General features: G+C 38.4%; 2 protein-coding genes, 1 long non-coding RNA gene, 2 other non-coding genes and 1 pseudogene across 7 annotated transcripts; 4 read left to right on the forward strand and 2 right to left on the reverse strand.

The window, feature by feature from the left end:
- Nucleotides 1–16,646: 16,646 nt before the first annotated feature.
- LOC145781914 (uncharacterized) lies at nt 16,647–19,335 on the forward strand. Its single transcript, XR_014290800.1, has 3 exons — nt 16,647–16,869; nt 18,530–18,622; nt 19,249–19,335. It is a non-coding gene; the product is annotated as an uncharacterized LOC145781914 (long non-coding RNA).
- Nucleotides 19,336–38,485: 19,150 nt separating this feature from the next.
- LOC145767862 (zinc finger BED domain-containing protein 5-like) lies at nt 38,486–40,252 on the forward strand (annotated as a pseudogene).
- A 2,400-nt stretch (nt 40,253–42,652) lies between these two features.
- LOC145775382 (grifin-like) lies at nt 42,653–55,180 on the reverse strand. 3 transcript variants are annotated; one of them, XM_082586688.1, is made up of 6 exons: nt 55,163–55,180; nt 54,422–54,474; nt 54,160–54,183; nt 44,135–44,217; nt 43,564–43,729; nt 42,653–43,003 (listed from the first exon to the last, which is right to left on the reverse strand). In XM_082586688.1, exons 2-6 carry the CDS (start codon nt 54,422–54,424, stop codon nt 42,851–42,853), a joined length of 429 nt encoding a protein of 142 aa, XP_082442814.1. In that variant the 5' UTR covers nt 54,425–54,474; nt 55,163–55,180; the 3' UTR covers nt 42,653–42,850. The 3 variants fall into 3 exon arrangements, with proteins under 3 accessions (XP_082442814.1, XP_082442810.1, XP_082442801.1); XM_082586684.1 differs by lacking the exon at nt 55,163–55,180 and adding an exon at nt 55,056–55,074; XM_082586675.1 differs by lacking the exon at nt 55,163–55,180 and having other exon boundaries at nt 54,422–54,546.
- On the reverse strand, nt 52,706–52,812 carry LOC145785241 (U6 spliceosomal RNA). The gene has a single exon (XR_014291148.1). It is a non-coding gene; the product is annotated as a U6 spliceosomal RNA (small nuclear RNA).
- A 14,723-nt stretch (nt 55,181–69,903) lies between the features above and the next one.
- Nucleotides 69,904–70,005, forward strand: LOC145784809 (U6 spliceosomal RNA). The gene has a single exon (XR_014291051.1). It is a non-coding gene; the product is annotated as a U6 spliceosomal RNA (small nuclear RNA).
- A 652-nt stretch (nt 70,006–70,657) lies between these two features.
- On the forward strand, nt 70,658–73,100 carry LOC145767893 (uncharacterized). Its single transcript, XM_082579535.1, has 3 exons — nt 70,658–70,857; nt 72,295–72,530; nt 72,931–73,100. Exons 1-3 carry the CDS (start codon nt 70,658–70,660, stop codon nt 72,978–72,980), a joined length of 486 nt encoding a protein of 161 aa, XP_082435661.1. The 3' UTR covers nt 72,981–73,100.
- Nucleotides 73,101–110,414: the final 37,314 nt, after the last annotated feature.

Genomic DNA, 110,414 nt, shown 5'->3' on the forward strand with positions numbered 1-110,414 from the left:
GGTTGATTTATCGCTCCATTGAACTTCATTGTTGATCATTGATCTCCATTGTTGCTTCATTGATCTCCATTGTTGCTTCATTGTTCGTCTCGAATTTCTGTTGGTCTCCAATGCTTCAAATTTATGTTTAATGTTGGAAGTTTTTACGTAATTTAACGTGGAAAGTAACCGCTCATAGATCTTTGGCCAACCTTTAAAATAATGCGTGTTTCATTTTTTCTTGCCTTCAACCGCACTGCAGTAAGTAACTTTTCAAATTTTATTTTGTATGTTATTCGCTCTGAGGATGCGCATTGTCATAGTGCGTGAAACGTCAGTGAAGCAATAAATCAACCTGTTTGTTGTTGCTTTTACTTTAACTTTCATCAGATGAACGTTGCTACAATAATAATTCTGATAAACACCCAAACTTTTTACTATTCAATAAATAAAACCATAACATTATTATCAGCCGGCAACGTTCAATCAGCTTCTCCTACAAACTTCAACTTTTACAACCGAACAGAAAATAATAAGAAGTGTTCAAAAATCGAAACAAAGTTTAGGTAACTTGAAGGAAGAAAATTGGAAATGATTTCGTTCCAAACATTCTAATATGTCAAAACAAATTTCGGAACATTCAGGAATTTGGAAGTTTTTACTAAAAATTGCCTTTTAATACGCAATTGATACTGAAATAAACACAAGTCTATAGACCAGCCGACCACCAGAGCTACACAATGCCTTAGACTCAAGCATTTCAAGTCACATGAACATAATAGGATGACCAAAAGAAACAACACTCGAAACGACATCCGTTGATGTTCCCACAAACAATTAACAACATTTTCCTTAATCCAGGATTTCCCAAACTGTGGTATGCGGACCATTGGTGGTCCGCGACGACTGCACAGGTGGTCCGTGGCGATATGACAAGAATTTAAAAAGTCACACATATAGCCTACGTTGTACAGTACTTACCCTGTCCCAGATAATTACTGCAGTACTTTACAACTTAAATGATTTTGAAAGCTTTTGCTATCTAGTATCGTAAATCTTACTTGTTGCACCTTCGTTGCAGTTAAAAAGTTGTTTACGAAAAATTAGTTGTCCGTGGCCCAAAAAAGTTTGGGAACCCCTGCCCTAATCCACACTCACACTTCCACTGGCAATTCAAGTGTTTAACTGCTGAATTAGCCTTCGTCAAATGTTAGAAACTAAATTTGATGTTACTAAGTTAAAATAATGTAATGCTTTGTATAGGCAATTTAACTTCGCACTTGGCAGACACTCTTTATCGCCTCAGTTATTCAATTGCTGACTGGCATCAGCCGTTTGTTACATTGATTCAACGGCTACAGACGTTGATTCCAGGGATATCTAAAGAAGGGGATACGAAGGCTCAGAGCGCTTGCTGATTATCATGACACTAGAAGGGCAGTAGTTGGTACCGCGTTAAACATGCGGTTCTTTTTAAAATTGCAGAAATTTTTGTAGTGCAGCTGGTACACTTAGCTACACAAGACAGTTAGCAAGTGTTATGTAGAACATATTTAAAGAATACTTGTTTGAAAAAAGCAGTTGAAAGGTTACCAGTTAGCTGTTTTTTTGACAAAACCTTTGCAGTTGACTAGGTGTAAAGCAAGTATACGGGTAGTTGAATTATCAAGTGATTATGAACATTCATTGAATATCCATACCCGGTTGTAATAGTGCAATGCAGGTTGTCATAACAAAGTTTATCAAATTTGTATATGTGCCAATTGTCATTTTACCATAAACAGAGATTATTTAAGGTAAATAGAATCCCTTTTATTGTCAGACGTAACAAAAGCCTTCGTATCCCCTGCTCTAGATATCCCTGATTGAATCAATGTAAAAAATAGTTGATTGCAGAATGAGTTTCAGTAATCAACATCAGAATTCAAATAATATTCAAACCGAAACGAATAAGAGATCATCTAATATTTGCTAAAGATGCACTAATTGACAGTGAGCTAGCATCCCGCAAAGTGATGAAGAATTTAGATGAAATGGAGATTGCATGGACAGAAACACAAAAAGAATTGATGAAAACTAAACTGAAGAAACGCATTAAAAAGAGCAGGAGGGAGAGAGATTTCCTCTACCACCTGGTGGATCAATGTAAGGAACATGGAGGCCCAATTACAAAAGTGGAAGAGCTCCAAGCTCTGCCAACAGCATCACCATCCACGCAGAAAAAAATTCTCCACATGGAGATTCAGTACCAACGGATGATTCATCCACGCGACAGCCAGGCAAATCCTAGACTCTACAAAGTAAACAGCTTGAATGTTGATACCATGCTGCTGGACCTAGCTGTGATTCTTGGAACTGAGAATGAGGATGTTGGGACCATCTTCCCTACAGAAGATGAGGTATAATGGTATATGCCATTTTAACCTCTACTGCTGCAGCTTCCTCTGGTGACACAGATCAAACAATGAAAATGTGTGTTGCAGCAGCAATTCCTGAACTCCGCCCTGAACTCAGCAATTCCGCCCCGATAGCTCAATTGGTTAGCGCGTCACTTCTGGAATGAAGAAGCTTCAAGATCAAGCGGCGCTGGTTCGACTCTCGGAGTGTGCGCTTGAGCAACGCACGTTAAGGACTGCTCTCCATTCAGCGGCATCTAATGGATGGAATAGTTCCCTGGCAACAAGACTTCAAGAATCGGAAACTTCACTCTGTCAATCTCGGTGACCGGGCCTGCGTCAGTGATTCAAAGCCTCTACAAGTATGCGAAACTGCCAGGATTAAGCTCTGCAAGAAGCTTTCTCAGTTCGAGGATAAAGATTCAATCAATCAATCAATCCTTAAAGAATACGATATAATAGACATATACAACTAAGCAACCACACAGCATTTAACATAATCCATTAAAATTGAACATAAACTATAAGCTAAAAACGTGTTCGGCCATACACACGTTAGCCCTTATCAAGTAACAAAAAAATAACTGCTTGTCATATCTACAATGAAAATGAATAACTGATCTAAACACTGAATTGAAAACAAAATGCATAAAATGAAACGGCAGAGCAAAGGAGACAGGCACATCACATGACGTTTAAATTACGCGAGGCAAAGGCGCATCATATGACGAATCAAGAAAAGACGTTGAGTAAATAAGAAGCGCCTAAGGCAAACAACTGTGTATTGAGACGATGATTGTCTGATTTTATTAGCAAAGCCTCGTGGATTTTAGTGTCGAATTCGGTGGAACATTTACGTATAATTCTAAACGACTCCAAGGATGGTTTGTTATTTGAACATGTTTGGCAATCAAATATGTGATCTTTAATGGCACTTTGTTTGTTCAAATTAGTTAAATCTAAGTGCTCCCTCACTCTCGTGGCCAAATGCCGCGTAGACATACCGATGTATGTACATTGTACAATTCGCGTGATGCGAACAAGTTGTATAATAGGATTAGGAACGAACGTGGCTGTGGTGTAGGACAGAGAAAACAATCAACGTCAGTGGTTTCTGGCAAGGGTCTGCCATTTAAACGATGATGGTACTGTAGAATGTGACTACTACCAGCGGGTTAACGATAAGAACAATACCATGTGGTGGAGACCAAAACGAGATGACATTCAGGATGTTATTCATGTTCATTATTCAAATCGTCCCTGTCACAGTAGACACTAATGGGTGTTCCAAGGTGTGACGACAACCATTGTGTCATTACTAAAGTGCATACATGTTTCTCAAATATCTAGCGTATTTCATGACATTTTTATGTAAATTTCAGATACCGGTAACAAGTTAAGTGTATATAGTGTTGAAATTGTCATATTATTCTTGGATGCACCCAGTAATCTCAAGTTGCATCAACAAAAATGAAGAAATTGTGAAAAATAATGACCAAAATATAATAGTTTTAATGTTTTAGGGAACTTTCAAGTATGCTGGGCGTTTTGTTGCTCTTCAAAGTAACAGGCTCAATTTACTGCTTTTTTTGACACCAAAATCAGCTCAAAAGCTTGACTGGAAGAAAATTTATTGCAGATTTGTCAATTTGTATGGCAGACATCTTGTATTTTCGACATAAAGTCCGGGGTCCATCCGGAATTTGAACAAAATCAAAAATTATTTTTGCACGTTCCTAGGTATGTCCATAGGCACCTTTTAAACTCTAGTTCTGTTGTGTTACTTGAAAAAAGTCAAAATCACCCCAGTAGGCTATTGCCCACTGCTACCGTACTTCTAAAGGGTGTTCCAATAACATGGAACGATGCTAAATCTTCTTCGTCGTATGAGCTGTCTTCTTCCGGACTATATGTTTGAGCATGAAGTCATCAGCCACTCGACGGTCTCGTCATCCAGGGGCTTCAGTCCAAGCGTTCCATGTGGTGGTTGATGGATTGGGCAGTCATGGACGATATAGTCCACTGTCTGGTCTGTGGCACCACACTCGCATCCCGGTGAGGGAGCCAGGCCCCATCTGCACATGTCTGAACGAAAGCGACCGACGCCGGTTCGTAGGCGGTTAAGCCGGACCCACGCAAGTTTTGCGAGGGTATTCCCGGAGGGTGGGGATTGACGTTGGGTAGGAAATCACGGAAATAATGGGGTAGGAAAAAACGTTAAATAATTTTTAACCTCTTCTTTTCAGATTTAACAAATCAAGTCTGACAATTTCACCAATGACAAGATTAACAATCGAACAACGATTTAGAGTTATTGAAGCCTAGGCCTACATTGTTTCATTTACTGTTTTTATCGATCAGTCTTAATGAAACACCCTTTATATAAAATTTCAAAACTAGTGAAGGGCGTGGCCATTTTGCTGTCTGATCACTGGTCGAGTTAACCTTTGACAGAAAACTCTCTTGATAGGTTATTCCTAGCAGTTTCGTATGGTTGTAGAGGCTTTGAAACACTGATGCAAGCCCGGTTACTGATATTAGCAAAGTGAAGTTTCCGACTGTCAAAGTGTTGTTTTCTGATAATTATTTTATCTATTAGATGCAACTAATCAAGAGATGTTCAGAGCTACATTGATTCATTTTCAGACCGAGATATCTCTCACAAAGGACCGAGAATCTTTCGAATTTAGAGCAAATGGAGTTCATCAGTTTTATTTCAAGCATCGATTATCATTGGAATCATCAATCAATCAATCAAGTTTATTTCGGCATAGCTACACATTCATTTTCAATGTACACATCAGGAGATATAACAAAAAGCTTTTTTTATATGGAAACTACACCATGGAGGCACCGAAAAAACCATGCGAATATCTAAGTTAAGGTGCCCCCAAGACATCGATACAATTGAATTAACGCCAGAGGCCACGTACCAGGAACTGCTAATCGTTTAAGCCAGTGGTTCCCAACCTGGGGTTCGCGGACGCCTTGGGCGTCCGTGAGAAAGCATTTGGTGGTCCGTGATTACCTTGATGAATTTTGGAGTAAAAAAACGAAAAGGAATCTTTTTACTTTCATTTCTCTCATTAAATTTGCTTACGTTGAAAAAATTTCGGCATGATATTTTGGGTCACCTTAATATTTAAAAACTGCTGACATTTCTTGAACAATTTATTCATTTTCTTATTTGAGCAACTGTTAAACCTGATATTTGCCGCAGGAGTCATAAGGCAATACAATATGACACAGTAGCCTACAGTAGTTGAGTAGCAGAATTATTATAATAGTCAATAGTATGTTAATTGAGTTTCAGGCAAAATTTAGGTAGGGGTCCGCAGAATTAATAATTTGTCTAAAGTGGTCCGTGACAACAAAAAGTTTGAGAACCACTGGTTTAAGCTATTCTACAAAAGCGTTAGCAAAAGCTACAATAGGCTAGCATATTTTGAGTCCACACGTCATCAAGAGCTTCTTTTGCAATGTTTTCGTTTTTACTCAGTCATTGCATTTAACTGGACTTGAGGAAATAAACTGAAAGAAACGAACAAACTATTTCACGAATTTATTTAAGTGAATTAGAACAAAACAAGATGGTATGGTGTGGTTGAATCTTTATTCTTGGACTAGGAAAGCCTCTGAAATCTTAACCATGACAGCTTCGCATACTTGCAAAAAAATTACACGCTTGACTCAGACTCGGTCGCCTACCGCAGGTTGACAAAGTGAAGCAGGTTTTCGCTTGTTATTGTAACTTTAATGACTGCAAATTACCCCATCCACAAGGTGCCAATCAATGAAAAGCTGTCCTCGAAGTGCATTGTAAAGCAAATCGTCGAGAGCTGTCTTCAAGTGCATTGCTCAAGCGCATGGTCCGAGACCTGAACCAGCATCCTGTTCAAGATGAAAACAGAAACGTGATCGACAGATTCTTGAAATATTAGGAGGTTTATTAAAAAGATGATTTGGTTTCTGAATCTTGATGGTACTGAAAAAACTGAAAATTACTGTATTTGTTTGTTGGACTTAGAGCCATTGATAAATTCCAAAGGATGTGTATGGGTTGCCTGAAATAAGGAAAATGTATTTTTACCGATGGAGAATACTGCTGTCCCTTAATTCCCTGCACACTTTCCAAAGCCATAACGCAGTAAGAATAAATCGGTTAATAATGTGATGGCATCCTAAACCTGATATAAAATTAAAAATGAGCCCTGTCGCTAAAAGACCATAGCAATTGTAGAGGGACAATAAATAAAAGGTTTCTAGCACTAGTTGCAACGTTCATCTTATGAAAGTAAAAGCAACAACAAACAGGTTGATTTATCGCTCCATTAAACTTTTGCTTCACCACTTTCGTCTCGAATTTCTGTTGGTCTCCACTGCTTCGAATTTATGTTTAATGTTGGAAGTTTTTACGTAATTTAACGTGGAAAGTAACCACTCACACATCTTTGGCCAATGGCCAACCTTTAATATAATGTGTGTTTCATTTTTTCTTGCCTGCAACTGCACTGAAGTATCTAACTTTGTAAATTTTATTTTGTATATTATTCGCTCTGAGGATACGCATTGTCATAGTGCGTGAAACGTCAGTGAAGCAATAAATCAACCTGTTTGTTGCTGCTTTTACTTTCACTTTCATCAGTTAAACGTTGTAACTAGTACTACAGTGTAGAAACGATAATTTTTCTGATGAACACCCAAACTTTTTACTATTCAATAAATAGAAGTAAAGCGAACTAATTGAAGATTTAAAGTAAAAAATGATCCAATTTGAGAGACATGATTTGCAACTGCACCGCGTATGGGCCACGTGATAATCCTACCCAACGCGTATAACCAATTGCGCTAAGGAATGACCTTAGCCTACACAATGTGGCATAGTTTTGATTAATTTATTGATAAACAATCGCTCACCGGTGAAGATGTCACTCTTTGGCTCTCAGCCTGAAAAAAAAATTATTATGATTACTTCTTATTTGTTTATTACTTCCGGAGGGAGTTTGATTTTTTGTACCACAGACAAGCAAGGCACAGCATCACAACACGGCTTAGCATTATAAGAGTATATTTTACATATTTACAACTAGCTTTAACATTTGTTTATATAGAACATAACAGTATTACACAATCCCGCAGGATATATCATAAATGAAACACATTGTAAGAGTGTGAAGAATATAAATTTTCTTACCATTTTTCTGATTAAGCACGTCTTACTCTTAACACAAAATACGTAAATACTCTTACACAAATACGTCAAAATACTAATCTGCATGCAAAAATTTTTAACTCAAATTAAATTTTGGATTAATTGCACTGTGTCAAATCTGCATCCATTTGGAGGCACCAAAGCTTTGTCAAAGCAAAAATACAAAGGAAAACAGCCAACATCAGAGTTCTGTTTGTGTGAAGATAAATTATTTTTTATTCTTTTTCAAATTTAAATTTTTTGCTGACAGTATCGTATTCAGTTTGTATTGAAAACTGTATAATTTAAATACCTTTCTGGAAAGCTTTACATTCCCTTGGATTAGGTAATATATTATTGACAATGAACTTTTTTAAAACCACTGGTTGAGGTAAAATATTTACACAAATTCTTTTTTATGTTTATTCAAGTTAAGCCAACATTGAAAAAGTAATCTTGAAATGCATATTAAATATATATATTAAATATATGAAATATTAATATACAGTATATATGAAATATATATATAAAATACAGAAGAACTGCCGCTATACGTTAATTATCACCGTTGAAAAACCGCCTTTGCATTCATTTCAAAATTTATTTCCGCTTTACCATTTTAGTTTGAGGCAAAAATATTTAGACAATTTTTTTATTATCTTTATTCATATTAAGCCAGACAGCAAATAAACGATTGTTTGCTGTCTGGGTTCCGAATGTGGCGTCGGCAATCGGGAATTGCCGCAGTAAATGCCGAAAATGACAGAAGTAATGGAACAAAATATGAATGGCGTCTGCAAAACACGTGTCTACGACTACGTGTGTTTCGAACACGTGTTGATTACAAAAACTCACTCTGCAAATCAACTCATTTTTTATTCCAAATTGTTTTCCTTCAAATAACCTAAACTTCGTTTCGATTTTTGAACACTTCTTATTGTTTGTTCGGCTGCTTGATTAATCGATTTACGAATAGACTTAATTGCTAGTCAATCCTTAGGCTTTTGGACAGACATCGTATAGCCAAGTAGCTTCCGCCAAACACAATTGCAGATTACAGACGTTGTCTGAAGACGTTTCCATTTTTCATGCTTGCTGTACAAACCCATTAAACTGATGAAAAAAGATAATTAAGTTTCTGGACTTGCAGCACATTCCATGAACTATTTGCATCGTTTTTAGAAGTTTATCAAGTAGCCCTCAAGCTCTGTTCTGAATTGCATGATTTGTTGAATGTTGATTGGTTGGTTTGAATCTTTATCCTCGGACTGAATTCTTGGCAGTTAGGCATACTTGTAGAGCAGTAGAATATTATGGTTGATTTTTCCAGGCATGCAATAGAGGGAAGGCCATATCCAGTCTAGGGGGGATCTGGGGGCATGCCTCCCCAAAAAAATTTTGCAAATCTGCCTTAGTTTTATAGCTTTTCTTGCAATCTAAACCTTACTTAGCTGATATAATTGTATGAGCTGTTTTGAAAAAAAATTAGCCTGTCAGAATTGAAAATACATTTTTTCTGTTCATAAATGAACGAACTGAAACTTCTCTCTTTCAACTTGTCTATAAGTTCACATGCACACATAGTATTAATTTCTCACTAGGCTACTTTGTAGTACAATATTGCTTAGAAAATTACTCAAACAGCTGAATAATAATAAACAATCACAGATTGCCCCTTTACACTTGAATATTAGTTTATCAGTAGCCTAAATGAGATGAGCTGGCAGTTAACCATTTCTACTTAGTTAATCCCACCTTAATCTGTTTTTTATCTATAAGCTAATACTGGAATAATCCAACAAATTTATTGTCTAAAAGAACAAACACGTTACTGGTATCAGTAATAGCTTACAACTATCATAATGGGCATAGGTGTAGGAGCTGGGAGTGCAGGGGGTGCCATCGCACCCCCAAAGCTTTTGATTTGTCGAGAATTCGAGCAAAGTTTCAGAAAATTTGGGCAGAAATTTTTGGATATTTTGTTGATTCATCAAAATTACATTTCTTTTTAGGTACTTGCTTTAAAAACTGATTAAAACTGGATTTTAATTTTAAAATTTGCGTTAATTGACAAGAAATTCTACAATTTGGATGAAATATTTGCATGTCTAATATCTCTGAGTGACGATAGGCATAACTCAATTAGGAACTTCAAGCAAAGAAAATTAGCCAAAAAAAATTGGGCAGCGTTAGTCAGAATAGTGAGGAGCGCATATTTGTTGCAACCTAGTTTTGTGTAACCCTCGAAACTCTTATTATATGACGTTGTGGCAAAAAAAATGAGCCAGTCATTGCTTCGAGGAAAATTTGGCCACAGTTAGTCAGAACAGTGTGGAACATATTATTTGTTGAAACCTAGTTTTGTGTGCAATAATCTTCGAAACTCATACAGTATAAACTTTGGGAAAAAAAGGTAAGCCAAAATTGTTTTGAAGAAAATGTGGTCACAATTAGTCAGAACAGTGTGGAACACATATTTGTTGCAACCTAGTTTGTAATCCTCAAGCCAATAATGAACTTTGGGAAAACAAAAGTTCCCCAAATTGTTAATAATTTTGGACACAATTAGTCCGAACACGGTGGGATACATATTTGTTGCCACCTAATTTTGTGTAACCTTCAAAACTCATATACTGTATGACACATAATTAATTAAACTCAAATTGTGAGTTTCTTGAAAAAGCTTTTATAATATCATTTTCAACAACCCTACTCCATGTGATATATTTATTGCTTGCAAATTTGTGTTGAAAAGATATAACCATCCTGGTCTATAATAACTGGAAACCTTGTCAGTTTGTCAAATAAAAATGTTGGAATAGTTCTATATTATTGTTCATCAACAGTGATTTTGTCATTTTAGCTGACATCTACAAAATGTAGTGTAAACATATTGGCCATGGACAAAAATAGAAAGAGAAGTTACAGAAAAAAAGTTAAATGTGAAAAGCTGTTATTCTCGGATTATGTAAAAGAACATTTGAAAGGAAGCATGCGGGTAATCAAAATTTAAAAAGTTTGAATGGGCTAGGGACCCAGGCTTAAGTTTCAATGCAAAAAGGTATTGCAGTGCCTTCTGGTTAATTTACAAGCATTCATTTGGCTCTCAGAGCAATTTGAGTTCGAAACCCTATATAGACAGATTTTATCACTCACAGCCTGCTCACAGGAATTGTTTGATAAAATTTACAGTAACTGTAACTAGGTAACTCGAGATCCACGTAGTTGCATTGGAAACTGGGCAGCATTGCAACAGAGTTCGATGTCGAGTTAAAGTGCCCCTGACAGGTTGGACCCAAGTATAGTAACTTTTCTAAGCATTTTCTAGCGCAGAATTATGCTTAGCGAGCGTATCAATCTTAACCTCGAAGCTCGACTGGTTCGGGCGAAATTTATACAAAACGACAGTTTCGCAGCGCCACCACAGGCGAAACTCCATATTTCACTGCTCTGGGACGACTTTGGTGGTGTTACGTCATCCTGGGTGGGCGTCGTTAGCGACGGATAAAACAAATGCTTTCTAGATGTAATTGGTGAATCACAGTTTGGTCGGAGTTGGTACAAGCGGTTGCTTTTTTCGAAGATTTATTGTTTTTGCAGTTTAATAAAACTGCACTGGATACGTTCCTACAAAACCTAAAATATACTTGAAGTGAAAAATGAAGAAATCGTACGAATCATCATTCATATTTAATTCATCATCATTCATCACTATTCATAACTTAAATAAATAAAAGTTCTCTCTCTCTCTCATAATCTGCCTTCAGTTGGCTATTGAAATCCGGTGTAACGACCATCTGGACTTGGAAAATTGTTTCGGATTCGCCAAACAATGCATGATTGCAGCACAATCCGATTGTTGCTTCCGAGAGCATCACCTTGTAGTATCCACTCCAATACATGCCTGTAAGCGACTAATTACCGATACTGCCTGCAAGGAAATAAAATCACTTCGTTTAGTGTGCATTGTTTAGCGTTTAGGGTATTTTTAGCCTAATGTAGCATCCTTACTCTTTTGATAGGTCTCCGTTTTCTCCTTTCGGTTTATTGCCTTTTCTCGAGTTCTTCTTGCTCCTCATAAAAAAGTCCTCAAAACTGCATGATGTAAGTGTGCTTCAAAATCGGTCAAATTGGTAACACAGCTAGATGCGTCTTTCTTCAAAAGTTCTTTCGTCTGTGGCACTTCATGGCAACATACACATTCTTTGAGCTGGGACATAGACTCGCACTTGTGGCAAACGCACCACCTAGAGTTCCCAGCAAGCCACTTATTGCTGAGAAGATCCAAATCGGGTTGGTGGTGTTAACAAATCATCTGCATTGAAGTGAAGAGAACATATACAACTAGTTTTGTATGGTCCATCCCACTTTCGAACACTTGAAGAAAACTTTGACTATTTTCTTCTCAGCACCTTGTTTTGTTTGAAAGCACGGAAAGATAGCACACGTCTTTGTCACTGACTCTGTCACATAAACAGCAATTTCCAGGCATTACCTCAACCATAAATTAAGTGTACTGTCTGTGAGATACTGCTGTTACACTGCAAATGGCTATAGCCAGATTAGGACAAATAAAAAATTATCCAAATTGTAGCCCTACAAGAGTTTAAAAAAACTGCAATTTCAATTGAATTGAGATGCTGTTTCATAAAAATAAACTCAATCTATTTGATCTAAAACTGATAGTAATAATAAGTTAACTTTTTCATTCCGGTAATTCTCATTTTGCACATGCTTTAGAGTTTAGACCAATAGAGCCCCACACATTGACGTTTTGGAGCAGTCGTGCCATACCTTACCAATTCACCACAAAGAAAAAATGTATCCTTCCTACCCATGGTGACGTCACAGCGAGGTTGCCGTTTTTATTTTCGCAATTGAATGAGTGTCAGATTTGCCGAAAGTGAACGAAAGTTTGCAAGCGTGTAACTTAGTAGCCTGTTGATATTTTTTACGATTTGCTGGTCAGGGAAGTTTGTTAGTGTCATCTCTTTGGTATCTTAGGTAAATTTAGCAAATTTATTTTCCTGTCAGAGGCACTTTAAGGGAGTGGGTGATATTTCAGTGTGCATTCGGTTGCGTCATCACATCGTGCTGTTAATGCTTTTCGTCTGTCTGTATGTTTTCCACTCTATTGCTTTTAATCGTTGCGTGCTTCTCGATGCTTTTAGTTAGTTGTTTAGTTAGTTAGTTAGTTACGGTAGTCACTGTCAAGAAGTGAAATTTATTGTAGTTTATAAACATTTGCAAATTTCTGATGAGGGCTTAAGTTAAGCCGAAAACGTTTGAATGTTGAACTATTTGTAAATATGTAATATACTGTTGTAATGCTCAACCCTGTGTTATTGTTGTGTCTTGCCTGTCTTTGGTATAAAAAAGCAAACTCTCTCCGGAAACTATATTGTATAAATATTTTACAACACTCTCAGAAAGGAAAACTATTCCGAAACAGATTGGGCCATGTTCAGAGGCCTATGCATCAAAATGACCACCAAACAATTCATAAAAGACCTGGTGCTTTCCAAAGTTTGTCATCGGCAGTTAGTGCTTTTGTCAGAACTCTCTAGAAGGGGAATATAAACTTCGTAATTGCAAATCGTCACTTTAAGCGGGCTGTTAATTCTCGTTTTCAACTACAAAGGCTGTTCAACAAGGAAAGTGTTTGTTTGATGAAGTTGTTAACTTGAGTCTTGGAAGCAAAGAAAACTGTTCTTTAAAAGCATAGGCTACCGTTGGACCAGTTCTAAGCTCGACGTAGAAAATACGCTTTTTTTAACCGTAATCGGTTAATTAAAGCTCTGATCGACAAGATTGAAAACAGAATGACGGACACCACACAATGAAAATTCTGTTAAAACTTGGAAATTGTTGTACTGGAGTTATATCTTGCTGCAATGGAAGTGACCAGTGACGTTCGGTGGCTTAAACCATTGGGAAAGCAACTTGGAAATATGCTGCAGCAAGGTAGTAGGCACGAAGTGCGTAACCGTCGGGCGAAGCCCGAAGGCGTGTTGCCGAAGGCAACACTTCCAGCGGGGGGTCTGGGGGGCCTCCCCCAGAAAATTTTGAAAAACTCTTCCAATTTGGTGCGCTCTGAGAGCATTTCCAAAACAAAATCTTCAGACTTTCCCAGTCCGAGGATAAAGATTTAATCAATCAATCAAACTGGGACTAGTCTATAATGTTGGCTGCGTTTTTAGACTGAGCACAAAAACTTATTGTCAATGTCATCTGTAAGCATTTAAGACATGCATTGGACTAGTGCACTAGTAAAGAGCAAATAATTAGCCTATAAATTAAGCTAGTCCATTCTTGAAGAACACAAGTAAATTTGCTCTGAACTTGTGATGTCAGTCTATTGACCCAAAAAAATTTAAAAAACACTTGTGCTGTTTCAGTAGCCTACTGGTTGGTTAATGTACCCTATGAAATTGCATGTTTTATTGTAGAATCTATGTTTTTTTGGTAAGAGAACCAGCTTTATTTTCAGCGTACTCAGTAGCCTATAGTTACAAGCGCGCAAATCACTCATGCGTAGAGATTGTATTCCTTTCGTCTGAAACCAACAGCAGTCGCTATGAGATACGCATGACGTCACTGGGAAAGCACAACTAACCATACCATAACCATAACACATCTGATTGGCTAAGCAGCTGGTAACGTTTTGCAAAACGATTGAGGATTGGATAAAACGAAGGCGTTTTTTGACATTTTTGAACTTGGGAAAGCAACTTTGAAAGTTGATTTCCCTGGAGCTTCAGTGATAGTTTCTGACAAAAGCGTTTGCGTTAATTGGCATTTATAGGCAAGACATGCGGTTTGATGAGGACTTAGACTACTCACAAGCATTACGAGTAATTCTAGTCACGAACACAATAATTTTCAAGTTAAAATAGACTTGATAAAAATAATAAGAAGTTAAACCTAGAATTCAGTCATTATATTTTGCATAGTTTTCGCTCAGGTAAGCACTGCTTTCCTTGCTTTCCCTCACCGATCGTCACTGGAAGTTACATAGCAAGAAGAACAGCTGAGATTACTAGAAATAGAGAGGAAATTTTATGCACTCGCTAGTTGTACTGTTCGCTAGCCTATACTTTGCCCATAACAACACAGTTATTGGTAGGGCTCCCCAAAAAAGTTGCGAAGAAAACAGCCCTGTGGTGGTTCAGATTTCAGAACACGCGCTTCAGCAACGCACTGCGAAGATAGTTTTTATTAAGCGGCACCTTGTGGTCGGAATGGTTTAGAGTTTTAAAGCTACAACAAGAAGCGGAAAACTTCAATCTGTCAATCTCAGTGACCGGGTTGCGAATTTTTTTCCCACGAACTTTTGTCTCATTTGCATATTTCTGTAAGTGTAGCCATTGCTGGTTACCGCGCGGCGCGCGTAACTGTTGTTACCGATTTTCGCCCACAGCACCGATTTTCGCCCTCCAGGTCGAAATCTAAACATTGAACTTGCAGAAAAAACGTAGCCTGGAGACACACCTAGTCTAGTCAAGTTTAAAAAAGTTGAGAAAAAAAAATGATTCTGTGTCACTAGTCTAAAAGTAAGATTCTCCGAATAGATTAAGAATTAACCCTAACCCATTAACCCTAACCTTATTTTTCTTGAAAAGCTTTTGTGCAAAGCAAAAAGCAATGTAAAGAAAAAAAATTGACTTCAATGGGCCATCGAACCGATGTCCTCACAAATATAAAGCAAAAGACAAAACCTTTGAACCAAACACTCCAACGAAAAATGTTTGCATTCACACGGTACAAATACAAACTCTATGAGAAGTAACAAAAAGTTCGTGGGAAAAAAATTTCGCGACCGGGTGTGAGTCAAGGGTTTGTAATTTTTACAAGTGTGCGAAACTGCCAGGAATCAAGATTTCGAAGATTTTCCCATTACATGAATAAAGATTCAACCAAACTACACCATTTTTTGATGTTTTAATTCACCGAAATAAAATATCAGTTTATTTCCCCAAGTTCAATTGAATGCAATGACTGAGCAAGAACGAAAATATTGCAAAAGAAAAACGCTTTAAGAAATGTAGGCGTAAACTAGGATAGCCTACTGTAACTTTTGCTATTGCTTTTTGTAGAATAGCTTAAACGATTAGCAGTTCTTGATAGTTGGTGTAGTGTTTCGTCATAAAAACCATTGTTACGTTTCACTAGCCTATCGTTTGTACTATGTGCGACTGTTACGAGACGAGAGCATGAGATAGATTCAGCTGAGAGAAAGTACAATAAAGTGGTCTGTGTGTAATCTATTAAAGTGTGGTATATCTAAGTTAATCAAACGGAAATACAACAATGGCGACGAGGATTTAAAGTGAAAGATGGCTGAACAAGTTACTGTAGCCCGAAGCAACTCGCTGGCCTGCGAACTAGGCAGTCTCAAATCGTTTCAAGTGCAAGGTGATCCACATGGTTTAGGACAAAAATGGAAGCAATGGAAAAGGTCATTTTCTCTTTTTACTGTCAGTAAAGGAATCGCAGACGATAAACAAAAGCAAGCGTTGTTGTTACACACAGCTGGAGAAGAGGTTCAAGAAGTTTATTTCAGCCTCTTGGACGAAAATGACGACAGTAAGTCTTTTAACGATACTCTAGCAATTTTGGATGAGTACTTTTTGCCTAAATGTAATGTTCCTTTTGAAAGATACAAGTTTCGGCAGCTGACGCAAGCCCAAGACGAGACCATTGATAAGTTTATTTGCCGTTTGCGCCAGCAAGCAACGTTGTGTGAATTTGAAACCAATAGAAATGACTAAATTCGAGATCAAGTTATTGAAAAATGTGCTTCTAACATATTGAGAAGGAAGTTGCTCGAAAAAAATAATCTAGTTTTGAATTATGCAATAGTTATTGCAAAAGCTCATGAAGATGTCGAAAATCAATTAAAGACAATGCAGCCTACGCCATCAGTTCATGTCAACGAAGTGCGCCACCCAGAGCATCGACGCGCATTGCCTTCAATTAAGAAGGAAGGGAAAGTATGTTTTGCTTGTGGTAAGACTGGACATTTTAAGTTTGATCAACAATGCCCAGCAAGAGGCAAGCAATGTAACAAATGTGGCAAAGTCGGACATTTTGCTTTACAATGTCGAACACGGTCCCGAACGAATAGATGTGTGACGTCACAATATCCTTCTGATGTCAAGATGAATCGGAATATGCCGTCGCGGAGACCAGTGCAGCGCAAATCCAATACCAATACATTAGAGGAAGAAGAAGGAAAGACTTTTATTTTCGCAGAAAACGAGGAGAGCAACAAAGAAGAACTTTTCAACTTACAAGGGACACGTAAGAACTCTTGTACAATAACTTTGAAAGTTGGTGGTGTAAAATTATCTGATGTTTTGATCGATTCAGGTGCTGCCAGTAATGTGATTAGTAAAGATACTTGGGAATGGTTAAAATGTCGTAATGTTGTTGCCCAATGTCGGAAATCAGCTAAATCTTTGTATTCATATGGGAGTACTACACCGTTACCTACACTAGGTACTTTTACTGCAGAAGTAATTTGTGAGGATACTAACTGTGCCTGTGTAACTGATTTTATTGTAGTTAACTGTGATGCACCTAGTCTATTAAGTAGAGATACTGCAGAAAAATTAAGTGTATTGCGTATTGGCCCTTCACGTGTAAACAATCTGTGTAATGATGTTTTTGATACTTACCCTAAACTGTTTAATGGGGTGGGACTTTTAAAAAATTATGAATTAAAGTTACACATTGACACATCGGTAAAGCCCGTGGCTCAACCAGTACGTAAAGTTCCATTTCAACTTAGGGGTAAAGTTGAGTGCAAATTGCAAGACCTACTCGACGCAGACATCATTGAAGAAGTTCCCGAGGGACCTACAGGTTGGGTTTCACCCGTTGTTATTATCCCAAAGCCAGATGGGGATGTACGATTGTGTGTAGACATGCGTCGAGCGAATGAAGCAATCATCCGGGAACGACATCCCATTCCAACAATTGAAGATTTGTTGCATCGAATGAATGGTAGCACTATGTTTAGTAAACTCGATTTAAAGTGGGGTTTCCATCAAATTATGTTAGAGCCAGAAAGTCGTTACATCACAACATTTGTGACGCATAAAGGACTGTATCGCTATAAACGTTTGATGTTTGGAATCAACTCCGCTCCAGAGAAGTACCAAAAGATTCTGTGCGATGTGTTGAAGAAATGCCAAGGAGTAGCCAACATCGCAGACGATGTAATTGTGTACGGGAAGAACAAAGAAGAACATGATCAAAGATTGATTAATGTTTTAGAAAAACTACGGGAAGCCGGATTAACCTTGAACAAACATAAATGCCAATTTCGTTTACCGAAGCTGACGTTTTTTGGACACAATCTGAGCAAGCAAGGTGTCAGTCCTAGCGAGGAAAAAGTCGCAGCCATACTGAATGCAGAACCACCGAAAACTTCAAGTGAAGCAAGATCATTTATGGGATTGGTTCAATACTCTTCTAAATTTATTTCAAATCTTGCTACGATCGCTAGGCCTATACTTGATCTGACAAGAAAAGAAGTTAAATTTGAGTGGAAGCAGGAGCAGCAACAAGCTTTTGAACAGCTGAAATCATTGATGACCAAAGCTAATGCATTAGCATTTTTCCGAACCGATTGCAAGACACGCATTATTGCAGATGCATCACCAGTCGGTTTAGGAGCTGTTTTTACACAGCTACAGGATGGGTTATGGCGCGTAATTGCCTATGCGTCAAGGAGTCTTTCTGACATTGAGAAGCGTTATAGCCAAACAGAAAAGGAAGCTTTAGGGTTAGTTTGGGCATGTGAACGCTTTAATCTGTATGTGTTCGGGAAAGAATTTGAGCTGGAAACAGACCATAAACCTTTACAGTTTATTTATAACAAAACGTCCAAACCCTCTGCCAGAATAGAAAGATGGGTTTTAAGGTTACAAGCTTATGATTTCAAAGTTGTTTACAGACCGAGACGTACGAACATTGCAGATGCCTTATCAAGACTCAACTCCACACAATCAAAAGAAGACGGTTCGCATGAGGAGTACGATTTTGTGAGGTTAGTAGCAATAAGCAGTACTCCAGTTGCATTAACACCGCTAGAAATTGAAAGAGAGTCTGCTCGTGACAAGGAGTTTGAAGAAATTCGAAAATATGTCAAATCTGGCGATTGGTCAAAGTGTTCTCAATTTAGCTATTTACATGTCAAGGATGAACTTTGTTGTTATGGTGAATTAATTTTAAGAGGAACACGACTAGTAATTCCAAAGTCTTTGCGAGAACGCGTTTTGGAGCTCGCACATGAAGGACACCAGGGAATCGTTAAAACTAAGAATAGACTACGCACGAAAGTGTGGGGGCCTAAAATGGACAGTGATGCAGAGAAGTTGTGTAGGAAATGTCATGGTTGCCAAGTGACAAGCGAATATGCAAGACCGGAGCCGATGACAAGAGTGGTTCCTCCGAACGGTCCATGGCAAGCTTGTTCTGCTGACATTCTTGGACCGTTGCCAAGCGGTGAAAACATTTTAGTTATTCTAGACTACTACAGTAGGTACTATGAAATAGCTGTCTTGAAGTCTACTACCACCATGAAAATAATAGACGCAATTGTGCCTGTGTTTGCACGATTCGGTGTGCCAGTTTCTTTGAGAACTGATAATGGGCCACAATTTGTTTCTTCAGAGTTTGAAAATTTCTTAACCGAGTACGGCATAAAGCATGAAAAGTCGACGCCATTGTGGCCACAAGCAAATAGAGAGGTGGAGCGACAAAACAGAACGTTGATGAAAGCGATCAGAATTGCACATGTGGACGGAAAAGAATGGAAAGAGGAGATCAGTAAATTCCTGATGGCTTATCGATCGACACCACAGTCATCCACTGGTGCATCTCCGTACTATTTGATGTTTGGAAGAGAAATGAAAACGAAACTTCCAGAATTGTGTCGTGAGCCACAACAGCTCGACGAAGAAGTCAGAGATCGTGATTGGGAGAACAAATTGAAAAGTAAAAGCTATGCTGACGAAAAAAGGGGGGCTGTAGAGTCGGAAATAAAAATGGGTGATGAAGTCTTAGTTAGAAATCCTAAAACTTCTAAATTGTCTCCTACATTTAAACCTGTCCCTCAAACAGTTGTCTCGAAAGAAAAGGGTGAGGTTACTGTTATGGATAAAGATGGTATTGAACTAAAACGTAATTCGTCTTTTAAGAAGTATATCAGTCCAGACAATAGTCCTTGTGAAAGTGAGACTTACGACTCACCACTAGTCACTGTCGATGAATCAGATTCAATGAACCTATCACCCCCACGTTTACAAATGCCAGAACGTAGATCTTCTCGCTGTATAACTAAACCAACAAGGTTTAATGACTATGTTCTCACATAAACATGTTTACTGTATGTGGTAATATTGTGTAGTTCTGTTTTTACGTGTATTGGAGTAACCTACCACATACTAACAATTTTCTTATTTGTTTATGTTTTGCTTCATACTTGCATATTAAGGCATATCGTCGAAATAGTAATAGCCTGATCTGATGTTCTATGTACATACCGTTTATGTCACCAATTGTTTTGTAATTGAGTCGCCACAAGTGCAGCTGTAGCAGTTCATAAAAGCTCATTCATGTTCTTGTTTTTTCAATGTTAAAGCTGCATTAACTATATGATCTGTACCGTATTTTGAAGTTTTTAAAAAAAGGAGGGATGTAGTGTTTCGTCATAGAAACCATTGTTACGTTTCACTAGCCTATCGTTTGTACTATGTGCGACTGTTACGAGACGAGAGCATGAGATAGATTCAGCTGAGAGAAAGTACAATAAAGTGGTCTGTGTGTAATCTATTAAAGTGTGGTATATCTAAGTTAATCAAACGGAAATACAACAGTTGGCGCCTTCTGACAAGCTAACTGAAGTGATGGTGTCCACTGGTAATCGATGCTTGAAATAAAACTGATGAACTCTATTTGCTCTAAATTCGAAGGATTCTCTGTCTTTTGTCAGAGATATGTCGATCTAAAAATGAAAAAAAAATTAATGCAGCTTTAAACATCTCTTGATCAGCTGCAGTGAGTGGATGAAAACAACAGCAACACTTCGACAGTCGCAAATTTCGCTGCGTTAATCTCGGGAACCGGGCTTTCATCAGTGTTTCAAAGCTTCTACAACTATGCGAAACTGCCAGGAATAATCTACCAGAGGCTTTCTCAGTCCAAGGATAAGGATAAAAATTCAACCCAACCAAACAAAACAAACCATGTTTGCAAAATAAACAAAACACTAGGCAATAGCCGGTGAGCTGCTATTGAGACAAATTAGACTGCTACTTGACCAGACGATTTGATTCATCACAAAATATTAAAACATTCCCAGCTGCAAGGGTAGCCAGATAAAATTTCAATTTGTTTGAAAGGGTTTAAAAAATCGCATGTTAAAATGCAGTAGCAAATCGTAATGTAGGTAGGCCTACTCTCTTTCTGGAAGTATCATCGCTGATACAGCCCTCGATGTACAATGATGTTCCAGTTTGATCGATCTCGTGCGTCTTGCTAAATTTTAGTAGGGTTTTTGATAAGTGGTTGAAAATTGTGCAAAAATGTGAATCTTTGTGATCCTCTTGACCGTTTTCCTAGTATTTTTCCACTCAAAGATAAATCTTCAAGTTCGCCTTTCCTTATGATAAGACCTACCTTATGAAGTAGGCCTACTAGGGAGCCTAATTGCCAAATTTTTTATTCATTGGGCCTACTCAACCTGGTCGCTTGTGAAGTCCTCCATGCAATCCTATAGCACATACCCTAGTTGCAACTAAGGCTGTATAAAATAAAACCTTTTTGGTCGAAAGTACCGTATCGAATAGATGCATGGAAAGCTCTCTGGTCGGTAGCGGTGAGAAAATCAACCAAGACTCTGCATAAAACACATTTATCATATTTATTTACAACATAAACTAATAATTGTAATAATTACAGCGTTAAATGTTTATGACTGTGTTTAACATACTTCCAACATTCAAGCTTTTATTTCTCAAAAAGATCACACGTAATACAAGCCCAAAATAAAGGCGCAACCATTAAATAGGAGTAAAAAAGATGAAACTTCGAGTAATGAATACCAGTAGGCTGTGACTACCATGCACTTTAAGTACAAGTATTGCGATGCTTCAAACAAAAGTCATATCAGATATGATTTAAAATGTTGTTACTGTTCAACTTGAGAATTACATTTTCTCATTTCGTCAATTAACGCTTTCACAATCAGTAAAAAAGTTAACCAACTTTCATCATAAAGATTTCACAAACATTAAGAAATAAAGTCACTCACATATCTCCATTCTCCAGTATTAACTCCTACCACCTTCACACCGGTATCTTGATATTCCTTGAAGGAAATGTCGTAAAGCTTGTCTGCAATCTGAAGAAAAGGACAACATAATTAAGTAAAAGGTGTGGATGTGAATCCTATGTTTTTTCAAGCAAAATTTGAAAGCATTTATCTCGCGTTGTTCCTCTACTCAATACGTTATCGCGCGATATCGTTTTGTCACTTCTACCACTTTTATCAATTTTGGTGGAGAGGTTGCTTTATTTTAAGCTGCCACAAGCATGTATAACCAAACAGCGACATGGTATTAAACATAAACTAGTATACTAATATAAAGCAATAAACTAAAAATTTCAAACATCGTTTATACAACATGTTAGCCCTTATCAAGCATCTGACAACTGATAAGCAAAAAATGAAATAAGAAACGAAATGCACAAAATAACAAACCATAGCGAAGAAGATAAGGCGCCTCATATGCCGGTTCGATTGTACAAGGAAAAATGAAAAAAAAACAAGATCTACGTTAAGAATATTAAAACAGGACAGTATAAATTTCTGGACCATATAATAAGAAAGTAAAAACTGAAACATATTTCTTGAACTGGTAAAGTTTTTGGAAACGGGCACCTTGTAAACAACAAGAAATTCTTCACAGTGTAGATTCAAACGATCTGCTATAGCCTGATGCTGCGGGTTCTTTTTGGCAATATCAAATTACACTAGCTTTCGAAACGCAGTTCCCTAGTCATGTGCTATGACGAATGGTGTTGCAGTCAGTGAGTGGTTCTTTAAAGTGGCTCTTTGGTTTAGCTTGAGGCTGCCGGCTGTTGAGTTTCTGTGCTGTTAGGCGTTATTGCTGTGAAGTTTTGTTGGATCAGTTGATTAGTAGATTAGGTGACGTAGTTCTTCCCTTTCGGCGCGGTTGTTGATTTCATTCAACAACAAGAAATTCATTTGAAGCAATTTATCAAAACAGAAACAATCATTCATACAACATATATTTAATAGAAATACTTGGTATAATAACTATTCTACAAACGCCGTCAATGCCTAGTTTAGGAAAGGAAATTGAAGAAGGATAAAACAGCCACCTGATGTGTTTTAGTTTCCTTGTTGATTTCATTTCATGAATTTCGCTTTTTCAGATGCTGGGCAAGGGCTAACATCTGTTGTGTAAAGGAAAGCGTTTTCAATTTTTAATTTAATCTTGTTTACTGACACGGTGACTTAGTGGTTAGTTTGTCTGCCTCAAAATGGTCAAGCATGGATTCGTGCTAAGCCTCTGGAGCAGATGATCTATTCTTTTACCACTTCAGATTCGCGATGATCTCGAATTACACTGAAATGATACTAGAGGGCAGACAGTCATTGGTTTCTTCATGCCTGACGTGTGGACCTTTCACTCATTTCGTTGGCAAATCAATTTGCATGGGGTGGTGGTTGACTAGATAACCGCTTATTGATTTTTGCTGTCAACCTGATTGTGCTATTATGCAGCTTACGATTCACAATGTAGTGTTAGGCTATGTGTGTTTTATTAACTCGTTATATGGCGCTATTGAAACAAATAATTTGATTGATCATCGCTCCAAAAATTTCAAAGTTTGGATCGTGGCGGCATTTAATAGTCTACAAGCCTTAATACATCGTGCAAAGTTTGCATTTGCAGGCTGATTTGTTAGCCGCTTGTCTTGAGTTGTAGTTGACTCTACTTTGGCTATATTTTATGTATTTCATGAAAGTTAAAACCAAAGCTTTCTAGTGAATGGAGCACTGAGCCTACTTTTGGTCTGGTTTTTCATAACTACCGTTTTGAAAAAATATAAAGTAGGCTGCCTTAGGCTACATTAGGCTACATGTAGGCCAATGCAGGGGTTTAAGGTTTTTTATTTATATTAAATGTTTATAACCCCTGATAACAGCAGATACGCTGCTGGCGTAACAAAGCTTCGATGGCGTAGAGATAACGCAATGAGTCTCAAGTTCTTTTATTCGTGAGTTCGAGTTGAATTTAGATTTGGAATTTGAAAAGTTATCTTATGAGTCTGAGTTAATTTTCAGTAATATTATGAGTCTCTGTCTGAGTCTTATACTATGAGTCTCAGTTAATTTCCAGTAATATTAAGAGTCTCTGTTAAAATTAAATTTTATGAGTAAATCTCAAATTCAGTTAGTATCACAGTCTCACACGCGAAGGGAAGGGAAGGCTTTAACTTTTACGAAAGTGTTGAGCACTTTGAGATTCCAATGAATTTCCGTTGTACACCCATCGAAAACACGTGGCACGAAACTTAAAGTCAAAAATAGTGGTTTCGTGTTGAGAATATTTATCCTTGGGATTCATCCTTCGCATAGGCTACTTGCAGAGGGTTTGATCCATTGACGAAGTGAAGTTCTAACTGCATTTAAAAACATTTTTAACTGCAAAATTCTCAGTCCATTTACAAGTTTTCCCAAGCGAATTTTAAAAAAGCGCACCCATTTACAATAGCCTAACAGTAACTTCTGGACTGCTTCTGCGGCGTTGCAGTCTGGAAGTTCCTGTCAGTCCAGAGGTTACCAGGGGTGCCCAGAATTTTCGCAATCGATACAAAAGCGAAAATTGTTTTAACTAAGTTTAATGAATTCATTGCTCTCAAATTAATGCAAGCTTAAACCATTATTTTAACATATTGTTGATGTTTCCTGGTTAGGCTTATGATGGTACAATTTCATATTATATTCTTTCATGCCATTTTCATTTATTTTGCCTTTGGTTTTTAGTCTTTTTCATCAATTCTTTTTTCATTCTTTCGCACCTTCATCATTTGATTTTTTTGCTATTTGCTTTCATTAACTGAAGATGATTTAGCTGCTAGCTGATCGAAATCGGTTTTAGCTGTTCATGATTGAACTTACTCATGTGAAAATAAATTCGTTTGTAATATCAACAGGGGATCAATCAGTTGGGATATTTTTTGTAAATGCTCCAAACAAAGGAAATACCTTGTTTTCTTTGCTATGACTCGAAGTTACATAGGCATCGACTTCCTATTTTGAATCTAGAAAATAATGATGTAATAAGGGTGCGAACAGTGAACGCAACATTACCCCCGAAAATATGGAGTTGACAAAAAGCATATTTTAAAACCCAAAAACGTTAACACGACAACAACCACAGAAGTTGTGCTCGATGCAAACGTAATGAAACCCTAAGTTCGTGTTTGTGGTGCATCCGGTCGAAGATTTGCAGTTTTCTTCTTTCGTCAGATGAACACATTGTTCGCATGAGCAAGGCTCGTTTACAAGGCATTGTTCATGAAGTTCATATGCATCAAGCATGTCAAAATGTTTTATGTGCAAGTGATTGTATTTGTTGTCTTGTTTTCTGCCGGCTAGGGGTGGACGTCCTATTATCGTCGAACACAAAACAGAAGACTGTTACTCGTGTCTATCTGATTCACAGATTAGACAGATCTTGGTGACTGGCCTTAGCACCGAGCTTGTCCTACAAGGCCGTCTCTTCCGGGGTAACATTCTATGACTCGTCCGGTTTTCCATTTACTTCCAGGAAAGTGTGATCTTCCAGGTTGCATGACGTTTCATTGCGCCTGAAATGATGAAAGATTTCCGCTTCGGTTCGTTTGACAGACGCGTAATCTGTTTATACGGCGGTCTGGATTTCATGTTTTTGGATTTCAGTTTTCATAGTAATGAAACCGATATCAAGTGGTTGCGGGTGATGGAAACACGCCGCAATGAGATCCAAGCAATGAGATTCATTTCAATTTATTTTTCATTACTGGCGCAAACATGTAGAGAACGATAAAGTAAACACACGAATTTGGCACCAACAAAAGGAAAATATGAAAAAATCGAAAGGTTTAAAATATGCATTGATAAAACATTGTTTAGAAAACACTATCTTAAAAGTATACAGCCACCAAACGTAGAAAAGAATGTGAAAAAACAATTTTTCATATCATCCTAGTAGTAGCCCTAGTAGTTTTATTATAGTCATTTAACTGGTAGAGTGTTTAGCCAACTGTATTTGTAGTGTAGCACATAAGAAGAACTTGACCATTACATAGATAAAATAGTTTTGTTTGTAAAGTCATAAACAAGGTTTCCATACCGTCCGTATTTCTAAGATTAACCCATATCTTCCTAGCGTCAGTTTAAACTGACGCTAGGAAAAATAACGTCACTCATACATAAAACATTATATAGGTCAATATGGCCTACTGTTTCCAGCAGCTCATGAGAGAACTATCTACACAAAAAACGCTTTGAAATGTTTTTGACATTGCATAATATAATTTTATTAATAAAAATAACTAAAAAATGCTTTTCTTTTTTTTTAAATATATTTTCCACTAGTGGGCGCATTTGACAATCAAAAATTTCCAAAATTGCAAGCAAAGGTCTGGATTTCATGTCGATAATTCCAACAGTAATGAAACCGATATTAAGTGGTTGCGGGTGATGTAAACACACCGCAATGAGATCCAAGCAATGAGATTCATTTCAATTTATTTTTCATTACTGGCGCAAACATGTAGGTTGTAGAGAACGCTAAAGTCAACACACGTATTTGGCGGTTTGCATTGCATTTTCACGATTAACAAGAAGTTTAAGTAACTCCAGCCAATCATCCTTCCCATGTCCATCCCGCTGCAGAAGCTTCGCCGCACACATAGGTCTCAACAGTCATCCTTGCACCCAAGCACGCCGACCACATATTAAATTTTTATTTATTGCTTTGCTGTCAAAGTGGATTTCTGTGTTAGTTTTACTGTATCAAATTACCTTCCGGGTGTATCAATTTACCTTCCGTGGAAGGTAAATTGATACATTTGAGTGACATTTTTAAAATTTCAATTAAAAAAAAAAGTAACAAAAATATAAAAGTGATACTGTTTTTAAAAAGTGTGTAAGGGATCAGACTTTCATTTCAGCTTAAAATCAATAGTTTGTGTCACGTAATTTTCAGTTAACAAGCAAAAATGGTAAAAGTGTATCAAATTACCTTCCCTTCCCCTACGTATATGATTACATCTATACCTCGATGGAATCAATACGTGTTTGATACATAGGCTACGTAGTCGTATTTTGTTCTATTACTTCGGAAATTCCCAACGCCACATTTGAAGGCTGCTTAAATAAGCACTTACAATAATTTTTTGTACATACCAGAAAAAGGCGATTCATTATATGAGGCTTTTGATTTTTAAACAACCTTGCAGAAAACATTCCTTTTATATCATCACTTCCAACTTTTAGAACTTTAGAATTGCTCCAAGTTATTTTGTGAATACAAATTGAAAAACAAACATAAAAAACATTGAAGTTATTTTATGATCGGAAGTTATGGCTTGCAAACAATGAGCAGATTGTTCCGGGCGTTGATATTTGAAAGCTCTTTTGAATGCGTTAAAGCGAGATTTAATTCCGTTCTGGCTTCTCTTCTGTTACTTAAACTTCTTGTTAATCGTTAGAATGCAATGTAAACCGCCAAATACGTGTGTTGACTTTATCGTTCTCTACAACCTACATGTTTGCGCCAGTAATGAAAAATAAATTGAAATGAATCTCATTGCTTGGATCTCATTGGTAGGCACTTTAACATGCAGATATCCAATCTAGTACGAACCAATCAGAAGCTACGCTGTTCATGACGTCATCAATATTGCGTTTGGGAAGAATAAAGGAAAAACGCAAATTCTAGCTATATTAAATCATCGCTTTGCCATCGGTTGACTTGGCGCATTGGGTTAGGGCGGTAGTAGTCATCACACTGACGTGGGTTTGATTCCCACCTCTGCTATAGCTCTTTTTTCTTCTGTAATTACCAAACAAAGTTCAAAGTAATAATTAATTCTCTGGCTGAATGCTGGAATGGTCACAATAACAGATAGCGTAGATAACGTACAGATAATGTAGCATCTCATTGGTTCGTGGTTGGATTGGATACGTTCGTGGATTATTATAAATCTGCTTGTTAAAGTGCCTACCGATCTCATTGCGGTGTGTTTACATCACCCGCAACCACTTGATATCGGTTTCATTACTATCAAAACTGAAATCCAAAAACATGAAAACGAGACCTCCACGAAACTCGCTTCGGTCAGCGCGTGTAAACAGATTACGCGTCTGTTAAACGAACCGAAACGGAAATCTATCATCATTTCTCAAAGAGCCGTGAAAAAACTATTTGTTCACATGGAATTCTGGTATGGTTGGTTTTCGCTTCGAAAAGAAGGCAATCTGTACGCAACTATGCATGGGTGATTTTAGGGCTTGTTTTCAAGTTTTGCAAGGCAAGAGAGAATTGAGTTTATAAATCAACTGCTGTTTGGAGATGGACGACAAGTGCCTCCTCGTGCCCCATCTTGTGAGTAACATCTGCATCCAAGCAGATGCCAAACGAAACTTGTCAACAAAGTGCCTCCACCCGGACGGCACAGCTGACGGCACAGCTGCAAGGGGCAATGGACAAGTTCAGACGCCACACCATTCTGCAGCTCAACATAGAAGGCTACACAACAAGCAAGATCAAAGTTGTGGAGCAGATTGCCCATACCAACCGGGCACTCGTCATCCTCTTCCAAGAGACCCACTGCACCTCTGCAGATAGGCTAGCTATTCCCAACTACACGCTAGCCGGGTCGCAACTTTCTAAAAGGTACCATTAAAAAATACCCTTTGAGCAACAAAGGAAAAGGGCAAATAATAGCTAAAGTAACTCGTCGGTTTGCAACCGGATAATTTGGCGTGGAGGGTTAGGGCGGTGGTAGTCACTAGTCATTGCATTAACGTGGGTTTGATTCCCACCATTGCTTACCTATTTTTTCTTCCGCAATTACCAAACAAAGTTGCGAAGGGGATTTTTTAATGGTACCTTTTCGAAATTTACAGCCGGGTCTACCTTAAGCAGGAAGCACGGCATTGCCACGTATGTTCATGAAAGCCTGAAGTGGACCTTTGTCGATCAATCTCTAACTGATGCCGAGATTGAGTGGGTGTGCATTTGTATATCAGACTACAACATCGTCAACATCTACAAGCCCCCACCCTCGCGAATGTTGCCACCATCCCTTCCAACGTTCCCCTCCCCCAGTCTCTACGCTGGAGATTTCAACTGCCAGCCCATCGACTGGGGCTACAGCAACACAAGCAGCGACGGAAAATTGCTGGCTGACTGGGCCTCTACAAACTAACTTGTCCTCCTATTCAATCCAAAGGAACCAGCCAGTTTCCACTACGGCTGCTGGGAAACAGGGACAAACCCTGACTTGGCCTTCACGAGTGTCGACAGCTCTCCTCTAGACAGACGTGTGCTTGAGAAGTTCCCGCGGTCCCAACACCATCCATCATCATCGCCCCAAAACTTGTGGCTCCTGTCCCGAGTTCACCGGTGAAGCGATGGAACTTCAAAAAAGCCGATTGGAATCAATACAGCCTCCTGACCAATGAGTCTGCTGCAAAGTTACCGTCGATTGAAACATGCAACGCAGACGAGGCATACCAAGACTTTTGCAATGCCATAATAACTGCGCCAAAGGCCACAATCCCACATGGCCATCGAACCAGCTACACACCATGCTGGGACTCTGAGTGTGAAGCTCTCTATCGCTCCTACCTAGCCGCCACAAGTGGTGCTGCTTCTAACACCGCCGCCACACCGCCGCCACCAGACTACTTGCGCGGCTGGACACAAAGAAGCTTGAGCGATGGTACGAAGCTGTCCAAACCATCGACTTTTCACACTCAAGCCGCAAAGCATGGAGCATCACCAACAACCTCAATGGGCGCTCAGCAAACTCCCCTCGTCAGTGCCCCGTTTCTGCTGATGCCATCGCTTCCCAGCTAGAAAGGTGTGGATGTAAGTCCTATGTTTTTTCAAGCAAAATTTGAAAGCATTTCTCTCAATACGTTGTCGCGTGATATCGCTTTATCACTTCTAAAATTTTTATCAATTTTGGTGGAGAGGTTGCTTTGTTTTAGGCTATAACAAGGATATATAACCAAACAGCGACATAGTATTACACATAAACTAATATAAAGCAATAAATTAAAAATGTCAAACATCTTTTATACAAACATGTTACCCTTATCAAACATCTGAACAACTGATATCCAAAAAATGAAATAAGAAATGCACAAGAATAACTAAACATAGCGAAGAAGATAAGCCACGTCATATGCCGGTTTGATTTTGTACTTCCACTCCGTTAGGTGGCTTGAAGATGATACAGTCGTTGATGATGTGGTCTGCGGTCTGTTCCTCGGCACTGCATTCACAATAAGAAGAAAATATCATTCCCCATTGGTGCATGATTGAGCGGAAAAGTGCGACACCCTTACGAAGACGGTTAACCGTACCTGTTACTGGCGTAGACCCTATGGTATCGCCCTCTGCTAAATCAGTAATTTCACATAGAAGCAGTGACGCTAGAAACCTGAGGTTTCTTGACTTTTACTTTTTTTTCTTGCCCCAACTTTTAATCCCGATTATGTTGGTATCGGATGATTGTGAAGTTCACAATAAACCTTTTGTCACAGCCACTTATGAAATGCAAGAAATTTGCTGATATTTGATAGCTTGATTGACAGTTTACAATTAGCGTGCGGTTTCATTTTGTGTTTGTCAATCATAACGCCACGGCGCTAACATGCCATTCTCTACCCAGGCAGCAAAATCCGTCATTTTTACATTGATTCAATGTCGATTTTGCTTTCTTGGTAGGGAGTTGGTCTCTGAGGCGATATGAGTCATTCTTTGCTGGCAGACAATAATTAGGAAGGTAATTTGTTATTGGCGCAAATTGCTTTGTAGTGCAAAAAGTGCATGGAATACTGTTTGCACAGAAACGGAAAAACAAAATTGATGAAATTCTGTGTTCTATGCAGGAGGACTTTCAAAATAAAATGTGAACTGAGAAATTTGACCAAGATATGTCGAAAATAGGTCAATAACCGAGTCTTTATCACCTTTTCTACCTAAATTACACAATCACGAACATATTTTGCGAAATAAATTGATTGAAGTGATAGATAAGGCTTTTAGCCAACGGCATACTTTTTCTCGTTGTTATTTGATATAAGCCGACGGAGTAATTAGCAATAAGAGAGACGTAGACCTCATGATCTCGGCCAGTAACTCTTGCCGCCAAAAGGAACCAGTAACAGATACGGTTAAGGCGCACCCACGCCTGTCTTTGTAGCGTCAGACCAATGGGACGTGTGCTGGCGCCGAGAATGAACGAATGAAGTCTGGTGGTACTTGACTTCAATTCAGACTTTCATATATGGTCCGCTTAATTACCCGTAAAGATGTATTGTGCATCACGATTTGAGCGGCTGACACGGATGAGTGTTGATTTTTGTCGACAAGAGTGTTCGTTTGAAGGACCACATACCTTGAAGTGAAAAATAAAATTGGGCTCCAATGCTCGTCGACCGAGAAACAGAGTGGCTTCTTAGCAACGAAGATCAGCATGCTGGATACCAGCATGAATGGGAAGATTGCCCAATGGTGTAAAACGCAAACATCTGATCACTATGTGCAAGGCGCTGTTTGTGGCAGTGTCGATGTTATTGCAGTGAGCACTGCGGCACAAAACAGTTGCATAGTAAATCTGAAGAATAGGGATGTGCTGAAGAATAGACAAGCGCTACGGCTGCTGCACGTAAAGTGTCAACCCTCGCTCCCCAGCTAGAGCCTACCAGGCGATGTAGCGCAGTGTGCAATAATAGTGTCTTGCGCAGTGACACCAAATGGTGGCGGTATGTGAGCGATTTGTCTAGTTTGTTTTGTTTGTTTGTTTATCTTTATCCTGCATTGCGGGAAAGCGGACTTGAGCGCTATGCATCGGTGTACGCCTTCCGACATACACCTGACCCACGCTGCAGCCGACGGCAATGTCTGTTTTCCGGTTGTCTACTTTACTTATGACTTAAATTTGGTACTACCCATTACTCGAAATCGATCACTAGGTAGAGGCAATTATCGTTAAGTTTCTTGCCCAGAGAAACAACATCTAGTGTCACCCCAAGATAACTAGGTTCGGGAAAGAAAGAGAGAGATTTTCCATTGTTCTGGACATGTAACTCACGATCAGATTCCTGGCTGTGTAGGCTATATGGAATGCTGCTGCCACAGTTTTGGTTTTGCTGAGTTTCAGTCGCCGTTTCTGGAGATAAATTGAGAAGGTTTTTATGTCGAGGCTCAAGATGTCTTCTAGGTTTTCCCACAAATTTGTGAAGTGGAACATTGTCAGGTTGTCTGCATATATGCAATTTGCAGAGACCGTGGTTGGTGGGTCGTGGCTGTAGATGTTGAAAAGAAGTGGATACAGGACCGATCTCTGTAGGACACCATTTATCAGACGACTCAATTTGTTTCGCCTTGAGTTGCCGGTGGTGAGAGTGAAGCTTCGATTCCTGACAAATTCCATGATCATACGGACTATATGTTGGTCTGGAAGTAGGCAAAGCAGCTTGTGAGAAAGGTCGCGGTGTCGTATAGGCAGATCTTTGAACGAGAGAGATATGTTGTGGACCCGTGGTGCACCAGCTGGGAATGGATGGCATTTGCAGAAACGGGGCACTGGCGAGGGGAGTTTTTTGAGCGCCCAGTGAGGTTGTTGATGATGCTTCATGCTTTGGGGCTTGAGTTTGAGAAGACGATGGTTTGAAAGGCTTCGTTGCATCGCTTAAGATTCTTTGCGTGCAACCGCTGAAGTAATTTTGTGGCAGCGGTAATGGAAGCTGTACCATGTGTGGCGTTTTGGTAGAAGCGATAGAGTGTCTCACATTCAGAGTCCTGGCATGGTGTATAGCTGGTTTCACAGCCACATACTACTGCGGCCTTTGCTCAGTTATTATGGCATTTCAAAAGTCCTAGTTTGTTTCGTCTACGTTGCACGTTTCAGGTGATGGGAAGCATGTAAATGATAACAAGATGATGTAACAAGTTCGATACCTTGTCCGATTATACCAAAACTTTTTAAAAGTGATACTGAAATTTGCTTCTTGGCACACTGTTCAATTCAATTTTGTTTTTCATTGCTGGCACGAAAACGAAAAGAACAATGAAGCAAACACACGAATTTGGCACCAACAAAAGGAAAAGGTTGCGAAACCAAAAGGTTTAAAATATGCCTCGTTAAAACAGTGTTTGGAATTAATATTCTTGATTTGCGTAACCATTAAATTTACTATACATTGCATTAGCCTGGAATCAAACCAGGAACTTCGCGTGACTGGCCAGGATTCTATCACTGAACCATCAATGCTGGCGGTTCATTGGTGGTCGCTCAGCAACAACAAATAGTATAATATTTCAGTATATTAATGCATTATTCTGCTGCACTTACAATGACTGCTTTGTAAAGCGCTGAAGAGCAACACATGGTTGGGATGGGTATAGCGCTATATAAAAACACATATCAGGCTATGTTTAATATAGTATCATTGCTTGATTTCATATGCTAATATTTCAACTTTTCTTAGACAGTTTTTATCTTGTCACGTATTATTTGCACTGTGATGGTCAGTAATAAAATCAAAGTGAACTAATTGAAGATTCAAAAGCCAAAAATGATCCTATTTGAAAATTTGAGGGACATGATTTGCAACTGCGCAGCGTATGGGCTACTTGATAACCATAACCAATGTGCATAATCAAGTGCACTTAATGCATAACCCTACATAATGTGGCATAGTTTTGATTAATTTGTTGATAAACAATCGCTCACCGGTGAAGATATCACTCGTTCGCTCTGAAAAAAATATATATATTACTTCTCAATTGTTTATACTGTAGTTTCTAGAGAGACTTTGAATTTTTGTACCACAGACAAGCAAGGCACAACATCACAACGTTGCTGAGCATTTTAGGAAATTATTTCACAAATTTACAACTAGTTTTAACATTTGTTTAACAGTACTACATAATCCCGCAAGACATTTGTGGGAGTGTAACACATTGTGGGAGTGTAAATAATAGAAAATTGTCTTACCATTTTTCTGATTAAGCAAGTCTTAACTACACAACACGTACAAAATACTAATCTGTATACAAAATTATTTTTTTTATTAATTGCACTGTGTCGAATCTGCATCGATTTGGATGTACCAAAGTTGGGTCAAAGCAAAAGTACAAAGAAAAACAGCCAGCCAAATTCTGGTTCTGTGAGGAAAACTTATTTCTCTTCATTTTTTATATTTAATATTTTTTGCTTACAGTATCGTATTACTTAAGGGCAGCTTGTATTGAAAACTGTCTAGTTTTAACATTTTTCTGAAATGCTTTACAATTTCTTGCTTTACTGTAGGTAGTGCGTTGAAGATGAGCTTTTTTTCTTTGAACCACAGGTTTTAGAAGCGTATGTAATTATTTACTCATTCATGTATGTATGTAATTATCATGTACGTGTGTAATTGTTCATGCTAAGCCTACTTTTAAAAAGTTATCTAGAATAAATACATATTAAACTAAAAGAACTACGGGTATGTTAATTATATTTATTAATATGACCACTGTTAAAAAACCGCCTTTGCATTGAATCAAAGTTTATTTCGGTTTTATCATAGTCTGGTTTTAGAGGTGGAAGTATTTACACAAATCTTTCATTATCTTTATTAATGTTGAGTCCATAACTTCCCACTACAAATTAACCGTTGAAATGTTGTTTGAGTTTTTATTCCAAACTCTTTCGTTTATTGATTTAAAAGTTATTTACAAAACAGATATCAAGTAATAGAAGTACCTCACCAAATGTCCACTAAACGAGAAATGTGTTTTGGTGCATCGCAAGGGTCTATCCTTGGACCATTGTTGTTTCTAATATATGGTAATGACTTTAAGAAGTTTATTACACTGTGAATCTATAATATTTGCTGACGATACCAGTTTATTTTTTTACAGTCAAAATATTGACAAGCTTTTTAAAATGACTAGTAAGGAAATATCAGGAGTAACAAATTGGTTAGCAACCAATATGCTTTCATTAAATGCAAAGAAAACAAAATACATGTTATTCAATAATGCCAATAAGCTTTCAAACTTCTCTTACACACTGTCTATACTCTATTTAATCAACCCATTAAACGTGAACACTACAAGTTCTCTGGCATTCTGCTCAGCGAAGACTTGTCATGGAAACCCTACATGCTTTCCTTAGTGCAATAACTACGAAAACTTAGGAGTAATCTGCAAGGGCAAGTCCTACTTAAACACCATCCATTTGATTTTTTACCACTGTTTAATTGATTACAATCTCAGGTAGGCTATTGCATAAGTGTATGGAAGCATGGTCGTGCAAATTATTATGCTGTACTTTTATGTTTGTAGATATCAGGAAACGCAACACTCCATAACCAACACGACACCGTCACAAAAGGTGATGAGAGCTTCATCAACACCATCGGAACATCATCTTATCTACCAGCTCATCCATTCCATCACCCACCAGGACAAGAAACAATAACTTAAACTGGATCTCGAACCTCAATTGCCGTAGGCTACTGTGTGATGTGCAGGCTGACCATAGAAAGAGCTCAACACTGCTCTCCTGGGCCACATCGAAACGGACTTTTGCCTGAGGATGGGTTTCTTTTATGTCCGGTTTACTTCTCCATCCTATTATTATTATAACGACTGCTCATCCACATCAATATTGCAACTGGCAAATGCTATCCACAACACTTTTGATCAGGCTGTCATTTATTACCACTTTTTATTACCATCCTGTAAACAGCATTTTTACTAAATTTCAGCAAAAACCAATCAAACATAGGGTCTTGGCAAGGTTTTAAAATTTTGGAAAATTTTAGCCTGGAGCTGGAAACGGCCACATTTGGATGTCTATGACCTTTGACCTTTTAAAGTGACAATATGAACGATGTTGTTTTTTCAATACTTGGCAGAAGTACTATCACCTGTAAAAAAATTAGGTTCTTACCTAATTTACTTAAGCAGTAATAGGACCTCAAACATGGCCCAAAATAAAAAAAATTGTGCCCCCTCGGCAGACCCCCCAAACTAAATGCTTTATAACTCTCGTGTTTCTCAATAAATTTCACTTAAATTTTGCAGGTGTTCATCATATAAGACAGTGAAAAGGTGTGTAAAATTTAAGAAAAATTGAAGAGGCTGAATTTCTTGATTGTGTGAATTGATTCGGAATGGCCCAATGGTAAATTTTCAAGTGGCTGGTGGCAGATCAAGCTCTCGTCAGATTACATTCTAATTTTGCACAATTAGTTTTAGTAGTAATTGGCAAGTTTTCCAACCCCAAGCTAATAAAAATTTTATAAAAACGTTTTTTCACTCCACCCTACTTTACAGTGTACATGTGTGCTTCTCTTTGTTTTATTTTTTGCTGTTTGTTTTTTGGGTTTTGTGGCCGTGCTAACTGCAGACATATAGGCTAGCCTAGGCTACTACATGATTTAATATTCAGGCATGTTTTATACCTTTTAAGGTTTTACCACTTTTTCCCGTTCATTGACGTGCTGGTAGGCCTAATTCGACTATTGTAGTTAAGTATTTTTTTTCGTCCCAGACGGGTTTATGAAGAAAAATAAAATGAATGAATTTTAAATAAACTTCAAAAGATTTGCAAAATATTGTAAAAAAGGTTACAAAGCATGAATCGCAATCACTGAGAATTCCATAATCTTTTTTACAATTGATGAACTTTATACAAAGTATAAATTTTCTTCCACAAAATTAAATGAAATTTGGCTTATCAAAGAGTATATGACTTTATTTATTGTTACCGAAAAAGTTATATTTATAATAAGTTTAAACTGTTTTGCGACCCAGAGTGAATGCTCTCGCGAACTAAATTTTGGTCGCTTGGGTCGCGACCCACTATTTACAAATCCTTGCCCTACAGTAGGTCTACTTCTCCAAAAGCTAACTCAACAATCCATTTAGTTCAGTGGAGTTAAAGTGTGGAAGAGTCACCCTAAAGCAATCACTGGAATTGAAACCTTTTCAATATTTTGCAGTAGGCTAAACCGAAAAAGCACTTGCAAGCTGAAAATCAACCTTTAACAAGCTGAAGTTGTGCTATAACGCTTTAATTGCTGGTCCATTATTGATTGTTGTAACATACCCTTGTAGACCTATAGCTTGCCTTTCCGGTTGCCACTCTTGTAAACAGCCTATCTTTAAGCATTTTAGTTTATTTCTATATTTTTGTTGAATTTCGTGTCGTTGCTTGATTTGTCTGCTTGTGGGTCTGCGTTGTTCAGGCGTTTGTTGTCTTGTCACGTATTGTTTGCTCTGTGATGATTAAGAATAACAAAACCAAAGTGAACTGGCTGAAGTCAAAAATGTTCTTATCTGTAAATTGAGGGAATATCTGGCAACACCGATTACACCTGTGATCTTCCAAGCATATGAAATGGCTGTGAAATATTATTTACTTTGCATATTTAAACTAAATCTACATTAATTCAAAGGATCGCTTGACTTTTCGTTAGATTATTGTTTTGGTTGGTTTGAAAAACATGCTTAAATCGACTCAAAACACTACATCCATTGCTAGCATTACCAAAGACACTTCATCTATCACCAGCACTACCAAAGACACTCCACTTCTCATTAGCGATATGAAAAACATTCTGCTATATTATCATGTTTTGTTATGCTCCTACATGCGCAGACAACCTTTTTTTATTGATTTGTTTGCTATTTAATCTTGGTAACGAGCTGGTATGTTGTGTATTTATCCTCTGCAGTCTGCAGACTACTTACTGCCGTTGGTGCAAACACTTTAGGCTATTTCTGTATGAAATACTCTTTATGCGTTCTACAAGTGAAAATTAAGCTGAACTATCACAAGATGTATAAAGTGACATCTTCTTCTTCAATTGCCTTGCCTGAACCAGGCATCGACGGCCTCAGATGAATAATTACACCAAATATTCCTATTATATGTTGTATGGATGATTGTTACTGTTTTGTCGTTAAATTGTTCCAGATGTGTTTGTCTTTGTCTGCCAGGTGCCTGCTTTCCAAAAATTTTACCAGTTAAAGAGAGATGCTCCAGTTTTCTTATTACATGGCCGAGAAATTTATATTGTCTGGTTTTCATACTTTGTAACAGAGTTCTGGTTTGGTTCACTTGGTGTAGAATTTCTTTATTTGTTTTCTTTGCCAGCAGCCATGAAATGTGTTGCATTCTACGGAAGCACCACATTTCAAAAGCATTAATTTTTTCTGCCATTTTTGTTGAAATATTCCAGGTTTCAGAGTTGTAATGAAAAACAGGATAAATATAGCATTTTAAAACTCTAGATCAGTGGTTCCCAACCTGGGGGTCGCGACCCCCAAGAGGGTCGCTAAGCGTTTTATAGGGGGTCGCGAAGCTGTTGCTTATGCAACAACAAAAGTGAATGTAAGTAGGACGAGGTAGGCTACCTGTCCGCCATTTCATTCGGATTGCTTGTAGTACAACATTATTGCATCAGTAGCCTATGCATCCATTGTGTAGGACTACTTGCAGTAAAAGTGAGCCTTGTAGCCTATATTAGACAACAGAGATCAGTTAATACTCGAGATTGCTAAAAGATAGTTACAGGTAGCATCGTTCCATGAAGAAAAAACGAAAATTCGTTGAAGAGTACATTACCCTTGGCTTTACCTGTTTATTGACCAATGGTGTTGAGAAGCCACAGTGTGTTCTCTGCAACGTTGTTCTGAGCGCAAAATCATTGAAACCATCAAAATTGAAACGCCATTTAGAAACCAAACACCTTCAACATGCTAAAAAGGATGCAGCATTCTTTAAACGCCATGAAGCTGGTCTCAAGCGGCAACGGCTTGACGCTACTGGAAACTTTCATCAGGCAAATGTGGCTGTAATTCAGGCGTCCTATGAAGTCGCACTGGAAATTGCGAAAGAAAAGAAACCTTACACTATTGGGGAAATACTTGTGAAGCCATGCTTGTTAAAAACAGTAAAGTTGGTTCTTGGGGAAAAAGAAAAGTGTGGCGAAAGTTAAACAAATCTCTCTGTCTAACAATACCATCAATAGACGCATATCGGATATGTCCAAAGATGTAACAGTGCAAGTGATACAGGAGATAAAGGCTTCTCCGATGTTTTCATTTCAGGTAGACGAGACAACAGATGTTAGCTCATGTGCTCAGCTTCTCGTTTTTGTCAGGTATATCAATTCCGATGACTTCAAATAGGAGTTTCTTTTCTGCTGTGAGCTGGAAACTACTACAAAAAGTGCAGATGTTATGAAGAAGATGACAACTTTTTTTGAATCTGCCCAACTTGAATGGCAAATGTTTGTGGAGTTTGTACCGATGGCGCCCCTTCTATGTTGGGATCGCAGTCTGGCTTTCAAAAACAAGTTAAGGGGCTTGCACCTGAAGCAAAGGGAACGCACTGTTTCATTCATAGATATGCGCTTGCCAGCAAAACATTACCAGCTCAACTAAAAGATGTATTGAATTCTGTGGTAAAAATCGTAAATTTTATCAAAGCAGGAGGTCTCAGCTCACGTCAGTTCAAAGAACTTTGCAAGGATATGCACTCAACACACGAAACGTTGCTTTTCCACACATCTGTTCGTTGGCTCTCCAAAGGAAACGTTCTTAATCGCGTTTATGAGATGAAGAATGAGATTCAGGCATTTTTAGAATTTAAAAATAAAAGGGAATTTTTGTCGTACTTCAATGATGATAAGTGGATGAACTGCCTGGCTTATTTGGCGGACATAATTGAAAAATTGAACTGCCTAAATCTGAAACTTCAAGGGAAAGACACAAATATTATACAACTCAATGATAATGTCAAGGCATTTGTCTCAAAATTGAAAAACTGGCAGCGAAAAGTGCATATTGGGAACATTGCTATGTTTGACAGATTGTCCAGTGTTTCTTGCATCGAAGAAACGAGTGAAGAGTTCGAAGATTTAAAAAAATTGATTGTGGCACACCTGCAAACCATGGAGTCCGAGTTCCAACGTTACTTTCCAGAACTCGAAGAGCAAGAAGCTATACGTATTCAAAATCCGTTTTCCGTTTCTCTGGATGCAAGTGGCATTCCTGATGAAATACAAGATCAATATTTTGATCTTAAGAATGACTCATCTGCTCGCATTCTCTACCATGAAAAGTCACTATCTCAGTTTTGGTGTGAAATGTATGATTCATACCCGCAGATTTCTAAGCTGGCTTTTCAAGTATTACTGCCCTTCGCTACGACGTATCTAAGTGAGAGTGGTTTTTCAGCTCTTCTGCATATGAAAACGAAGGAAAGAAATAGAATGGATGTGGCAAACGACATGACACTGGTTCTGTCTAGCACGCAACCTCGAATTTCACGGTTAGCTGCAGACCTGTAAGGTCAACCATTGCATTGATCTGTCAATAAATGCAAGAAAAACATTTTTAGTGCTGCCTTTTGTTGTACTATTTGTCAATAGTATACTTGCATTTAGGAAAGAATATAAGTGGGGGTCGCAGTATCTACGAACATTTTTAAAGGGGTCACCAAGACAAAAAGGTTGGGAATCACTGCTCTAGATCTTGTCTTGAAGGAGATATTTTTATTACAAAGAATTGGTTTCATTTGTTAGAAGCTTGCTTTTGCTTGGGCTGTTCTTATGTTGAGCTCTGTTTCGTCTCTTGCATCCCAATTCACCATAGTACCGAGGTATTTGAATTTTTGGACCTGTTTAAGAATTGTTGCATTAACTGATAAATTACAAATAAAAGTTTTGGTTGCTTTTTTCTTTGTTATGACCATTGTTTCTATTTTTATTTAATTCCATGCCAAATATCTTGCTTTTCGTACACACAATATGTTCTGCAGTTTTACGTACGAGTCGGCTATCAAAACGGTGTCGTCAGCATATCGTATGTGGTTAATGTTGTTTCCTCCAATACTAATACCTCTTTCATCTTCATTATGTCTTAAAATTATTTCGCTGTATAATAAGAAAAGGTCAGGTGATAGCACACAACCTTGTCTTACTCCTTTCTGAATGGGCGTGTAGTCACTGCAGGCATCATTTATCCTGATAGCAGCTGATTGTTCGTAATATAAATTTTGAATGATTCTTAAATCTTTGTCGTCTATTCCAATTCTGTCGAGCATGCATAACATTTCATTGTGTTGAACTCTATCAAAAGTGACTATCTGGTTTTATTCTGACGTTTCGTCAATCAGACAAGACTGACTTTTTCAGGATGCTAGACGAGGTAGTTACTACCTGTCTACCATGGCAAAACACAAGACCACGTTGATGAAATCAACCAAACATGAAAAATGAAAATTCAACTTCTAGACAAAAAGTTTGTCAAGTCAAAACTTTTGCAACTAGAAAAAAGGTTTGCATTTCATGTTAACGATTAACAAGAAGCTTAAGTAACAGAAGAGAAGCGAGAACGGAAATGAATGTTTGCTAAGCAAAACGATATCTTAAATCTCGCATTGATGAATACAAAAGAGCTTTCCAATCAACGCCCGGAACAATCTGCTCTTTTCATGAATGCCATAACTTCCGATCATAAAATAACTTGGAGCAATTATTAAGTTCTAAACGTTGGAAGTGATAATAAAACACGAATGTTTTCTGGAAGTTGGTTTATCAATCAAAAGTCTCATGCAATGAATCGCAATGATGGTATCTCTTTTACTGGTATGTACAAAAAATTATTGTAAGTGCTTATTTGAACAGCCTTCAAATGTGGCGTGGGCAATTTCCGAAGTAATCGAACAAAATACAACTACGTAGCCTATATATCAAACACGTGTTGATTAAAGAAACCCACTCCGCAAATGAACACTTTGTAAATTGATTTAACGTCTGCAGTCGTTGAATCAATGTAAAAAAGACCTGATGTCAGCCAGCAATTTATTAACTGAGACAAAAATCGCGGTCTACCAAGTGCGAAAGGAAACAGTAGCTACTGATGTAAGCAATCGTTCATGCGGCAGTGTTGTACTGATGATTTTGTGTGATCAATTTCCTGCATTGACGATGTCTATTACCGCTATCATTACTTAGCCCAGTGGTTCCCAAACTTTTTGGAGCGCGACTCAAATGTAAGTTGGTGAACATCTCGCGACCCAAGGCACAGGCAAGAGGCAACCTATATAAACAACTTAACCACTCCACTGTTTTTGCAATCTTTGCCTTCTGTAAACAAGACACAGACAACCAGTTGTGGGGTGGTGTACCGTAGCTCGTCTTGCTCAGAGGTTACGTAAAAGTGCTGGATTCTATGCAAAGTCAAACCGTCTTGGCTTCAGTGCCTCTTCTTGGTTAAAAATAAGCTCATTTTTTGCATGCGTCGGATGTCTCTTTAACTTGTTCTTGTTTAAGGATTCCTTTAACAACACAGCCACAGCCTACGTAGCGCCTTTCCAGCACCAGGCTCGCAGATAAAAATGAACTTCAAATTTTAAATAAATGTTCAGAAATTTTGAATTGTCAACTTAGAGAATAATTTAAGTTTACCATGATTTATTGAAGGAAGTGACTTGAATGCAGGCAAAACTGCTTGCCATAATTAATTTTGCGGCACTTAGGTCCCATAAGGCCTGTGGTCAAAAAGTGCTTCTTGCACAGCAGTCTACGCGAGTTTGTAAATCAGACAAACCATGACATAAGCTACCGTCTTTTTGCAAAAGCAACTTGAGCAAAATGGTGCTCATCTTACCCCAGTTTCCCCTATGCGAAACTGCCAGGATCAAGATTTCGGAGATTTTCTCAGTTCAAGATCAAAATTCAATCAAATTATACCATCTTGTGTTGTTTTAATTCAACGAAATAAATTTAAAAAATAATTTTTTTTGTTTCAGTTTATTTCCTCAAGTCCAGTTGAATGCAAGGACTGAGTAAAAACAAAAACATTGCAAAAGACAAGAGCTTTAAGTCGTAGGCTCAAACTACGCTAGCCTTCGCCGAGTTTTGCTGAAGATTTTGTAGAATAGCTTAAACGATTAGCAGTTCTTGATAGTTGGCGCCTTCTGACAACCTAATTGAAGTGATGTTGTCCACTGGTAATCGATGATTGAAATAAAACTGATGAATTTCATCAGCTCTAAATTCGAAGAAATCTCGGTCTTTTGTCAGAGATATGTCGATCTGAAAATGAACAAAAATTCATGTAGCTTTAAACTTCTCTTGATCAGCTGCACTGAGTGAATGAAATAATTGACAGACAACAACACTTCGACAGTCAGAAACTTCACTTTGCCAATCTCAGTAACCGGGCTTGCATCAGTGTTTCCAAACCTCTACAAGTATGCGAAACTGCCAGAAATAACTTATTATTAAAGGCTTTCTCAGTCCGGTGAGCTGCTATTGAGACAAAATAGACTGATGTCTGATACTTGACTACACTAACCACATTATTTTGCTTCATCACAAAGGATTAATAGCATTGACAGAAAATTCTAATTTGTTTCATAGTGTTAAAAAATGCATGTTAAACGTGGCAAATCTTGATGAAGGTAATTGTCTATACTCTATACGTTCTATTTATTGAACCTACTCCACCTGGTCGCATTTGAAGTCCTTTATGTAATTCTACAGTATCCTAGTTGCAACTATAAGGCTGTATATACAAAATAAAATTATTTTGATCGATAGGAAACGTTTTATTTATCGTCTATCAGATTACTTTGTTATAAATAATGCCTCACCATAAATGGGCCATCTTTAGCAAATGGAAATGCGCCAGGAAGATCGGTCTCTTCGGGACTGCCCCATCCCCCATCGTAAGTATTGCGAACGATAGTCTTGTCATAGTATCGAATAGATGTATGGAAAGCAATCTGGTCGGTAGCGGTGAGAAACTCAACCAAGACTCTGCATCAAAATCAAACACATGTATCATAATTATTTACCACAACAAAATAATTGTGCAATACAACCTGCCATTGCAGGACGTGGCCAAAAATGCAAGCTCGTGGAGAACTATGGTTTTGATAATTTTTATTGAGATAAAAATACCCTTAAAATGTAACGTCAAGGTTGGTATTTATAGATAGAAACATGCACTTTCAGTTGAAATGCGTTAAAATTCATCGTGCAGTTGTATTTTTAGTACAAACTTGAAACAGAAGTTATATCAGAGATGTTTTATAATTTTGTTACTGTTCAGCTTGAGAATACATTTTCTCATCTCGAATATAAATATTTTCAAAATTAGTAAAAAAAGTTAACCAACCTTCATCATAGATTTCACAAACATTAAGAAATAGAATCACTCACACATCTCCAGTATTAACTCCTACCACCTTCACACCGGTATCTTGATATTCCTTGAAACAAATGTCGTAAAGCTTGCCTGGAGTCTGAAGAAAACGACAACATAATTCAAAGTCAAAGGTGTGGATGTAAATCCGATGTTTTTTGAAGCAAAATTTGAAAGCATTTCTCTCAATACGTTGTCGCGTGATATCGTTTTGTCACCTCTAACATTTTTATCAATTTTGGTGGAGAGGTTGCTTTGTTTTAGGCTACCACAAGCATATACAATCAAACAGCGACATGGTATTACACATAAGCTAATATAAAGCAATAAACTAAAAATGTCAAACATGTTATATACAGCATGTTAACCCTAATCAAGCACTTGAACAACTGATATCCAAAAAATGAAATAAGAAATATACAAGAATGATCAGTAGCGTAGCCAGGAATTTCGAAAGGGGGGGGAGTTTGACGACCCAGCGGCGGAGGTCTGGGGGGCCTCCCCCAGAAAATTTTGAAAAATTACTTTAAATTTGGTGCATTCTGAGAGCATTTTCAACAAAAATGTGGTTATGAATATTCCTGTAAAATGGTGCTGTCCGGTGGCATAGCAAAAGTATAAGATCATGCTTTCTTTGGCATTTTTCGGAAATAAAGCTAAGTCTCTATGTTTTCTTGTTGCTAATTCCTGGCTGAGATGTTTGAATGTTTGGTATTGGCAAAACTCGCTCTTTTAATGCAGTTTTGTGTAAAATTAGGCAATTTTTTTCTGGACTGAAAGCATCATTCTCAATATCGTGACGTCACACGTGTGCTAAAGGGGGGGGGGGGGTTGTAACCCCCAATCCCCCCCCCTTGGCTACGCCACTGAGAATGACTAAACATAAGGAAGACGATAAGGCACATCATATGCCGGTTTGATATTGTACTTCCACTCCGTTAGGTGGCTTGGAGATGGTACAGTCGTTGATGATGTGGTTTGCGGTCTGTTCCTCGGCACTGCATTCCTAACAAGAAGAAAATACCATTCCCCATCGGTGCATGATTGAGCAGAAAAGTGCGACACCAGTACGAATATGGTCCGCCTAATTTCCGTAAAAATGTATTATCCATCACAAATTGAGCGGCTGACACGCATGAGTGTAGATTTTTGTCGACTGGAGTGTTCTTTTGAAGGACCACAGACATTGGAGTGAAAAATAAAATTGGGCTCCAATGCCCGTCGACCGAGATACAGAGTGGCTTTTTCGCGACGAAGATCAGCAGGCTGGATGCCAACATGAATGGGAAGATTGCCCAATGGTGTAAAACGCAAGCATCCTGTCACTGTGTGCAGGGCGCTGTTTGTGGCAGTGTCGATGTTGTGGCAGTGAGCACTGCGGCACAAAACAGTTGCATAGTAAATCTGAAGAATAGGAAAATGCTGAAGATTAGACAAGCGCTACGGCTGCTACACGCAAAGTGTCAACCCTCGCTCTCCAGCTAGAGCCTACCAGGCGATGTAGCGCAGTACGCATTAATAGTTTCTTGCACAATGACACCAAATGGTGGCGGTATGTGAGCGATTTGTCTAGTTCTAGTGTCACCCCAAGATAACTAGGTTCGGAAAAGAAGTCGATGGTTTGAAAGGTTTCGTTGCATCGCTTAAGATTCTTTGCGTGCAACCGCTCAAGTAATTTTGTGGCAGCGGTAATGGAAGCTGTACCATGTGTGGCGTTTTGGTAGAAGCGATAGAGTGTCTCACATTCAGAGTCCAGGCATGGTGTACAGCTGGTTTCACAGCCATATACTATTGCGGCCTTTGCTCAGTTATTATGCAATTTTAAAAGTCCTAGTATGCTTCGTCTACGTTGCACGTTTCAGGTGATGGTAAGCTTGTAAATGATAACAAGATGATGTAACAAGTTCAATACCTTGTCCGATTATACCAAAACTTTTTAAAAGTGATATAGTGCAGTCGTGAGAGGTTTTTTGTGGGAAAATTTTTTTATCAAGCTGATACTTTGTTCAGACCTTCTCTATACTATGCAGATGGCTCAAAAAAATGCCCCATGAATCGGATGATGGGAAACCTTTTTTTGGGCCCTTTTTCCAAATGACGTCACAATCCCTTTGGGTCCAAAATATGAAAATTTCAAGTTTTTCAAAATAGGACATATTATATATCATTTTTTAGCATTTTTCAAGGAGAACAACTTTTTCTATTAACCAAAACCCTGAAAATGTACAGAAAAATAGCTAAAAGGGGTTAAAACTAGCAAATTTCTGTTAAACTTCGAGAAAATTTGATGAAATTTAGTGTGTATAACATCAAACATGAAAGAACCCATTTCATTGCAAAAAAAAATTAGTGAAGAAACATGTAAATTGTACTTTTTTGTTTTGTTTTTATAGATATATTACTAAACAATATAACGAAATATATGCTGTAGTAGTCTGTAAATACAAAATAGCTCATACAGTGTTGTAAAGAAGAAGAAGCTTTGTCAATGAACATCTCTGATTGCGATTGTAAATCTGGTGGCAATATAGTAAGTGCTCTAAGACATTTTTTTAAGAAAGTGTTCGTCATATATTTTGTAATAGATCACCTCTATTTTAGGAGCCCACACGATGGAGTCTCCAATTGATATCTGCGTCTTGTGTGGAAAAGATGAAGATTCGCCTAAGAATGTAGTTGGGTCTAAGGGCTTAAAAAGCATGAAGAAAACATGTAAGATGAAAGGAGAAGAAGACCTGCACAAGAAATTGGCACAGCTTGAAGCTTCTGAATCGAACATTGTGGTGCACCATAACTGCAGAAGACGATTTACAGACCCGAGATCGACCGAACGACCAGTACCTGTCAAAAGGCTTCGATCATCCATTGACCATGTGTTTAATTGGAAAAAAGATTGTTTTTTGTGTGAAAAGAGTTGCAACACACGTCGTGCGAAAAACACCTTTAGAGAAGCAATGACACTTTCACTGCGCACGAATGTGCTCAAACGTGCTCAGGAAAGAGGAGATGCATGGGGACAGAAAATCTTCGCAAGAATGGAGAGCTGTACGGACTTGGTTGCTGAGGAAGCTGTTTATCATTCATCATGCATGGCAAACTTTCGCATCAACAAGGAGAATCGAAGATCTTCTGCAGGTAGACCAGCCGACATAGAAATGACTGAGGCATTTGAGAAGTTTTGCGACCACTTTGAAAACTCAATGGATTGTGAAATATATTCTGTTATAGAGCTTTATGAAAAGATGTTAGAGTTTAACAAAAACGGGTATTCATTGAAAGCCTTTCGAGATAAATTGAAGAGTCGCTATAAAGAACATGTCTATTTTGCGAAAAGTGAAGGTTGCCATTCTGAGTTGGTTTGTTTCAAGAATATGACAGACTATATCCTTAGAGAGATGAAAAACAAATTTTCAACGAAAGAAAGTGTTCTGTCAGCTGCAGCTAAAATCATAAAAGCGGATATACGAGAATTGAAAATTTCAAAATCACAATATCCAAACGAACAAGATATTGCTGACATAAACAACGGAAGAAATTGGGTTCCTGAATCGTTGGATCGCTTTATGACGCATTTGGTTGGATCCGAAGTAAAGAAATTGAGCATATGTCAATGCATTGTACAGGCTGCAAGACCGAGGACAGTGATCGCACCAATTTTATTTGGACTTGGTGTTCAGTTAGAGAAGACGTTTGGATCTAAATGGCTGGTCAACCACATTTCCAAACTTGGATTTTCAATTACAGCTGAAGAAGTGCTACGATTTAAGCAATGTGCGATTCAGAACGTTGACAGTAGTTTTGAAGAGCAGGCACACGCTACACAAGATCACGTATTTGCACAATGGGTCGCAGATAATGTAGACCACAATACTGCTACGTTATCTGGTAAAGGTACATTTCATGGTATGGGGATTATCTGCTCAAGCAATAAACCTTTGCAAGGCCAATTTGGAAATGTACCACGCCTAAGAGAACGCAAGAAAGCAGGCGCATTCGTCGAAAAGAGAGGCGTCGAAATAATCCCGTATTACAAATCATCTGATTTTGGCCTACAAAAGCTCAAACTTTCACCTTTTCAACAACTACTTTCGGTATCAACAATTCCACCTGAAGTAAACTATGACTTTATTTGGCATTGTGGATGGTTTTATCATTCTGAAAGTCGAGCAAGGCCAAATTGGTCGGGCTTTATGCAGTGTGCAACCAGTGTTTCGACACAAACCAAAAGCCAATCAACTGTTCAATTTCTACCAATAATTGACCTTAGCCCATCAAATGAAACTTGCATTTATTCGACACTTTTATTCGTTATCGACCAGGCAAAAAAGATTGCCGTTAAAACACCCTGTGTTACTTTTGATCAGCCTTTGTGGCTTAAAGCAATGGGAATTATTGAAGAAGAGCAGCTTCCGATTGTGTGCAGATTGGGGGGATTTCATACTCTTATGAGTTTTTTAGGTAGCGTTGGAATGCTAATGAAAGGATCTGGCTTGAAGGATTTGTTTGCTGAAGTCTACGCGGAAAATAGCATCCCTCATATCTTGTCAGGCAAAGCAATTGCAAGATCGTTGAGAGCACACCTATCTGTACAGTCTGCTTTAATGACACTTTTAATCCAAAACGCTATAGATGACGGGGACGATGCTTCCGGATTTGAAGAAATCCAAAACTTCCATCACTCAATCTTGGAGCGTAGTCATGATGATGAATCATTTGAGAAGTTAACAACATCAGAGGTCTTCCGTAAAGCGGCAAAAAAGATCGAAGAGTTGAGACACAAGCTTTTCCATCAATCAAGGACTTCACAACTATGGCTCCTCTACATGGACTACATTGATGTTTTAAAGTTGTTCATCTTCGCAGAACGAACATCGAATTGGGAATTACATCTCTTTGCAATCACAAAGATGTTGAATTTGTTTGCATCAACGGGTCATATACATTACGCCAAAAGTGCTCGTCTGTACGTCCAACAAATGAAGAAGCTGCCACAAACACATCCATGGTTGTACGATCAATTTATAAACGAGCAGCACACAGTAAAGAGGACAGCAAAAAGCTTCACCGGAATTTGGACAGATCTTGCGATTGAGCAAACTCTTATGCGTTCAATTAAGTCGCGTGGAGGATTGACGGAAGGAAGAGGTATGACAGAAAGTGTTCGACATCTTTGGGTTTTGAGTCTGAGTCACTCGGCAAGCATTCATGAAGCAATGATGCAACTAAGTAAGGCTCAGTTTCTATCTAGTAACCAGCATGAAGAGTTGGGTGCTTCCAGAAAAAAGAGGGATTACAAAGATTGTGAAAAGTTTCTGGCCTGGTTAACAACGAAAAACCCATTCTTGGTACCAGATGCAAACCTATTTTCTCTTTCAAACGGTCTAGTGTCCATTGCTGAAAAAGATGACGTCAATTGTGAACAAGCGGAGCAAATTGGTAAAAATATTCAGAAAGGTTTAGATGGGGTAGAAATTAATCACGCATCAATCAAACGCAAAGATTTGATCAAACCATTAGAATCCTTAATGGAAGTAAACAAAACGAAAAGTAGTGCAAGTGGTATTGATTCGAAAGTCATGTTCAATAGGATGATTGCTGTTGCTGAAAGAGAGGAAAGCCTTGAGAAATTTTTCGAATTCGAGTTGACTTCAGAGCCAATGTCGATATTCAAGGATGGCATGATGAGAAAACCTGACAAACCCTCCCTTCGAAAAGTTCTTCTGACTGATTCTTTGTCGCATACCTTGGAGGAAATCAACAAGCAAGTGACTTCTATTATCGACGGTGGTGCATTACTACATAAAGTTCGCTGGAAAAAAGGAGTAAAGTTTTTGGAACTTGGAAATTCGTATGTGAAATATATCCAAAACCATTATACCCATGCTGTTGTTGTGTTTGATGGCTATGATGATGAAAGTACTAAAAGTCACGAGCACTTGCGCCGAAATTCCGTTCCACAGAGCACGTTTGTGAAAATTGATCCGAGCAATGCAATTCCTTTTACTCAGGATCGCTACCTCAGCTGCATCGAAAACAAGGCTGAATTCATCAAGTTTGTTTCTACCCTTCTGAGACATTCCGAAATTGAAGTTCACAACTGCTCTGGTGATGCTGACAGTTCCATTGTAGCGAAATCCCTTGATTATGCTTCTCTTCGAAAAGGTCCAGTAAATGTCATTGCTGATGATACTGATATTGTTATTATGTTACTACATCATTGGAAGGCTGACACTCACGATGATATTTACTTTGTCCAGGAGCGCTTCAACAAAGCCTGGAGCATCAAAGAAGCCAATCCAAGTATTCAAGATATTAAACAAGATCTTCTCTTTCTCCATGCATGGTCAGGATGCGACACAACGTCATCGATATTTGGAAAAGGGAAAGGAAGTTTGGTTGCGAGTTTACGAAAATCAGAAACGCTGAAAGAGAATTCTGCAATTATCAGCAATGTCTGGAGTTCCCAAAATGAGGTCGGAGAAGCATCTATAGCTGCATTCAAGATCTGGTATGGTGGCAATGAAGATTCAACGCTTACTACACTCAGGTATGTATTTTTACATAGGGATTATATAATAATATCTACACTTTTAAGATATTGTCCAATTCTAGATACCCTGTAGACCTATGTAATACTTATCTTTGTTCACTTTTAGACATGGCAAATACATGCACATGGCATGCAAAGGGATAATTGCACCGGAAAAGCTACCACCAAGCCAAAGAGCAGCCTACTTCCATGGGCTGCGAACTCATCATCAAGTTATGTGCTGGTCTTTACTTGGTGAAGAATTCAAATTTAATGTTTGTGAATGGGGATGGAGAAACAATAACAGCAACAAACTTGTCCCAATAATGACGGATATGCCTATAGCACCAGAAGCATTGACCAAAGTAATTAGATGCAGATGTAAGAAATCAACCAAAAATCCATGTGGAACAAAAACTTGCACCTGTCGCAAGTATGGAATGGCGTGCGTTTCTTCGTGTGGGGAATGCCATGGTGTTGAATGTAATAATATAGTAAGTATGCTTAAAATACAAAAACAGTTTCAGATCTTTTTCGTATCTAAGTAATATAATTAGAATGAACGACATACTCCAGAGACTAGACGAAAGATTTAAGAATAAAGATTTTTTCACTTATGCAGAACGTCAATGTTGGTAACGAAGAAGAGGAGTGCTCGTACAATGAAGATGAAACGGGACAAGACGAAGAAGACGAGGAGGAAGGCAACATCTTTGACGTTTTTGATGATGATTATTGATAGCTTCGTTTCGCTTACTTTGTTTAATTCTTGTTAAAGAATATAGAAGAATAATCCCAACAGTGACGAATAATTTCAAATTTGCCTGAAATTCATAGATTTATCCTTTTGCTTAATCGGTAATAACTCTTTTTCTGTACATTTTCAGGGTTTTGGTTAATAGAAAAAGTTGTTCTCCTTGAAAAATGCTAAAAAATGATATATAATATGTCCTATTTTGAAAAACTTGAAATTTTCATATTTTGGACCCAAAGGGATTGTGACGTCATTTGGAAAAAGGGCCTAAAAAGGGGTTTCCCATCATCCGATTGATGGGGCATTTTTTTTGAGCCATCTGCATAGTATAGAGAAGGTCTGAACAAAGTATCAGCTTGATAAAAAAATTTTCCCACAAACACCACTTTTTAAGGTCCCACGACTGCACTAATACTGAAACTTACTTCTTGGCACACAGTTCAATTCAATTTTGTTTTTCATTACTGGGGCGAAAATGAAAAGACGATGAAGTAATCACACGCATTTGGCACCAACAAAGGGAAAAGGTTGCAAAACCAAAAGGTTTAAAATATGCATCGCTAAAAGAGTGTTTGGAATGAATATTTTTGATTTGAGCAAACCATCAAATTTACTACACATTGCATTGGCCTGGAATGGAACCTGGAACACAGGGCAGGCCAGGATTCCAACACTGAACCATCAATGCTGGTAGTTTATTGGTAGTCGCCCAGAAACAACAAATAGTATGATGTTTCTGTATAATATTGCATTCCGCTGCCCCTCTATTGCAGGGGTCACCAACTGGCGGCCCGCGGGCCGAATGCGGCCCGCAACGCTGTATCGCTGCGGCCCGCGGAAGGTATCAGCGTACAAGTATAACCAAAAATACTTTTCTTGAGGAGTTAAAGAGCACGGAGGCAAAAAATACTTTCTGGGAAGCATATTTTCGTTTTGCATACGATTCCAGCGACCGACTAATCAGATTGTAATTCTAGGTGGGGATCGCTTAAAGTTATTCCAATGCGATGTCCAGCTACACTGTCCAAGTGGTTGAAAAACGTCTGTTTTCGAATTTCTGTGAGCATAGGGTTGCTTTTTTTAAGTTTGCAAATGTCATGTAAACACTAGTGTGCGTTTCACCGTTATTGTGTTTCACGAACAGTGTTCTCTTTATACAAGTTTTTGTTGGCAAAATAGGTCGGTGTGCCAACTAAATTTATAATGAATTGGCAAAATATTACATATAAATTTAAAGACTTTTTCTGATTGTATTATGACAATATTTTGCTTAGTAGGCCTACTGCAAAATGTTTTTTTTTTTTAAGAAATATGGAACGCTTTACGATTATGCGTGTCATCCTTGCGCAGGGACCATGCTAATGTTCTCTATATCGTTCCAATTTTAGTATATGTACTGCCGAAGTAAGTAATTGTTAATCAACAATTTTTGCCATGCTGATAAGCACCACAAGTGAGAGTTGTCAATAATAAAAGAAAGACGGTTTTATAGACTCTCACAAAAATGACGAAAAACCAACTCATTGCTTTTTTAGAGGGAAGGCTGTTCATGAATTACGATAGAATTACGATTTTTCGGTGATTCCCACAATCGTTAGCTTCATGGTGCCTGGTGTCTTTTTCCCTGTTATTGAAACCTATTTTTCGCTGATATGTTTGCAGGTCACTATTGTTGCATGTATTGCGATGTGTCGAACATTTCCTTGTTTACTGAAATTGTTAATTGCAAGATATCATTTGTGAAGCGAAGTGACAACACCACTCTTGCTTGGAGATGAATATTCTGATGAAACCACTCGCCTCGCTATAAGTTAGGGATTGTAGATCATAGGGATGCGAAACTTCATCCGCTTTTGGCCTATCCGCAACACTAGAAGGGTTACGTTTTTTTGTAATTTACAAAATATTTTACTTTTTATGGGTTATATAAGAAGAGTGAAGTTGGCTTTAAAGTAATTTAAGGTTTTTAGTTGAAAACAAGCCAGCAGTAAAGCGTAAAAAAATGTCAAATTGGCAATTGACCCTTCTAATGTTGAAGGAACAACGGAATTGCTCGTTCCGTAATGTATCGTCCCTAGCTATAAGTGCGCAAAACAAGTGGCCTCGTTTATTAGGCATTGTTAAAAAAGTCAAAAGTGTTGTAAAAGGAGCTTGACCTGGCTGTAGCGCTGTTCGATTAATTTTGTTGCTGCGGTATTCTAACATACATATGAACAACATGTAACGCTTGGTACTGGGTACGAAATGCGTTCTTTTCTAGCATGAGAGTCAACCTACCTAAAATTTTATTACTGCGGCCCGCCATAGCTCTCCTTAGTGCCAAAGTGGCCCGCATGCAAAAAAGGTTGGTGACCCCTGCTCTATTGTATTGCACTTACAATGTCTGCTTTGTAAAGCGCTGAAGAGCAACGCATGTCTGGGATGGATATAGCGTTATATAAAAACACATATTAGGCTATGTTAAATGCAATGCCATTGCTTGGTTTCATATGCAAATATTTCCACCTTTCTTAGGCTTTTGTTATCTTGTCACGTATTGTTTGCGCTGTGATGGTCAGGAATAAAACCAAAGTGAACTAATTGAAGATTCAAAAGCCAAAAATGATCTTATTTGAAAATTTGAGGGACATGATTTGCAACTGCGCAGCGTATGGGCTACTTGATAACCAAAACCAATGTGCATAACTAAATGCATTTAATGCATAACTCTACACAATCTGACGTAGTTTTGATTAATTTGTTGATAAACAATCGCTCACCGGTGAAGATATCACTCTTTCGCTCTGAAAAAAAATATATATTACTTCTCAATGGTTTATACTGTACTTTCTAGAGAGAGTTTGAATTTTTGTACCACAGACAAGCAAGGTACAACATCACAACATTGCTGAGCAATATAAAAATATATTTCATAAATTTATAACTAGTTTTAACATTTGTTTTACAGTATTACATAATCCCGCAAGATATTTGTGGGAGTGTAACACATTGTGGGAGTGTAAATAATAGAAATTTTCTTACCATTTTTCTGATTAAGCACGTTTTAACAACACAAACACGTACAAAATGCTAATCTGCATGTAAAGAAATTTTAACTCAAATTAAATTTTCTATTAATTGCACTGTGTCGAATCTGCATCGATTTGGATGTACCAAAGTTTAGTCAAAGCAAAAGTACAAAGAAAGAAAGCCAGCCAAATTTTGGTTCTGTGAGGAAAACTTGCTTCTCTTTATTTTTTATATTTGATTTTTTTGCTTACAGTATCGAATTACTTAAAGGGCAGCTTGCATTGAAAACTGTCCAGTTTTAACACTTTTCTGGAATGCTTTACAATTTCTTGCTTTACTTTAGGTAGTACGTTGAAAATGAGCTTTTCTTCTTTGAACCAATGGTTTAAGAATCGTATGTAATTATTTGCAGATTTCCTTATGTTTATTCCTCTTAATCTTACTTTTAAAACGTTACCTTGAATAAATACATATTCAAACAAAAGAAGTACCGGTACGTTAATTATATTTATTATTTTGACCACCGTTGAAAAACCGCCTTTGCATTCAACTCAAAGTTTATTTCAGTTTTATCATAGTATGGTTGAGATGAAAGTATTTACACAAATCTTTCATTATCTATATTCATGTTGAGCCCATGACTTACCACAGCAAATTAACCGTTGAATTGTTGTCTGAGTTACTGCAAAAGCCTTCTTTTACTTTTTTAAAAGTTATTTATAAAACAGATTTCAAGTTGTAGAAGTATCTCACCCAATGTCCGCTAAACGAGAAATATGCTTTGGTGCGCCGCAAGGGTCAATCCTTGGACCATTGTTATTTCTAATATATGGTAATGATTTTTCGAGAAGTTTATTACACTCTGAATTAAAAATATTTGCTGAAGATGCCAATTTATTTTTTTGCAGTCAAAATATTGACAAGCTTTTTAAAATGGCGAGTAAGGAAATATCAGGAGTAACAAATTGGTTAGCAACTAATAATTAAATGTAAAGAAAACAAAATACATGTTATTTAATAATGCCAATAAGCTTTCAAACCACTCCTACACATTGTCTATATACAATCAACCCATTGATTGTATATCTTAACACTATAAGTTCTCTGATCCAAGGCATACTAAGGAAAATTTCAAACCGGAATTAAGCATTAAAATGAGTAAACTGAACATTCAAGAATACATTTCAAAAACAATTACCCAAAAAAATTTGTTTTCAATGGCGCTGGCAAGGCCCAAAGTCCAGTGTTTCATTTATTTTCATTTTTTTCAAAATGACCAAAACGTGCAAACACAGCTCAAGAATACGTCATAAAGTCCAGCAATAACAAAAGCCACGTTACCAATCTGATGTTTTCAGCAAACTGTCTGCTGTTTTGATGTTAAAATGTGCTGTTTTGATGTAAATACATACATAGCCTACAGTCAAATCGCCCGCAGTAACAATTATTGCGTGATCGGTTGATTGCTAGACTTTATGACGTACACTTTATGACGTTCTTTACAGTCGCACGCTTCGTTGCTCAGGCCAATCTCGTTTTGAAAGCTCTGACAAAAGCACGCGCACAATGGTGGTCAGACCGCAATGGGGCAAAATTTAATTGAAAATCGTTTTATGGTAGCATGTTAAACACAAAGAACGTGGAAAATCGCCAAGTCAGGTTTTTCCTTTAATACCCCTTTAACACTATAGGTTCTCTGGGCATTCTTTTCAGCGAAGACCTGTCATGCAAACCATACAGTGCATGCTATCCTTACTGCAAAAACTACGGAAATCTTTGAAGTAATCTGAAAGGGCAAGCCCTAATTAAACATGAACAACGTAGTTTGTTTTACGACTCCTTAATAGAACGCAATCTGAGGTATTGCATGAATGTATGGAAGCATGGTCATGCAAATATTTTAGTTTTAACTTCAATAGATTTGCAAAAAAAATGTAAAAAAGATTGCAAAGCATGAATCACAATCACTGTGAATTCCATAATTTTTTTACAATAGATGGACTTTATGCAATAGAAACCGCAAAATTTATGTTTAAATTCAAGCACAATCACCCTCAATGCTTTAACTTCCTAACTTACTACCATTGAAAGTATAAGTTTTCTTGTTCAACATTGTATTAAATATCGCACATCAAAGAGTATACGACTGTATTTATTTTTCCAAACCAGTTATATTTATAATAAGTTTAAACTGTTTTGCGACCCAGAGTGAATGGTCTCGTGACCCAAGGTCACGACTCAAGACCTGCTATTTGCGAACCCCTTCCCTGCAGTACTTCTCTAAAAAGCTGACTCAACAATCCATTCAGTTGAGATGGAGTTCCAGTGGAGTTAAAGTGTGGAATAGTCACCCTAAAGCCATCAGTGAAATTAAAACCTTTTCAATATTTTGCAGTAAATCGAAAAAGCACCTTGCGAGCTGAAAATCAACCTCTAACATCCTGAAGTTGTGCTATGAATCTTTAAATGCCGGCCAATTATTGATAGCTTGCCTTGCCGGTTGCCACTCTTGTAAACAGGCCACACAGGGGCGACTAGCTAGTGTGTGCTGCGGTGCTGCAGCACTCCCATAAAAGTTTTCACAAGAAGTTTCTCAAATATCTTAGTATTTCTTTTGCCCAAAGTGTATTTTATTTTCTCTGTTCATAGAATTACTGACTGTTATACGTGTAAATTATATTTGGAAACTCTGCGTGCTGTTAAATATTTTGCGCAAGGTTACAGCTAAAGAAACACTCGACTGTGACGTCGTAGAGCCGCGTGTTTTCTTGAATTGTTTGTACAAGCGAATAGGAAAGCGGCGTGCAGTGTTCAAATCAGCACATGGCAAAAAGCGAACGTTGAGGAAAAAAGGCAATGTGAAATGCGATAAGTGTGTGGCGTCGTGATAACGTCAAAAGCAGGTTAGAGGGCAATAGCGACACCACGTTGTGAAATTACGCATTGTTATTTTGTTAAAGTGTTACGCTATAAGTATAAACCAATTAGTAGTTTACATTTTCGCTAAGCTTCATGGGCGAAACACGTGTCTATCGTTGTCAATTCTTGCTACAAATCGGCTGCCGAGAAACACATTGTTGATTAGTGTTATGTTAGTTACAGAAGAACGCAAATAGGGAGGCACTACAAAAACTGATACTTTTTAGGATAGGTCTACTTCCCATTTTTGGAAAAACGGCTTGAATTTAATATGTCATTCAATAAGCAACGTATCTACATCCAAAATATAAAGTGACATAGGCCACGGGCGTCCGAAGCACTCCCATTTCTAGGACTCACCAGCCGCCACTGCCCACACTTTACTACCTTTACTCTTTCATGACTATGAGTGCTATAGCCTACCGTGTTGCATAATTTTACATTTGCCAGATATGAATATGTCACTAAGTTACCAAAAGTTCTATAGGCTTGCATCTAATTAACCTATTAATTTTCGTTTACAGGATCACTTGCTCGCTGTTCTATAGTGAGTAGTCAGGTAGTACTGACGCCAGGAAGATCGCTCCTTTTCAACAATCCACTTGACTTTTCGTTAGATTATTGTTTTGGTTGGTTTGAAAAAGATGCTTAAATCGACTCAAAGACATTACATCCTTTACTTGCATTATCAAGGACACTTCATCCATCACCAGCACTACCAAAGACACTCCACTTCTCATTAGCCATATCAAAGACATTCTGCTATATTATCATGTTGTCTGATGCTCTTACATGCGCAGACAACATTTATTAGTGATTTGTTTGCTATTTCATCTTGGTGACGAGCTGCTATGTTGTGTATTTATCCTCTGCAATTTGTAGGCTACTCACTGCCGTTTCTGCAAACACTTTATTTCTGTATGAAATCTGTAAATAGTCCTTGTACTATAAGAGTATATAAGTCCATTATTTAAATAACATGATGCGTTCTGCTGGTGCAAATAAAGCTGAACTATCGCAAGATGTATAAAGTGACAATCTGCTTTTATTCCAACGTTTCCTCAATCAGACATTTAAATTTCAATTCACACTATTCAAAACACCAAAAACTTACTGCAGCTAAAACTTTGTATGACCGCATTGACACACATGTCGCAGATCCGCATGAACGTTCACGACGGAACAAAGCACACAATACTTTACGCCTCAATGGATTTGCAAACAAGCGTGCATGTCAACGACAACCTAAAAGTTGAGTACATCCATCTACCCAGTATAACTCTTTAGTTTCTTTACCTTATGTTAACGGAGTTTCTAAAAGAAATTCGGCGTATCATGAAATCGGTGTAAAAGTCGCTTTGAAACCTTTCTTGACAAAAAGTAAATTTTGTCGTCGTTAAAAGATCCCTTGAAACAAAGCGAATTTTCCCAGTCCGAGGATAAAGATTCAATCAATCAATCAATCAATTTATGTTGGCCATACAAAACGAGATCTTAAATCTCGCATTAATGCATTCAAAAGAGCTTTCTAACATCAAGGCCCGGAACAATCTGCTTATTGCATGCATGCCACTATTTCAAATCATAAAATAGCTTGAAGCAATTTAAAAAAATTTTAAAGGACGGGGGTGATTATAAAAAAACGAATGTGGCATCTCTTTTCCTGCTATCTACAAAAAAACTATTGTTGGTGCTTATTTGACGTTTTAAAGTTGGTTTTATGCTAATTGTAAACTGTGCAGTAGTGGGTACGCAATTCGATTAGGGCGATTTTATGTCACTAAAAATTACTTATTTTGGTTGTACCAATTAACAAAAGAAACGGAGAACCAAAATTTTATGGTTGTGAAGTCACTTTTTGTGCTTTTAGGTTACTTTTCATTTGTTATGTCACATTATTTTGCATACTTTTTTGCCAAATTCCTCTATTTATTTATCTTTCATTGCTACTGGAGAGATGAATTTACATTCTATGTAATGCCAAGACTTTTAATAAAGCTTCTACTACTGCTACTATGGTACGGATTTTAGGTTTGCACAAGCCCATGCTTGTTCATATCGCGAGTATTCCCGAAAATTCTTAAACGTCAAGTAATTTTTCCGATGAAACAAATCGTGTTATCTATATTTAGCCACTTATTTTCTCTGCAACAGCTAAAGTGTTTGATTGACAGAAACTTCCTGTCAGAGAATGTAAAACATTATATAGCCTATATGTAATTTGAATGTGTAATTATAGTTTGAGAACAAATTGAAGCTAATTTAGATGCTTTTTATGTTGAATTGCTGCTATTTCTTTCGCTGTCTTGTTTTCTTAAAATAAAGTTACTTTTTGGTTACTTTCTCGCAAAATTAGTCACCGTTTTGAGTTTTTTAGTTTACAAAAAAATCGCCCTAAAGAAAACCCATACCGATCCGATCACTCTCTTCTCTGCTCTCTCTTCTCTGCTGTTGCTTCTTGTTAATCATTAACAAGTGAACCTTTTTTCTAGTTTCAAAGTTTTGCACGCGACAATTTTTTGTCTAGAAGTTGAATTTTTATTTTGCATGTTTAGTTGATTTCAGCTGTTTAGATGATTTCAGCAACTTCATGTGTAGTGGAATAATTCCCCGGAAACTTCACTTTGTTAAACTATGGTTAAACTGTTTCTGCCTATCAAATGCTTTGTCAGTCCAAGGATAAAGGTTTCAAACTATACTAATATAAACAGCAGCCTTCAAATGTGGCATCGGCAATTGCCGAAGTAATCAAACAAAATATGAATTGCGTCGGCAAAACAAATGCCCATGTATGTTTCGAACACGTGTTGATTACAGAATCTCACTCTGTAAATGAACACTTTGTACACTGATTTATCGTCTGCAGTCATTGAATCAATGTAAAAAAGACCTGATGTCAGCCAGCAATTTATTAACTGAGACAAAATTAGCGTTCTACTCTACCAAGTGCGAAAGGAAACTGCAGCTACTGATGTAAGCGATCGCTCATGAGGCAGTGTTGTTTTTGTGTGATCAATTGCCTGCATTGACGATGTCTATTACCGCTATCATTACTTAGCCCAGTGGTTCCCAAACTTTTTTGAGCGCGACTCAAATCTAAGTTGGTGAACATCTCGCGACCCAAGACACAGGCAACCTGTATAAACAATTTAACCACTTCATTGTTTTTGCATTCTTTGTCTTCTATGAACAAGACACAGACAACCAGTTGTAGGGTGCAGGGTGATGTACCGTAGGTCGCCTTGCTCAGAGGTTACGTAAAAGTGCTGGATTCTTTGCGAAGTCCAACCATCTTGGCTTGAGTGCCTCTTCTTGGTTAAAAATAAGCTCATTGTTTGCATGCGTCGTATTTCTCTTTAACTTGTTCTTGCTTAAGGATTCCTTTTTCAACACAGCCTAGTAGCGGCTTTCCAGCATCAGAATCGCAGAAAAAATGAATCTCAAATTCAACGAAATTTTTCAGAAATCTTGAATTGTCAACTTAGAGAATAATTTAAGTTTACCGAGATTTATTGAAGGAAGTGACTTGAATGCAGGCAAAACTGCTTGCCATAATTAATTTTGCGGCACATAGGTCCAAAAGGGTCGTAGGTCCCGTTTTTCCCTTCTAGTAGAAACAATAAGATAGAAAACACTCTAAAAACGAAGAAAGTATTTTCGATATTCTTTTTCTTATCTGTTTATGTTGTGCTGTTATCATGCTATGAGTTTTCATGGTGAAAGAAATGTCAAAGCAACGCACTGCGAAGATAGTTTTTATTGAGCGGCACCTTGTGGTCGGAGTAGTTCAGAGTTTTTAAAGCAACAATATCAAGCGGAAAACCTCACTCTGTCAATCTCGGTGACCTGGCTTAAGTCAAGGGTTCACAATTTTTACAAGTATGCGAAACGGCCAGGATCAAGATTTCGAAGATTTTCTCAGTTCACGAATAAAGATTCAATCAAACTATACCATCTTGTGTTGTTTTACTTCACTTAAATAAATTTAAAAAATAGTTTGTTCGTTTCAGATTATTTCCTCAAGTCCAGTTGAATGCATGACTGAGCAAAAACAAAAACATTGCAAAAGACAAGCGGTTAAAGACGTATAGGCTCAAACTAGGCTAAGCTACTGTAGCTTTTGCTATTGCTTTTGGTGGAATAGCTTAAACCAGGGGTCACCAACCTTTTTTGCATGCGGGCCACTTTGGCACTAAGGAGAGCTGTGGCGGGCCGCACTAATAAAATGTTAGGTAGGTTGACTCTTTTGCTAGAAAATAACGCATTTCGTACCCAGTATGCAGCGTTACATGTTGTTCATATTTATGTTAGAATACCGCAGCAATAAAATTAATCGAACAACGCTACTGCCAGGCCAAGCTCCTTTTACAACACTATTGACTTTTTTAACAATGCCTAATAAACGAGGCCACTTGTTTTGTGCACTTATAGCGAGGAGAGCGGTTTCATCAGAATATTCATCGCCAAGCAAGAGTGGTGTTGTTACTTCGCTTCGCAAAAGATATCTTGCAATTAACAGTTTCAGTAAACAAAGAAATGTTTGACACATCGCAATACAGGCAACAATAGTGACCTGCAAACATATCAGCGAAAAATATGCTCCAATAACAGGGAAAAAGAAACCAGGTACCATCTTCTCTCGTGTTGTCGCTATGTCAGGGTGTAACAGAAGTGGCTAAACTAACATTCTGTATACGTGGACAAAGCACTACTGTTGCTTCTCAAAAAGGTTTCTTTATTGATTACCCAGCGTGCAAGAGGATGTCATCAGATAGCCGAGACAACGACGAGCTACACCAAGTTGTGTCAATTTAAAAAGGGCGAATATTGCCATGCTAGCGTGTTTTATGCAAGAATCGAGTGTTGCCAGGCGCATTGGAAATGAATTAATAAAACTTGAAACAGTTGAATTATGCTAATAATATTAAAACTTGAAAGTAGACTAAACAGTAGAATTATGATAACTGCACTGCAGATATGGCTGATGACGAATACGAGACAGCAGTCGGTACATACGTTGGCCCCAGTCAAAACGACGTTGAAACGTAGATGAAACGTCGTGAATGACGAAAACAAATTAAGTTATGATTGAGGGTTAGAAACTGAAATTGAATACTGGGGCACAACTGTAAAATCAGCCATGAGAAAAATATTTACAAGCGTTTTTAGAGAAAAAAAATTAAGCATGTATACAAATAGGTAAGCGTCCATGGCTGTCCATGTCCTGCCTCCGAAGAGATAGGACCGGACACCCATGGAAGCAAACCAGAATAGTAAAAAAATTGTATGTAGCCTAACGGTGTACGCGCGTGTTTGTGCGAGACAGAATGTTCTAAAGTCATACTATTAGTTTGAGTATTTCGATGAGGGAGGACGAGACGACAGCAGTTGATTTGGAAGTTCGGTGATGTATATGATGAGCACGACAGCAGGTGATAAGCAGTTCAGTTAGTAGTCCATTGATGGATGACGAGCACGACAGCTGTTGAGTTGTGAGTCAGTCGATATGGGACGAATATGACAGGAAAGAGGCCAGCTTGTATAGTTGCAAGCTATGTGACATGCAGCCATTGCATGTCGAAAGTGGCGCAAAATAGCGGCACTGGTTGGGTTGACGGCGCGGTGTGCTTCTGACGCAGAGAAGGCTTGAATGATGAACGATGCAGCAATTGCACGTCGAAGGTGTGTCGCAGGGAGTAGCGACAGATATGGGGTTAACCATATTGCTTGCGTCGGTGGCTGTGGATAGCCGTATTGAGGGTCATCTCCGTGGAGGCATCTCGTGGTTGAGGCATCTCATGTTGAGGTATGTGATGAGGGACTGTTCAACTCAGTGCAAGTCGTGAAGAACATGGGGTGCTGTGGTGCCATGTTGAAGTGGTCTCATCAGTGAGCTTGTCGTGTCATCATTGTGGTGCTGTATTGAAGTTCCTTGAAGTCTCGCATCAACCTCTCGCAGCAACCGTGTTGATAGGCAGGCCTGAAACGAAATTGATACAAAGTAGCGACCGCTAGAAAGTTACACATAAGCAGTTCAGACACATTAAAAAAAGCGATACATGCGGGGATACAAGTAGTTACAATATGGCAGTGCCATAGGCGGCAGACGCCGGCTGATGATGGGACACATAATGAAAAAGAATAGCGATACATGCAGGGATACAAGTAGTTGCAATATGGCAGTGCCATAGGCGGCAGACGCCGGCTGATGATGGGACACATAATGAAAAAAGAATAGCGATACATGCAGGGATACAAGTTATTAAATTGGTAAGGCATGGCAAGGCAATGCCGGCTGGATGGGTAGGAAACGAGACAAGAAACTATGAGAGTCGTAGTATAAGTACGGAGTAGGCTCAGCACTCATTAAAAAAAAGCGACAAACACGAGCATAAAAAGTAGTTACAACGTCACATGACTGTAGTTAAGCGAGTGATTATAAAATGAATGAATGGATGCAGTTTTCACGTCTTGCTCAGGACGGTAAGCTACAGAATGGATGCAGTTTTGACGTCTTGCTCAGGACGGTAGCTACAGAATGGATGCAGTTTTGACGTCTTGCTCAGGACGGTAAGCTACAGAATGGATTGGTTGAGTGGAGGTTAGTCTGTAAACCTGGAAGGTTGTACGATGATGCGTCCACTACGAGTCGCTTTGGGCTGAAAGTGAATGAATGAAGGTTCGCGCACGATGGATACTGATTGGGGGAAAGGTAATTGAGACAAGGTAGAACAGTTGTCTTTAATATTAGATACGGACGGTGGACGAGGTGTGTTTGTAGGTGAAAGGGTGACGTCAGGTGGTGCAAGCGGGTAGAATGGTTTAAGTCTATCTATGGAAACGTTGGAAATGCGCGAACCGAGGTCTAAAGTGAAAAATTTGTCAGAACGTGATTGAACACGAAAAGGCCCTTGATACGGACGCTGAAGTGGAGATCTAACTGCGTCGTCGCGAATGAAGACATGGGAGCATGAGAATAAGGCATCGTCAATGTGAGTTTGGCGGTTGCGCGTTACGCGGGTAGGAGCATAACGCAACGCGGCCATAAACTTGATGAAGTCATTGACGAGTGGAGTGTGAGATGAAGGTGTGTCATCGGAAGGAGTAAAAAAATGGCCCGGCAGACGGAGTTGTGTGCCAAGGGTCAATTCTGCGGCAGAACAGTCGATTTGTTCCTTCAAAGCAGAGCGCAAACCTAATAAAACCCATGGAAGGTTGGAGACCCAGTCTGCAGAGGTAGTTTGTGCTTTTAAAGCCCATTTGATCACGCGGTTATATTCTTCAACAGCGCCCTGGCATTGAGGATGATAGCTAGTGGAATGTGAGAGCTTAGATCCAAGAAATTGGGCAATATCTTTCCATAGAGTGGAAGTGAATTGAGCGCCCCGGTCAGTGGTAATTCGGGCAGGCACGCCGAATCGGCTGACCCAGTGCATGAGAAAAGCGTCTGCGCATGATTTTGCAGTTATATCACGTAAAGGAATGGCCTCGACCCAACGAGTGAACCGATCCACAATGGTGAGAATGTAGGAGAAGCCCTGGGAAGACGGCAGTGGGCCAATGAGGTCCAGGTGAATGTGAGCAAAACGACCAGCTGGCGGTTGAAACTGCTGTAAGGGTGAGATATTGTGACGAAAGATTTTAGTTTGCTGACAGTGTAAGCAGGTGCGGCACCAGTCGCGAACATCTATTTTAAGCTTAGGCCAAAAAAAACGGTCAGATAGTAAACGCTGTGTTTGTTTGATGCCTGGATGAGCCAGAGAGTGGATAATGTCGAATACCTGTCTGCGCATGAGCGGAGGAACATAAGGGCGAAAACGGCCGGTAGATGTCTCGCCTAACAAGGAGAGGCCATTTGGGGCGGGTCGAGTGGTCAGTTTTAGCGATGAGTTGTCATGGAGAGGCGGAAGCGTAGTGTCTTGATTCTGCAGGATAGCCATACGATTATAATCCAGGGACGGAACGTCCTCAAAAATAGCGGCTATGGGAGGTCGGGAGAGACAATCAGCGGTTACGTTGTCTTCACCGGCGAGATGCTGAAGATTCTTAGTGAATTGAGCTATGTACGACATGTGGCGAATCTGTCGTGGCGAATGTGATGCGGTAGGACGGTGGAGAGCGCTAATTAGCGGCTTGTGGTCTGTGAGGACGGTGAAGGTACGACCTTCTAAAAAATAACGAAAATGTTGTATACCGAGGTAAACGGCTAAAAGTTCACGGTCGAACGTTGAGTAATTGCGTTGTGCGGTAGTTAGACATTTTGAGAAGAACGCTATGGGCCGGGATTGGCCGTGTACGGTTTGTTGCAGTGCGCAACCTATGTGAGTGGCGGATGCATCTACCGCAAGAAAGGTGGGAGCTTCGTGCGCTGGAAATGCGAGAAGACACTCCTTGGATAAGGACGATTTGGCTTGAACAAACGCTGCTTCCGCTTCAGGCGTCCACGTGAGACGTTTACGACTGGCTTTGTCATGTGTGAGCAAAGCATGTAGCGGTCGCAAGGTGTCAGCACAGTTGGGAATGAATTTGGAATAAAAAGCGATCATACCTACAAAACTGCGTAGTTGTTTCATCGTAATTGGTTGAGGAAACGATTGAATTGCGTCTACCTTTTCAGGATTGGGTTGAATACCTTGCGATGAGAGAAAGTGACCTAAAAAGGTGATTTGGGGTACTGCGAATGTGCATTTGTTCTTGTTAAGGGTTAGGCCAAAGTTGGCAAGTCGTGAAAAGACTTCTTGCAGGTGAAATAAATGCTCTTCCTGGGATTTTGAAAAAATGAGTATATCGTCAATGTAGCAAAAAATGAAGGGTAAGTCGCGTAAAACTTCATCCATGAGGCGCTGAAAGGTTTGACTAGAGTTCGATAGGCCCATGGGCATGAAACGGAATTGAATGGAGCCAAGCGGCGAGATGGCAGCAGTTTTGGGAATGTCTTCAGGTGCTACAGGAATTTGATGAAAGCTCTTGAGTAAGTCTAAACTAGAAAACACGTTGCAGCCATTAATGCGGTTAGCAAAATCGTGAAGGAAGGGAAGTGAGTAGCGGTCCGGTTGAGTTTGGAGGTTAAGTTTGCGATAATCAACCGTGATGCGATGGGACATTCCGTCCTTTTTTTTAACCATGTGTATGGGTGAAGCGTAAGGCGAATTAGAATACTCAATTACACCCAGATCAAAAAGAGTATTCAGTTCCGTGGACAATGTGTCGAGCATTTCTGGGGACATGCGCCGTTTGGGTGAGCGGACTGGTGGCCCTGAGGTGATAATGTGATGTTGTACGTGGTGAGAAATAGATTTAGTGAAGGACGATTGATCAAAAACGTCAGCGAATGAGTCGAGGAGAGAATCAATGGAAGATGGCGCAGGAAGTGTACTAGAGATGTTATGAGAGGCAGGTTTATGTAGTGACGCCGTAGAACTGTGATTAGTATCGCGACTTGCATGAATGGGCTTTGCTGAAGGCAATTTACTGGGACACATATTAACATTGGTGGAAGAGCGAGCGTCGTTTGAACATGTAGGATGCTTATCAGGTGGTAGAATTAATTTACGCTTGGGGATGTCAAGTGAAATTTTGAAATGTTCAAGAAAATCCATTCCTAGAATGGGATGAAGAACATCCGCGATGAGGAAACGCCATGAAAATGATTTGTCGAACCCTAGAGAGAGATGCAGTTTAGTGTAGCCAAAGGTGGGGACTTTGGTATTGTTGATAGCATATAGATGGGACGTACTACGTTGAGAAGGTGCATGTTGCACGGGAAAAATGGAATAAGGACTACCTGTGTCGATAAGCCATTTAAGCTGAGTTACAGAATCGTAAATGTAAAAAGGTTGAGGCGATGAAGGATATAACTGTGTGGATAGCCCCGCTGTAAGTCCTATTGACGAGGCAGCGGGGCGGCGCCGTTTTTTGGTGGACCGGAGAATGCGCAAGGAGGGGAGCAGTTGCGTGCCTGGTGTCCAAACCTGTGATGGTAATAACAGATAGGTGGGGGGGTGAAGCGTGTGCTGTTATCGGTGCGATGAGGGTTGAAGGGCGGCATGGCCTGAGGATAAGAACGTGGGCGCGAGGGTGATTGTGGACCATGACTTCGCGTTGGAAGAGGTGCAGATTGCTGATCGGGCAGCGACATGAAGGTTTCGAGAGAATGCGTAAGTGAAGAGATTTTTTGTTCTAAGAGCTGATTGATTAGAGACTGAGAAGAATGATCGTGGGATGTGAGAGGGTCATGTTGTGAAGTGGAGGCGTCTAAAATGTTGTTGGCCTGAAGGGCCAGGGTGTCAAGATCTAGATGCGTGGAGGCAGCTAAAATGGGTCGTACTTGTGACGGCATGCGCTCCAGAAATAAATTTTTTTAGAATGGCATTAGCCGTGGGATTGTGAGCATTGTCATGGCCCAGCAGCTTACGCATCTCATTTAGGAGGACAGTAGGTCTTTTATCCCCTAGAGTGCATTTGTGGAAAAGGGTGGATAGACGTGCGGAAAAGCTCTGCTGATTGGCTGAGATGAGAGCCTGTTTGAGTGTAGAATAAGGCTGATGGGTGTGTTGACCGGTGAGGATGGCGTGGTCAACATCACGCAATTGAGCATAGGATAAACTATTTAGAACAAGATCGAACTGGATCCGTTCATTGTTGAGGTTGTGCGACCTAAATAGAGATTCGCACATGCTGAACCAGAGGGGCACATTCTCCGTCCAGAATTCAGGAAGTTTAATATTGACAGGGGAATAGTAGGTAGGCGTAGAAGTGGAGCCTATTGTGGTGATATCGTGTGGCGCAGTTGCAGAGGAGCGCATGGGTGTGGTGAAGGTTGCGTCTGCGTGGGACGTCATAATGGGGGTGGTGGAGGCTGTACTATCTAAAGTGTAAAAGGAATTGTTGGAATGCATTGGTATTTGAGAGTTTGAAAAAAGATTGGTGGAATGTGTGGCCGCAGCGCAAGCGGGAGTGGAATGTTGAGTTACCGGAATGTCAGTAAGAACTGAAACGAATCGAGGCATAGTGGGGAGATTAGTAAAAAGTATGGCGGGCAACTGCCTGTAGGGTACAGTGGGTAATGGTTGATTACAAAAAGTGTTGAAAAAAAAAATTGTTTATGTAGTGGTTTCTATAGCAACAGTAAAGATAAGGTACCGTACCGTAGAAAAAAATGGAAGTTATAAACGATGCATAGAGACTACCGTAGATAATTACATAAAGTTAAAAATTTTAGCATGCAGTGGTTTGTATGGCAACCACAAGGTTAAGGTACCGTAGAAATAGAAGTTAGAAACTATGCATGTAGACTACAGGAGATAATTTCAGAAAGTTAAAAAAATTTTATGCGGTGGTTTGTATGGCAACCACAAGGATAAGGTACCGTAGAAATAGAAGTTAGAAACTATGCATGTAGCCTACAGTTAGAGATAATTTCAGAAAGTTAAAAAAATTTTATGCGGTGGTTTGTATGGCAACCACAAGGTTAAGGTACCGTAGAAATAGAAGTTAGAAACTATGCATGTAGACTACAGTTAGAGATAATTTCAGAAAGTTAAAAAAATATTTGAAAAAACGTGGTACATTACCAGGTGGCGTGGATGCCTTTGTTGCAGGTCGTGAGTTCTCAAGATGTACTCGGGGTCACCATTGTAACAGAAGTGGCTAAACTAACATTCTGTATACGTGGACAAAGCACTACTGTTGCTTCTCAAAAAGGTTTCTTTATTGATTACCCAGCGTGCAAGAGGATGTCATCAGATAGCCGAGACAACGACGAGCTACACCAAGTTGTGTCAATTTAAAAAGGGCGAATATTGCCATGCTAGCGTGTTTTATGCAAGAATCGAGTGTTGCCAGGCGCATTGGAAATGAATTAATAAAACTTGAAACAGTTGAATTATGCTAATAATATTAAAACTTGAAAGTAGACTAAACAGTAGAATTATGATAACTGCACTGCAGATATGGCTGATGACGAATACGAGACAGCAGTCGGTACAAGGGCATCCGTTGGTTAACCACTGCCTGGTGTCGTCATCGATGGAAACTAGGCCTTCCATACCATGAGGAGGTCTGTATAGCCGGCAATCCTTGATAATGTGTGCTGCCGTCTGCATTTCACCACACTCACAAGCAGCACTCTCTGCCGACGAAAGCAAGTAGCCTACCTCCACGTGGCCGCCCCCGCAAGTACCGACTTTGGGAAACTAAACTTGCTACAACTGTCGCTATAAAGTTATGCGGAAGAACAATCATCAGAATGGCACCCCCAGACTAAGCACAGCGCCCTTGTCAGGGCGAACAGCACCAGCTGTTGTAGGTCAAGGAGTGACCATTCTGCAACTAAATGTTGAAGGCACCACCAACGCTAAACTAGACATCATCACACCAGGTACAATGAAACCAACGCTTGCGGAAATCACCAAAAAATCGTAATTTATGAACAGTCTTCCCTCTAAAAAAGCAATGAGTTGGTTTTTCATCCTTTTTGTGAGAATCTATAAAACCGTCTTTCTTTTATTATAGACAACTGTCACTTGCGGTGCTCATCAGCGTGGTAAGAATTTGTTGATTAACAACATTTTGCAGTACTTGCTTCGGCAGTACATATACTATAATCGAAACGATACAGATTAGCATGGCTCCTGCGCAAGGATGACACGCAAAATCGTGAAGCGTTCCATATTTCTTAAAAAAAACAAAAACATTTTGCAGTAGGCCTACTAAGCTAAATATTTTCATAATACAATCAAAAAAAGTCTCTAAATTTATATGTAATATATTGCCAATTTATTATAAATTGAGTTGGCACACCGACCCATTTTGCCAACAAAAACTTGCATAAAGAGAACACTGCTCGTGAAACACAATAACGGTGAAACTCGCACTAGTGTTTACATGACATTTGCAAACTTACAATAAGCAACCCTATGCTCACAGACATTTTCAAAATTCGAAAACAGACGTTTTAATCAACCACTGGGACAGTGTGGCTGGACATCGCATTGGAATAACTTTAAGCAACCCCCACCTAGAACTATAATCTGATTGGTCGGTCGGTGGAATCGTATGCAATGCAAAAATATGCTTCCAGGAAAGTATTCTTTGCCTTTGTGCTCTTTAACTCCCTCAAGAAAAGTATTTTTGGTTATACTTGTACGCTGATACCTTCCGCGGGCCGCAGCGATACAGCGTGGCGGGCCGCATGCGGCCCGCGGGCCGCCATTTGGTGACCCCTGCCCTAGATGAAACTAAGCCTGTAGCCTACAAAATAAAATCTTTTTGGTCGAAACATAACTTTTTATTTATCGTTTACCAAATTACTTTGATATAAAGTAACTAATGCCTCACCATAAATGGGCCGTCTTTAGCAAATGGAAATGCGCCACTAAGTTCTTCCTCTTCGTCACTGTTCCATTCACCATCGTAGGTATTGTGAATGATAGTCTTTTTATTGTATCGAATAGATGTATGGAAAGCTCTCTGGTCGGTAGCGGTGAGAAAATCAACAAAGACTCTGCAGAAAACAGATTTATCATATTGTGAGTAGTCAGGTAGTGCTGACGCCAGGAAGATTTTCAACAAAAAATAATAATAGTAATGAAACGTTAAATGTTTATGATCGTGTTGAACATATTTCCGACATTCAAGCTTTTTTTTCGCAAAAAGATCACACAAGCCCAAAATAAAGGTGCAACCAATTAACATGAGAATTAAAAAGATGGTATTTCGAGCAAAGAATACCAGTAAGATTACTATGCACTTTAAGTACAAGTGTTGCAATGCTTGAAACAACAATTATATCAGAGATGATTTATAATGTTGTCACTGTTCAGCTTGAGAATACATTTTCTCATCTCGAATATAAACTATTCCTTCAGCTTTCTCACAGCCTCTGAAAATTTCCATTTTGCTGAAAATTTTGCATTTGTGTTTGTGGTTACATAACTACAAACTTCGTCAGTGACGTAAATTCAAATAAAAGACGTCACTTTTGCCTACCAAATTAACTTAATTTCATTAAAACATGACGCAACAGCTCAGGGCAGGTCTATAAAGGGAAATGCAATGACGTTTTATAGCTGGCAAAATGTCTAATGCAGTGGTTTCCAACCTTTTTTTGGCTGTTACCCTGATCTCCACCCTGAAGTGAGCCAATTACCCCCACGAATCACAATCAATTTTCAAAAACAAAGGTGTTTATTGCTATGTATTGCAAAGGGCTAACTATAGCAATCCAGATACAATAGCCTACAATAGCCTACTGAATACATGATAACAATGCGTGGTAAACATTCAATGCAAAGGTTGGGCCTGGACTTCAGCCGCCAGCTTTGTGATCCTGGGCATTGTGTTAGTGAAGGCGATTCTTGCGTTAATTTCGACATCCAGGCGATTGCGCTTCTTTGTCTTCATTCCCAAAACAGTTGGAAATCCTTGTTCACAGGAATCACATGTGTCGCTAATGTTAGTGCGTCCTGGTCCTGGTGTCTGCCAATCCAGAAGGGTTCCAAGCCTTTCTCCTTGAAATCCAGTTTCAATGCTTCGTTCATTCGGAGAGTGATAAATTCTTCTTTGGCCGGAAATTCTTCATCATCCACCTTGCTGTCATGATATGTGAAGGGCTCATTGCACCATTGGAGACTAGCCGTATCCAAATTCGGAAATATAGTTGTCCATCTTCTTGGCTAGCTGGCTAAGTGGTCAGCTATGTCCTCCAGTAGCGTTGACCGGAGGTCCATTGGGGTGCCTTTTGAACTTGGACCCAGGTTGATTTTAGAGGCTCGGGAACAATGAAATCAACTCGTAATGTTTAGACATAGTTTTTTTTTTCTGGAGGTGTCTTGATTTGGGGCCCAAGGATCTAATTAGTACCGGGCCCAAATGGTCCTCTCACCCGTCCTAAGTACTATATCTTCGCCCCTGACAAGTTCATGAAAAAAATGGATATCAACGCTTCAACAAATTGATATTTTCAGTACGAGTTCGGGGGATGGCCTGGAGAAGAGATCATTGATGTGTTCGAGACCTACGCAGATGTTTGCTTCCGAGAGTTTGGTGATCGCGTCAAGAGATGGATTACTTTCAACGAGCCCTGGGTGTTCACTGTCCTTGGGTACTCAGACGGAGTACACTCGCCCAACATCAAAGATCCTGGACGGTCTGAGTACAAAGCCGCTCACAACATGCTCTTGTCTCACGCCAAAGCTTATCAGTAAGTTTTCAAGAGAATTTTACCTTTTCAATCATGTTTGTTTTTTGTTTTTTTCTTCTAAACATCGAAGCGAAAACAATGTAAACATATTACGAACGTTAAAGTCTGCTCGATATCGAAGTCATGCGCTGGGTACAACAGATCCCGCTTGATTGCAACACGTTGAGAAATGTAAGTGATAAAAATTTTCAAAAAAACGTCTTGTCCGGTACAAAAGAATCAACCAAATATGCTACTTATGAGCTTTCTTGTATCTTCGAACTACCTTATTTGTAGAACTCGTTTGTCTTCTACTGATGCAAGGTTAAATATCGAATTAGTTTCACACAAGTGCACACTGCACACAGTCAGTCTTGTTTTCAAGCTTAGTTTAACATACGTTGATTTATCGTTATTTTAGCTTGTACGCGGACAAGTACCGCAGCACACAAGGAGGCCAAGTTGGGATGACGTGCAACTCCGACTGGCACGAGCCTCGAAATACCTACAGGGAAGCTGATTATGACGCAACAGATAGAGTGATGCAATTTTTCCTCGGATGGTTTGCCCACCCCGTTTACAAAAGAGACTACCCCGAAGTGATGAAAGTAAGCACATGTGCTCTTATCATGAAGCATGTTAATACTCTTACCAAACGCTACGTACAATAACTATTTGTCGATTTGGCTTATTGGCAGCTACTCAGCAATCAAAACCCGTCGTTTTCACTTTGAATCAGTCAATTTTTACATTGTTTCAACAAAAAGACTTCGAATTTTGCTTTCTGAGTAAGCTGATAAGGTGTTGGTCTTCTATGCTCTTAAAGTTTGATTCTACTTGATCGACCACCTGACGTAACCACTCTTTTGTCTTCGCAGACTTACGTGGACATGAGAAGCAAAGCTCAAGGTGAATCTACGTCACGACTTCCGAAGTTTACCGAAGAGGAACTTGACTTAATTTCGGGAACGTCAGATTTCTTCGGATTGAACCACTACACTAGCGATCTGGCGTATGCGAGCTACAATCCAGAGAACTTGAACAACGTTGGGTATTACGAAGATCGCGAGGCTAGCACGGAACAAGACTATACCTACAACCAAGCGGCGTCGTCTTGGCTCAAAGAGGTGAATTCAAACGTTTCAACCAATTCCACCACAACACTGTTCTTCAAACTTGCTCAGAGAGGTTGAAGTTCAACAACCATACAACAACCATACAACAACAACCAACTTTTGATAAATGTCAAGTTTTTTAACACTTACATTTTAACGTCTTCTTTACTGTCTTCCCCAGGTGACACAATGGGTTTTAAGCACATCAGACGTTGAAAAACAAAGACAATTTGATTTCGAAAAAATTTCAATCACAGTGTTGATCGCTTTTAAACAGTCAGATTGAGCGTTTTTCAACTTACTTTTTCTCATTTTCTACTGCTTACCCAAGGCAACAAAAAGGTTTTATATCATTACGAGTCAGCAAAAAAGTAAAAAACAGCCTTAGAATATTTCAGTCAGACACTAGCAGTAGCGATGATCAAATTCTGCAAATGTGACAAATTAGGCCGCAACTCTAGATGGCCATGGTAAGGTCTATTTTAATGTAAATGTCAACTGCCTAGTCGAGTGGTGGGAGCACTTGTACGACGCTCGAAAGGTCGCCGGTTCGACGCTGCTCAAGGGTACGCGGCTTTGTATTTAGTAAGACACTTAATGACATGCATGGAGACATACGGTGACTTCCTTGCCTTTCAGTCCACTTGATCTAAATTTTCAACCACCGGGATGCGACAAAAATTGAATGTCTTTATATTTACTTTTAGCTATGACCCTCGATGATGTGAACGTCATCGGCTACACAGCTTGGTCTTTTATGGACAACTTTGAATGGGCGGAAGGATACACCGAACGATTTGGAATGCACTGGGTCGATTTCAACGACCCTGAAAGGCCTAGAATCCCAAAGCAATCAACCTATTGCTACATGGATATCATGAGGAATTCCTTTCCTTCGAAAGGGTTGGAATACTGTGGAAAGAATTCGACCCAAGCTCCACCCTGGATACCAGAACCAGCCACCACCAATAAACCGACAGGTATGAATTAATGGGTGGCCGGTCGATTGGTCGAAAGACATTTGGTCGACAGTCAATTGGTCGACAGACATTTGGTCGACAGGACGTTTGGTCGACAGACAATTGGTCGACAGACATTTGGTCGACAGGACATTTGGTCGACAAGACATTTGGTCGACAAGACATTTGGTTGACAGACATTTGGTCGACAAGACATTTGGTCGACAGACATTTGGTCGACAAGACATTTGGTCGACAAGACATTTGGTCGACAGGACATTTGGGTTAGAGTTAGGGTTAGGTTAGGGTTAATGTTAGGGTTAGGATTAGGGTTAGGTTAGGGTTAGTTAACCCTAAAATGAATCGTTCTTTCGACCAAATGTCCTGTCGACCAAATGTCCTGTCGACCAAATGTCTGTCGACCAAACGTCCTGTCGACCAAATGTCTGTCGACCAAATGTCCTGTCGACCAAATGTCTGTCGACCAAATGTCCTGTCGACCAAATGTCTTGTCGACCAATTGTCTGTCGACCAAACGTCCTGTCGACCAAATGTCTGTCGACCAAATGACTGTCGACCAAATGTCTTTCGACCAATTGACCGGGTACCGAATTAATGACTGCCATCTCTAGATTATTATCTTTAGCTGCCTAAGTCGCATTTTGTTCCACGGATATTTGCGCTCGCTTATGTCCAAGTTTTGCACTGGACCATCAATATTAAAGGAAGAAGTACAGTGGGCTTTAGATAATTCAAAAACCGTCAAGGCATCAGGCCCAGATGAAATTGTGGTGGAAATGTTGATTGCCTTGAAAGAAGATGGAATAAACTTGTTGTGGAATCTCATTAATACCATTTATGAAAGTGGTGATTCACCTAAGGATATGCTGAAATCTCTTTTTATTGCCCTTCCGAAAAAAACAAACACACTTGAGTGTGGAAATCACAGAACGATAAGTCTAAAGTCACATACATTAAAACTGCTCTTGAAAATTGTCCTCCAAAGAATACGAAGAAAGATTTTACCGGAAATATCTGCTTGCCAATACGGATTCATGCCTGACAGAGGAACCAGAAATGCAATTTTTGTAGTTCGCATGCTGTGTGAACGTTCAATTCAACACCAACAAGATGTATTTCTGTGTTTCATAGATTATCAGAAAGCTTTCGATAAAGTACGCCATTTCCAGCTTCTTTCATCACTAAAACGAATTGGGATTGATGATAAAGATTTCCGTATGATACACAATCTATACTACAAGCAGCAAGCCGCTGTCATGCTTCCCGATGGAATCACTGAATGGATGGAAATATCAAGAGGTGTTCGACAGGGCTGTGTCATGAGCCCAGATCTCTTAAATTTGTACAGTGAACTCATCCTTAGAGAACTGGAAGAAATTGATGAAGGAATTAATATAAACGGAAAACTTATAAATAACATTCGATATGCAGATGATACAGTCTTGCTTGCAACGTCACAATGTGGTTTGCAAATTTTGCTAGATGCAGTTCAAACATCTAGTGAAAAATATGGACTAAAAATAAACATTAACAAAACTAAGACTTTGGCAGTCTCGAAACGTCTTCCTGAACCAACAATTTGCGTTTACTACAATGATAACAAAATTGAACAGGTTCAAAAATTCAATTATTTGGGCTCAATACTGAATCCAAGCACCCGATGTGAAGAAGAAATTAGACGACGCATTGCATTATCAAAGTCAAGTTTCAACACCATGGCAAAAATCTTTGAAGATCGAAAGCTCTCCAAAACCTTAAAAATTCTTTTGTTAAAATGCTTTGTTTGGTCAATTTTGATGTACGGATGTGAAACCTGGCCACTAACGGCAAAAACCCGAAAAAAGCTTGAAGCTGCAGAAATGTGGTTTTACCGAAGAATTCTTAAAATTCCATGTACAGCTTTTCAAACCAACAGAGCAGTTCTTCAACAGATGGGCCAGGAGCAGCAGATAATGAGATCTTTAGAAATGCGGCAGCTGAAGTTCTTGGGTCACATCATAAGGAAAGACGAACTTGAAGATTTATCTTTAAGTGGAAAAATACTAGGAAAACGGTCAAGAGGAGCACAAAGATTCACATTTTTGCACAATTTTCAACCACATATCAAAAACCCTACTAAAATTTGGCAAGATGCATGAGATCGATCAAACTGGAACATCATTGTACATCGAGGGCTGTATCAGCTATGATACCTGCAGAGAGAGATGTCCAAGTAGCAAAGTCTGCATTCCCTTGACTTCTAAAACATAACTTACAGCTGTCATAACACAGTTCTGGCAGATCGATTTTAAATTTCTGCACAAATGTTTAATTTAATAAATGGGTGAGTGAAAACGGTCACCTGGAAGGGCATTTGCAGAATAAGAGCCTCACTGGATAATTTCATACAAGTTAAATACTTTGAAGTTGAAGCCTCTACAAGTATGCAAAACTGCCATGATTAAGCCTTTACCGCCCATTTGCTTTGATAAATCATTTTATTGTGCTTTTAAAGCATTTTGTAATTAATTTTTACGCTTCCGAAGAGACTTTCGCATTCCGAGGATAAATATTCTCACAATCTCACGTGATGACATTGTAGTGAAACCATCTACATTTCCTCTATTAAGAAGTTTATTACGCTAAAATGCAACTAGGTTGTTCTGACGACATAAACTGCAAACTGAATTGAGACTGAAAATAAACACCAGTAAAAACGACAAAGGAACTTAAGGCAACGTAACAAAGCAATCAGCAACGAAGCAATCAGCAACAACGTAAATTACAATGCAACTTAAAGCAATAACACGTCATTCACCCCTTCCATAAATTATCAATAGGGATCAACAAAAATTAAAGGCGCTAATACATTAAATACATTTAATTAATTTACAAATCTGTTTGGCGGTCGCCTTGAACGAGATGAGCGCCGGGGCATGGGGCGCTCGCTGGAATCAGTCGGTATATGAGTTTCCGATGACGGGGCAGGTGCATCTTCATTGACAGACTCATTATTAGTTGTTATTTGTTCGGGAAATTCCACAGATGGATTGTTTATCCCTTCGTTTGGACTCTCGGGATCCGGCAAACTAAGAGTCGACTCGTCAAGGCCACCACGAGCAGTTGGAGTGATGTCACGAATTGACACTGTGGTTTCGCGTCCGTTCGCGAAACGAACGTGCGCGTAGTTCGAAGTTGCATGAGTCATTTCCACTTCTTCGACAAGCGGTTCATACTTGCTAGCACGAACGTGTCGTCTCAATAAAACCTTTTGAGGACATTTAACCCAAGTAGGTATGGAAAGACCTAGACTTGAACGACGCTGAAAATTAAAAAATCGCTCGTGTGGCGTCACGTTTGTTGCAGTACATAATAAAGAGCGCATAGAATGTAAAACATCAGGTAGAACACACTCCCATTTAGAAATAGGAAGATCTCGAGTTTTCAAAGCAAGTTTTACAGAAGTCCAAATTACGTCGTTGTATCTTTCGCATTGGCCATTAGCCCGTGGATTGTATATAGAGGTTCTGCTGGTAGGAATACGCAAACTGTACATGTAAGACACAAAATCCTTAGACATAAACGATGCACCTCTATCCGAATGCACATAACCACATTTACCAAACATTGCAAAAAGACTAGACATGCACGAGATTACAGTTTCAGTGTCTACTTTACTACAAGGAAAGGCGAAAAGAAATCGAGAGTACTCATCTACTACAGTCAGAATGTATTTGTTATTCGTAGCAGAAGGTAAAGGTCCTTTGAAATCGATGCTTAAGCGCTCCATAGGTTGCGTAGCTTTTATCAATGGAATTTCAATTGGCTTGTAGATTGTAGAACTTAGGTTTCAACTCAGCACAAATTTCACAAGCGGATGTCATTTTACGGATGTCATCAATAGAATAAGGCAAATTCTTTGTTTTAACATAATGATGCATGCGAGTTACTCCAGGGTGGCATAAGGCCGCATGAATTTCATACAACGAATTGTCCATCATAGTTGCACAATACACTCTAGATAAAGTGTCGGGAGCAGTATTATACTTCCCTGCTCGATAAACAATTTCATAATCGTACTGTGATAGTTCCAGTCGCCATCTCAAAATTTTTGCGTTTTTTACCTTGCCATGGTTGTTGCTGTTGTACATGAATGCCACCGATTTTTGATCTGTGACAAGTTTGAATCGGCGTCCCGCTAGAAAATGACTCCATTTTCGAATGGCTTCGATAATTGCCGTCGCTTCTTTCTCTATGCTTGAGTGAACTTTTTCACTTTTGTTGAGTGTCCTGGAAAAAAAAGCAACGGGTCGCCCGTTCTGATTTAAAGTGGCTGAAATGGCAATGTCAGATGCGTCAGTTTCTACTGTAAATGAAATTTCTTCATCTATCACCCCAAGCGTAACTTGAGCCAATTCAGCTTTCAACGTCGCGAAAGAGTTTAGGGCTGCATCATTCAGAGGAAAGGTAGTGTTTCGAATTAGAGGCTGAATCTTGTCAGAATAACGCGAAATCCATTGCGCATAATACGCAAATAAACCGACAATCCTCTGCTGTTGTTTACTACTTTTTGGAGGCGGGATTTTTAGTAAAGATTCCACTCTTTCGGGGTTAGGACTTAAAGTACCTTTAGAGATTCTATATCCAAGCAAGTCGATTGTATCTACCGAATAAGTACTTTTTGCTTCATTGAAAGTTAGATTGCATTCTCGAGCTACTGCAAGAAATTTTGCTAAATTTTGATCGTGCTCTTCTTGGGTTTTCCCGCAAATGGTAATATTGTCAAGATAAGCGTACGTACCTTTGCACTCGTAGTCTTTGATAATGTTGTCCATTATCCGTTGAAAACCAGGTACTGCATTCGTTAGACCAAACGGCGTTCTCTTCCATTGCCACAAGCTTCCATCGGCTTCGAAAGCAGTGTAATTTCGATCTTGCAGAGGAACTTCTACCTGGTGGTACGCACTTTTTAAATTTAGCGTTGTATAGATGCTGTTTCTAGCAACATTGTTCACTACGTCTGACATAAGAGGTAAAGGATACGCGTCCAAACAAGTGAATTTGTTTATGGTTTGGCTAAAATCGATGACCATACGCTTTTTGTGATTTTCTTGAGTGACCACAAGAGGTTGTGCTCGCCATGGCGAACGACTCGGCTCAATTAAACCTTCCTTATAAAGTCGCTGCACCTCTGAAGAGATAAAACTTCTATTGGCTTGAGAATACTTTCTAGGCTTTGTAGCAATCGGATGGCACTCCTTCCTTAAGTGTTTGAAAAGCTGTATTGAAGTAGACGTTTTAATAGCTTCTAATGCTCCGATCTGTAACGTTGGCATAGGCCCTCCAAATTGAATGTTCACGCTTTTGTGCTGTTTCATAAAAGTTTGTCCGATAATTAGGTCGGTGAGCAAATTTTTCAAAACAGTGACTCCTACATTATCATACTCTTGTCCAAAAAGCGCGACTTTTACGTTACAGATTCCTAAACTTTGCGATGAACATCCTTTCACGGCTAAACCAATGCGGCATTCACTTTCTTCAAGATTTAGTTTTAGACGCTTTCTTAAACGGTCGCTCATGTGACAAAGGGTAGAGCCAGTGTCAATGAGAGCATTGGCTTGAACTCCGTTAACTGTAACAGGGACGTTGACCTTTGCGTGGGTGTCGAAAGATTCGGTTGTCATATTCATAATGACATCTCGTGGAGTAGAAGCAGATGAATAAATAGGTTTTCGATTTACCCTGGAAAGACGACAAACTTTTGAGAAATGACCTTTTTTAGAACATTTGAAACAAATAACTTCACAAGCAGGGCAATATCTTCTACTATGTATATCTTTTTGCAATGTTTGGTAAATGTGGTTATGTGCATTCGGATAGAGGTGCATCGTTTATGTCTAAGGATTTTGTGTCTTACATGTACAGTTTGCGTATTCCTACCAGCAGAACCTCTATATACATTCCACGGGCTAATGGCCAATGCGAAAGATACAACGACGTAATTTGGACTTCTGTAAAACTTGCTTTGAAAACTCGAGATCTTCCTATTTCTAAATGGGAGTGTGTTCTACTATGTCGCCTATTTCCGCAATAGTTACACTTTTCAACCAACGCGGCGCTAACATCTGAGCTTTCTTCCTTATCTGAAGAATCTTCAATTTTAAAGGTAGGACGTGTTTCAAAAGCTGTTGCGCCACAATCAAGTGAAGACGGAGTCTGGCTCGCAGTCATTTCGACACGATTGCAAAACGTTTGGGCATCATCTAAGGATCGAGCTTTATCAAAAGTTTGTTGTAGCGAAGCATTTTTGTCCTCTAGCAAGCGTTGTTTAATGTGATTTGACGAAATCCCAGCGATAAACGAGTCACGTATAGCTTCCTCTTTATGCGCAACTGCCGATACGGCCCGAAAGTCACAGGAGAGGCTCAATCGCTTTAAGGTCTGCATGTACTCGTCTAGTGATTCATCTGGCTTCTGCTTCCTAGTTTTTAAAACAAATCGAGAAAACATGGGGTTAGAAACCTTTTCAAAAAGGCGCTTCAGTTGTTCGATAGCTTCATCATAATTTGTTGTCTCACACACCAGTTCATATATTGAAGCGTCTATATGATTTATAAGCAAATTCAACTTGTCTTCAGCTGAAACTTCTCCGAGCTTTTCTAGATAGATTGTAAAAGACTTGTACCAATGCACCCATTGTCGTTTAGCGTCTTTACTTTGCGGGTCCGCAGCTAAGAGTCTAGGGCGCAAGTCTTTTAGATCCATACTTTATTAGCGTAATAAAATGTAGTGAAACCATCTACATTTCCTCTATTAAGAAGTTTATTACGCTAAAATGCAACTAGGTTGTTCTGACGACATAAACTGCAAACTGAATTGAGACTGAAAATAAACACCAGTAAAAACGACAAAGGAACTTAAGGCAACGTAACAAAGCAATCAGCAACGAAGCAATCAGCAACAACGTAAATTACAATGTAACTTAAAGCAATAACACGTCAGACATTATTCACTATTCATTCCCGCAGGTACTACTACCTCTCCTGGTGGGGGCACTAGAACCACACCGGGTGTCCACACAACGACAACCAGCCTCCCCATTGCCATTGGGCCGCCCCAGTTTCTCGGCCTTTCACTAACCAAAGAAGAATCGGAAGTCGCACTTTATGTTTTGTTCGGCTTGACCATTCTCTTCTTCGCTGGTACTGCGTTATTTGGTAAGTTCTAGTCGTTTGTGGTTCAGCTGGTATAAACAGTATAACAAAGTTTGAGTAATAAGTAAAAAGTTCACTCTGTCAATCCTGCAAATAATTAGTAGGTTTAAATCAACACATTATAGCTTGCAATACTTTCAAGATTTATGAATAAAGTGCATTTACAATGTCTTTTAATGGACCCGTTCACTTCTGTGAGAACAGTGATTTGCTGAACTTTAATCAAAGTTCGTTTAATATACAAAACAGGTTACTTTGTAAGAGTAGCCTCTAATAAAAACCACATGACAGATGTTTAAGCTAATAAGTTAAAATTCTTTCAGGGTTTGGTTTATGTTCTCAAGCTTATCCCAAAGTTCGTTTTGTTTTGTCTAGAACTGTTGAGTTTTATAGAATTTTTATTGAATTTAGTTTTCAAAGAATTTGAATTAAAGATAGACGTTGATGTCCATGACATGTTTTGAGACACGCATTCGTCACTGACGACGCAGAATGACGACTCAAAATGACGCAATACAATTGACATAACGTAATTATATTGAAATTCATCTCAAGGGGATTAGAAAAAGTGGCTAATTAAACGAACTGACAAATTATGCAAAAAGAATAAAACTATAACAAATTCTGCGGGGACCGACAGACGAATAAAGCGAACTGACGAATTAAACGAATTCTATTGTGATAACAATGGTCGCGATAATATTGTTTCATGCAGCAATGAAGATGTTAAAAAAAACTATAGTTCCAACATCAAAGTTTGTCACAAAACTTTTCTATGGAATATCTTCCTTGAATTTATCAATGATCTAAAATTCTAAATACTGTAGGTGCGCACTGCGCAATGTGATAAAGAACCATCGAAGAAGTGGAAAATACCCGAACAATTGTTTGTAATTTTACATATGCCTACTCTACCTTCGTTTTCATGAATAATTTAATATAATTTCTCTTTCAAATCTTGGAAGGGTATTATATTATTTGATTTGTTTGTTTCAGAATAATGCATATTGACAAAGCCACCTTGTGTGTTAACCCTTTAACCCTTTGAAGGTTGGGGGGAGGCTGTCAATTCAACTTTTTTGTATCAACAATTGTATCTCTAAAACCACTGAGGCTGCGACCACGAGATTTCTTGACTTTTCCTAACTTTTATTCACCTCTATTGAGCTGAAATTTTGAGCGAATAAAGGTTATAAATTGAGAGATATAAGGCATTTCCCAGCACATCCTCTGAAATATTTCATATTCTATTGTTCAAAATTTTCCCACCAGCTGGATGAAAGTAATTAATTTGGACCATGTCTCGTGTATCCTAACTGTTCCACAGCGTGAAGAGAATTGGCTGTAAGTAAAATTATTTAAAAATTTTTAATCACAACATTGCAATGCATGTTCTTCATTACTCTACCAAAAAATAATGTGTAAACTAACGCCACAATTACAGTCATAAGGCACCTCAACTTTTAACGTATATGAGCAGTTCTAAAATTCACATAGTTTTAATTTTCGGATATGCTCAGCGTAAATAATTTTACAAAGTGAATCCAAAATTTTGAAACCGTGCCTTAAAAAATAACAGAGATATCACTCCTAAAGCATAAGAAGAATCGACAGCCCCCCCCCAAACTGAGCAAGACTCCAGGAGCCCAACCTTCTAAGGGTTAAGGGACAATGGTACATATGTGTACCATAAAAGTTTTGGGCTTCCGCAACTAAAATAAACATTTTTTTGTTAATTTTACATTTTTTATGGTATTCTGCTACATTGATTGTTCAATATAAAATTAGAATTTCGAAACTCTGGATCATTTTTCACACATTTCAAAGGTCGGTTTTTGAGCAGTTAGCGCAGTACCACGGTGACGTCTGTTCACGGTATGTTTGTGGAAACAGCAAGCAGCAGTTTGTTCTATTTCATTCAGAAACATAAAGGATAGTTGTTGTATTGTAATATATAAACGTTTTTACCTTTGTTGAAAGTATTTTAGTATTGAAAAAAATCATATAAATTTTATGGTACATATGTGTACCATTGTCCCTTAGGGGAAATATCAGATAACTTTTCAAATCTTATTGAGGTGCCTGTAGGCAGTGTGTTTTCGTGTTGTTGCTGATTCGTAGCTCTTTAATATCATCAAATGTTAATAGCCTATGTACATATATGCAAACATTGCACCAGAAAAACACTCCAAAACAGAACAAGCAATATATGTATTGAGTGTAATGTCCACTTGTGCTATGTAAATGGTAGAAATTGCTTCTCATTGTACCATGAGTGTGGCTAACTTTACTGAACTGTCACTATTATACTTGGAAGATGTTTCTGTATGAATGTGGGAATTTCTGACTTCCATCATCAAGTTATTTTGCATGAAAACAACACTTTCATAATAAAAGTGGTGAATATGGGGCTGAGTTGACCCCCTATATGTGTTGAGTGCAATGTCCACTTGTGCTTTGTAAATGGTAGAAGTCGCTCCTCATTGTACCATGAATGTGGCTAACGTTACTGAACTGTCACCATTACATTTGGAAGTTGTTCCTGTATGATTGTGGTAATTTCTGATTTCCATCATCAAGTTATATTGCGTGGAAACAACATTTTCATAATAAAAGGGGTGAATATGGGGCTGGGTTGACCCCCTAAATACCTAACATTGAATAGTCGTGTGGGTAAAATCTTTAAAATCACAAGACTGTAAAGCGAAAGTGCTCATGAAAAACAAAGGGCTCCTCATATGAAGCAACTATAATCAAAAGAGTTGTCAACAAAATTTCCCCTAAGGGACAATGGTACACATATGTACCATACCGTTTTATAATAAACAAACAAACAAATTTAAAAAAAAATTCTTAAATTCAATTTAAGTTGCCATTTTAAACTACAAAACATATTTATTTTGAAAAAAACTTTCTTAGAAATATTATATCCCTTAAAGGGTTAAAAGCTTTGCAACAAATGTAATTTGATCACTTTGATGTGGTACTCTCTATTCTTTTAAAATAGTATAAACTCAGGGCTGCTTCATAATGAACTTAGGCTGTACAGAGACAGCAATAAAACCAGACATATATTTTTATCAAGTTATGGCAATTTATTCAAAGGAATTGCGTATTTCTAACTCTGGTAAAATCTTTTGCAGCTGTAAAGGTATTTATAGGCAAGACATTAGTCAAGAAGGGTGGGGATTCTTATGTAATGGCTGGAAATGGGAACACGAACTCAACGTACGTCAACGGAGGAAGCGAAAAGTTTCTGGCGAAAAAAGACGACACCTTGTTATAGAAAGACCACACACATCTAAAGTTAAATCTAAACTGACTACATCTTTACGTATAAGGAAAATGAAATTTTAAGTTTAAGAACAATTTTGAACGCACTGGATGCGCTTGATTTTTGTGGTTTGAAAACATTCATTTTCCATTAGCTACACTTCGTAGCTCAAGTAGACCATAGGTCTTGGCTGCGTAAAGGTTACGTGGCTAATGTGACAGCTTATTTTTGTACGCAAATTTATCGTGATATGCTACATCGTTGTGTAATTGCTGCAACCAAATAAACAAATGAAATTAAGTATTGCCGTCCATTTGAAGTTGTAGATGAAATAGAAAGATTGAACTGATACTTTGCTAATTAATCTGTATCCGGTTGTCTACTCTACTTATGACTTAAATTTGGTACTACCCATTACTCGAAATTGATCACTGGGTAGAGGCAATTATCGTAAAGTTTCTTGCCCAGAGAAACAACAACAAGTGCGGGTGGCTGGAGTCGAACATGCAGGCTCTCGACTGCGAGCCCAACGCGTTAATTGGTTGATTCGGATCTATCTTCGGACTGACAAAGCCTCTGATATATTGTTCTTGGCAGTTTTGTGTAGATACTTGCAGTGGTGGCCTTAAGGTTTTGTGGGCCCTGGGCAAGAAGTAATAAGAGGGCCCCCTACAGCCAAGTATCGACAAATTAAAGTACGGTACGCAAACTCAAATAACCATAAATCACAATAACACAAACAGAAATTAACATGATACAACAACAAACAGCGATGGTAAGCGAGAAAGGTGTATTTTATGCTGTGACATCTTCACATCACTCTGATGCTATGTTGTAGGTCTACCACCACACCCAGTGCCCACCGAGTCCTACACACACAAAATGCACCTTTCTAGCTTTTATTGCGGCAAACTCTTTAATAAGAGAAACATTGTCCAATGTTTTGCCCACGTTGTGCTCAATTGAAACAATAGTTAGTCCAACCAAGCGTTCTTGGCTCATTGTAGAGCGAAGGTAATTTTTTATCAACTTTAGTTTAGAAAATAATCTTTCCCCTGAAGCTGCAGTAACTGGCACAGTAAGAAATAGTCATAGTAATAAACATAAATTAGGGTACACAACATTCAGTTTGTTTTGATACAGATACTGTAGAACAGAGAGAACTGTGGTTGCTTTTGTTTTCAATGGTGAATATATTCTTGTGAAGCTCTGCACTTCAACGGAAAGTTCTTCACTGTCAAGGTCTCCAGCAAATTCTGAGGATGCTTCAGAGCATTTTTTTTTTAACCGATTTTCTTCTGTGATGGAGGTCGGCAAATAAATATCACACACAAAACCATAATTTTTAGCCTACTGTTAATGCTTAATGTAAATTTTATTTGTGCATATTTTGGATAAGGGTGGGCCCCATAAATTTGCGGGCCTTGGGCGGTCGCCCAGTTTGCCTACCCCAAAGGCCACCACTGGACACTTGTAGAGCCGAGGGCGATAATCACTCGGCCACTGAGCTGGTTTATAATAAACTTAATCTTATCGTAGCTTCGGCTAATCACAATTAAAGAGTACAGACGGTGTCGGAAAGACGTTTCCAATTTTCAGGTTTACTGTAAAAATACAATCAAACTGATGAAAAAAAAAGTTTCTGGACTTGCAGCGCATTGCATGAGCTACTTCACGTTTCGAAGTTATTAGTTGCTCTCAAGCTCAGTTGTGAATTTCGCAATTCGTTGAATGTTGATTGGTTGGTTCAAATCTTTATCTTTGGACTGACAAACCTTTAAATTATTCCTGGCAGATTAATCCCTGACACTTGAAGCTGCTTGAACCACAGACGAAGGGCCGATTACTGAGATTGGCATAGTGAAGTTTCCGATTGCTGAAGTGTTATTGTCTGTATTTTATTCGATCTAGTAGATGCCACTGAATAGAGAGCACTCCTTGAAATTCGTTGCTCAAGCGCACACCCCAAGAGCCGGACCAGCGCCACTTGATTTTGACGTTTCTTTGTGTACAAAGTCGGGCGCTTAAACACTGAACTAACGGGGATGGGGGAACGTTCCAGCCCAATATATCAACAAGCTATGACTTCACTCTCTTTGATTAACTACCCTATTACGCTTGGGCTACTGTGTTGGCAAAGTGTAGAGCTTTTGAAAATCTTTTAATACGTAGCCTACTGCTATACAATGACTTTCAAAACGCAGGTTTGACAAGTCTTCATTAATCTACAGTTTTGCACAAATAGGAAGGTCGGGACTTATGAGCATATCGGGTCCTGTGATCCACCCCTTTAATTTTTTAAATAAAAAGGATTGACACTCCGTTTCAGTCGAGATCTTTTCTTCATGCTTGAATGCATTTCCCACAATTCCCAGGACAATCTCGTATGAGAATTCGAAACGTAAGGAGAGTTTCCTATTTTTATGTTAAAAAAGTAAATTTTGAGGGGTTCAGAAATTTTACTATAACTTCCTAGTTTTTCAGCAGATATTCAAATGGTTTAATTTGGTGACAAGTAGTGTCCTTTTTAAAGGAATAATGAAAGAAGTGCAGTATTAAAGTTAATAGTTTAGAGTCAATACATGTGAACTAGTCAATACGGAAAGTTGGCACTTATGATCCACCTTGTGTGTGGATCCTATGAGGCCGGCTCATAGGATCCTACTTGGTGGGAATTCAGATGACAATTAGTAAAGAAGCATTTAAAAGTACCTAATGGGTTTATTGAACCAGTAGTGGAAGATATTCACGCTGCGTTCCAGTTTTCTCTGTAGTCATGGCTCCTCCACCCATCACTACTGGGTCAACAAAAAGAGTGATAGGAATTCGAAAATTTTCGATTAACTTTTCTGCTTTTGATCTTGTGTAAATAGCCCGTCAGTAGCCTATATTCGATGGATCGATTTTTGTAAGCTTGTGATCATAAAAATGATGGCACGGTTGCGGCATGCTTAATTTTTTCATATTTTTTAGACTTCTAGGCCTATATGATCTGTCAAATCTGCATCACTTTGGACGCACAAAAGTTTGCTCAAAGTGAAAGTACAACGAAACATAACCAGCATTAGAGTTCAGTTTCTGTGATAAAAATGTATTTTACTTTCTTTTATATATTTTAAAATTTTTTACTTACAGTATTGTATTACTTAAGGGCAGCTTGTATTGAAAACTGTCTAATTTTAACACCTTTGTGGAAAGCTTTATAATTCCTTGCTTTTGTTTAGGTAGTACTTTGACAATGAGCTTTTTTTCTTTGAATCAGTGGTGAAGTGTATGTAATTATTTACACATTTTCTTTTTTATATTTATTCATGTTAAGCCTACATTTAAAAATTTACCTTGAATAAATACATATTAAAATAAAATAACTACCGGTATGTTAGTGATATTTATTAATATGACCATCGTTGAAAAACCGCCTTGGCATTCAATTCAAAGTTTATTTTCGTTTTATCATAGTCTGATTTTAGAGGTGAAAATATTTACACAAAGTCTTTCATTATCTTTATTCATGTTGAGCCCATAACTTCTCACAGCAAATCAAACATTCATTTGTTGCCTGGGTTATTGCACAATCCTTCTGTTACTGGTTTAGAAGTTATTTGCAAAACAGATTTCAAGTTGTAAAAGTATCTCATTCTCACCCAATGTCCGCTAAACGAGAAATATGTTTTGGTTCAGCCCAAGGGTTCTCTTTAAATGCAGGTCATTGTTGCACTGTCAAATCCTGGTATAGCTTGCCTTTCCGGTTGCCACTCTTGTAAACTTACCTTTCATATTACTATCTTTACTCTTCCATGAACACTATACTGTACTGTGTTGCATAATTTTACATTTGCCAGATAAGAATATGTCTGTGAGTTCCTACAAGTTATATAGGTTTGTATCTTATTAACCTGTTTATTTTCGTTCACTGGATCACTTGATTTTTGGCTAGATTATTGTTTTGGTTGGTTTAAAAAAGATGCTATGATGTCGATTTTAGACTTGGCCAGGCCTTCTACATTCAACTGCAGCAAGGTGATGCCTTCCCATACGCCAACCGAAGTTGCCCGCCCTGAACAGCTTTTAGACAAGAAGGGCGCATGCTCTGGGTCGGCATCACTCTGTACAGGATGGAGTTGCATAGAGCTCTGTGAGCCATAAGTGCTGTCTCGATTTGTTATCATTCGCTTGATTGCAAGAATCAACTACCAGGGCTCAACACTAGGAAATTGACCACCAATAACAGTCCACAGCGCTAATAACAGTCCAACGCGAAAGCCATTCACTGCAAATAGATGAATCCACCTTGATTGACAATGTATCGCTGCTGCTTGGATATGTGCGTTTTGTTCATAATATCATACTGTAACAAGAAGAAATGGTTTTTGCGCTCAGTCTTCCTACAGATATTCGGGCATCAAACATCTTTAATACAGTGAAAAACTTCTACGAAGAAAAGGGAATTCCACTGAAGAATATTCTACAATACGCAACTGATGGTGCTCCGGAAATGATTGGAAAGCATCGAGGGTTCATCGCGCTGAAGAAAAGATAAATTCCTGGACTTATTACAACACATTGTGTAATTCAACGTCAGCATTTGGTTGCCCGTAATCTCAGTCCTGAACTGCATGAATCACTGAATATTGTGATAAAATGCGTCAACAAGATAAAAGCGCATGCCCTCAACGGCAGATTATTTCATTCACTTTGTTGCCAAAATGATAAACAATTTGAAGGTCTTTTATTGCATAGGCTACAGCGGTAAGATGGCTTTCAAAAGGTGCTTGTTTGAGCCGCTTTCATGCCCTTTTTGTTTCAGTTATCGAATTCCTATCAAGCACTGACGCTACATTAGCTGAAGATGTGATACCCTCAAAGAATGACATCGCATATTTGGCAGACAACAAAAAGCTTCAGGGAGAAATGCTAACTCTCATCAAGTGCAAAAGCGTGATTACCTCATTCATTGCAAAGCTATCTTTATTCAAACAAAATTTGGGTCGAAATGTCTCCTCAGTTTCCCAATTTGAGCGAGAATGTTATTACAGAAGAACAAGTTCGGCAAAAATACTGCTCACATTTAAACATGCTTCATAAAGACATGAAACTTCGCTTTGCAGATCTCGTGGACCTCCATGTTTCAAACTGGGTGGTACAACCATTTTCTACCGAACCCACAGACATAGAAGTGGAACTTCAAGAGCAGTTCATTGATATGCAAACAGATGATGAGTCAAGAGTGAAATTCAGAAATGATCGATACGATTTGTTTTGGTGCCAGGTTGCTGGCAGAGAGAGAAGTTCTTTTATTTGCATCAACAGCACATGTGGAAAAAACAATACAAGATTACAATGTGAACTAGGTTGTTTTAATGTTTGCTGACGATGATGGGAGTGGCAGAAGGACCGAACTGGTCATCAAGTCTGCCACACCCGTGTGTTGTCATAGCTTATTTGACATGGAACGGTGTCGGAGTTGAACGCAAATATATATTGTATACATTACAAAATAAAAAACAATACACACACGAAATTTAACAGTACAATATAAAACAGGAATACAAGAAGCGATGCAGAAATACAAAATGGCATAGGCTATACATACAACACAGCATAGGCTACTGGTAAGGAAAAAGCAAATATACAGTAATTAGCGAGATACGGTGAGAATAAGTAAAAACAGTTTGATGGCACTATATCAGTTACTTAATTTATACCCAGACATTAAGTGCAGTTTTAATTTTTTAGAAAACATACTAATTGTTTGAATTTTTCTTAGCTGTTCCGGTAATTTGTTCCAAGTGTTTGTTCCAAGAAATTTAATTGAGCTTTGACCAAGCTTTGTATGCATTCTTGGTTTAAAAAGTATATCTTTCTTAGCACCTCTGGTATTATAGTTATGAGTTTCATTACAAGGACGAAAGTACTCAGAAAAAATTGCTGGTAGATGTCCTTTATTGCTTTTATAAACAAACTTACATACTTCTATTAAAAACATGTCTTCGACTTGTAGCAAGTTGCTTTTCTTGAACAGAGATTTGGTGGGAATTCTGTCCTTAATCTTGGTGAAGTTTAAACAGCGAATTATGCGATTGTGTACCAGATTTAAAGGATACAGTTCCGTTTTAGAAGCACGACCCCAACAGATGATACCATACATTAGGTGGGAGTGAACTAGAGCATAGTAAACTGCTTTTAATGTCTGGGAATTTACGCACTTTCTTAATCGATATAGAGCACCACAGCTTTGAGAAAGTTTTGTTGAGATTATATTGATGTGCTGTTTCCATGATAACGACTCATCAAATGTTATTCCTAAGTATTTGTAGGTGTTTGTGCGTTGCAAACTGGTATTTTGAAAAGTTATTTCTAGATTTGAATTTTCTCGAACAAACTTTGACCCAAACAACATGTATTTGGTTTTGCTTACATTAATTGTTAACTTGTTTGTATGCATCCAGTTTTGAATCATTAGGAGGTTAGAATTCACTTTTTCTTGCAATCTAGTAGGGCTTTTATCCTTAATACATATAGTAGTGTATCATCAGCAAACAAACGAGTCTCAAATTCAGAAGCGTGATTAAGGTCATTAATGTAGATAATGAACAACAGTGGACCAAGAACTGAGCCTTGGGGTACACCACCCCTTGGAAAATATGAGTTTCTCCGGAAAGAAGCTAGAGTGTGGATTTTGGCGTTTCCTACTTCATATCTGGTTGAAAAGGGGTTTTCGGCTGTGACATTGATGCTTTCAAAGCAAAGAAATCGCTTGCTATTTCATAAACGGGGTGATCTTCGACTCTATCTTACGAAGATGTCGCCAAACATTTCAAAACTTTGTAAAAGTCGCCAAACTCATCCTTCCCATTGAACATTATCATGTTAATGTCAATTTCGTTGATTAAATTCCCAAAACCAAATTTGTCTATCACTCTATTATCAATGTTTATTTTACCTGAAAGAATTAGGGGGGCGAAATTTTATTTCAATAATGAAAAGGGGGCGATGGACTAAAAAAGTTTGAGAAACACTGTTCTAGAGGAAAAATTATCGCGTGCAAACTTTGAAACTAGAAAAACGGGTTTGATAAACGGTCAACAAGAATCTTAAATAACAGCAGAGAAGAATGAGCAGAAAAGAGAGTGAAAAGTATGAGTCATGAAGAATCGGATCTTGTACGCACTACTGCACTTTTTGCTAAAAAAAATTATATAAAAACGAATGTTTTCTGAAAGTTGGTTTATCAATCAAAAGCCTCATTTAAGATGTAATGAATCGCAATGAGGCATCTCTTTTCCTGCTATGTGCTTATTTGACGTTTTTAAATTGGTTTCAAGCTGATTGTAAACTGTGCAGTAGTGCGTGCAGAACTGCGCAGAACCGTTCATTCTCTGCTCTTTCTTTTCTGCTCTTATATAAGTTTCTTGTACATCGTTAAATATCAAACCCGTTTTTTCCAGTTTCAAAGTTTTGCACACATAATACGAACGTTAAAAACATCATGTCCGGTAAAAAAGAATCCACCGAATATGCTCCTTATGAGCTTTCTTGTATCTTCGAACTATCTTATTTTTAGAACTCGTTTGTCTTCTACTGATGCAAGGTTAAATATCGTATTATTTTCACACAAATGCAAACTGCACACAGTCAGTCTTGTTTTCAAACTTAGTTTAGCATACGTTGATTCATCGCTATTTTTTGTTATTTCAGCTTGTACGCGGACAAGTACCGCAACACATAAGGAGGCCAGGTTGGGATGACGTGCAAGTCCGACTTACACGAGCCTCGGAATACCTACAGCTACAGGGAAGCTGACTGGAAGCAGTGGACAAACGAAAATAGAAGCAGAGCAGCTCCTGCAGCAGATGCAAACGAAAAAGTTCATTTTCATACTTGTGTCTTTTGCAAACTGTTTGAAAACAGCGAATTTAATAATAATAATAATAATAACAACATTTATATAGCGCCACATCCACAGTCAAACTATGCTTCTGGGCGCTGTACATGACAATGGTGATAATTAATACAGTAATTTTGCCACCAAGGGCCTGCGGAGCTCAACACTTTGTGTGACAGACTGTATATCACTGATTGAAACAATGAAAGCTACATAGGCCTATGCAACTTTCCGCGAGGATTCTAGGGGTGACTTTGGTGGCGTGCTCAAACTGACAGAAGAACTGATGGTAAAACATGAGATAACTAACTGGGACGTGCTTGCTGGGAATAACGTCGGCTGCCTAGAGCAATGAGGATTTAAGGGCGCTGTGGAACTGTATTCTTGATAGGAAGATAACGGAGTTAAACTGCCGCTTTATGGACGACACTGTGGTTATTTTTATTATATAAGTGTATATAAGGATGAGGATTAGCGGTGGTTTAAAATGTTAATTAGCTGTCTAATGATATTCTGTCTGTCTAACAGATATTCTAACTAATTTGACCATCTGACTCTATTGACCATTTCCACACAATTATTACTCGAATTATAATCTTTAGTAATCAGAAGGTGTTCGTATAATATTGTTGGTCTAACGAGGCCATAACAAAATTGAATTTAAACATTACGGGATAGTGAAACATTATCACGAAATTATTACATAAAAGTACACAATCAATTTGATGTTTTATAAGCGGAGCTGAACTGGTCTGACTGTCGCCAAATGCGAACCAATCATTTTATTGTCTGTTCCCTTTTTCCTATTTACTTCGGGAGCAGGTTGCATGGAAAATTACAAAATCTTTAGGACATAATATTAGCTTAAACTAGTTCACTATAGCAGTGGCGTAGCTAGGGAATGTGCCGGAATGTGCCGCCCGGAGCGGATTCAGATTTTGCCGCCCCTTCAAGAAAAAGCAAGTGAAAATGAAATGCGTTTTTTTATCAGATCATAATCAAAATAAAAAATCGTAGTCTGAAAGTGCCGGCCCCAGACATGCTAAACTAACACGAAAGTTTCGTCTGTATTCGGCTAATCACAATTGCAGAGTGCAGACGTTGTCAGAAAGACGTTTCCATTTATCATGTTTACTGTAAAAATACAATTAAACTGATGAAAATAAAAAAAGTTTCTGGACTTGCAGGCGCATTGCATGAGCTACTTCACCTTCCGAAGTTATTAGTTGCCCTCATGCTCAGTTGTGAATTTCGCAATTCATTGAATGTTGATTGGTTGGTTCAAATCTTTATCTTTGGACTGACCAAACCTTTAGATTATTCCTGGCAGCTTCGTACACTTGAAGCTGCTTGAATCACTGACGCAAGGCCGATTACTGAGATTGGCATACCGTAGTGAAGTTTCCGATTTCTGAGGTGTTATTCTCTGTAATTTATTCCATCCAGTAGAGGCCACTGAATAGAGAGCACTCCTTCAAATTCGTTGCCCAATCGCACACCCCGAGAGCCAAACCAGCGCCGCTTGATCTTGAGGTTTCTTTGTGTACAAAGTCGGGCGTTTAAACACTGAACTAACGGGGAGGGTTGGAGAAACGTTACGACAAAATGTATCAACAAGTCTTTATTAATCTACAGTTTTGCACAAATACGTACAAAATACTAATCTGTGTGCAATATTTTTAACTGAATTAAATTTAAGATTAATTGCACAGTGTCGAATCTGCATCAATTTGGAGGCACCAACGTTTGGTCAAAGCAAAAATGCAAAGAAAAATGGCCAACATTAGAGTTCAGTTTCTGTGAGGAAAACTTATTTTTCTTTCTTTTTTATATTTTAGTTTTTTTTGCTTACAGTATTGTTTTAATTAAGGGCAGCTAATTGTATTGAAAACTGTATAATTTAACACCTTTCTGGAAAGCTTTTCAATCCCTTGCTTGAGGTAGTATATTGACAAGAAATTATTTTTAAATCGCTGTTTGAGACGAAACTATTTATGCAAATACTTTTTTATGTTTATTCAAAATTAAGCCTACATTGAAAAAGTGTTCTTGAAATACATATTAACAAAAAAGAACTATCGGTACGTTAATTATGACCGTTGAAAAACCGCCTTTGCATTCATTTCAAAATTTATTTCCGCTTTACCATTTTAGTTTTAGAGACAAAAATATTTACACAAATTTTTTATGATTTTTATTTATGTTAAGCCGGTAACTTCTTAGACAGCAAATAAACAGCTGATTGATGCTGTCTGGGTTTTCGAATGCGGCGTCGGCAATGGGGAATTACTGTGGTAAATGCCGAAAATTGCCGAAGTAATCGAACAAAATATGAATTGCGTCGGAAAAACAACTGCCTATAGACCTACATATTGTTTCGAACACGTGTTGATTACAGAAACTCACTCTGCAAATCAACCATTTTTTACATTGTTTCAACGTCTGCAGCCGTTGAATCAATGTAACAAATGGCTGATGCCAGCCAGCAATTGAATAACTGAGGCGATAAAGAGTGTCTGCCAAGTGCGAAGGTAAATTGCCTATCCAAAGCATTACAGTATTTTAACGTGGTAACATCAAATTTAGTTTCTAACATTCGACGAAGGCTAATTCAGTAGTTAAACACTCGAATTGCCAGCGGAAGTTGAAGTGTAGATTAAGAAAGATGTTGTTGATTGCCTGTGGGAACGTCAACCGATGTCTTTTCGAGTGTTGTTTCTTTTGGTCATCATATTATGTTCAGGTGACTTAAAATGCTTCAGTCTTTGGCTTTGTGTAGCTATGGTGGCCAGCTGGTCTACAGAGACTTGTGCTTATTTTAGTATAAATTTCATAAAAGCAATTGTTAGTAAAAACTTTCAAATTCTTGAATGTCCCAAACTTGTTTTTGACATATTAGAACAGTGGTTCTCAATCTTTTCCTCCTTGGCACCACTTTGAAATCACCGACAATTTCTCGCACCCCCTTCTAGAATGACTCAAAAGTAATGTTGTTTTCATAGGTAAATAACAAAACCATTGTGTTTCTTTAATCTTTATTCATATAACTAACAATAAAATAACACAATATGATGCTTTCTTTATACGGGGGTCTGAAAGTTGCGTTTTTTATGATTTGTGTCTCTATCCATCTTTACAATTTAACGTCTCTTGTTTCCCGTATTGCGAAGGTTGGTGGCCAACAATCTTCTATCCTGTGATGACATTTCTCCACGCCACCGGCCGCGAGGGTCGACCGAGACGAAATCAGCGAAATCTGCGGTTTTGCCAACCTTAGATCTTCTCCAATGTAGTCTAGTCAACGCTCCTTAGGACACTCACAAGGGTTATTTCCATGGACGTTAGAGAACTGAATTTTCTTTGGCCGCGCGTCTTCTTCCATGCGTTGCACGTATCCGTACCAATGCAGCCTTCTCCATCTAATGACATCTTCATGCTAATGGATGCCAAACCTGGATCTCAGCTCTTCCATCGTCACTCGGTCAGAAAGGCACTTGGAATAGATCCATCGTTCCATGGCAATTATCATTGCAACATGGTCGATTTCGCTTTTCAACAGTGGTGGATCATGTCTCACGTGCATGCAGTAGAACATTCCTTACATACATATTATGCATGTGACTGCGACCACCGAAGGAGATATTCTTGTCCATAAGAATAGGGATGAGCTCAAGGAAACTCTTCCAGGCCAATTGTATCCTCACTACCATGACATAGCATACTTACAGCCTCCCGACTGGCCAATCACCTCACTTAAGATAGAAAAAGTCAAGACGACATCGAACTCTGCCTTACCAATTGTCAGCAGTTGGCTCCGAAACTGCCTTTATTTCGTTAGTTATATGAAAAATGCAAAATAGTTTCTCCGTAGTGGTGAGCAACAAGCTCAGCGACGTTTTTGCTGTTGTTTCCTATTGATGATGGCATCTAGCCTAATCGTGGTGTGTTGGTGCTAACTACTACTCGCATGTCAAGGATCGAATCAATGTTGGCTTCTTTCTAAACTTAACTGCTGCATTCTTGAACTGACCTACTGAAGATTTTACTATATGCCTGTAATAAAGTTGTGCTGAAGAGAATTTATTATTCGAAATCGCGATACACAACAAGATAACTTGATTTAATGTGGACTCGTCGTACATTTTTCTTGAATTTATAATTTTTAAAATTCAGATAATATAAAACCAAGGAAGTTTCCAGAAATAATTAATTAAACTACTATTTAACGTTTTATAGGCAGAGAAAACTTTTTCTCTCTACATTGAGAAATTCCAAGTCCGACTACTTAGATTGCTGGAAGATGGAGACTACCGTTTCTTCAACTTATTCTTTTTCTTAAGTCATTGCAGACAAACTGTACTTCAGAAATGACTGCAAATAAGCAGGCACTAACCGATCAATGCAATAAACAAAGAAAAACGAAACACATACACTGCTTCAACGCGTGATGGAAATCTACCAGAAAATTACCATCAGGCATTGGAGCGTGTAAAGCAATGTTGCAGAACGCGTTTTCGAATATCACATTCTCATCAGTGCAACTACATTTATGAACACAATAACAACGGTTAAATTTAAACTCAATACAATACATTACAAAGATTATAAGGACATATTCTCAGTGTTCAATTGAATATTAATAAATCCAGAGACATCAAAAAATCACTTCCCGCATGCAATTCCAGACCGACATTACTCGCTTAAGTTTTTTTTTGTTAAGACAGACTTAATGTTCAAAGCAAAACCAGCCATCACAATGAACATCTACCGAAATATACTAATTTACAGTACTTAGATTTAATTGGAGAGTAGTTGGATACGCTACTATATTACACTATATTGGATACGCTACTATATTACATTGTATTATAATCACTGAAATCATATTGAATTGATATTAATAATAATGCCCTCTATTAATTTTCATGCTTATCTAAGTACTGTAAATTAGTATACTTCGGTAGATGTTCATTGTGATGGCTGGTTTTGCTTTGAATATTAAGGGCGGAATTCAGAAACCAGACTTAAGGCGGCTTAAGTCTGTCTGGACAAAAGTCTGCGTTGAGCGTCGATTTTGCGATTCAGAAAGCAGACTTACGCTTTAGCAAGGCTTATACTCGGCTTAAAAGCCGAAAGATATAAGCCACCTGCGGAGGTGGTTTAAGCCTCTGTTGAAGGAAAAAGAGTTCGGCTAATACTGGAGGTATTGAAAGTAGGAGGTTTGTTACAGCATTTTTTTTTAAAATAGACCGTCTGGTGCAAAGGCCACGATACTTTTTTGATAGTTTTTAATGTGAAGCAGGTGTGCCTGTTATCTTAGCTTGGTTGCAGGCTGAGTTTCGGTCTGACAGTTGGCTTGATTGTTGAATAAAGACTTCTTTCAGACGCTGACAATAGTAGGTTGCTAGTGTTATTGCTGGTGGTGTAAATTTTGAAGTGCCTATTTTGTCTTGTTGAATAACCAGACGCTGACACGCAGTTTAGTAATACTGCTTGTAACATCACTTTTGCAAACATACAATTGTGATTGGTCATACTTTTTCCTTTGTCTGCAATGCCAGGAAAAAACAAGTCTATTAACTATCTTACATTTGACAGTTTTCAGACCAAAGGGAATCTATGCGCCCGCCCTTTTAGTCATACACTGGCAACAGTATTCCTACAATTGTACTACTTTTAACTTTCAAGGCATCAAAAATAACCTGAGTTATCTGATTCTTTCAAATTGATGAATTATTGCAAACGAAAACCATGTGCGTATTGGCATAACGTTGTCTTAACGCTGTTTCAGTGCTTAATGAGTATTACTTGCTTGTGAAGGAAATGTTTGTGCCAGATCTGGTGCGTTATGGATTACTTGGCATCTACGTTAACGAACGACTTACTGATGCAACTACAACGTTTCTATTTCAACGTCACAAAAAACGACTTTTTTCTAGTTGTAGGTTTAAATAGCAAAACATTGCATTATTTGTTGATTTAGCATGAATATAGCTCAGCTATACGCAAACACTTCTTCGCGTCAGTTAACTATCGCTAAGATATGAACTACTGCTTTAAATTCAGTGAGCAACTTGATGAGCGAGTTTACTGCGCTATTAGATAAACATAGTTTATACAAATTCCCGTAACCCTTTTTAAATGTAAATTGCATTATCATTTCTTATTTCAATAAAAATATTAAGAGGATTTAATTACAACGATTCTGAACGCCAACTGCTTATTGACCTCATCAAAGACTTTCCAGTGGTGGAAAATAAATAAAAAAATGATAAAAAAAGCCTTTCCAAAATAATCAAGCGAGGAATGATTTAACTAAAGTTTTTAACGCGAACAGCTCTACTGAAAGGACCACCCAGAGAGCAAAACCCGTTATATTTACATTGATTCAACGTCTGCAGGCGTTGAATCAAGGTTAATGACGAATCTTGCTGTCTGGGCACAGATCAGCTGAAAAAGTTAGGGTTAGTTAGTCCATCTGAAACATGGCGTTATTGACACAGGTTTTGGTTTGATACTTAGGTCACAGTATACAGTATTATTGCATATAATTGTATTTTCGTTTTCTCACAAATTTACAAACCATTGCTTTTAGGCAACTCTTCAAAGAAGAGTATGCAAATATTCACATTAAAAAGCCTGTTCGCGATCATGCAGATCTTTTTAATCAACTTTACGACAAGCAGTTTTGTCAACGTTTCCATCTTAGCAAAACTGCAACTATGGAACTCTTTGAATTGTTTAAAAAGGACGAAACGTTGACAGCCCGACCGCATGCAATACCGCCCATACTGCAGCTATTGATAAGCCTTCAATTTTTTGCAACTGGCCATTTCCAGAGAAGCGATGGCGACTTGGCCGGGATTAGTCAAAGTTCTGTTTGCAGAATTGTAGCGCGTATTTCTCGGTGCATACCCATTGTCACCCAATAGGATTCCATCAATTTCTCCATTCGCAAATTTATCTCGAATGATGCTGTTGTCAAAAATCCGCGCATCATGTGTCAATCCTGACCATGATGTGCAAGCAAAGTCAAAACTTTCCTATTTAGGCATCAAAAATAACTTGAGTAACCTGATTCTTTCAAATTTATGAATTATTGTAAATGAAAGCCATGTGCATATTGGCATAACGTTGTTTTACGTTGTTTCATTGTTAAATAAGTATTCCTTGCTTGTGAATGAACTGTTTGTGCTAGATCTGTTGCGTCATGGATTACTTGGCATCTACGTTAGTTAACGAACGACTTACTGATGCAACTATAACGTATTTCAACATCATAAAAAAGTGCTTTTTTCTAGTTGTGAGTTTAAAGCACAACATTGCCTTATTTGGTGGTTCAGCAGGAATATAGCTCAGCTTTACAGCCTTCAGTTTCACGCTTCGTTACCTCAACCAAAGAGTTGCTATAGCAATGTCTCTTTCGCGCGAAAACAAAGAGGCTTAATACGGTCTTTTTTAAGTCACGCGTAAGTCAAGTTTCTGCATCGCAAATAAGCTTCTCGTATAAGCCTGGCCTATATAAGTCTGACTTACGCATAACACTGACTTACTTTGAGACGCAAATCTGAATTCCGCCCTAAAACTAAAATGGTTAAGCGGAAATAAATTTTGAAATGAATGCAAAGGCGGTTTTTCAACGGTGATAATTAACGTACCGATAGTTCTTTTTTGTTATGCATTTCAAGATCACTTTTTCAATGTAGGCTTAACTTAAATAAACAGACATAACTCAGCAACAACACTACATTTAACATTATAAAAACAAAAAACAAAAAGCGAACGTTTTCGGCTAGTCATACAGCCCTTTTCAAGCCTATAAGAAAAATACATTTTAAAAGAAATGCTAAAGAATTATGTAGTATCACAGCAAAAATATGGTCAAAACTAAACATTTGAGATACTGCCTCGCTCACAAAAAATGATAGCCTAACTGAAAATTACATTGCAACAACGGGTCAAGTATTTGAGAGGTAAAATTAATTAATTGTTCAGAAAATGACTCGGGAAATACGCAAGATGGACAGAAGCACAACAAGAGATAGTGGCATAAACAAAGCAAATGCGAGAAGCATAAAACGTGATAATTCAATCAAAAACTGTTAAAAGATAAGAAGCTCCGCCAGCAAATAATTGCCTGTTCAGCCCTGGATTTAGATTTAAGCCAAACTGCCAGGAAACTAGTCCGATAATAAAGATTCAAACCAACCAATCAACATTCAACAAATCGTGCGATTCAGGATATAGCTTAAGGCTACTAAGTTCTAAAAACGATGCAGGCTGGCTTATGCAATGCGCTGCAAGTCCAGAAACTTAAATTCTTTCTTCATCAGTTTTATGTATTTGTACAGCAAAACACGAAAAATGGAAACATCTTCTCAGACAACGTCTGCAATCTGCAGTTGTGGTTGGCGGAAGCCACTTGGCTATACGATGTCTGACCAAAAGGCTTTAATTAGGGAATAAGGATGTTCCTGCCTGCTTCCTATAAAACAAAAACAAACATTGATACAATTGATTAAACTACCATTCAACGTTTTGTAGGCAGAGAAAACTTTTTCTCGAACCCTAGAAAGTTTCATGATCAGATCACCGCTTCAATGCGTGATGGAAATCTACAGATAAATCTGCATCAGGCATTGCAGAGTGCAATAAACAGTGTTGCAGAACGCATTTTCGAATATTAAATTCTCATCAGTGCAACTACGTTTATGAACGCAATAACAACGGTTAAATTTAAACTCAATACAATACATTACAAACATTATAAGGACATATTCTCAGTGTTCAATTGAATATTAATAAATCCAGAGACATCAAAAAATTACTTCTCGCATGCAATTCCAGGCCGACATTACTCGCTTCATGAGGCATTGATCATCAAATCTTTAACCCTTACGAGGTTGGGCTCCCTGGAGTCTTGCTCAGTTTGGGGGGGGGCTGTCGATTCTTCTTATACTTTAGGAGTGATATCTCTGTTATTTTTTAAGGTACGGCTTCAAACTTTGGGATTCACTTTGTAAAATTATTCACGCTGAGCATATCCGAAAATTAAACCTATGTGAATTTTAGAACTGCTCATAGACGTTGAAATGTTGAGGTGACTTATGACTTTTGGATTATTTTGCGATTAACCCGTTAAGTGCGTAATTAAATTTTCGAAACTCTCCTTACTGTGCGTATTTAATTTGATCACTCGCAGTATTTTTCGTCGCAGTATTGCTTGCTAGGATATTGGGGAACCCCCATGACGCAGCACAATACGCTTTTGTTCGATTTCCTTTTGTGTCTGTTGCTTTACTTTTTCATCGACTATTGCTGAGAAGTCTCCGGCTGGACTATTGTTTTCTGGTGTAATCGCATTACTCTCAAGTGATTATACCTTTCACCATTGTGAAATTATTCAACTGGTTGTTTATTACAAAAATAAAATACATCAATTCACAGAACAGAATAATTTCTAAGCATTTATAGGTTACTAAACAAAGTACACGTAAGTTTAGTTTGGAAATATTCAAACTGTAGCCTACCATTTTCTGACACTTGTTCTAACATTAGCAGCAACACAAAACCCTATTGTTTTGTTGACTATATGTTACAAAATATGTTTTCGAACACAACAAAATATTTCTGAAATTGCTTGCAACATTACATCAAAATGAATTCACACTGACTGAACGCGCATGATGTGGTTCGAATTTTATACACTGAAAGGAAGCCATTTCAGAAAAAAAAACACATTTAGGACGAAATCTTCTTATTCTTGCAATTGTGGTTATATTGTAGGTGAGTGCAGAAGCTACCTAATATTGTAATAGAGTGATTTAGGGATTAATGAATTCCATCAGGCTGCAATCATTATTGTAGTGTAAACAATGCATCTATGTTTTTTCACACGTCATAATTGCGTCTTCCAGACAAAGCGAATAGAGGAAAGCGAAATTAAAAGTGCCATGAATAGCTGCGATCACGAAAACGACAATTGTCGTCTTACGCACAGCAAGAGCGACTGTCTCGGACGACAATTGTCGTTATACGCACTTAACAGGTTAAAGCAATTGTAGCGTGAGTTTACACATTATTTTTTGGTAGAGTAATGAAGAACATGCATTGCCATGTTGTGATTACATTTTTTTTACATAATCTCAATTTGAATCTATATTTTTCATGCAAAATAATAACTTTTCCCATGCTCAAAATAAAGCTCGCTTCTTGACTAAAAGAACAATGCTTCATCAATTACATGCAGTAATGAGATTTCTGAACGCGTGTCACACCAATTTGGATTATGATCTTGTGACCTCGGTTCCAAGAACAGCAACTCCTATGCTTTATTAACAAATGTAGACCAGCTGAAGAAGCAGGGTGGCGTTTATCAAATACTATTATGTAATCCACGAAACGAATGGAAGATCATGCAACAAAAAAAGCGGTTTAAATGCAATGTATTGTAGTTGCAACAGCGTCTCTCAATGTAAGTTCAATGTGAACTCGGCTACATACAAGGCTAGTACTAGGAGTAAGATTACCCGATAAAGTCGATGATGCTTTACATAAACAGAAGTCAGAAAGAAATTCAAAATAAAACAGTTACGGTTCATTAATTAACAGAACGTCACAACGCTTTTCATCAAAAGGAAAATCTGTAATGCCTCGGGTAATTTTCTTGTGGATTCAATAAGCTCTCTAAGATTCATATGCCACACACTAAAATCCAAACAATATTTAGATTTATTCAAAGTAGTATTTATTATGCGTCAAATCATTGTGAACCTGGAGAAATACTTTACAAAGAATTAGCTGCCTTTTTTTTTTGCCTAATGGGCGTTTATGCGATAAAAATGTCAGTTTGGCAGCAAAATATTGATAAGTATTTTGATTTGGTTACAGCAATGCCGGACTGCAGCAATTGGCACAAGGCTCTTGCAGCAACGTTTTTCAACTTGATTCAATGGTAAAGCAACCTGTGTTCTGTCAGGTTATGTACACACAAATTCAGAAATATTTAAGAATATGCAATGAGGCACATTGAAATTACAAGTGGCTGCACATTTACAGTTCGATAATACGAGAAATTGAATACAACGCTAATACAATCATTTCGACGTGGATTCAACATTGCAAGACGATGTAAACATGCGCGGGTTTGCAATTAGATTACTTCTCTTCTGTCCTTGTTTGTATAAAAGTCATAAAATCAGTCGTTGTATCCGTGCTAAAATTCAGCTATGCTCAAACCGCATTATATTGATATTTTCTAAATAGAAAATGGATTTATAAAATATGAATACAATACTGTTTCAGCATATAAAAATGCTGAATTTTACATCGAGTATTACGATTAGTTTTATGACCCACTTTTTATACAAAAAAGGATAGATGATTTTGATAAGCAATCTAATTGCAAAACCGCACATGTTTACAAGTATTCAACGTCTTGATATGTTGAATCAACGTAAAAATAGCTATCTGTCTAATAAAAGGAAAAAAGGAAAATCTCTCATTGAGCTCCGCGTTTTATTTAGGCTGTGGTTGAAGCCAAAGTTTATAAAACCGCAATCATTCAAATAGTTTATTCTGCGCAAAAGCAAACTTGACATACTCGTATGGAATGTGCAGGGCATAAAGGCTTTTCACAGCATTGACATTGGCCACGGTTTTTTGGTAGTTTATTTTTTGTGGCTTTGGCACCTTCTCAATAAGCAAACGCAGTAGTTGTCCACCGTGGGGACTTCGCTTTGCACGTGAATGAACCAACCCATCCTTTGGTCGATGATATCGGTGCCACCCTTTGTGAAGTCGTAAAGCTTATACAAGCCTGGCTTCTTTTTGCCGTCATCCTTGGTAATCCCCAATAGAGGTTGCATGGTCGTCAACATCAACACATTTCGCATGCCAGAATTCTTCGTTTTTACTACATTTACGCCTTTTCTGCTTTTGATAGTGTGTCGGACAAAAGGAAAGATTTGAAACCAAAATCATAATATGTTACAGAGCAGCTTCTATAGTAGGCAATAACGTTGTAGCCTATGCTTTGTTTGATTGAAAGGACATAATTGTCTGCGAAAAACTATTCTCGCTCTAGATGCATTGGCACCAAGTCTTATGTTTAATTTTACGCAATTTCAACCGCAAGCGACGGTAACTCATCGTATCAAAGTTGAAGCTTTTCTTGTATCGACGTCGCTTATAAGCCGTGGTGAGAACAAAAGGTCCACGCATACTGTCAATTTCCTTCACGCTGTGAAGCAGTTAGGATTAACGAGACATGGGCCAAATTAATTACTTTCATCCAGCTGGTGGGAAAATTTTGAACAATAGAATATGAAATATTTCAGTGGATGTGCTGAGAAATGCCTTATATCTCTCAATTTATAACCTTTATTCGCTCAAAATTTCAGCTCAATAGAGGTGAATGAAAGTTAGGAAAAGTCAAGAAATCTCATAGTCGCAGCCTCAGTGGTTTTAGAGATACAACTGTTGATGCAAAAAAGTTGAATTGACAGCCCCCCCCCCAACCTTCAAACAGTTAAACCCAGGGCTCAACAGGCAATTATTTGCTTGCGGAGCTTCTTACCTTTTAACAGTTTTTGGTTGAATTATCACGTCTTGTGCTTTTCGCATTACTTTGTTTTGTGCCACTATCTATTGTGCTTCTGTCTTTCTTGCGTAATCTGCCTGAGTCCTTGTTTGAACAATCAATTAATTTTACCTCTAAAATACTTGACCCGTTGTGCTGTGTAATTTTCAATTATCACTTTGTGTGAGCGAGGCAGTTTATCAAATGTTTAGATTTGACCATATTTTTGCTGTGATACTATATGATTCTTTAGCATTTCTGTTAATAATGTATTTTTTCTTATAGGCTTGAAAAGGGCTATATGTCTAGCCGAAAACGTTCGCTTTTTGTTTTTATAATGTTAAATGTAGTGTTGTTGCTGAGCTATGTCTGTTTATGAATTAAGTCATACATTAGTAAAACGGAGTGACAAACGCCAGGGAGAGATTCTGGGGAGGCAAGCCATCCTCGCACAAAAGTTACACAAAATTGCCCTATAACGGATCAAAATGATACAGTCACTATCAATTAAAATGCAAAAATAATGAAAAAGGCAATGTAACGCAACCTACGATAAGATTAAGTTTATTATAAACCAGCTCAGTGGCCGAGTGATCATCGCCCTCGGCTCTACAAGTATCTACACGAAACTGCCAAGAACAATATATCAGAGGCTTTGTCAGTCCGAAATAATGAAAATAATGAAAATAATGAAAATAAAAAAAATAATGAAAAAGGCAATGTAACGCAAGAGAACAACTGCACGCCCAGCAAGCTGGTGCATGAGAGAGGCCCAATTGCGGATCCATAGCATGCACTGCCTGATAATTATAAATTCAAGAAAAATGTACGACGAGTCCAAATTAAATCAAGTTATCTTGTTGTGTATCGCGATTTCGAATATTAAATTCTCTTCTGCACAACTTTATTACAGGCATATATTAAAATCTTCAGTAGGTCAGTTCAAGAATGCAGCAGTTAAGTTTAGAAAGAAGCCAACATTGGCATTGAAAGAAGCCAACAATAATTCGATCCTTGACATGCGAGTAGTAGTTAGCACCATCACACCACGATTAGGCTAGATACCATCATCAATAGGAAACAACAGCAAAAACGTCGCTGAGCTTGTTGCTTAACCACCACTACGGAGAAACTATTTTGCATATTTCATATAACTAACAAAATAAAGGCAGTTTCGGAGCCAACTGCTGACAATTGGTAAGGCAGAGTTCGACGTCGTCTTTGGCTTTTGCTATCTTAAGTGACATGATTGGCCAGTCGGGAGGCTGTAACTATGCTATGTCATGGTAGTGAGGATGCAATTGGCCTGGAAGAGTTTCCTTGAGCTCATCCCTATTCTTATGGACAAGAATATCTCCTTCGGTGGTCGCAGTCACATGCATAATATGTATGTAAGGAATGTTCTACTGCATGCACGTGAGACATGATCCACCACTGTTGAAAAGCGAAATCGACCATGTTGCAATGATAATTGCCATGGAACGATGGATCTATTCCAAGTGCCTTTCTGACCGAGTGACGATGGAAGAGCTGAGATCCAGGTTTGGCATCCATTAGCATGAAGATGTCATTAGATGGAGAAGGCTGCATTGGTACGGATACGTGCAACGCATGGAAGAAGACGCGCGGCCAAAGAAAATTCAGTTCTCTAACGTCCATGGAAATAACCCTTGTGAGTGTCCTAAGGAGCGTTGACTAGACTACATTGGAGAAGATCTAAGGTTGGCAAAACCGCAGATTTCGCTGATTTCGTCTCGGTCGACCCTCGCGGCCGGTGGCGTGGAGAAATGTCATCACAGGATAGAAGATTGTTGGCCACCAACCTTCGCAATACGGGAAACAGGAGACGTTAAATTGTAAAGATGGATAGAGACACAAATCATAAAAAACGCAATTTTCAGACCCCCGTATAAAGAAAGCATCATATTGTGTTATTTTATTGTTAGTTATATCATGGCCACCTGGAGATGTGGCCTGATTTGTCACATTTTGCAAATTTTGATTACAGCTACTGCTAGTGCTTGACTGACATTTTTTGAGATGTTTTTACTTTTTGTGGTTTCCTAATGACATAAAATTTTTTTGTTGCCTTGGGGAAGTAGTAGCAAATGAGAAAACGTAAGTTGAAAAACGCTAAATCAGACTGTTATTGAAAAATTAACAGTCTGACTAAAATCTTCGAAATCAAATTTTCTTTGTTTTTCAACATGTGAGAATATTGTGTCATCTGGGGAAAAGAGTAAAGAAAGCGTAAAAATCTAATTTTTAGAAGAATTTATTTAAACGTTCGCCCAAAGTTGGAAAAACCTGGAAATTTCTGCAAAATGTGACAAATCAAGCCGTATCTTTAGGTGGCCATGGTTATATGAATAAAGATTAAAGAAACACAATGGTTTTGTTATTTACCTATGAAAACAACATTACTTTTGAGTCATTCTAGAAGGGGGTGGAAGAACTTGTCGGTGATTTCAAAGTGGTGCCAAAGAGGAAAAGATTGAGAACCACTGTTCTAATATGTCAAAAACAAGTTTGGGACATTCAAGAATTTGAAAGTTTTTACTAACAATTGCTTTTATAAAATTTATACTAAAATAAGCACAAGTCTGTTGACCAGCTGGCCACCACAGCTACACAATGCCAAAGAGTGAAGCATTTTAAGTCACATGAACATAACATGATTACCAAAAGAAGCAACACTCGAAAAGACATCGGTTGACGTTCCCACAGGCAATCAACAACATCTTCCTTAATCTACACTTCAACTTCCGCTGGCAATTCGAGTGTTTAACTACTGAATTAGCCTTCGTCGAATGTTAGAAACTAAATTTGATGTTACCACGTTAAAATACTGTAATGCTTTGGATAGGCAATTTACCTTCGCACTTGGCAGACACTCTTTATCGCCTCAGTTATTCAATTGCTGGCTGGCATCAGCCATTTGTTACATTGATTCAACGGCTGCAGACGTTGAAACAATGTAAAAAATGGTTGATTTGCAGAGTGAGTTTCTGTAATCAACACGTGTTCGAAACATATGTAGGCCTAGGCAGTTGTTTTTCCGACGCAATTCATATTTTGTTCGATTACTTCGGCAATTTTCGCCATTTACCACTGTAATTCCCCATTGCCGACGCCGCATTCGAAAACCCAGACAGCAGCAATCAGCTGTTTATTTGCTGTCTAAGAAGTTACCGGCTTAACATAAATAAAGATCATAAAAAATTTGTGTAAATATTTTTGTCTCTAAAACTAAAATGGTAAAGCGGAATTAATTTTGAAATGAATGCGAAAGCGGTTTTTCAACGGTCATAATTAACGTACCGATAGTTCTTTTTTGTTAATATGTATTTCAAGATCACTTTTTCAATGTAGGCTTAACTTTGAATAAACATAAAAAAGTATTTGTATAAATAGTTTCGTCTCAAACAGCGATTTAAAAATAATTTCTTGTCAATATACTACCTCAAGCAAGGGATTGAAAAGCTTTCCAGAAAGGTGTTAAATTATACAGTTTTCAATACAATTAGCTGCCCTTAATTAAAACAATACTGTAAGCAAAAAAAACTAAAATATAAAAAAGAAAGAAAAATAAGTTTTCCTCACAGAAACTGAACTCTAATGTTGGCCATTTTTCTTTGCATTTTTGCTTTGACCAAACGTTGGTGCCTCCAAATTGATGCAGATTCGACACTGTGCAATTAATCTTAAATTTAATTCAGTTAAAAATTTTGCACACAGATTAGTATTTTGTACGTATTTGTGCAAAACTGTAGATTAATAAAGACTTGTTGATACAATTTGTCGTAACGTTTCTCCAACCCTCCCCGTTAGTTCAGTGTTTAAACGCCCGACTTTGTACACAAAGAAACCTCAAGATCAAGCGGCGCTGGTTTGGCTCTCGGGGTGTGCGCTTGGGCAACAAATTTGAAGGAGTCCTCTCTATTCAGTGGCCTCTACTGGATGGAATAAATTACAGAGAATAACACCTCAGAAATCGGAAACTTCACTACGGTATGCCAATCTCAGTAATCGGCCTTGCGTCAGTGATTCAAGCAGCTTCAAGTGTACGAAGCTGCCAGGAATTATCTAAAGGTTTGGTCAGTCCAAAGATAAAGAATTGAACCCCCCAATCAACATTCAATGAATTGCGAAATTCACAACTGAGCATGAGGGCAACTAATAACTTCGGAAGGTGAAGTAGCTCATGCAATGCGCCTGCAAGTCCAGAAACTTTTTTTTATTTTCATCAGTTTAATTGTATTTTTACAGTAAACATGAAAAATGGAAACGTCTTTCTGACAACGTCTGCACTCTGCAATTGTGATTAGCCGAACCTACGATAAGATTAAGTTTATTATAAACCAGCTCAGTGGCCGAGTGATCATCGCCCTCGGCTCTACAAGTATCTACACGAAACTGCCAAGAACAATATATCAGAGGCTTTGTCAGTCCGAAGATAGATTCGAACCAACCAATTAACATTCAACAAATCGTGCAATTCAGAACTGAGCTTGAGGGCAACTAAGTTCTGAAATTGAAGTTTGTTTTTCTAAGCAAATTGGGGTCCTTCCTAGGATCTAACATTGAGAGCTCCTGAACTGCCATTAACTGCGGGGTTTTTGAAGGACTTCTCCTTGTTGTCCGAACGCATTTCGTTCAGCACGTAGGATAACAGGCTTATCCCCCGACACCGCCGAACGACGTCGGGAAGTACCTATACTCTCTCCTCTGCTGAGTGCCAAGCAGGATGAAGTTTAGTAGCATTTTTGAAGGTCTTTAGTATGACCCGATGGGGAATTGAACCCACGTCTACCGACGCAGAGGCGAGCACTCAAACCACTAGGCCATTGTGGGAAAAGGCCTTTGAAATATGTGTCT

This window comes from Aplidium turbinatum, chromosome 1, assembly GCF_918807975.1.
Source record: "Aplidium turbinatum chromosome 1, kaAplTurb1.1, whole genome shotgun sequence".
Classification (NCBI taxonomy): domain Eukaryota; kingdom Metazoa; phylum Chordata; class Ascidiacea; order Aplousobranchia; family Polyclinidae; genus Aplidium; species Aplidium turbinatum.

Bases quoted from the DNA above. Each gene is read 5' to 3' on its own strand.
- LOC145767893 (XM_082579535.1), top strand. From the start codon at position 70,658: ATGCCTCACCATAAATGGGCCGTCTTTAGCAAATGGAAATGCGCCACT. The intron at 70,858-72,294 runs GTGAGTAGTCAG...TGATATTTTCAG, and splicing joins GAAAACAGATTTATCATATT to TACGAGTTCGGGGGATGGCC. The intron at 72,531-72,930 runs GTAAGTTTTCAA...TCGTTATTTTAG, and splicing joins TCTCACGCCAAAGCTTATCA to CTTGTACGCGGACAAGTACC.
- LOC145775382 (XM_082586688.1), bottom strand. The intron at 44,218-54,159 runs GTGAGCGATTGT...CGTTTTCTTCAG, and splicing joins AAAGAGTGATATCTTCACCG to ACTCCAGGCAAGCTTTACGA. The intron at 43,004-43,563 runs GTGAGGCATTAT...GTTCATTTTCAG, and splicing joins CTAAAGATGGCCCATTTATG to ATCGACATATCTCTGACAAA.